Source organism: Arvicanthis niloticus, chromosome 4 (assembly GCF_011762505.2).
Source record: "Arvicanthis niloticus isolate mArvNil1 chromosome 4, mArvNil1.pat.X, whole genome shotgun sequence".
NCBI classification, from domain to species: Eukaryota; Metazoa; Chordata; class Mammalia; order Rodentia; family Muridae; genus Arvicanthis; species Arvicanthis niloticus.
In genome coordinates, this window is record NC_047661.1 from 131,743,287 (window position 1) to 131,887,465 (window position 144,179).

Here is a 144,179-nt window from a genome sequence, read left to right on the forward strand (position 1 = left end):
AACCATGCAGGCTATTAAGTATTTCATGTTATGCCTTATATTCAATGGCAGAAAGTACTAATGCAAATCTTGGTGACCAAGCATTCTTCATCACATAGATGCTTCTATTTTCAATTTTATTTTACACAAAGATATGTGACAGATAGGCTTGGCTAGAATGTGAATCCAATCTTCCTTCAGTAAATATTTTCTTTGGAACAGGATCTTATATATCCTAGGCTAGACTTCGGAACTAAGGATGATCTTGAACTACCAATTACTCTACTTCTACCTCTAGGTGCTGAGTTATAGGGGTGTATTACTCTATTTTTCTTTATAATATTAATTTGTCATTTAAATGCATAGCGATATTATCACTCATATGAACGCCTTCAAGTGTGATCTGTCATCATCATAATTCTGTTCACAAGATAAAACAGTCTCTTATTTTGAGTGTGAGTTTATCTTCCTAGAGATCATGAAGTGGAATCAGAAGCTGACCCTGTGGGACATGAGGACACACTGTGAGGCCAGCCAACCCTCTGAGTTTCACCTTAATGATATTTGCTCTTCTCTATCTCTAAATCAATGTGGATGATAGTTATAAACCTGGATTGTTACCCAGATAAAATGATATGTGCCACTTTAATTGAGATAAGAAAAGACACAATTAGCTAAGGTTACTTTAAGCCCATTTGTCATATTTATCATTAAAGGATCCTCCAAATGTGTCCATTAAATAGTTCAAGGACGAAGAAATTCATTGTGCATAGCATAAATTCCCAGCATGATGCATTAAACACCTGTTATCTTGGTGTCCACAGGAAATGATTATGAAGTACTGACAGCAGAGTCTTTTACAACTAGATGTTATATATACCTGTAATGAAATATCAATAAAGGAAAAGTATATTGGCATTAATGTTTTCCTTTGTAGTAATATTAGCCAACAAAAGAATAAGTAAGTCAAGATTTAAATAATTAGATATCTAAGTTTAAGAAAAATATTGTAAAGCTTAGAATGTATACACTAAACATATAAAAATCAATATATATCTTTTCAAACCCATATATATTTTAAAGAAAGTCTGAAGCCATTTGTGTATAAAGAAAAAACACGTTTTAAATTGTTTCCTCATTTGACAGTCTGTGCAGATAGAACCTACCATGAAGTTGGCATCATAAGGAACCAGGAACTAAGCCAAAAGGTAAACAAAAAAGTCACTTATTTCTTGTTGACCTTTATAATGAAAGTTATTTTCTCATGAAAAGATCAAGATGTGTTTGGGCTTAGTCCTGGTATGGGATTTTAAAGATATGCAAGTACTCAACTCAGTGATTATTCATACACTTTTCCAAATGTCACTCACTGAAGGATCAGAAACTGTGAAGAAAGGGAGACATCATCCTTTAAAGAGTGAGGTTTCTGTCTGATTTCACCCTCCATGTGTTCTCATTCTTCCGGGTAATGCTTGAATAATTTTATGCACAGCACTGCAAATAAAGGTAGAAAATTCTTGAAGTCTGTTTGACTCTGGGCTTAATTGAAATGCCTCTTCCACAATCATGGCTGCCAATTCAACCAGCAAGATGATATGCTTCTAAATGATACGAAACCAGATAGTGCATTGCATCTTGTAAATGAAACATTGCAGCAGTAAGAAAAATCTGTGTTTCCTTAACCAATCCAACAGCCTCAGCCTCCGTAAATCTCTTTTATCTGCACCAATAATTACCGCACTTCAGCAAGGCAGTTTTAATTAAATGTCATCCTTTAAAATCAAGAAACACTTACAAGGTCAAGTAGGTCTAGGATAAGAGTAAAGTTTGCTCTCAAATTATGAATCATTTGATATTCCACTATAAAGAAAAATTGTAAATGGGGCATACATAATTTTCCTCACACAATTTTAATGAGATTTTGACCATTCTGTAATTGTTTTCTCTATGTAATTTTACATTTGTTAAAGGATAATGCTTTTATAGTTTAGATTATAAAACACATTTCTCCCAGAAATTTATTTCAAGCAAGAAACAGGTGACATCCTAGTTGAGTTTCCTAGTTGCATGTGTAAGTATTGCATGGATAAAGAAAAGAACTACCCAGCTTATAAATATTTTTAGCTGCTTTGTAGAAGTTCAAGGTCATTTTGTTGTCTGTTTCAATGTGTATCAATTATACATTCAAGTGAATGTATAATTTAATACATTAGTTATTAAGATATGTTAAAAATGATTCATAAAAAGAAATACCTAGACTAAACACTGTTTTGATGATTTTTTTAAAGTTTCAAAATTTTCAAACTCTTATGTCTTTCATCATTTCAGCCTCAGAAAGTTGAATTCTTGGGCTGGACACAGCAGATTTTCAGAGATGTTTTATGTGAAGCTTTGGGCAGCTAGTGCTTCTCTCTCTCCAGGCTTGGAGGTTATAGCTTTGAGTTCCAAAAAACAAGGAAGACTTTTTCCCTCCTTATTTTTTCATATGACACCAGATGTATGTAAAAACCCACCCCAGCATTTAGTTTCTCAGTTTTCTTTAAACTCAGTGCAGCTGTCACTTCTTTTTTTGACTGTGTCTCTGAGTCTTTTGTCTCTTTATCCCCTTTTAGTAGCCAGGAACATATGCCACTGAATGTTCCACCATTGATAATGACCTGTTTATGACCATCATCTCACAGAATAACCAATATATAATGATATACTAGTAAAATGCTATTGAATTAAATAAAAATGGTGTATGGTCATTGTCCTTTCACTGGTACCATCCCAATCTTAAGTGGTACCTGGTGTGAGAAAGAAAGTTAGTCTATTCCAGCCTTACTTGGGGGAGCAATCAAGTAGTACTATACTTTCTGTTCTATAGATGCCTGATTTTAGAGATAGCTAGTCCAGACTATCAGACTCTTTGTGCCATTTTATTCGTATTCTATTATTCTGTATGTTCAGTCCTCTGGGGCAGTAGACCTTGCATCTGTAGAAAAGTAAAATTAGGAGCCAAAATTTCTAAATGATTAATTTGAAGACAGGCAAAGCATGCAAAAATGTAAAAGCACAGTCATTATGTTAACAAACAAGGTTCTATTGGACCTAGTGATTACAATTACAGCTGGATAGTAATGAATTATCCTAAGCATTTGTAGTTTTTACTCCTTGAGCATTCCTGTGTCGAACCTTCAATGGAATTATAGTAAGATACTTAATCAAAAACCATGCTTAAACTTATAGTAGTGCAAAACAAGAAGTATAGAAATAGAAATAAAGGTCTGAATAAAATTGAATAGTTTGAAAAAACACTGAACACTATGGTGACTATGACAAGTAATACTGAACTGACTATTTCCAAAGAGAACCAGAAAGAATTTTTCCACATAGGTCTGATCTAAACTAAAGGTAGATGGAAAGTATCAACTCCCCTAAGTTGCCCTCTGACCTGCACACACATGCCATTGCACGAATGTGCCCATATTCAGAAAGGCACTGACACACACTAATAATAATATATAGAACTCTAAAAGCTAAATGGCTGTCAGAGACATTCATGTCCCACCATAATAAAATAAAAGATAACAGAGGTGATAGGATGTGGCAAATAATCTGGTTTTATTAATATATAATATGTGCATTTTAAAAGCATTATACATTACTCACTTATTGAAGTAAAACTGCATTTGAATAAAACTCAAAACTGCATCAAAATTATAATTATATGCATATGAATATATAATTATCAATTTTATATTGACACACAAACATTATGAATGTATTTTTCTAAAATAACTATAGGAAATTGTAAGCTTACTACATTTTAACGGGTTTTAAATCGTTTTTCAGCTAGCCACTGATGCTCATTTCCTAAGGACCACTCAGTGACTCCTCAGTTCTTGGGAAAAGTCACTGAAATTTCCACTTCATTATGTATACTGCCTTTGAGAGACCATCAGATCTCCTAAAGAGATATGCAATCTACAAGTAAGAGCATTCGAACCACTCACAGATTGAAATGGGTCATTTTATGGAAATTGAGACATTCCTGTAAATGTTAAAGACTCTTTAAAGACTTTTGAGAATATCTTTAGGTTATTCATGTCTTTCTAGTTGTGTGACTTTAAATCAAGGCAGCCAGTAACTCACTTAGTAGTGGACAAAGCATTACAAGAACTGAACTCCAGACAAGTTAAGCCTTTCATGAAACTAGCACAATCCAGGTCAAAGTTTTGAAGCAGTTATTATTTATTTGAATTCAATATCATTTATTCAACATAAAGTCAAGGAAGAATTACATTTTATTATAAACTACATGTCGATGTTTTTCAGCATCTGCACATGATATGATTTTGTATTCTTAGCCATTCTTTATTTTACAGTAAACAAATATGTACAACACACAAGAAAAGTGGGTGTTATAGTCATTATTGTTTACCTGCCTGTTTTTAAGGAAAATTTATTAGATTTTTTTTCAAAAGAAAAAAAAGAAGAAAAAATACCAAAAAAAGGTTAACAATAAATTTTTGGAAGTACCCAGCAGGAGGAAGATGAAGAAAAGGGAGGAGGAGGGAGAAGAGGCAAAGGAAGAGGAGAAGAAGGAGGAGGAAGAAGACTAGAAGGAGGAGGAGGAGGAAGAGGTGGAAAAAGAGGAGGAGGAGGAGGAGGAGGAGGAGGAGGAGGAGGAGGAGGAGGAGGAGGAGGAGGAGGAGGAAGAGGAGGAGGAGGAGGAGGAGAAAGAGGAAGAGGAGGAGGAGAAAGAGGAGGAGGAGGAGGAAGAGGAGGAAGAGGAAGAGGAGGAGGAGGAGGAGAAAGAGGAGGAAGAGGAAGAGGAGGAGGAGGAGGAGAAAGAGGAAGAGGAGGAGGAGAAAGAGGAGGAGGAGGAGGAGCAGAGGAAGTCATGATGTTTGAGTAAAGCTTGCATGGTAGTTTGTCACATTGAAGGGTGATAGACATATAGCCATATAGTTAGCTGTCTTAAGGTTTATACTACTGTGCTGAAACACCATGACCAAAAACAAGTTCTGGGAGAAAGGGTTTTATTTTGCTTACACTTCCACGTCACCATTCATTGCTGAGGAAGTAAGTGCAGGAACTCAAACAGGGCAGGAACCTGAAGTCAGGATCTGATGCAAAGGCCATGGAGAGGCATTGCTTACTGACTTTCTCCACATGGCATGCTCAGCTCAGCCTGCTTTCTTATAGAACCCAGGACCACCAGCTCAGAAGTAGCACCATTTACCATAGACTGGGTTCTCTAACATCAACCATGAGTCAAAGAAATGCCTGACAGGCTTGCTTACAGCCAGATCTAATGGAATAAATTTCATATTTGAGGTTCCTCCCTTCAGATGTCTATAACTTAGGTCACACTGACATAAAACTATCCAGCACAGGAGCTTTGAAGATTGTGGTTTTTATGGCTTCTAAGGCAGAGGATGGAGACATCATCCAGTGTCTTTTATATGGTAAGCAATCAATTACAGTTTTATTTCTTAAATTTTGAGATAAGATCTTACTTATTTGCCCAAGGAAGCTTTGCACAAGCAATCCTTCTGTTTTAGCTCACCACCTGGTTGGTGTCATAGGTCTGTGTTAGGCTAGGCTAAAGAACATATTTTATACATTAATTTAATTAGAATTACACATGGTGAGCACATTTTTTTATTTTAAAAATGTAACTGCCAAAAATATTCAAATCAGTAAAGCAAAATGAAATGATGCATTAATTTCCTTATTTTCATAATTAATTTAGAAAATACTGACAAGTATGGATAAGGACATTTTTGCATGCATTTTAAGAACCCACAGATAACACTTTAACTTAATAAATATTATTCAACATCATTTAAATTTTATATTTGGAATTCTAATGTGGAAGTCATATTTCTTTTACTTTATGTTAAGTGCATGCCACTCACAATTTCATGTAAATCAAAGCTTTTATTCTAAAGGGTATAATTTTTTTTTTTTATTCTGAGGCAAGTATTAGTGACCATGGCCACCTAGCATGTTTTGAAGTTACCATGGAGGGTATCTTTCCCTGTGAGATAGATGACAAAGTAGTTGACAGCAAATAAATATTAAAAGAAGTGAGAAATATAGCCCAAGATTTTTATGGTTTTGTTTTGTTTTGAGGGTGTGGTTACCTGTAACCCAGAGGCTGGCCTTGAATTCACTGTATAGTCCAGTCAGACTTCGAGATCCAGATTCTCCTGGATCTCCATCCCAAGTGTTGAGATTACAGGTATGCATACCATGTCTGTTTCTTTTGTCTCTTAATAACAAAAGTTCTGCTCTCTATAGTAGAGAACTATTAAATAGTCAATCATTTACAGTGCTAAGCATGGATGCAGCTCCCATGGAAACCCTCAGATCAGGGTATATAGAAAACACTCTGACCCCTGACTAAACTTAGATCAGTTGTCTGCTGGAGCTTTTCGGAGTTCTCTCCATTAAATGTTTTCTCACTAAAGGGTATATATATATTTTCAACTTCAGAATTAGAAATAATTCTGCAATGAAATATTGATATCAACATCTATCCTTGGTAGATCAATTTATTCCAACAACTTGTAAGATTTTGCAATGTGCAAATAACACATCTCATGTACTAGAATGCTACTTTTAAAAAGGAAAAATGCAAAAGCATTATAAATATTACTGTAAGAAGGACTTGTATAAAGTACACTAAGAGAGAATGAAAGCACTAGGCATCTTTAGAGGGAGGGATGACTTACTATCTTACTATCACAATTGTCACTAAAACAGTGCTGTTTGTGCAGACACTCTCAAGCTAAGTGTGAAGCCAGGAGAATGTAATTCTAAACAAAAGGAATGGCTATGTTCAGAGCAATGCCATGGGGAGATCTGGGGAGAATGTGCAGATTAGAGGATTCATCTCAGAATGGCTGTCCTGTCTCCTCAGTATCTTTATTTTATCCTTTTTAAAAATGTTTCATATGCTCAGACATTCAAAGCTGGGCCACACCTATGAGAGAGACTATGTAGTGTTTTCCTAATCTAATATAATACTTTCCATATCCAGGGATTTTCTTGTAAAATGTGCTTTTGCCTTACAGTGGAGTAAAATTGTATGTATGCCCCATTTTCTTTATTTGATGTTTATCTATGCTGATTTTATTTCCTTTCTATTATGAGTAATAGAAGCAGATGAACAAGGATGAGGAGTCCTTTGTGAATGTGTACTGGAATGGCATATCCACTTTTGACTTTCTGAGGAACCTGCACATCAATTTCCACAGTGGTTGCAATACTCCCACCACCAATGAGTTTCTTGTCACCCATCTTCTTGCAAGCATTTGTTGTTATATATTTTCTCCATCAGACCCTTTCTGACCAGGTTAAGAGGAAATCTCAATGAGGTTTTAATTTATATGGTTCTGATGTTGGAGAATGTTGAATCTTTAAACTTTTACTGTCTTTTGTTTCTTATCTAGAAAACTATTTGCTCACCTAGCTCTTTTATTGATGAGTAGTTTCCTGTTGGAGTATCTAATTTTGCAAATAAGGGGAGAGTTAGGTATATACATGAGATGTCAGGAGGATAAAGTAGAAAAAACTAAAAACTGACACAAAGACAAAGAACTCTTCTCATGCATGAGAAGAAAAGATAAGAGTTTGTATTAGTCATTCTGTGATGGTGTCTACTTTTCATTGTCTTGAATACAGGTTAATTTTGATGATTTGACCAGTAGGATGTGACGTAAGGAAATCTTATACTCTCTATATAGCTCTGTACCTAGAAGTCAGAATCTGGGTGCCTTCATCTTTACTTTGGGGAGCAAAATTAGCTTGTGTATGTCCAAGTATTTTTTTTTTTCAAGAAAGACTGTTGTAAAGTTGAGAGATTCATTTTACTTACTTTAAAATATTATGGCTAGAGAAAAAGAGTCCCCTTAGGATCCGGTGAATAGCTTGCTAATTTGAACCAGCCAACATCCTTTCTTGTATATTTTGGAGTGGCATTATTGTTTCTGAAATGAACATAGTATTTTTGTTTTGTTGTGGACTTGGTTTGTTTGTATGTTTAATTGTATTTGTTGTTTGGCTCATTTTTTTCTTTTATTCTACTTTACTTAAATAATCAAAAAAATCTTCATTGATATTTAATATTTTCATCTAGGACCTGGAACAATGCTCCAGGATTTCTCCCTCTGCATTTGCAGGAAGTGATTCACCACAATCCACTTCTTCATCAAAAATTGTTCATATTACCAAGCGAAGATATCTTCTGAGCAAGGAAGGCTCAGCTCTAAAGAGCGACTTATTGCCTTTCTTTATTGTTTCCTTCTGGGGTGTATTGTTTTCAGCTGGGGTGGCCCCAGCTCACCTCTGTCTGTTTAAGTCCCTGGTCTTTATTTCTTGTCTCAGGGAGACAAGGCAGTATTCAAAACAGAGGTTCAATTTGTAATGTACACTCTAAAGTTAGTATGTTTCCTATAATGGGGTTATTAGCATCTGAAAAGAGACCCTGGACCCTTATTGGTCTAACTGGTTAAAGACTCTGCAAAACACTAGTGTCCATGCTGCACACCTACTCTGCCACTTCAGATTAGATACAAGCCTTACTAGACTCGTACTCTTCATCATTTTGATATTAGAAATTCAAGTACTCAGAAACTTGAAGAAATGAATGAAAGTCTTTACAAATGAACTTGCAAATGTGAAAGAATACTCTGATGAATTTTAAATAGAACAGGAGCAGGTGGGTAATGGTAATTGTGTGTGTGAAGTTGAAAACCTTTCTAAAGATCCAGGTCACATTTCCAAATATATTTTTCTTCCTATTATCAAATTACATCACATTTGTTTATGCCAAGGATCAGCCTTGGCTTGAAGAAAGGTTCCTGAGAGAAGGGGTGTCTAGGAGCAGTGAAGTAAATGACTGGAACTGAAATCATAATAAGTCCAAGCTGATGGCCTATGATCTACTTGAGACAGCTTTCCACGTTGCTCACTCTTTCTGTGTGTGTTCTGCTCGAGACAGTTTTCTCTTGCTATTCTAAAAACTCTCTGGACTGCTCATCTCTTGAAGATCAAAAGCCCTGTCTTTTATTTGCATATAAATTCAGTCATTACCCTTTTGACTATCCCATGAAAGAGCATACCACATCCCCTTCATTCTTAGAAAGAGACAGCAAGCACAAGCACAAATAAGAGAGCTGAATGGGACCCCACCCTGAAAGACCTTAAACTCCCTCCATCCCAGAATGATCTTGAACTCAGGAATCCACCTGCATTTCTAGGCATAAACAGCAGCAGCAGCAACAACAACAGCAATAACAACAAGAACCAGCTGAGTGGGCTCTTACCCACTGCGTGATGCAATCATCACTCCCCAAATCTCTGCATCCTCTTCCTTAGTTTCTTTCTGACAACTTGGCTCTTAGTGCAGCTGTGTCTGTTCCCTTAGACCTGTGAAGCTCTTTATACAATCCATATTCATTCTTATATTTTACATAGTTGAGAAATTATATATTTTTGAACTCATATTTTTAGAGTTCTTTCTCACAGCATTAAGAGGTGTCCTGAAGGTGACAGTATTTCACTCCTTTGCTGAGACACTAGACACACCCTCAGGTCCCAGACTCTTACAGTCTCTGATTATCATGGTGTCAATAACCTTGGCAGAGTGGCATTTTTTGAAGGAGGAGCATTAAAATATGTACATTATTATACAAACAAGCCTTATATCCACAGCAACCATCAACACCCTGTGGAAGGACCTCATCCTGCAGGCTCTGATCCAGGGACAGGAAACCATATCATTCTATTCCTTATGTGTCCAAGCAGGACTCAGCATGACTGAGTTATAGAAACAAAAAGAAAACAAACCAAGATGGTAAATCAAAGTGAAACACTCAAAGGGCGATGTTGGTGACCAGGAAACAATTTTCTAAGTGATACTCTAGATCCAGGTAGATACATGGAATTTTCTGGGTCCCATCTGTCCCTGAAACTAAAATTTATCTCAGACTCTGTCTTCTTTTCCTCCATGTTTGTGTGGTCCTTCATCAAGTTCTAAATTCTGATCTTGTGCCAAATGACTAGGTTGCCTAATTCTGAATTTTGTTTAGTTCAACTGCAGGTTGTCTTACTGTGTTTTCTTTAGAGTTGGGTCTAACTTATAATGAGTTTTAATCTACCAGGCTGAATATTTTATATGTTTTTCTCTTTTGTACTGTGTTAAATCTGAAGATTGAGTGGAAAGCCACAGAAAACCCCATTGTACCTAAGAGGGAAGTAAAACAGTATACAGACTTGACAGTAATGATACTGCCACCCCTTAGGCAAGCACTTGTTGTCCTAAAAGACTTCCAGTAATGAAATTAATATTTCAAAGCCCAGGAGATGTTCTAGAACTTAGTAGTGTTGTCAATTTTTTTTTTCTATCTCAACGCTAGAAAACGAGTGGGAAGCGTTCTGGTAAGAGAAAGAAATTTTCCTCTTCATCTAGTAATGAAGACAGTTTTAAATCAATGATTGAACATGATTTTCAAGGTGGTAAAAATCTAATGTGTTTCTCTACTTTTTACATTAAGGTAACAATTTGGCAGTCACAAAGCAATCTTGGCCATGTAACTGAAAATGTAAAACCCAAACACTTGTAGCTGCCAGGTGTCTAATTTTCTGCTTGTCACACTGAGGTGTACAAACTAGGAAGATAGTCTATTTTGTGTAACTTCAGCCAGCCACATCAGCTAAAGTGGAATTTTATGTGGCCTATTCCCACTTACAGGTTCCCATCAGCTTTCTACTTTCACAGCGTACTATAAGCAACCAAAATACTCATTACCTGGCAACAGAAAAAAAAAACACCAGAACCTTACCTGGAGAATGGATGGCTCTCCTCATAAATTTTACAGATTAAAACAATTCACGTAATAATAATTTTTAAATATAATTATTTAGACAGCAATTGAAGTATTGTATTGATTTGTAACCAATTTGCTATTTTTTTTATAAATAAATCATTGGCTAAAGAGATCACACCATCAAGTACTGTGTGAAAATCTACAGCAGCACCCTCTGTCCTCTCTGAAGAACAGACATGGATTCTCATGCTATGTGATTCACATACTGATAAAACAGTCAGTGAAAAGAAATGTGGTCTTGTTTCCTCAAATGGAAGTCACACATATGCTACCATGTCAACTGCCTCTTATAAGATTGTAAAATACATCATAAAAGAAAAATTTCATGATTCCCATGAAGGATAACCTGTAAGAAAATTGCAATGGAGTCTCAAGGGAGGAGGAGAAATTGTGCTCAACTTCAATAAGACCCTTGGTTTTATATCAAGAAATGTTTCATGGATAGAAGTAGCTATAGTTTGGAAGATTGTTAGGGCAAATAGCAGGGGTAAAGGAAATCTCAACTGATATATTTCACTAAGGGTAAGCTGTGCTGAAAAGACAAAGCTAGAAATGTGTGATAAGTTTTAGACACAGAGATGGACAGAAACAAAGGAAGAATGAACTCTGGTCCACTGACTTTAATTCTACAAGGACACTGACAGTAAAACAAAGTTCAGGCTAGGCCAGCAGCAGGCTTAACCCTGATCAAGGCTGGATCAAAGCCAGAATATGCCAGATATTATTAACTTAGTGACACATATGATTAAGTTGAGAGTTTCTGAGCAGCATGAGATTTAACTGATGGGTTAAAATCAATTTCCAAATCCTTTGTTTCTTAGTTTTGCTCTGATTTTGAGCTGTAGAGAAAGAAAAAAAAATCTCCATATTATTTAAGAATGACATTGATATCTGTAACAGATAAAGAACATAAGAGATAACAGTTCCTAAGGAAAGAAATTAATTTGAAGAAATATCTGAAACATTTAACAAGCAATGATTCTCTGGGCCATTAGACACCAGAAGAGTTTACGTCTTGGAAGAGAAAAGTGAGCAAAGCAGATCTTGGCTGTTGTTTTCACACCAACTCTACTGAAAGTTTAAGTGGACCACAGTTTACTAACATTTTCAAAGCCCTGAATAAATAAGGACAAATAAGATTAATAATGAATTTATAGTTGGCAAAAATCATTAGTCTACAGAGATGTTTCTGTGAATTCAGATCTTATCTGACATCCACCACATTACTGCTCATGCCAATGTAGATGCCGGCAATTAGCTGTGAGCTACTGTGGCCCCGTTAGCCGAAACACAAATCAATGCTGCTATTATGAAGACAAAATCAGCACACCAAAATGCTTTCCTCACGCTGTCTAACATCATCCATATTGATGTTTTCTGTCAATATATAATAATACACTGTCACACTTGATGGGACAGGAGGAACCGATTACACAGAAATTGTACTGGAATATGTTTTTAGACATTGTTTCTCAGCAACAGTGTAATCAAAGTGCTTATTGATTCAGAAACTGACTGCCTGTCCACACACGATGCAGGAGGCAGCAGCATATGTTACTTATTCTTATTCATTTCACAGTTGTGTTTAAAGGTGTTGGTAAAAGGAAAAAAAATATGTAATTCATTCTTGGATTCCTCTCTTGCCTTTACTTCTTTGGCAAAAATCCATAAAATTGTCAATGTTCTTCACCCACTCTCTGCAAACCTAAAGGTTTGGTTTTCACAATTCAGCTAAGAATGATCCAATTTTCTTACCTGTTTTCCTCACCATAGTTTGAAATATTGTCTTCTTCTCTCATCTCGATCTACGTTGCTGGTATGTGGTCATCATCAAGTTTCACGTGGTCTCACTGAATTGCCTTAAACCAGTATCTAGATGCTATACTTCTGTTCAGAGTGTGTGAGCTGTACACACGTGTGTGTGTGTGTGTGTGTGTGTGTGTGTGTGTCTAGGTATGTGTGGGTATAGATAGAAACAGAGATGAGAGAGAGAGAGAGATGTACATACATAAGTATGTATGTGTGTATAGTGGGGAACTCCACAATGAGTTCCACAGCTCAATTCTTTACCATTCTCTGAGTCATTTCCACGCAAGCGTGTTTATCAGCCAAGCAGTGTCTCCTGTGGCATTCCTGTCTTTGAGTGCCCGTTTGCCATGTTAGTCCCCTCAAAGACACCCACTCATCTCCTATTTTTTGGTGCATCCTACATAGTATAAAGTCAATTTTCTATTTGAGTGTTTGTGACAGTTAAGGTTACATGTTACCTCAGCCAAATGCTAGAATTACTTGTGATATGGGTTTCCGGGAATGACTGTCAAAGATTTTCTTAACTGGGTTAATTGAAATATGAGGAACTACCATGAATGTGGGTGGAGCCGTTCCATGGGCTGTAGTTTGAACTAAATGGGAAGAAAAAAAGAAGCTGTACATGATGTACGAACTCATCTTCTGCTTTGGCTCTGGCCTCTGGGAATTCCTGTCAATGATGGACTGGAGCTTAGAATTTTGGCTCAAATAATCATCATGGTTTTATCACAGCAACAGCAGTAGTAGATAATCTGTCTTTACGTACACTGTTGTAAACTTCACTGACGTGTTCTACATTTTATTTTCTTTGTAGTAATTATGAAAATAGGAAGGCATATTTTATATGTTGAATTTTTAGTCTTATGAATTATTCAGCTTTAAAGTCATAGCTGATTGGTGGTTTTGATGCTGACATGAACCATACCCACTCTGTGCCAACCCAGCCTCATGAGCGGTTGTTCATGCACTACAAGTCCTCAGAAAATACATCTTCTTAGTGATTTAACAAGTACTCAGTCAATAAAACACACACTGAAGTCTGTTTCAGTCTCCTCTCAGCACCATGAGAAATACCCTTGAAAACATCTTGATAGAAGAAAAGCTGTATTTTTTATTGGATATTGTATTTATTTACATTTCAAATGTTATCCCAGTTTTCCCTCTGCAAACTCCTATCCCATCTCCCCTTCCTCTGCTCCTATGAGCGTGCTCCCCCACCTACACACCCATTCCTGCCTCACCACACTAGCATTCCCCTACACTGGGGCATCAAGCCTTCACAGGACCAAGGACCTCCCCTCCCATTGATGGCAGATAAAGCCATCCTCTGCTACATATGCGGATGGAGCCATGGGTCCTTCCATGTGTGCTCTTCCATTGGTGGTTTAGTCCCTGGGAGTTCTGGGAGGTTACCCACCCATACCCAAAATTTTAACTGAGAATTGCTCCTGCCTAAAATAAATACAAGGACAAAGAGTGGAGCAGAGACTATAGGAAAGGCCATCCAGAGACTGCCTAACCTGGGGATCCATCCTATATGCAGACATCACACCCAGACACTATTGCTGATACCAAGAAGTGCTTGCTAACAGGAGCCTGTCTCCTGAGAGGCTCTGCAAGAGCTTGACCAATACAGAGAAGCTGTATTTCTACTCATGCCTTCCGAGTTTCTGTGTGTGGTCACTTAGCTTTGTTGACTCCAGGACTGTGGTAGAAGGAAGTTCATGATTGGGAATATGTGGTGAGATAAAGTGGTTTATTTCATGGTGATCAGGAGGCAGGAGGCAGAGAATGAAAAATAAGTAGTGCCTGGGAATAAGTGACAACCCTCAAACATGTACCCTGAATGAACCCACCAACTGTAATCAGGTACTACCTGCCCTGACCTCACTGGTGAGTCTTTCTCATCTCTATGTAGCCAGCTGCTAGGGACTATAATCTTAATATATGAGATAGGTATGGTTTTAATCGTTTTATGTCTATAAACCATAACAGTGCATCAATAACACAAAAAATAAGCTGTCTCCTAAGATCAAGGATTTCACAATAACTGTAAATGTACTTCTTAATTCTCTGACACATGATACCAAATATCATTGTATATCATCCACGATGTACATAGTTGTTAACTGAGATCTTTTACTTATCCAAGCAAACTATCTGCGGCTCCAGACCTGACAGAAGCAACGACAGCTCCATGCTCTTGTTTACTCAGACTCATCCACTGTTTAATATGGTTGAATAAAAATAGAAAGAATCAGAAACTTGAAGCAGAAACTCTCAGAAGAATATGCATTTGTGAAACAATGAGAAATAAAGGAAACTGATTTTTGATGTTACAAGGAGGAACTGGGAACAATTAACTATACCTAGAAATTCTGAAGTAGGAATGCTCATGAAAAGACTATACATGGAACAGTGACCCTTCATCTTGTCTGTGTAAAAGAACAGTAGCCTGCTCTGTATTTCATATCCCTCTTCAAATATCCATTTAAAAATCCTGATATATAATCATTAACCATTTTAAAAATCATTATTTTCTTAGGAATTAAAAAGGTTATTGTTAAACCTCATATAAATGAGAGTTAAGAAAAATAAACCATAAATCTTATGTTCATAATAAAATAAATGACTAATAATTGGCTCAAACCAAGCTGACTGGAATCTTCTAATTTTAATTACATTTATATAATAGTATTGTTTCTTATTTTATCAAGTAGGAATAGAATCTAGAGAATTTAAGAGGCAGTGTGGCACTGTTCTTGTGGAACTCAAACAAATATCTCACACCAGTTAGGGGACTTAGACAGACCATAGTCTTAATACTAGCAAAGTTCATCTTGATCAATCAATGGATTTTATTGGGGTTATTTTCTTTCAGTCAACTGGGCTATTCTAAGTCCCTCCATAGAGTTCAGCTGGTCTAAGATTTTCTCTCAGGAGTCCTTCATACTTATATACATATGGGGAAGGGTTGTAGAGTGAATCTGGTCAGTTTCAAAAATTTCCTAAAGTCTTTGACTTATTTGTATGTTGAGTTTGATTCACAAGTGCTGATTTTAATGTGCTTCCCTGAAGAATCAATCAAAGACAAAGTTTTACCTCAGAGGAAATTACTACATAACATAATAGTTCTCATTTAATAACATAATAACTACTTAACGTAATAGTTCTCACTTAAGGTAAGTCCTTTAGATTGCAGTGTAAAGAGTTCTTTATTCTAGAATCACAAAGTATAAAATAAACAATACCTTCAGTCATGTCATCTATCTTTAATATCCCCATGTTTTTCTAATCTTCATAGATTAACTAAATATATAGAGAGTATACATTCATCATTTTTGATCTGAGAATACATTAACAAGATTTTATTTCAATTATAATTTTAAATGGTAACATTGAAACATCCTCAATTTATAGGTCTTTTAAGAAACCATGGACTTCAAGTATGGTGGGCTTTTAAAATTCCACATACAACAGCTGCAAACAGACCATAATAATCAAAGGCATGCAATGTTTTGGACTCACCTCATACACTGCCTATGGCAATTTCTTTGACAAAATGCTCATCAAAGGAATAAATGATCCTTGTTTTCACCAAATGAAAATGTATTACAATTATATTGTTGCAAATTTTAATTAGCTAATGGAGCTAATTCCTATACTATCTAAATAAAGAAGCATGATTGAAGTCAATTTTCAATTGAAGTTTCCTCATTTTTATAATAATTTATATATAATGATGGCGCTCATAATATTTGGGCACATTTTCCCTGACTAATCCTTCAATCTTGTCTCTGTCATATGACAGAATTAGTTTTCTGAAATTTACTTTCTTAATGACTCCAAACTAATTCATTAACAGTCACTATACTTAGGTGATGGAAATATTAAATGAAGTTTTAAGTGCGTGCACTTGTTTCTCTGCACAGGTTTAGGAGTTACAGTCATTGATAATTTCTATTGGGGACTTTAAATCTATTATTCCATCTCTAGTTTTTTTTTTTCTAGTAGAGGCTCTAGATTTGTGTGTATTAAAGTGTAGCTAAATAGCATTTTTTCCATCTTTTAATCAAAATATAGCCATGCCCAGATGGCTGAGCAAAGAAAGTCTGCATTTATGTTATTAAATGCAGCTCTAGCAGAAAACTCATCAGCTAGGCTGGTTGTTCTGTGATATTAATATATTTTCTCTCATGAATGTAAGTTGACTAGAATCACTGTCAAGATGTTCCTAGGTTAAGATACAAAAACGTGTACATTCTACTTTTGAAAACCCTGCTCCTAATGACTTATGTGAAAGGACACACGCACTAAAACACTTGAAGTATCTGTTCTGCATGATGGGAACACACTTTTCCTAACGTTTATGTGTTTTCAGTTTCTTATTAAACATACACGTCTTTCATGTAGGATTTGCACACATTTTCGTTTATACCGTCAGGCCAGATGCTGACTAACAACTCTAATTTTATTTCCATTGTTCATTGGAATTCACATGTGCTGTGGATCCTGGAAATTCACAAGCAGGGAATCTGACGCCTTTCTTAGCAGACGGTAAAGCTGGAATCACCTGTCCCAGGTACCATTCAAACCTGATATTTTTACCATTGCTCTGGAGAGTCTGCTTTGAAGCCTTTCTAAGAAGAGAGGTGTGTGCTGCTGTGAAGGCTGAGGTCCTCATCCTACAGGCTAACAAATTACCCTGTCACATTTTACATATTCTGTTAGAAGACACTAGGATTCTAGGTGGAAGGCCAAGTGTGCATTACTCGCTATACCAAAAATAAATCCATTATAAACACATATCCTTCATTTTTCTGCCTAAATGTCAGGGAAGGGGTTTACGAGAATGTCCACAGCTCCTGGTGTAGGGCCCCGACCTTCCGTATAGAAGCAGGAATGGCTGCTTTTTCACCCAAGAGCAGTGGCTCTGTCTTTCCAAAACAGTTGATGTGAAGTGTGAGTGAAAAGGGAGTTCAATGCAATGAAAAGCTTATTTGACACTTGTGAGATTCTCCAGAAAAGACAATTAAGATTTATCTCAATAAAATCTATCCCTACTTTCTAGCCTCAGTTTCTGACAAAGTTCTTGTGTACCATTAGACCGTGCTGCTGACTGCTCTGATACATCTGTCTGACAGGGCCTGGAACCACAGTAGTTCAATTTTGTACTTTGAGCCATTCATCTGCTTTCTAATCAATAAGATTGTAAGTATTAAACTCTGTCATAGCTAGACCTCAAAAGAAGCTGGCTAAACAATCCCCAAGCGATTCCCATGGTTTATTGTCAAAAGCCAGGAGATGTTCTTCATAAGTTTCAACCTCATTGTTAAAACTGTCCCAGGTGAAACAGGATGTATCAGTGAATTTGAAAAATTGGGCCAAATTGTGTGGCATTTCCTGGCTGCACCTAAATGTGCCTGTGCTGTAGCTGCTCCTCTCAGCCTTCCATGTTCTGCTCTCTTCTCAGCCTTTGTTATAAGTGGTAACTTAGGGAAATGTATGATTTCATCACTACCTGTTTACAATTACAATATGTTCTTACAGAATATTTGGGTGGATTTTGAACAAGGACGTTTATCAGAAACCAACAACGAAATAGCAAGAAAGAATTGCTTCTAATTTAAATCTCTTCACGTTCCCCTAAAAATGTTTTTATTAGCCATGTACCACATAAGGGAAAGGCACATGTGGGTAATTTTAATTTAGTTATTACAAATTTTATTCTAAATTAGTACCACTTATCTCTACACTACCGCATTTGCCATTATCAACACTCTCATTGAACTACATAGCATTGAACTTGATGTGTTTTTAAAACAGACTTCATTGATGCGTCCCTGCTTAGGAGGTATTAAGAAAACACTTTAAGCAACAATGGTACCACACACATCAAGAAATAAATCTGCACTCTGCCTCACACAAAGTTCCCGCAACACACACGGCCATGTCCTTCAGTAGATGTAAAATTTCTGTATCTTTCTTTTGCTCATGGATATATACTCAGCTATCCACATAATACAATTTTTGTTACAAATATCCCCCGAAAACCCAAAATGAGCTCTTATGATGTTGAAATCTACCTTTCCTAATATCTATAGCTTTTTGAAGCACATTTCCAAATCCTTATAGAATATAGCTATTACGAGTTCCTACTGAGAAACAAAATTGTGTATAATACAGCTCTCAGAGGTTTGTCATTATTACAATAAACACTAGGTAGGTGGTACTAATATTTTTATTACTAAATGAGAGATGAGTACTAACACTAAAATAAAAAATATTTGACAGGAAATAAAATGACAAGGTGCTGAGCAGGTGGCTTGATGGTTTTTCTTCTAACATGTAAACAAACTTGGGTTTGAGCTCCAACATGGCACTTAGTGATAATAGTAATAAAGTTAAATAATAACTTACTAAAGTTTATATTATATTAAATAATAATATCATTATAATTAAAAACAATGGGGACATCATCTGGTTTCACTGCAATGTTGGGGCTCTTGTACTTGTGAGCCAGCTACGTATGGCTGTAATTGTAATGGTATTATGTTTGAGGGAAAAAAATTAGAATTCAAATTTTTTCACACAAACAGACATGAGTGAGGTCATTTTGGTATTTTTTTTCTAATTTCATTTCCTCTGATCATACATGTACAGTTGTTGAAATTACACTAGGGATATTCAAATGCTCAGTATCTCACATTCTGCAGAGAGACAAAGTAAAACAAAATTTGTTTCTTGTGGCAGGTTAAATTACCACATTTATATGTTTGTTTCAGTGAAATTATGTGGCATCTTTGCTGCTTAAAATCTGTTTTCTTAATACTTTCTAAGCAGAAACACACTGAATAAATCCCTTTTTAAATGCATGTCGAGTACAGGGGTATGTGGCTGAATAAAATTGTTGATAATGGCAAATGTGGCAGTGTAAAAATAAGTGGCACCAATTTAGAGTAAAATTTGTGATAACTAAATTAAAATTATCCAAATGTGCATTTCCCTTATGTGATACATCGCTAATAAAAACATTTTAGGGAAATTTGGAGAGCCTTAAATTGGAAGATGACAAAATTTTCATTCCATGTAACTCAGTGGAAATCTGACCCAGTATTCTTCATGCTCTGCCTCAGTCACAGACAGCTTCAGTTACTATGAGTAATTGTAACCACGGCAACATGACAGGGAATAATTAATGAAGGAAATTCAACTTCAAAATCTGTAGCACATTCTAAATCACAAATATTAGAATAATAACAATGCTGCACACCTCTTCCCACCTTAAACTTGACTGAAATAATCTTCTGATCTTATAATTGTAATTTTTTCACATACACATACACACACAAACACAACACACACACATATACACACACACACATATATGTCACACCCTTATGCATGTATATGAGGGAGGAAAAAGTAAGCTCATATGTCATCTTACTAAATCTATACTGGCTAAATATCTACACATATAAAACATATTATCTTTTTTACCTCTTTCATAAGCACCAAGGGTTCTGGTTTGTGAATTAGTCTATCAGAGTGATAGATCAACTTGACTGCAGAGCCTGTATCTGCTATACATTAATTTTATGGTCTTGGTCACTCACTAACTATTCAAACATCGAAATTTCTAACAAATGTTGTTAATGCTGCTAGCTATCATTACACTTTTAGAGAAAACAATCTAGAAGTAACTATTTTTTGGTGACCATAAAGCAAAGAATAAACTCTCAACAAATATCAACAGACCCACGAACGAACACACAACTTTCAAACATATCTGCCATTCTTCAAGCTTTGTGGGGCAGCAGCAACAATTATTTCCCTAGAGAAACGTACGTTTTTGGATAAACAATAAATATATAAGACAGAAATGCAATTTCTGGATGTGCTGAGTGCAGCAAAGATAAAATGCATGTCGGATGTGGTGCTGTGGATGAGAAGCTGTGTTTAGGATCATGGATAAGTGGCTTTCTGAGAGCTGATGTTTAAAACCTAATCATGGGGTGTAGGAAGTAATGTGGAGGGTGGGGTGTAAGCATGTATCTGCTAAACAGCCAGACTCCAGTTTACACTGTTTCCATAATGGCTGCTCGAACTACAGCTTGATGAATGTGCAACACTATCCCAGGATTTCCAGTTGAATAATCAACCATTAAACATGCTTGGAAGGACTTACCTTTTTCTGATATAGAGAAGAAAATAAGTACCAGAGGCAGGTGGTGAGTATGGAAAATGAAAGGTTCGGTCAATTCTTGTGTAGGTAGTGTTTGTTAGGAAGAATGACTTCTGCTACCTCCTGCAATTTCAAGGTGACTATAGTGAACACTTTATACATGAACTAGGTAAGAGGACTTTCTATGTTAGCTCAAAGGATTGTAATATTTGCTGTAATGTATATGATAATTATTATGATTTGAGCAATCTATTGAAATACCAATATTTGTATTTGTATAGAATATCTGTATTCTATACATATATGCAACTATGATGTGGTGATTTGAATATGTTTGACCCATGAGAAATGGCACTATTAGGAGTTGTGACCATGTTGTAATAAGTGTAGCCTTATTGGAGGAGCTGTGTCACTGTGTAGGAACACATAGAATCTCCATATCACTCCTTTGGATCTGGATATAGAATGCTCAGCTCCTTGTCCAGTATTAGTATGTCAGTCTAGACTCTGCCATGCTTCCTGCCTGCCCAAATTAAATGTTGTAGATTTCAGAGATACTTACCTATCAGAAATCAAAGTACCAGGCACAGTGGAAATACAAGTGCTCTCCATAAACTACCAGTTTGTAAAGAAAAATGACCCATAACAAAATGCGGAGACTTAGGTACAAACCATGAGAAAATCAAGCAGTTGCACTTGAGCTGTTATTTAAATACAAAAATAGGAAGCTGAACATCTTATAAATTTGCCATCATTTGATCTTCAAAGTTAACATATTTAACAACTAGTTAAGGGCTAGAGAGATAGCTCCACAGTTAAGAGAATACAGTGTACCGTTTATAAAATTGTGAGTTTGGTTTAAGCATCCACATAAAGTTGCAAACAATCACCTCTAACTCCAGCTCTAAGGAAGTTGAGTCATCTGTTCTTTGAAGGCACATGAACTCATATGTGCATACTTACACACAGTTAGACATCCACACACATATTCACAATTTGACATAAAATCTTTATTTAAAAACCAAGCAGTTAATAAGAGTCATTTTGTCAACCAATTCCAGTGAAGCTTGTTGGCCATAACTTAGCCCACATTTCTCAATAGTTCACAGATTCTGCAATTTTTCTCCAAGACAGTTCAGTAATGGCATCGGGTTAGAGGGAGGGGCGCATTGCTTACTAGTCTTAATGCTTTCACCTGTTCTCATCCCCTCTTCAGCTTCTTTCAAAATCCTCAAGACCTTAATATGTGTTTTCAATCAGGGAACCAGATAGAGTGAATCCTAGTGATGCTTGCAGTAAGAAGTAGCTCAGAGTCACTCTGTGGATTTGGGAATACTGTCTGAAATTAATAATCATGCATTTCTAAGATTTCTATCAATACAGACACCACAGGTAACATGGAAGATGATATATTCTCTTGGCTATTCCTTAGGTTTTTCTAAATGGTTTCAGGGAAACATAAATTATCTTAGTCCCACCTTCATGAAATCTTCCAAACACAAAATTCAGTAGAACAGGAAAAGCTCTTCATTTACCTCAGAATTACAGAAATATAGCTCAATCGATCACTTGCATAAGCCAATTGTTGTAAGTATGGGAGAAGGTAGAGATAAAATCAATAAAAAATACAAATGTTTAAGGGATGCAGTCTTCAAATGTTAAGGTAGCATTTGAAGAAAAAAACAAGAGGAATTGTTTATGAATTTTAGTATGCTTTATTAATGTCTACTCATTTTCCATATGGCCAATTTATAAGTTCCTTTTTTTAGCAACTGATTCCTAAATCTTGCTGTTTTTCTGCCTTACTGCTGTAGGGTGAGTGGTGTGGACATCCCTTTTTCCCAACAGGCTGTCCTACAGGAAGAAAGGGGGTCCACAGATGGGGTCTGAACAACGAACCCTGGATTGTGCAGGGTTCGTGAGTATAACTTCAAAAGGTACTATCACTTTAGCCTGAGTATTCCTCTTGATGATAGGACATCTCCTTTCCCTTTCTTGCTTTGCTTTGGGATTGTGCCTGCACATGAATCTGGATATGGTTTGCAGAAAAACTGATGCCTTTTGGTCCGGGCGACTACCTGATGATATTGACCAAAGATTCCTCTACAATCTTTCTACACACTTATCACCCACCAGGGCATAGGCAATAAACTTTTAGCCTTTCATTAAAAACAAAACAACAAAATTGGTGGTGCTGCAATCCATTTAAAGGTCATTAGCCATTAAAATGGCAGTCAGTTTCTTAAATCTGCAGAAAGACTGAGCCATGTCAATCCTCTGTGGAAGAATTGTCTAAGGAATGGTGAGCATCCTTGGAACCCCTTCTTGTATTTTCTATTATGAAGAATATTTCATCATTTAAAACACCCCCTCACATTAGAAACCCCATCTGCTTCCTTCCCCTCATCCAGCAACCCTGCACTCTACAGCACTCACAAAAGTCATTTCATCCTGGAACCAGCAAATCTGGGCTCTTAAGGACCTTACCAAAGAATGTAGGAAGATCCTCATAAACCCCTGGCCCCCTCAAAACAGGCAAGAGTAGAGAGGTGTCTGTCATTCACTTGGCTGGCTCTGACTCCACCTCTGCTTGTGTCCTTGTTGGAAGTTTCCAACTCTGGGCATTCATGGCTGATGACCACCCCACCAAGACTGAAAACCACCAAAGATAGACTGCTGTTTTAAATAAACACTTTAAACTTTAAATTTCCCCATAATAAAGCTCATCAAAAAGTCCCCTCTTTTCATCCCAATGAGACACCACCATCCCTTCCTAAAGCTAAATTCTACAATGTTGATAACCAAATAAGCTACAATATAATTTATGACCTTGTGATAATACCTCCCTCAGCTAAGGTCCTTACCCTTTATCCCTATATTGAGTAAAAGAATAATTTCCTCTACTGACAAGTTGACTCATTATTTTAAAAATGCTGTCTATGAAACCAGACAAGCTAAGTTCAATCCCACAGACATTCATGGTAGACAAAGGAAAAATAATTGACTCCCATACTTTTTTTACCTCCACATAAGTAGCATTCACACACACACACACACACACCAGACTCACACAGAGGGAAACACACACATGTAATAAATAAAATCTAAAAAAATAATTTTATTCACTGTGTTGCAGTTTAAGGGAAGAAAAACAAAAATAATTGACTCCCATACTTTTTTTACCTCCACATAAGTAGCATTCACACACACACACACACACACACACCAGACTCACACAGATGGAAACACACACATGTAATAAATAAAATCTAAAAAAATAATTTTATTCACTGTGTTGCAGTTTAAGGGAAGAAAAACAAAAATAATTGACTCCCATACTTTTTTTACCTCCACATAAGTAGCATTCACACACACACACACACACACCAGACTCACACAGATGGAAACACACACATGTAATAAATAAAATCTAAAAAAATAATTTTATTCACTGTGTTGCAGTTTAAGGGAAGAAAAACAAAAATTAAACAGTGAAAAAACTGAAGATGTCAAAAGAAAACAGGTAATGTATAAAATTACATATATATGCATATGTATATACTACATATTACATATTGATATAGATATACATTATATATGTAAATATGCGTATGTGTGTATATAATGTATATGTATACAAACACACACATATATACATATATGTGTATATAATATATATACATATATACACCTATATATACGTATATATACATATATATACATATATATATACGTATATATGTGTGTGTATATATATATATACGTATATATACACAAAACAGTATACATACCTATAAGTATGTACTATAATGATGGGCATGTATAGTATATAGTAATTACATTGATTTTCGAGCCCTCTCTGTTATGATTAAAATATAAACTGATATCTACAGAAAGGTAGTAAACCATGGGTCTTGTGCTCTGGTTGACATTTTGAAAAAGGTTCTGTGCAGAGCTTGCACAGTGCTGGCATTTAGCCGTAGGGGAGGCTTGCTTGCTAATGATTGAGATAAATCCTACATTGCTAGATGGGTGTGAATGAGAAAGAGAGAGTGGTCAGGAAAGTCTGGAGCCCTTGGATGGTGAAGCAGAAGGGAGATATTCATCTAAGCATGTGTTATTTTTACTTATGACAGTATGATTAACTGTCAGCATAGCCACTATTCATTTTAATTTTGGTTTTGTTATATATTTTTCCTGAGTTTGACTGACTTGTGATGCATTATCCTTTTACAGCATGAGTGCGTGTGCTTTTATGTTGGAGAACAATCTCCATCAATACATTTGCCCTTTTTTATACTGTATACATTTTCATGAACTTCATGTTTATTAAAACTATTTTATTGTAAGCTTGTATTTTTTCAAAACCTACTTCATTAACTATGCTTTAATGCTTTAATCTCCCTTCTAGCACACCACCCACCAAAGGTAGTGAAAAGGAAGGTAAGTAAGGCAAAGGAGGTTGGGGATCTGTTTAGAAATAGTACTTTGGGAGCAAACACAGTCTACATTATCAGAATATCAGCAGGTCAGTTAATACAAATCAGCAGTAGTACCTCAAACCACTCACAAACACCATTCATGAATCAGCAATAGAAGTTCAATTCAGAAGCAACCTCAAGACACTGGCAATTAGCCCGGGTCTATGGAAGTGGTATGAAGCTGCCAGAACGCCATCATAAGTTCTTTGGTCTGTTTCTTTCTACCAAGTCATGATAAAGGATGATCAGCAGAGTGTCAAGGTGAACCAATACCACACAGCATTGTCAGTGATGAACAAACAAAGCACAACAAAGACCAGCCAAAAATGCAAAGTAAACCAGTACCACACAACATCATCCACTGTCTGTTGGGTTATACTTATCCCTTTTTAAATATCACGTGTTCTCTCAAGCATCCACTTTAGCAAAATATCACGGACCCTTTTGCCAGGCCGTTTACAGAAAAAGCACCATGTGTCCATTCTCACCAAAATATCCTCCCACATGTCTGCTTCAACAAAAACATCCCCTCATAAGACAGTTTCCAGAAAACTATCACATGAGAAAACTGCATCTCCTAAGAAACCAGAAATTTCCACTTTATTTTTATCAATTTTGTTTTTCTGGGGCCAATTATGTTTTGATGGGGGTTTTTTGTTTTGTTTTGTTTTTAGGTCAGTGGAAATTGAAAGATGATTTAATTGTCTTGTTTTGTTCTGTTTTATTTTCCCTTGGTGATGAATTTGTGTGATATGTATTTTCTAACACGTAAGGAAAGGATTTTTCTGTTTATTGAGTTTTAAATAAAGCATAGTAGTAATTTTCTTTCTATTATTTATTTTGTAGCTTTTGCAGTTGTTATTTTATTAGCAGTTGCTAGATGCATGTACTATGTTTAGTTGAATGATAACTTGGAGAGAAAAAAGCATTCGGTATGGTTTGTGCCTTTGTTATTTTCACTTGTTATAATCCCTCAAGTGATGTCCTAATTACTACATATCCCCTTAATTTAGAAATTATTATAAAATATTTTCCTAAGGATATTTTCTACTCTGGCTTCTAGTTGATTTTATTTTTCCTGTTTATTCTCTTCTGTTGTTGTTGAACAGAAGTCTACTTAGAATTTATGAGAAATAACAACAGATTATTATTATTATTATTATTATTATTATTATTATTATTATTATTTCCTGAACAAAATTATGACAAATGTAGTTTTGTTTGTTAACTGAGAAGAATTAGACCTTATAAACTAGACATATCTTCAGAATGATCTTGATCCCGTATTCACCTTACAACACAACCCAAAAGAAATTTTGCTTTTATTTTTACTAGAAGGGAATTGGTTCACATCTGACAGATAAACGAACTTGGAGCCCAGAGCCCGCTCATCTCCTACATATCACTGTCTGTGGTGTTTGGTGCCTGTGGTTACTGTGATGTCTAATGCTTTGTCAGGGATAATAAGTAGCATATTATACACTAATGTTTCACTGACACTGTGTTTGTTCTCTTAACAGGATCCTGTTGAGCTCTTGTTTCAGGTGAAGGAATGTGGATATTGGGGCTTCTGTGATCTGTTTATTGACAAAGAACCATTGTGATGTCAGAAAGCCAACAAAGCCCTCACTAAAGTCACAGCCAGATACTTGGGAGCCTTTGTTTGTGCTCATGCCTGGTTGTTTGTGCTCATGAATATCCTGGAGTGGAGGACAGAGTTGAAAGTTGGTCTAGATGGTCATTTGGGTGAATACAGGAAGGCTTTCAGTGACTACAGTGTCTGAGGGTCTAGTAGGACCATTTGTATTTCAGATCTGGTTTTGCACCTGACTCTGGAAATGCTGTCACTGTCCCATCTCTTCTATGGGACAGGGCTGCTTCAGGACTGCTGCTCTGGAGGCAGTTGTCAATTATGATTCTTGCCCTTATCCTGGGGAGAATGTGCAAGCAAGGCATGCTGCTGCTTAAAGATTGGTAAGGGGCAGTGTCATAAGGATACTTATTAGCCTATCTGGCCTTTTGAACCCAGAGGACTAGCAAAAGAGGGAAACTAAAGAGGATGCACTAAGGAGTCAAAATAACACCACAGTGGGACAAAACAAAGTTCCTTTTTCTATCCTGTTCTTTTCTCTGTCCTGCTTTGTATGAAAAACATTACCAAAATAAAATTACTATATTCATTTTCTTTGTTCTCATTTTTTTCTGTAAATGCACTTGAATAGGATGTTTTCTGGGGTCTTTTTATTATATGGCTGAGAGAAAATTAAAAATTCACCACGAATTAAATTGGCTTTTATCTTGAAATAAAACTCTCAAAATAAGACCAAAATACTCTCTAATCATTTCTAAGAGAATGATGTATAGAATAATTAGGACATTACTTAAGATATTATAACAAATGAAAGTGACAAAGTCTCAAAACAGATTAAATGTTTTTCTCTCCATGTTATCAACCAATGAATCAAGGTGGATACACCGTACAGTGGCTATTTTCTCTTCAGATTTACCTCACTGCTCTCTGACCTCATAGATCTGCTATACTTCTACCCTTTGTAACTGTGACAAAACAATCAGCAAGGGTTACTGGATAGTGAGGGTCCCGAGGCTCCAAGTTCTTAGCAAGGAACTTAAATCTATGGTATGTATTTTACTCATGCAGTTGAGTTGGTCATTAAAGCAAGAAATGTCTAGAAATGTCTAGAAAATGCAACCTTTATGTGGCTTCCTGGGAACTTACTCAGAGTAGTTTTCTGTGTGTAAAAGAAGACCTGATAGTACATATTATCAAACAAACACTTTCATGTGGATTTTTAAACAGGTGAATCTACATGAAAAATTCCATGTGTTTGTAATTTGGCTAGTAGATAGAGCATATACCCACACTCATCCCTCCAAAATCATAAGGGGACAAAGGAAAGTGAAATTATATTTTTAGAATCATTCAACACCATTGAGGGAAAGATAATAATTACTATGCTGTTGGGAAGGTAAAGCGGAGGCCCTGAGACCTTGTCATCCATTAAGGAGATTTTGATGCATTAGAATTAGCGGTCCTTGATTGGTGCTCAGTCACATTCGTGAAGGTATTTTGCCTATTTCATACACTTTCTGCATATAGGTATAAATTCTGTACTTGCTTCACACAGCAAGATATCTAAAACCACATGCCTCCTGCAATGTCTTAAGTGTTGTTACCATCAGAGAAACTAACTCAAAGTCTACTGTATGTTTATGAGTTGTTGATGAAAGCTATATGATTTCAAGGAAGATGACACTGGAGAAGATGAGAGATTGTTATTAATGTAATCTTTGACAAGAAATCATGAAGAGAGTCACTGAATCATATACAAATTCCATATGTCCAACTTGATACTAAAAACAGCCATAAATAGGCATCTTCTTTGGTGTGCACTTCACAGTATCCCACCATCCCCATTACTACCACCAATATACAGACACACACACATACACACACACACACACACACACACACACACACACACACAGGCACATGCACACATACAGAACAGCACTGATATTGGCCTGTTAGTAACAGTGTGCCACCTAGTGTTTGTAGATATTGTCAATCACAGACAAGTTTATGTTGTCAGTCTTAGTAATAAATGTACAAGTTGACATGAGTTACTTCTTCATCCTGTCGCACCATGACAAAAACATGTTTTTAAAGATAATATTAATATTTAAACATAAACATATCCACTGTAATATAGTAAAGTATGCTTGCAAACGCCTAGGCAAATAGCAAGACTGCATAATTAGAACCAAATGGCAATCATGTAACCATTGTTTAGTTTTCAGTACAAAAAAGCATTTGTTTATGATTTCTGATTCAGAAATATTTAGATTTGCACAGTAGTTATCTAGAACCTTCGCCTTATCAAGGAAGAAATGTGACTAAGTTCCTGCAGTAGTCAGTCAAGATACCATGTAAAATACTAAGGGTGAGATACCTTCAGAGGGATAATTCATAATGGAGTTTAAAAACTGAGTCTTTCACACAATACAGATCAGCTTCACTTCCCCACCCCTTTATTTTAAGGGATCTCGGTGCATAGCAATAATGCCTGGGTAACAAAGAAATGTTCAAATGAAATTAATCATAATAAAAACTAGGTTCAGTTAAGATATTGAGACTCTAACCCACAGAATTTTGCCTGTTCTTCAATATTCAAACCTGGTGAGGACATAGATTCCCTTTTGTTCCAATTCTATGTGAAATTACAACGATGCAGAGACTTTTTCATTCATCATTATTTAATCTTCATTCATTCACCAAATGGTACCCATGAGCCCAGCACAGGTCAAGACCTCTCTCCATACATAATGGATGACACCACTGGATGCACATCCTTCATTTTTACCATAATTATCATGGGTGCATTGTTTAGCCCAATCGGCCTCATCCCATTCTGTGGACTGTAACCATGGCAAAATTATCTTCACTCATATATGTTAGGCACATCCAATGAGTAGGCACAGACTGCAATGGATGAATATTGGGTGCCTAGATCACCTTCACTTGTCACTGAGACTGAGCCATAAAACATTAAATTAGCCTTTGTTATACTCATTCAGGGTGCCCTTGGTGCTTATATCTTTGATAAAATGAGCTTATTTGTACATTAGTTAAAGAGGAGCATAAGATAAATAAAACAGTCCTTGACCTATATACCATTATCCTCTCATGTGTTAGCCAGAAATATGGGCCACTGTTGGTGATTTATGTAACTGCATGATAAAATAACTGTTGAGAAGATGGGGTACATAGAGAAGGTTGCAGTGGATGATTCTGAATGCCTCCAACTTGATAGTGTATTTAAGCTTGATTTTGAAGAGAGTAGGATCATTCCACAAAGACACAAGGGAAAAAGTACAGGAAACAGTTACACACATCAAAGAATCAGCCTTCCGAAGATGGTGAAATGAGGGCATGTCAGGGGAGGAAGCAACTCTTATGATTTACAGAGTTGGTGTAGCTTGTGGAACAATTCACAATCCAATGTTCCTCCACTGACTGAGCTTCTAGAACCAAATAACGAAAGTATATAGTCTATAGAACTTTCTAGCCTGGATATTCTATATGTGTGTGGTGGTTTGAATATGCTTGGCCCAGGGATTAGCACTGTTAGGACGTGTGGCCTTATTGGAAGAAGTGTGTCTCTGTGGGGGTGGGCTTTAAGACTATCATCCTAGCTGCCTGGAAGCCAGTCTTCTGCTATTTGACTTTGGAACAAAATATTGAACTCTCAGCTCCTCCTGCAATATTTCTGCCTCAGTTAAATGTTGTCCTTATAAGAGTTTCCTTTGTAATGGTGTTTACTCACAGCAATAAAACCCTAACTAAAACAATGTAAAGAATGATGTGATTGTCTTTTGTTATTTTTTCTGCTCTAGCATGTGCTTCATTCATGATAAAATATTAGTGATCATATCTATGTGAAAGGATAACCTCAAAAACAAAGAGGCACCTTCATCCAGTCACAATAACACAAGTAATCTTCTACTTAAGTCCAAATAGCTGGAATTACAGGCAGAACCTGGAGAATTCTTCTTTTGATAACTTTTTTTAACTTTAGGTCATAGCACTCTGTGTAGTTGAAAGGCTGGGAGTTCAATGTGGCATTGCCTTGCACAGTTTCGGAGTCCCCAGCAATGTGTCTTCTGGATACCTCTTGGCTGGGGTTGTAGGCTGCAAGAAGAGGCACAATATAGAAACAGGCTTCATGACACAGACTTCCTAAGACAAGAGTAAAACATTAATTACTATGAAGTTTCTGCAACACAAAGTAAATGTTTTGGTGTGATATTGGGGGTGCAAGGGTTAATGCCTAATCCACCACTACATGACCTAGTGAATGTCCAAAGAGGATACTTTATTCATCTTTTCAGTTCTTGTGTTCCTCTTCTATGTTATACAAGTGGATACAGAATCCTGGATAGGCTAGCTAGGTTCTTCTATACCTGAGTTTGTAGCCAGAGGAGTTCAATAACATACAGAATTAATGATTGTCCATCAGCAAGATATTGTAATAAGTCAGGTCGATGAGAATACTGTAAGATTACCTCAAATCAATAGGTTCTTAGAGTTGGAGATTTAATTGACTATCAGGCCAACATTTTTAGAACTGTCACAATATCAAAGATAATACCAAGGTCTGCAAATTTATACATGATTCGACAGCAGTCACAGACACAATAATTGGCAAAGAATACAGACCATTTGTCAATGCATTCTTCATTTAGTCTGCTTTTTTTGTGCTATAATTTTAGTTTCTGAAAGGATGGGTATATATGTCATACAGTTTGAAGGTATTTCTCACCTCCTTAGATGGACTTTGGAAACTACAAAGATATATTATAAGAAGGATATACTTTTGGGAGAAGTTACCCTAAAAGCACTCTAAAGATGTTTATTACTTAGAGGACATTCAATGTTACAGGCACAAATCTCATCTGAACATAGAAAACACAAATGGCCCAAATCCACACTTCTTCCTCTGGAAGATCATTTCTAGTAACAGTTAGGAAACAAAGATAGTGTTCACATTTACGATGTAACTAGAATTTTCACAATTTCTAAAGTTTTTGGTATTAAGCAGTTTCAGGTGTGTGTTGTGAGGAATTATACCTATGAATAAAAGCATTCGTAAAGAAGACTAACGTCAACTTCCTCCCTTGAGTGGGCTTCTGACTGAGAATGATTTTGCTTCAGTATAAGAAGTAAGATAAACATTTTTGGCTCAATAAGGACACAGTTATAGCCATATGTTTTCAACTTTGCAATTTCCAATTCTATACTAAAACAGATTGAACCAACATTTACAATAATAAAATAAGTAAGCTGTTTTGTAAGACATAAGTAGAACACAATATTTACAAAATGATGTCAGAAGACTGGCACTGCCAAGGTTAAGAAATGTGTTTTCATGAACTCAAGATACCAGTTTTCTAATAATGGTAGCCTGGCACTTTAGATGGCAGGTAAATAATACCCACTTTCTTTGTTCATATTCAAGGTGCTTCTAGAAAGCTAGAGGAGTTTGAAAGTTCAACCATAATGAAACATTCCCAAACTCAGCTGTGAACTCAAAAATCTCTGTGTGAAGATGTTAGGAGGAGTTGCCACTACCCATCTCACAGTATGGGCATGCTCACGAATAAAGCAGCTGGATTCATGATTGCATTCACTTGAATTAAGTCTTTAAGATGCCATAAGCAGACCAATGAAGTTAACAAAATAAACAAAAAGATAAAGAAAATGAAATTATCATCATAAGGAATTCAGAAAGTATGTTACCAATTTTAACATATACACTTGTTAGCTGCTTAAAGAAAGAAGCTCTAGAAGTTTAAAGGAGAACTAAGGAATATACTAAGATTCTATTGAGAAACTCCAGGTAAAGATAAAGACAGCATATAAGAATATTCAATATATAATCAGCAATGTTTACTTGCCATTGGGCTCCAGATACAATAACAAATAACTGTGGTGGTGCAGATACTGGTAGTGGTGATGGTAGTTATGATGATGATTGTGATTGTGATGGTGGTGATCTTGGTGGTGATAATGATGGTGATTGTGATAATGATATTTTTGGTGGTGATGGTGGTGATGATGGTGGCGGAGGTGGTAATGAAGTGATTTGAAGATGATAGTGATGATTTGATGATGATGATGATGGTGATGGTGGTAATGATACTGATGGTGGTTTGGTAATGGTGCTGGTGCTGGTGGTGATAATGATGATGATTATCTTTTATTAGTTTTAGTCTCTTCAAAGCCTCAACTTAATCATCCATCATGCATGCACCTGCATTTAGAATAAAGACAGCAATTGTGTGGAGAAAACAGCTTCATACAACCATTTACTATGATTGAATGAAGATGATTGCTATATTATTTTTATATTTCATAACAAGTTACCACAGATGGGGGAAGTTAAGGCCACCCAAATTTCTATAAGTAGACTGTGAAGGAAGCCAAGGAATGGCTCTACAGCAAGTCCCATCTTCAAATGTGCCATGTTTGATATCTCAGAAGAACCAGAATTAGAACGCAGGTATGTATATTTAAAAAATAGAACACTTTTCAATTACCATTAAATCACCGGTTAATTTATATAAACTGGTTCATCTACAGTTGTTTTTTAGAATGGGCATGATTGCTGTTTGAAAGGTGTTGTGGAATCGGGCATGCTAGCGTTGTGCTACAAGATCCTTTGAAAGATGTTTTGGCATCCAAGAACTTCATTCTTAAAATAAGAAGTTGTGAAAGCTAGAATATACTCAAAACCATAAAGATACAGGAAAAATGCAAGGATTTCAAGTGATTAATCAGTTAAAAGTACAAAATAGCAATGAAAACAAAAAAAGATCTAATAGAACTTGAGGTTTGGTGGTCACTCATCTCTTATTCTAGGGTGTGTGTGAGTGTGTGTGAGTGTGAGTGTGTGAGTGAGTGTGTGTGTGTGTGTGTGTGTGTGTGTGTGTGTGTGTGTGTGTGTGTGTGTTAAGTTATATACTTGCAATTATTAGGGCTTGTAATTTAGAGTAGAGGCTTCTTCGAGGCCAGGACTTTCTTCTTCGGAACCTCTATGTTTATTTAATAACCAGGACACAGGATGCACTGCAAGGAAACCTGTCTATATGCAATCAGAACACCAGAGTTCTTTCATAGTATTGACTCAATTAAAAACCAAAAATAGAGTATAAAATGGTAAAAAGGAAACAATAACTTAATCTTTATTTTGTTTTGACACAAGGTATCTCTATATACCTTTTCTGCTTTGAAATCTCTTTGTTGACTAAGCTAGCTTTAAAATCTCAAAAGCTTGCCTCTGCATTAAGAGTGCAGGTATTGTAAGCATGTATCACCATGCCTAATGTGCAGGAGTGAACTCTTTAAATAGCAACAAAAAGAATGAAATACCATGGTCAACACATAATAGGGCTGTGGAAGTATAAAATGCCATGACTGACACATAGTAGGACTGTGGTGGACACAGGTGAGTACTTACCTCATGAGTGGATAGAAATATATACTTACTTATGCTATTGACGGCGTGTATCTTCAGTCACCTTCAACAACATATGGGGACTTGAGTTTTCTCTAGTTAAGAGAGGTGCTATCAAGCTGTAGAATTTTTCTTTGAGTTTCTGTTGGTCAGAAATTCCAGAAGAGGCTAAGAAACACAACAGAAATCCTTTGAAATCAGTTTTTCAGAAACAAAAAAAAAATCACTTTGTAACAGTTACTTTCTTTGTTGAAGATCAACTTCTTAAACACTCAGACATTTTTATAAGTTTGAGATCATTTGGGAGAGAAAGAAATCTCCGCAGGACTTGTCACTTGCTATATCCATTTGACATTATGTCCTCCCTCCCTCCAAGTGGCATCTGAGTCAAGGAAGCAGATGATAAGAGAGAGCTTGTCCTGCAATGGCCAGGTCCTGACTAGGATGTCTCCATGTGGTTTGCTCAGCTTGGATAGCCCTCTCTTATGGGATGCTCAGCCTTTGCTGCTGTGCTGAGACCAGTATCCACAATGCAGTCCCTGCAGGACATGTGACCTCTTTGTCATCTGAGTTCTCTTGCAACTCAGAAAAGTTGCTTTCAAGTCATTTTACCTTGATGCATAGAGCCAGCACTTCCTCTCCAAAACATTTTTTTTATGTTCTTGTACTTGATACTTAGTAGAGTTTAGTCAGTGTAGGGAATCCTGGAAGCAGGGCAAAGTTATACACACAAAGAATACACACACTATTCTGCATTTGACTGTAATTTAGGTGCAGGATTCTGCTTACCAATTAAGAGTCATGTCTCAGGTGACTGCTCTCCTTTTTTTTTTCTTTGTTTTTGTTTTTTTGTTTGTTTGTTTGTTTGTTTGCTTTTTGGTTTTGGTTTTGGTTTTGGTTTTTTCGAGACAGGGTTTCTCTGTGTAGCCCTGGCTGTCCTGGAACTCACTCTGTAGACCAGACTGGCCTCAAACTCAGAAATCCGCCTGCCTCTGCCTCCCAAGTGCTAGGATTAAAGGCGTGTGCCACTACTGCCCAGCATCTCCTTCTTGATATAACCGTTCTCACCCTTTGCTCCCTGTGGACAGAATCTGGATAGTTGTTTGAGCCTACTCTATATTCAGCTTATTGTGCTTGCCAGCATTCAGCTCAAATGAGTTTTTTTATAGTAATGGGATAATACAAAACATATCATTAACAGTGGCTTTCCTGAGGGATGCGATATGCTTATTAGATGTGGGGTCTTATTTGCTTGTAAGCACCACAAGTCAGTGCATATGTGTCTATCTGTATCACCTGGTGCTGACTACCAATGAGGATTTTGATGCCCTATGCTCTAGTGCATTTATTCCAACAGAGGTAATAGTAAGGCATGGGAGATGCTAAAGTAGTAAAGTGTGAGTACCTCAGTAAAAACCACCAGCCCTCACACGAAAGTGAGGCACTGCAGTATTTTTGTAACCGTGGCATTGTGGGATGGGAGGTTGCATGGCAGAGAGACAAGCAGATCCCGGGGACTTGTGAAATTGTTAATCTATCTGAAACAATGACTCACGAGTTCTAGAAAGAGACTGTTCTGACAAAATAATAAAGTGAAGACATGTGACCTATACTTACAGCTTCTACACGTGTGTACAGCAAACACACACTCACATGCAAATGCACATGTACATATATATGCTACACACACATGCACACACACACACACACACACACACATACACACAATTATTTAAAAGTTCAGAAGGAAAAAGCAGGGTGTTAATAGTATAAAAATTACGGGGATGTTTGTAAAAAAATGTATCACGCTAATTATGGATCTGGCCCTACTTAGCAATTTGGTTCTTTCTTTCTTTTTTTTTTTTTTCCCATAGTATTTCTGTCCTGCTACAGTTTAGTGGGAGCTGAACCAAAGCATGTTTAACACTGTGCCATGTATCTGGCTGTGTAGACCTTTATTTACTTTAAGAAAAATATCTCTTGGTAGTCTCGTAAAATAGATACATGTATTTCATGAAGACTCGATATTAAAGTGAACATGCTCGTTTTGATGCATGCATTTTTTTTTCTAATTACCTTCTAAACCCACAAGTCTAGACATCATTTTTTCACTGGAAATTAAATAAGATCAACAAATGGGAACCTACCAATGATAAGATGACTGACACATAACTGATGGGCTTTGGTCTGGAACATGAAACATTTTTGGAATCATGCGATATTAACCAACTTAATTAAATAAGATAATGAAATAACTAAAAAAAAAATATGTTTAAGCAAGGATATTTCCAGCTCACTGTCTTAAGAAGGAAACCTACTGCTGTTGTCACCGAAAATAATTCTCCTTCTAGGTTTATATAGAGAATTATGCATCCATCCAGTCAGAGTCACTAGAAATTTTCCTATTGAGCCGAAAATTATATTTTATAAGATAGTCCTATTTGGGGGTAAAGATGAGGAAAAACAATATAGACAGTATAGCCAGTCTAGAAATATCAACAGTGAAAAGATGAGGTTGGTCTATCTGTCTCTCAGCCAACCCCAGTGCAGGAACTCAGGACAAGGTCAGCTGCATCTTCAACATAGACTTTCTTCTTTGCTGTCATGAAATACCTTTGCAGAGAAACAACCACTTAAAGTAAAGATCCCTTTATTGTTCAGCTCTTAAGGCCTGTAAAGATAGCTCTGTGCCCTGTGCTGCATGTGGGGCCTAATTTATGGTTGACATTCTGATGGAGAGCTGCCTGCCAGCATCTTTATCTCTTCGTCTCAGTTAAGTTATTGGTGAGAGAACATTGCAATCGCTGTGAGTATGCCAGGCCCATTTAGGCTGCCCAGACACAGGGCACACACTTATGATGATTAAAAGGACAGTAGCTGGCAACTGTGAGCCGAGCTTTTACTACTGAATCACAGAGAGGAGATGACAATGCTTTTAATGGCAGTGTCTCTCTCTCTCCTGGATATTTAGGTCACAAGTGAGTACAATTTTGGCAGCTGTAGCATTATCCCCATTTAGATATAGAAAACGTGTCTAATTTGGCTCCCTAAGAGCTCCATGGTGATTGGCAGCCCTCCATCATACACCAACCACCCTCCTGTGAGACATACACAGGGTATTCAAGGCTTTTCCTCAAATATAGTGACATCTGCAGAGAGTAAACTATTTTTAATTATTTTTCACAGGACAAAACAGGTCAGAAAGATTTTACCCAAGAGACAAGGAAGGAAGGACAAAGGAAAGCCATTGTCCACCTCTATTACCAATCTGCTTTTGGTGCTTCTAAGTGCCTTCAGTCACTGACAAGACATATCTTGGCTTAAGATGGAAGAAATAGAATTTAGGAGCATATGTCTATGGCAATTCAATTTGATTGGACTCCAGTAAAGTTAATGCAATATGACTTGAAATCAGAGCAATTCAATTCCACAAAACAGATTCTCCAGTTTCCGGTGGCATCTTGGTCTTCACCACTCTTGAGGGCTGCACAGAGAATTTTTACACACTTAACGTTTTGTAATTCTATTGAGACCTATAACTGTTTTTTTTTTTAAACTAACTAAACTACCAAATGGTTTCTTTGATAATTAAGCTCCAAAGACCTTTCCAGCTAGCTTTATTCTCTGTATCATGGTACAGATGTTGAAAAAAAGCTGATCACGTTTAAATGAAAAATATTCTTGTAATCATGCTTGTAATACATGATTCTATTTAACCTTCCTTGATGTCTACCTATTATGTAAAATTGTTCTAGAAGGTTTTTCTAAAGGTTGATATTGAATTAAAAAATGACCTTATTTATTCAACACATGTGAATTATTACTAGTGAAAAACCTGTAAATATTTTCTACAAAGAGCATAGTGATCTAAGATGTTTGGTCAACAAGGCTTTGTTTTTGGTGTCTCTAGCCAGAAGGAACATTATACATATTAGGTGATATGCTGCTGACAATTTCAACTCTACTCTATATGAAGGAAGATTTTCTCAGACTCTCTTGTTTCCTGGATCTTTCCCAGTGAATGTTCTTGACATTTTGTATGTGCATATAGAAAAACACCAAGTGACCAAAGGAGCACTCAGGGATGACATGATATGAACTGAATTAAGTGACACAACCACATCAGCTGTGGTGGGTGTGAAAACCTGTTGGAATTCTCCTGTTGTAGAGCTTTAGTGTCTAGGGAAAATAGACTTGTTGGGTATATTGGGAATTTCTGAAGATTTCATTCACTTGCTGGGTAGTTCTGCAACTTAATCTCTAAAGTTTAGTATGTCGATAAAATCTCTTTTTGGATGCTGTAAATAGTATGAAGCACACAATGGAATGACATGCATGCCAGGAACTGAAGTCAGGTCCTCTGTAAAAGTAGCAAGAACTCTTAGTAAGCCTTCTGAGGGCCTGGTCTTAAACTTATTACAAAGGTGATGCAATTGCTCACTTTTGAAAAAGGATAAAGGATACTGAAAGCAATGTACTGTTGCTATTTCAGTAAAGTTGTTTGTTTCCTAGGAATTGAAATTTTTGTTCCATTAAAGGGATCACTTTATATCATGTCATGACCAGGACTGCTGCAAACACTTTAGCAACCTATATGACCACGTGAAATAAAATCTCAGAATGTAGAGATACTAGAAAACAAATGCCATCCATACTCAGATAGTGTGGTGTGCTTCATGAAGCCCTGACAGTAGATGTGGGGGTTTGCATGGGATTAAGAGTGGAAAAACACACTGTGACATAAAAATATACTATTTAAGCAGTAGATAATGACAATGATTGCAACCAATTTGCCATTTGTTTAATTAGAAAAGAAAAATAAGAAAATTTTATCTGAGATTTCTATGTGCCATTCTGGGAGCTCTGGGGTGCTCACCTCCATCCCACACTCAAGTTATCATTTCTGTTCAAATCAACACATGTACCATGGAATTATTTTAATTTTTATCTTTTGTGATAAACTGTTCTGTTTTGTATTAAGTCCAAACAATGTCACAAATATGCTTTTGTTAAAAATTCAATGTTGCTGTTTTTCTTCTTCAGTAATAATATTGAGATTTTATTTTCTTCACTTGTTCTAATTTATCAGTGACCAGAATTAGGGTTAAAAAAAAAAGATGAACATTGGCAATAATATAGTAATCATGATTAAGTTTTGAATATTTGTATTTGTGTGACCCTCATATTTTAAAAGCTAGGTTATTCTCGTTTTCAGCACTTATGAAATACATTTCCTGAAGGGCAAGTGTATTTAAACTTGAATGTCAGATGAATACTGCTTCTGTTTCTTCAGCAGCTCAGTGTGTGGTGTGGCAACATCTCCAGGTCACACAAACAGCTTTAGATAGATCTGCTATAATAACAGATAAATTGCCACAACCCAGGCTCTCATCTCTTGAGATCACCTGCAAACCCCAGCCATTGAGACTGGAGCATTAGAGATTCAGCCTTGGTCTCCATTTACCCATGGATAACTCAGCTGCTCCAAAGGCCTCTACCATGAGTTCATTTTCCATAATCTCATCGACCTGAATTGTGCCTCCTCATGAACCAGCCTCAGAATGGCAATGACTCAGATTCTACTTAATTCTTCTTTGCTACTTATGTCTACGTTAATCCAGATTGGTCTTCCTCTGCTTAAAACACGATAGTTCATGGTCATTTAATTCCAGAAGTTCTTTAAATATTTAGCACTTCACACATGAGTGAGCACACAAATACACACCCCCCCACACACACACACTCACACACACACAAATGCATACAATCTCCATATTGTGAACTTTACATAAGCTGTATATTGTCTTGTGCAAATTTCAACAGCTTAATTTTGAGGGTAAAGACTGTGTTTGTTAACTTTGTATTAATGTATGCATGTACAGCTAAGTTTACTTTTTCTTGCCTTGTAAGAAATATCATTGGCTTTTTCTTCTTCTTCTTTTCTTCTATTGATTTTGTTTTTGGTCATCTACTCTTGTAGTTCTCAGTTCTACATGTTTGTGCTAGTGTGTGTGTGTGTGTGTGTGTGTGTGTGTGTGTGTGTGTGTGTTAGCAAATTCATATGTTTCCATATAATTTTTTTAATACATTTCACCTTTGGGTTATTCTTTTGGCTACCACCCATCCCATGCCTGCTTAAACATTTTCATACTAAGTATTTGACCCTCTATTTTCTTAGTGTAATTTACCTTTTATTGAAATGTTTTCATAGTATAAACTCTTATAATATTCTTTTCTATCTCCCAATGGTTCCCAGATCCTTCCAATCTCCCTAACTACCCAACTTCATGTTCTCTCTCTCTCTCTCTCTCTCTCTCTCTCTCTCTCTCTCTCTCAGAGAAAAAACAACAAAATTCAAAGCAAACTAACAAAAAAGTTAATAAGACAAAAATACAAAATGAAAACAAAAAGTACACCAAAAAAATTGGTTTTCATTTTATGTTGTCGATTACTGTTTGACTTGAAACCTGTTCTAGAATATATTTAGAGATATTTACAGGAGAAAACCCTTAATTTTCCTTTCCTAGAAGGTATTAGTTGCAAATAGCCTTTTAGTTTGGGCGTGACTTTGTGTTTCTCCATTCCCTCTTTTCAGTGTTGGGACCTTACATGTTTGAACCTGTGCAGGACTTGTGTGTGCTGCTAGGGTGTCAGTGAGTTCATGTGTGCATTAGTACATTGTGAAAAAGAAACATTGTTTCTCTGGTTCATCTACAACTTCTGAGTCTTAAAATATACTTACATCCCCTTGAAATACTTCCCTGAGCTCTGAAAGTAAGATTATGATGAAGTTATTTTATTAAGGGCTGAGTGTGTCAAGGTCTCTTTTCCTTTGCAATTGTTCATTGTGATTCTCTGTGATACTACAATCTAATGTAGTGAGAAGCTTTTCTGGTGAGGGCAAGGCATTGAACAATAGGGCATATCAGTAGATCTTTAGTGGTTGTATTGTTGCTAAGTTCCTTTAGCAGAATAGTAGTAAATTTTCCCCAAGGCCCTTGGCCTATCCAGTCTTGGGTTCCTGTCTGGTATGGATTTCATCTCATGGAGCGGGCCTTAAATTCAACTTTAGAAAGTGGTTGTTTTCTCTCATAACATATGTGTCATTACTCTACCAGTATTGCTTGCAGGTAGATCACTGTGTATCTAGAAGGGTCTGTAGCTACAAAGAGTATGTGCTAAACCATCTCAACCTCCTTCAATATCTTTTTACACTATGGCCTCCTCCAGATTCTTGGGTTCTGCAGACATTCGCTTTAATTTAATATCATATCTCAATTTCTGAAGCTAGAATTCACACAGGACAGAGAATATGAGGTGTTTGTCTTTCCTGGGTTATCTGGTGGCTAGTATTTTACAGTTTCATTTATATTCCTGCTAATTTCATTTTTCTTTACAGCTTTATAAAATTCTTCAATGTATATATTAACTACATTTTCTTTGTTCATCCTTAGTTAATGAACATCTAGGCTGACTCTGCTTCATGATTCTTGTGGATACAATAGCTCTGGGCATGAATAGTAGACATATGCAAGTGTCTCTGTGTTAATAAACAGAGTTCATTGGGTATGGACAAAGCCATAGCATCACTAAATTGTGTGTGTGTGTGTGTGTGTGTGTGAGAGAGAGAGAGAGAGAGAGAGAGAGAGAGAGAGAGAGAGAGAGAGAGAGAGACAGAGAGAGAGACAGAGAGAGACAGAGACAGAGAGAGACAGAGACAGAGAGACAGAGATAGAGACAGAGACAGATAGAGAGACAGAGATGAAGAGACACAGAGACAGAGAGAGACAGAGAGATCATGTATGTGTGTTTCTGTGTGTCTGTAAGTCTCTATATATGTCTGTGTGTCTGTTTGCCTGTGTCTGTGTTTGTGTGTGCATGTAGGCATACATGCCCTCACATGTGTCACATATGCAAATTGGATGAAATAGAATGAATAGAATGCCAAGAATAATTTTATCATGAAAACCAATATATTCCAAGTGTCATAAAAATTCTAGATGAGATGCTTGAATGTTTAAATGATTATTTTTGTGGATTTTGGGGAAAATATGAAAGGGAGATTATCCACAGATTTAAAAAGCTGATGCCTGACAATTAATTTCCCCATTTGTCTAAACTAGCCACAGAGTGGTACTTGATCTTTGTGAGGGTTTTTTTTTTTTTTTAAATGGAGTTGTATTGCAATATTTCCTTGTTTTACTGGGAAATCCTTTTTCTGTACAGCAAAATACTCCAAGGAGGAGATGGAGATTGTCTTTCAGAAACCTAAGGCTAGACCATTAAACCCACATGATGTGCTCCCTGTCATGAGAGGATTCTGGATGTTTATTAAATAAGATATAAACATGAACACTGTTGGGTGTGTTTAATACAATGAACAGGACCACTGGTCAGAGAACAAAGACATTGGCTTTTCATGAACAGAATCAGGTCAGAGAAGAATGAGGCTCATTATTTAGTGGAATGAAAAGTAATGCATAGCAAAATCTCCACAAATCAATCAGATAGACTATAACTAAACAATGTTCAATAATAAGTTACATGTGCCTGTGTATCTATACACATCTGTACACATGTAAAGTTAATCTTTTCCAATATTTTATGTAGGCAGAACACTATTTAAAATACGATTCACAAGCACAAAAATGCCAATAAAAACACATTAATAGATATGTACTATAAAATTTGTGATGGAGATAGGTTTCTGAGTTATATGCAGGAGCAGAGTTTGTATTATGACTTAGTCACCTCATTCCTACTTTATGTTACATGACGTTAATGATTAGCTCACTGCACTTGTTGTCTTGCAAAGCAATAGTTGATACTGGTATCAAATTTTGAACAATCAAGAATAATGCTGAAAATAAAATCATAGCTTGTCAGAATATCTAAGCATGGTTTTGTTTCTGACACTGAAGTGAAATCAGATTTTCATGTTATTAGAGCAGATGACAGTTCAATCCAGGGAAAGCAATGGCTCTTGAGAATATTTAGATATATGTATTACCTATTTTATATGAAATAGATGGGCTTTACATACTCTAGTATCATCCCCACACAATATAATACTTTAAGAGTTAACCCTTGTCATTATTGCTGAAATTATCAAGGGTGATTTTTATGGTGACATTATAAACATTGTTTAATGATACTATGACAGCTATGCCATGTTGTTTTATATATCACAAAGATAGTCATTTGACACAGCATGAAACAAAGTATTATTGCAGGGTCTATGGCAATACACTATTATTTGTTTAAACTTCTTCCTACAAGTGATGTTTTAGAAGAAAGACCTATGACCTTCAGAATCTAATGTTCTGATTGTAACACTTATACAACAGGTTGGGTGGTTTTAGCTGTTTTGATGATATTTGTTACAAAAATATCAATAATATTTATCTTTCAGATTTATTGTGTTTATGGAAGTCAGTGTGAGGTAGGTTTTGCTAGCTAAACAGGTTCATTGGTGAATATTGAGGTCAATCGTCTCTTATTCCTGCCACAACATATTATGGAAGGACTAAACTACTAAAAATCAAGGAAACAATGATATTCTTAGAGATGTGAATTTTTCTGCTAAATCAAAAACAAAAAAATAAACCCTTATTGTGATTCTTTTAACATTTGGAGAATATGCCAAAAACTATCCAAAAGGACCCTGTATCTGTCAGTAGGACATATGAGAAAACAAAGTAAATTTAAAATTAAAATAATAGCTACATGGAAGAGAAACTCCATATAAACGGTTGTTTTCCTTGAAAGGAATCTCAATATACACATTCAAAAGAATGTCAGTAACATTAGGGATCAAATAGTCAGTTCTCTGTCCCCCCATGCCCACACATCCAAACCAAAGTGGTAGTGTTTACAAAGGCCCTTGGCATGCCCAGGAGCTTGACTGTGTTTACTGCTTCAGGAAACACAAGCTAATAAATCACCAACTGAACACAAGTGTTGTGACTTAACTGAAAGAATCCCTCTCTCTGCTCCAACATGGGCAATGAATGGGTGACCTGGTGTATAGAGTGTCTTAGTCACTGTTCTCTTGCTGTGAAAAGATGTCACTACCAGGACAACTGGTATGAGAGAAAACATTCCATTTGAGGCTTGCTTACACTTTCAGAAGCTGAATTCATTAGTATCACAGCAGAAGACATGGTGCCAGGCAAGGCAGTCATGGTGCTGGAGAAGTAGTTGAAAGCTAAATCCTAATTGATAGGCACAAAGAGGAAGATTGAACTTGGCATGGGATTTGAAACCTCAAGCCTAACCAGGCCAGAGCTCCTAATCATTCTCAACTAGTGCCACTCCATGATAACTACTCATTCAAATATATGAACCTGTGGTAGCCACTTTTATTCAAACCACTACATTCCATTCCCTTGTCCCTATAGGCTTGTAACCATATCATAAAGCAAAAATGCATTCAATCCAGGTTCTTTTTGTCCATTAATTAATTTCTTTGTTCCCTTTACATCCCAATCTCAGCCACCCCCTTCCTCAAATCTCCCACATCGCCCCTCCTCTTATTCACCTGCCTCTTCACCTCTGAGTAAGGGTATGTCTCCCACTAGGTAGACCTCAAGTCACTGCAAGGGCTAGGCACATCTCCCACTGAGGCTATACAAGGCAGCCCAGTTAGGGGAACAGAATCTGCAGGCAGGTACCTGAGTAAGGATAAACCCTCAACATCTAAAGTCTTTAGAATCTTTCACAGTTTCAATACTGATTAGAAAAACAAATTTGATGTCCCAGGGTGAATTGGTACCAAAGGGAGGCTTCCCCTTCTCAGGAGAGGGAGTAATGGGGGAAGGGAATGGAACTAAGAGGGGACCTGTGACCTGTTATAAAGTGAATGAGTGAATGAATGAATGAATGAATGAATGAAAAAGACTTTTTAAAAAGACAAATTTCAAGGACTTTTTATGAGACTCACAGCAGATTCTAAACACTAACACCCTGCAAAATCAAAATCAGAAGACAGAGTATATACTTCTAACATCCAATGGCACAGAATATACATTAACATTTCAAAAACAAGAAAGGGAACATCATGAGAAAATAATGGACCAAAGAGAACCAAAGCCCAGCAGGACAAACTCTCAATTTGTCATCTCCATATCGAGCGTCAAAGGAGTCTGCAGCAGAACTTAGAAGCTTGGGCCACATGGTTCAGAATTCAGTCAAAGATACAAGAAGAGGTTGTAGGATCTCTCTCCTGCTGCTCCCTCCCAGTTCAGTTACATCTGTGGTTCAGCTTCACCTGTGTCAGGTTTGTTCTTGTTTTGTTTTATTTTTTGTTTTTGTTTTCTTTTTTTATACTTTCTTTCATTGCTTAATCTTTCCCTGGATTCCTTTGTGCAAATTGGAAGCTTAACTTGGTGGGGTCTTTGCCTGAGGCCATTACTCCCTTTATTCCACTTAGTGTATGGCTTTTCTTTAAACCCTTCATCTCCTCGAGCCTTGTACTCACCTCCCTTACACTTCCCAGTGCCACTTTTCTCTTTAAACCGTATACTTTCCATCTGTCTCACTTTGTTGTTTCCTTACCAGATCTCCATAACAGTTACCACTAATAACCACAGGAAACAGCCAATATTAGGATATCTTGAAATATCCTCTATCAATGTCATTAATCCAAATTTCTTCATTTCAGCCTCAGAAAGATTTTTAGGACAAAGGCAAAAAGCAGCCACAATGTTCACCAAAACATCACAAAAATTATCTGTAGGCCACTTAATTATATTCATCCCTCTGCAATGAGTTAAGCTCTGTTTTTCCAATCTGAAATGTCTAAAGCTGCCCCAGTGCACTCTCCACTCTCCTCTAGGCTCTACCAGGATATCTCATTAAGTTCCAACCAATATTCTATTCCAAAGTTTCAAAGCCTTCCATATTTCTCCAAAAAAAAAAAAAAAAAAAAAAATAGCATGGTCGGGCCTCTCATATAAATATCCTTCACCTGGTAGCAACTTCTCTCTTAGTTAGTATTCTCTTGCTGTGAGGAGATGTCATGCTCAAGGCAACTCATTCAACAGAAAAATTTTATTAGGGCTTGATTACAGTTTTATAGGCTTCTTACATTACCACCATGATGAAGAACACGGAGGCAGACACAGCAAGCATGGTGCTGGAGAAGTAGTTAAGAGCTACCACCTGATCCACAAACAGAGATGTCGACACTGGGCCTACCATGTGCTTTTGAAACCTAAAAGCTCTTCCAAATGATACAGGACTTCCAGTAAGGCCAAGCCTCCTAATCCTTCTCACATTGTGTTACTCCCTAATGACTAAGGATTCAACTATGTGAGCCATTGGACTCCATTCTCATTCAGACCACCATACAGTGTTCATAGAGAACATCTCATATATTTAAATATCAAAGTACTAGAAGCAGCAGAGCAAACCCAAACAGTAATAAAGACAGTAAGTCCCCAGAAAAACAGAGAATGAGCATCATCTCTATGTCTTAAGAATGAACATAATCAAATATTTTTGAAAGTTGTAACCATGAGTGGGTCAGTGAGAGTTGTTTCTTTATCATCATGGAGAGGAAAACTCAGCTCCAAATACTTTACAAATGCTATTTCTGTGTACATAAAGGAAGGGAAGGAGAAATAACAGATGTTCTGATTAGATTTGCATTAAAATGCTGACAGTATTTCTATCAGAACTTCAAATAAAAGGCTTAATTTGATAGCAGTGACATTTGGTTCTCTTCTATGGAACACAACCCAGAAACAGACTTAAGTTAAACTACAGAGTCCATTCCAAACACATGCACAAACAATTTTCCTGTCATTAACAGAAATTCTGTGAGACATTTTTTTTTGTCTATGGGTATACATGAAAAATAAGTATCTTACAAGAGTCTACAAAATTAATGATGATGAAAATAAAATAAACACCAAAGAAAATAGCACCACAAGAAGCATCACAGCTTAGAAAAAATCTTACACAATTATTAGTTTCAAAGAAAAGCTGTCATCTGAAGCATTATAGGTAAGGCAGGTCTGATATGCTCAGTGCCAGGCTGCATGTATCATTTCCTCTACAGTGGAATATGGATGAGCAAAGCCATCTTCTCTCCACTAGAAATGGTATAGACACTTTAATGGTTAAAGAAGGAAATGTTTGCATATGTTGTGAGAAGAATACTGAAGGAATCTGCTAAAACTGAACAGAAGAATAGCTTATTTGCAATTCCAAAGAAGATCTCGAGTTACAGTTAGAATTTCTGGAAGAAGCTATAATTTAATGAGGCTTTAAAGATGCAAAGCATTTGAGAGAAATAGAATTGGGTTTGAAATGCAGTAAGTGTAGTTTTCTAAATATTACATGTAATTATGTGCAAAGATTTACAAAAATTTCAGCAGAATAGCACACTGAATGATAATGCCATCATGAGATTCATACAACTAGTGTAAAAGAATGTGAAACTGTTAAAACAAAAGTATCCATTTTATAAACACTGGAAAGTTTTATAACTTCCAAACACAACTACAAGCAATGACCTGATAAGTGCTTTTTTTCATGGGTAATTGCAACTACATGGATGAGAAGGGAGTTTGTGGACACTCTCACCCTGTAAGAGATGCAGTAGAAACCTACAACTTCAGTCACTGAAGGCCACAGCTTTCAATGGTTCAGAAAGAAGATGAAAATTCATAAAGTTAGAAAGACAATTTAAGAGCAAAAGAGTCACAAATGTGTTGAGTGAAGCAACATGTCTCTTTCTTTTGCTAAATGGATATTCCTGTAAACGACCTTACCCAAAATAAATAGATGGTGGATATGCAAAATTCTTCACAACTGGGATTGCTTTCCTTAACCCAGAGTTCCATTCTGGCAGAAGAAGGAAAATTGTACTGAAGTAGGTTGTTCCAGCCTCTGTGCAAAGCATTGACTAATGGATGCTAGAGGAGAAGCTTTCCACTGAGTCACCCAGGTCCACATTGCCTAGCAGAAAAGGACTTCATAATTTGAGTTCAGATGACTTGATTTTCATCTAAAAGAGAAATTAAGCAGACTTGAAGAACTATACGGAATCCAGTGTTGCTGCTCCCTCTTATCCGGACTATCCTTACTTCATTCTAAAATAACTAGATGTTGAAAATGAAATATAAATATTTCATTTTCATATATATATATATATATATATATATATATATATATATATATGTTGGAAAACTGACAGTTCTCTATAGGACTCAAAACATTAAAGATTATTGTACATGGATTGATGTTAAAAACTTACTGAATTGGTTTTTTTTAAAAAAAAATTGATGTTTTAATATTATTATAAGAGAAAGATTAGACATGTGGAAAGGATGCCAAACTTCATGCATCAATAATATTATAATGATAAGGAACATTATTAAATAGAGTATGTAACAGAGCAATTATACTGGACCACTAACAACCAGCTTCAGGTATGAGGCTAGACACAGAAGTACCAATGAAACATGTTCTGCCTCACATGTGCCTCATATAACTCTGAATTTGAGTCTTCAGATATGTGTGTGTGTGTTTAAAGTAGAGTACAGAAGAAGGTAGGAAACCATCAAGGGGCCATGCAGGTGGATTCAAGATAATTGAAATAGACTACGAACGGTATGAATGAGGAAAGCAGAATAATGGAACATGAAGAGTTAAGAAGGGTGGGGAATGAAGGCCAGATAGAGAGAGAACATGAAGAATGATAACTAAAGACCTTTGAAGATATGTATGGAACTCACTGCAATAGAAGCTTCCTAAAATATATGCATATTCATATATAAAGAAGTACAACTACAGTTACATGATAATGGGGAACAATGTCTCTCCTAGACACCCTAGGATTTAAGATAAAAGGCGATATGGGTTGTTGCCCAATGGCATTTCATAGATGCTCTAAAATAATACAGGCTGTTGCTTTTGTTTACCATCTAGAACCTAATATATGTGTCCCAAGCGCTCAGGCATAAGACCAGAAGAAATCAAGCTTGTAGTTTCTTTAATACTGGAAAAAAAAATATCCATGCCAGAATGTTCTATGCACACCAGCAGGGAAGCAAAGTCAATAACAGTCTTACCCAGTTGTGAACCTGTTAGCATTAATAACCTCTGGACTGGTAAAATCTGTCCACTGATGCAATAGTAATATAACATTATGGAACTAACCAGCTACACTCTGACTGAATTTAAATCTCTCTCAGCAAGATAAAAACCCTAATGTTAACTTGGCCAAGAACATCCCTAGCTGGCTTGGTCGTAGGACTGAGCAGGGAACTTAGTGATTATTCTGCTAAGTGTTCACAGTAATGATCTGTACCCTGAGTTCTTGATTTTACACCTATAGATGAGTGCATCTCTAGCTTTCATCAGATAAGCTTCTTTCTGTAATTCTTGGTGGTCAGTACACAGATCTACAACTGGCCATAATAAGGAGAATCTGGAAAGATTCTGGAAAGCTCAGCTCCACGTGGAACATCTATATCTGACATCCAACTCAAGGCTCAGTTACCATTGAAAGGGGAAGGGACAGAAATATTAATAGAACCTGAAAGAGTAGGTATCTGCCATGAAATAGTATTTGCCTAACATTATGGTACTATTGAATTATGAACCCACATGGCTATGACTGAAATGTATGAAACCTGCACAAGATCAGGCTACCAAATCCCCAATATGAATGTTTGAGGAGAGAGATGTCTCAAAACCTACCCATGTATTATACATTATGTAAGCTATAAACATCATCCTTTTCTATGTACAGTTTTAAGTTTAATGAGAGATTTAAATTTAGTGTAAAGGAATTGAAAAAAAATACTAAGCAAGGATAATAAAGAAACCTCTGGTTTTTCTAATGGATTCATCCATGAGTGGATCTCAGAGATCTCAAACCAGAGATGTTTAGTTGGTTTAACCATGATTGTGTATAATATTACAGAAAGGCTACAGGGAAGCCTTGATGAATTTTAGCAACAAGGGGATTTTCATGATGCTAGAGATGAAATTGGTTTATAACCAGAGCTACTGCAGCATGAGACAGAGACTTCAGGGTATGTAATGTGTATGTTCTGGGGCCTCCACATGTCCTGCTCCTCCAGATAGCAGACCTAACTGCTAACAGGTTACCTCACCCTCATTAGTGACAAGTCAAGGCAACAACAGCATCTCCTTGGAATGAATGGGGTTTATGGCTTTTGTGAGGTGTAATGTTTTCTTTTTTTTTCTTTTTTCTTTTTAGGGTTTATTTATTTATTATGTATACAATGTTCTGCCTGCATGGATGCCTGCAGGCCAGAAGAGGGCTCCAGATCTCATTTTAGATGGTTGTAAGCCACAATGTTGTTGCTGGGAATTGAACTCAAGACCTCTGAAGGAGAAACCAGTGTTCTTAACCTCTGATCTATCTCTCCAACCCCAAGGTGCAATATTTTCTTGTCTGTTACTTATTAGAATTAATGATGTACAGCTGATTTAGTGAAGGACAAAGCAGAGTCAGGTTAAAGCAGTGTACCCAGATGCTAAATCCTCTCATGCTGCCAGAGAACAAATATATTTACTTGTGCAGAAAAAAATAATAATAAAGGAACACTTCAGGCCAAGAAGGGGTACTCCATTAATTCAGACTATCTCTGAATTTTCTTAATATTTTATGAGCACCACAATTTGTTTTAACACAGAGGGAAAAAACGTCAAGCTGAAGGCATTTTTGGAAGAAGCATATTTTTGCAAACGTCATTGTGGTTAGCTTAGGGCTAGCTTATGGACACATGAAAATACTATTTTAAGATCTTTGTACTTCCTTTCTGACACTTCTGTCTCAGTGGCTCCTCCAGTGATGAAAATGAGTTGTTGTCCCTCTCTTGGCGTTGCTGTAGAGTTCACATCTCTTTCACTCTCCTCCTGTTTGCTTTATGTGCTCTGATGTGCCTCTGATTGGTACATATATGTATTTACTCTGACATAGTCTTGCTGTCTGGACTCTTTCATGATTGTTGTGTTTAATTTTATTCATAGGTGTGATCTGAAGTCAATTTACTTTATAGAAGGCATTTATTTATTTCTTCTCTTTTCTAATTTCCAGTGGTACGGATGTCTTTTTTTCATTCATTTTCTTTCTGATATGGTGTGTCTTCTTTGAATGGAAGACTGCATAACATCGAGTCTTCCATTTCTACCTCTTCCTTCACTTTATGCCACTTGTTTGGAAAATTTATACTGTGTACATTAATGTAATTCTATTTGGTGAGGACTAAGCACTGGCATAGTGTCTCTTATTTTTTGCCTGTCTTCGTTTCCTGCAGGTTGCTCATTCCTGTCATCTCCTGCCTTTTCTTTGTGGCTCAGTAATTATTTCTCTCTGCTGCACATTGATTCTTTGTATTTGATTTTTACTTTTACTGAGTATATTACATGTTTTATCTTATGGTCACCAAAAGGCTTGCTAAAAAATACCTTGTGATTATGACAAGCTGTCATAATCACATAATTCTATTTCAAGGAAAAAATAAAACAGTAAATTTTGCTTCCATTTTCAAATATGTTATCAAATTTTTGTTATCACAATCTGCAATCTCTATCACTTCTTATGTAATAGATGCTTCTGAGTACTAATAACGCCCTCAAATATTATTAAACAAAGTCAAGTAATGACACAAGACATGGAAGCCACATAATCCCCATACCACATTTAGACACTGTGAACATTAAACTAAAAGAAATTCTAGACATAAGTGAAACAAAAAATGAAAATATTGTGTTGCCTGACTTCTAATTCAAATAATAAACCATTGTCAGGAAAACAGACACTGAACAACAAGACAGAATACAGACTCCAAAATGAACTTTACATATTTACACTAATGTATATTGTCTGTGTGTAGTTTTGTGTGTATATACGTGTGTCTGTGTGTATGTGTGAATAAGCATGTTGGTATGTATATGTTTTTGTGTGTGCATATGTTTGTATAAGTGTATTTCTATGTTAACATGTGTGTATAAATGTATATGTATATATGGATGGATGTGGTGTGTGTGAGTTTGTGTATGTAGGTGTGTTGTGTATGTATGCATAAATGTGTTTTTATGTGCATGTATGTGTATGTGCATGTGTGTATGGGTATGTACACATATGTGTGTGTGTGATTTTTTGTATATGTGTATACAGTATTTAAGACTAAACCTATGGAGTAGAAAGTTCTAGTTTCTTTGAAGACTCAGATGTGTTATATGATGTGTTTCTGAAAACTGTTCTATGAGTGGATGTTTTTGTTGTGGCAGACACGTGGGAGAGGATGTTTTGCTGAGAACAGACACATGTTGTTTTACTGGAAGCTGCCTGGAATAATGACACATGATATTTTGCTAGAGTGGATGCTTGAGAGAACAAGTGATGTTTGAAAAGGGTATAAGTATAACCCACCAGACAGTGGATAATGCTGTGTGGCATTGGTTCACCTTGTCACTCTTTATTGGTCTTCATTGCGCTTTGCTGATGCTGGTTTTTACTGAGGGTGCTGTGGCATTAGTTCACCTTGCCTTCTTAGCTAATCATCTTTCGTCAAGAGTTCATAGACAGAAATGCACCATAGAACTTCTGGTGGTGTTCTGGTGGCTTCTTCCTGCTTCCAAGGACTCAGGCAGATTGTCAGAGCCTCATGGTTTCTTCTGGATCGAACTGCCATTGCTGATTCATGAACAATGTTTGCTAGTGGGTTGAGCTACCAGTGCAGATTCATGTAATCTGAACTGTTCATATCCTACAACAAAGATTAGAATCTCCCCAAAGAATTACTTCTAAACAGGTCCACATCCTCTTTTATTTCTATTAACCTTTCCTTACCACTATTTCTGGTGGGTGGTGAGCTAAAATCGAGGTTAAAGCCATTAAGTATCCTATTAAACTAGGTTCTGAAAAATATAAACCTTAAACCTGGGACTGTTACATGCTTGACAGACTCTGTGCCACTAGCTTCAACCTCATCTCTAAGAAAGAGAATTTTGTCAAGGGAGTCAAGAATACACACTGAAGAACAAATATTCTCTCAATAAACAATGCTCAGAAATTCTGGTATCAGTTGTAGAAGAATGCAACTAGACTCTCATCTTTTATCAGCTACAAAAAGTCAAGTAAAAATGATTAAGGAAATCTACAAATGTGAAACTCTTAAATGAAAAATGAAGAAATCTCTCAAGACATTAACTCAGGTGAGAACATTTTTTTTGCTGAACTTCATAAGCACAGAAATTAAAATTAAGATGTAAAATTATAAAAAAAAGAAAAAAAAAGAAAAAAAGAAAGAAAAAAGATGTAAAATTATAGTACTTAATACTCTTCCATTGCAAAGGAAGCAACTGAATAAAACCTAAAGTATAACTCAGAAGGAGAAAGAAAAGATACAAACTACACCTCTCAAGGAGTTAATATTAGTTTATGAGGAACAATAAAGACAATATGATTTTAAAAAAATCTAAATCATCCAGTAGTTCAGTGAACTGAGGAATTGAGGAGACTCCAGAAGACCTACAGATGGCTTACAAATTGAGTGATACATCACAGAAGTACTTACAGATGGCTAGCACAACTGAAAAAAAAAAGACTCGGACTTACAGATGGTCAACACAGGCAAAAAATCTTCCCATCAACAGTAACCATTGAGAAAGGGCAGACCCAAACCATGATGGACATGGCCACTTCCTAGATAAAATGACAAAAATTCCAAAATCAATCATGTACACACACACACACACACACACACACACACACACACACACAAAGACTATAGAAAAAGAAAATTTTTATATATAGTCAATCAAGGAAATACATATTAGTATGCTTATTATGGAAAATAGTATGAAAATCTTCAAAATCTAAAAATAGAATTGTCAATCTCACTCCTCATATGTACTAAAGGAGATGAAACCTCCATGAATTGTGTGTGTGTGTGTGTGTGTGTGTGTGTATTGTTGGCAAATACACTTAAACAAAGTGTTACAACTTAAAAGCAGGAAAGTCAATGTAAGTTTGATGCTATCCTGGGATATATGACAGGGCTATAACTTAGAAGTTTAAAAACAATTTTTAATAGACAGTATAAATTGTAGTAGCTATAAAATGCTTCTGTTTATATCTGAAAGCTTCACAGTCAGTATTGTGGAGCAAATGGGATACAGAGGTTCTTCAGAGGCTGACAGAAAATGACAGGAAGTGGGGAGCATAGATGCTCTCAGACACATGTGCTGTGTCCACTTTACCCATCTGCAAGGAGTCATACATGATCTTATCCTTTGTGCATTTCAAAAAACATAAGGTGACTAATGGTGTCCACGTGAGAACATGGTGCTATATTTGTCAGCTCTCCACACCCATCCCATAATACAGCAGGTTTGGGTTTTATAGTTTTCTAAAATATTCAATTAGTGAATTTAGGTCACTTAGACTAAGGTGCTATTTCAGCAGAATATAGGCTAATGCCTTTAAGTAAAACATTGCACGAATACGTACATAATAAGATCCATCTGTCTGAGTTTTAGTTTGAAAGTAAATCTTGAGTCGTGAGCATTTCCCCAGATGCCCAGCTTGAGCATCACGTTTTCTGAGAATAAACACACAGGCAAAGAAGTCCAAGTCAAATCAAGAAGTAGGATTGGCTATAGGATGCTAAGTCAGTGAGCTGATAGCAAAAGCTTTGTGCAGGCAGGGGGGATGGTGGAATGGAACAGAACTAAGACTAGAATTGAGAACAGAAGAATGTAGCAAATCACTGCAAAGAGAGAGAAGGAAAAAAGCAGTAGTCCAAACACGAACATGGATGGATGGATACAAATAAGGAGAAAAAGGAAGTGGCTGGCCTTTGGTGTTTAAACTGAATGCTGGACCATAATGTCTCCAAAGAGATCAACTAGGTAAACCATATTGCTCACAAAATGATAATTCTATGAAACTCTGCAAACCAATGAGAAAATGGGAATCCATTCTCTGCTGATTCTTTTCTTCCATTTATAGCCATGAGCGTAACAACTGTGCAGTCATGTTCTATTATGGCTCATTCCTTCATTCAAAAGTCACCATGCATTCAAAAGGTGTCAGGCTCAGTGCTTCCACTCTGGTTGCCCTCTTTAAGCTAACCATCCTTTGAAAGAGACAGCCGTGAGGCAACAATTTAATGAGCACAACGGATATGGAACAAAAATCAACTCCTGGTTTGCAGGAGACTGGAAACATTCGATGAATAAATATTTAAAATTAACATGGGATGAGATTAAAAAGAGCATCTGCTAGGAAATCAGGAATCCAGGAAAAGATTGGCAGGGCAGAGACCCAGCCAAGGGAGCTGCATCCGCTTGCTGACTGCAGACAGATACAGCCAGAGGGCTTGGACCAGTTTTCTTATCATAATCACACACACACACACACACACACACACACACACACACACACCACAAAGAACAATAGCAATACACACAAATACTAGGATTATAAGCCTGGATATGAAAATGCCAATAAAATGCAATACATCTGGCACATTCGAAGAGAGACTAGACTTGGAGCTAATCCTTGTGGTCACTGGAGCTTGCAAGGTAGCTCTAGAATATTTCAGCTGCTCATTACCCCATCCTATCAGATTTAAGAGAATTACAGGCTGAACACTTAGCTTGTCTGTGCTATCGCAAAAATTAATTCCAAAGATTAAACCGGAAGACTGTTGCCATGTAGAGTAGGCATATACCGATGAGAATAGAATCTGCAGTATTGCCTCGGTATGATATTTAATGTCTAGTTGGATCACTAATTAAAGGAAATAATCTGAGATACATTTGTTTCTGCCCGAGACCACTACCATGAGTAAATTGGCTGAGGACAAATGATCGTGAACAGTCTAAACACGTTATAGAATGAAAAGGTTTCAGCAAGATAATACACAACACATTTTTATGTTAGATATGAAGTACAATTAGTTTACACAGGAGCTAGTTACACAGTCTTAAGCCTTCTTTCTCTAAAGTAAGTTGTATCTATTTTTTTTAAATAACATGGCATGTGTGCTTGCCCAGTACACAATGCAGAGAGATCATAAGGTCTGTACATATAAATAACCAACTGAACAAGGAAACTAAGCACTCTTTTAATTGAAACAATATTAATTTCTGTTGAGTCTGCCCCTCCCCCTGAGCATTGCTAGGAGGAGAGTCATACAATGGCCTGCCCCTCTATGAAAATTTGTTGGATGTCAATGTTCTTTAGTGACGGGGTCAATGTTTACCAAAATTTACCAAAGTTACCCATAGTAAATAACCGCTTGCCCATGTCCATGTCATCAACACTCTCTGAACTCAACAGATCGAACAAACATAAACACCAGTGTTTCTGTGTTCTAGAAATCAGGCTTTCCTCCATCTCATGCCTGATATATCAGGGAAAGTCACATATATCATGTAATTGTATTGACTTCATGAACAAAGATGCTAAAATCACCCCCCGATGGGAATTTGTTTTATTAAAATTAAGATTCATCCTTTGTTTCTGCTGGTATCTCACAGTATACACACATAGAACTCCCCCCACCACATACAAGAGACAGACAGATACATATATACTATCCCCCGACATAGAAGACAGGCAGACTCACCCCCACACAAACACACATATATACACAGAGAGACATGTAAACAGACCCACAGGCACACACACATATAGACTCATTTGTAGACTCACAGACAGGCACACACACATACATACATAGTCACACACAGAGACATATAAAAACACACAGAGACACACAGAAACAGACAGGCAGACCCACACACAGACTCACAGACAGAAACACAGAGAGAGAGACCCACACACAGGCCTAAAAACAGACTGGCAGACAGACAGACAAACAGACAGACAGACACACACACACACACACACACACACACACACACACAGACCTTTGACCTTTACTCCTGTTCTAATTTACCCACAGTAGTTACTTTGACAGTAGGAATTATAGTTACGAACAATAGAATCCTTCTATACCATTACCTACAGGCTACACATGTGTCTGGCAGGACCTTGTGTTGGGGGCCGACTTTTAGCAGAAAGCAGCTATCAGCTTTGCAGCCATCTTGAGCCATATACCCTGACATGAGACTTGGATTACAATAGCCTACAACAGCTGAGCACACTCCGATAATCTTGGTTTAGGTACCTTGGGTGCGTGAGATTAAAGGTGTGTGAGATTAAAGGTGTGTGATTTAAGAGTGTAATTTAGAGATAAGATTTACAGTTAAGACCTAAGGGCATGAATTAAAGGTGTGACCAAAAGGCATGGCTTAGAAGTGAGACATATAAAAGTCAGAGACAGAACAGAACAGAGAACCAGACACAGCAGAGAGAAGACAGGTAGCAGGTACTTGGAAGAGAACTTGGAAGAAGTAACTTGGAACTTGGAGGGACTAGGAGCTAGGGACTAGGCACTAGGAACTCAAGACTTAGGACTTAGACTGAAGAATAAACGGAATTGAATTACACTCTGTCTGGTCTGCGTTCTTCGAGTCCGTCCTCACTTTCGTTCTTGCTGAACCCCGACCCGCAGACTGGAGCAGCAGCTTGGGTCGGGATACAGTGGCCGCCCAAACGTGGGTCGGCCCGGGCCTCAACATTTTGCTTTGGCCGCGACATTTTTTGGCGCCTGAACAGGGACTAGTGCAGCTCCCAACAACCTTGTTCACTGGCTGCCACTACTCAGTTGAGAAATGTATTCTAAACCAAAAAGTCATGGCTGTTCATAAAGTACCAAAGTTGGAAAGATGGAGTGCAGCTAAATCACAATAGTGACTGTATTCTAGAGATCGTATTCTAGAGATCAAAATCCTCATGTTCTGGGTTCACAATAGGTATCTAAAATGTCCCATCTGTGAATTCTGAGAAACAGCCACTCATGGCCTCTGAAAGCAAGACAGAATGATGAAGGAACTCTGGCCAGCTCCTGCATGACCAGCATGGTTCTGGCAGGCCTTGACCTTCTCCATATCCCCTGCCTTGATAAAAAAAAAAAAAAAAAAAAAAAATTAGATTACATTTCTACAGCCAGCAAATGCCTCCTACCTTGTTTGACCACTTCCTCTTCTTGAGATCAACTATTAAGATCCAGCCATCAAAATATTAAAGTCCAGCCATCAAAAGCCTCCTTTGTCTCACCTAATTAACATTCCCAATTAAAATTAAACACCTCATCCCAGCACAGGGTTTTGCCTGTACCTTTATAAACCTATGTGCCACATCTGTCTCCTTTCTATCCAGAGGCAGCCCTTTGCTCTCCTCTGGGCCAAATGCCTCTCTTCCCTCTTCCTTGTTCCCTTCCCCTTCTCTCTTGTCTCTATCTACTGTCTTTGTCTCTTATTCCCTGCCCCCCTATCCCTCCAGGGCTAATAAACCTCCTTTGTGCTAAAAACTTGTCCACAGGAGTCCTGAGCCAATACTTTTCCTAACAATAATGTTTCTGGAGGCTCTCCAAAATAGACACCCAATGGAAAGAGAAGTGGGATAGATGCTGGGAGCTGGTGCTCAGTCCTCTTAAGGTCTGAAGCGTTTGTACTCACAGCTGCCACATGATAATGCTCAACTCTAAGTCATCTCAGGACACTGCCCTTGACTGGAGCCAGCTGCCATGCTCAGAAGCAGGCTTCCTCCTCAGGGAGCCTACATATAAATAAATCCTGGTTCATATGAGTACAGAACCAGTCCTCCCCAGGAGAGATGCCCAGAGGAGCCCCAGCTGCAGAGCTCCAACACTGGGTAGAAGTGAGTTGTGATTGAGCCCAGAGTCTCCTACCACAGTCCCCATTTCTATAACATGCTGTTCAACAAATTCCTCTTCTCTACGAACTTTCTGAGAGGTTCCATGAAGTCCATTCTGTAATGACTAGAAAGAATAGATCAGCTTGGAAGGTAGTATGCATACACTTAAGTAAATTTTAAAAAATCTAAACTACCTAAATAATAGCAAATTTTGGCTTGTGATGCTGTAATATGTATCAAATAACCGAATGCTTTACTGGCTCATAGCGTATAAGTTATGGACAATAACAAACAGTTCTGAGAGGCTCCACCTTCAGCACATCATACCATTCTCATGCATTCTTACATGCAAAGCAGTCTTGTGAGGTTGTGACTCTTATCCTTAACCTCACCCTTAGAAGGCTTTCATGCCTTATGGTAGCGCCATAGCCACTAAGCTGGAGAACCATGTTAGGATTCCATGGTAGGATTCCAGAAATCTCAATACAACACTGCTTTCTATCTCGGTTTTATATCTTATTCTCAAACTCAAAGGAGAAGCTGGATGTTACAATTGTTCTGCAATATCTGTATTTCTGCTCTTTCCCCAGGCTTCTTCTATGTTGTTAGCATAACATTCAGAGAAGGTTAGAAGAATTCTTTAGGTGGTACATGGCCAGGACAGCAGACACTCGGTGGTGAGTTCTGATCAGCTCTCCTACCATGTGCGTTCTTCATGTCTGAGCTTGTTTGCTACAACAAAATGTTGTCAGCATACAATTAAAACATTGAGACAGAATATGTAGCTGTGTTCACAGAATTAGCAATTCAGAGATTGAGATTAATACTGGCACAAGGCAGATACATAACTGACTAATAATGACCAAACAGATTAATCAAGTCAATCATCACACAGACTATTTGATATACACAGTCAACTGAAACCAACACCACACAAGTTGAGGCTAGAATATTCTAGGACAAAATACTTAAGGGTTATAAATGTGAGCAGCTTAGTCAAGATTTCCTAATAGAAAATAGAGTTGAGTCTGACCACGTTTGATGTATCTTTTCCAGTTAACAGATATGTAAGAATAATAATGTAACAGTAATATGAGACACAAGGAGGAACAAGACATCTTTCATCTGTCTTTAGGAGGACATCTCCAGACATTGTTTCCATTTAGTATATAAATGCTAGCTAGAATTTTGAGGAAAATAGCAAAACTATTATTCCTCTAAAATTTATTAAGTAGTATTTATTATATTTTAATATGATAAAAAATCACTTCCTAACTTTAGATTATTTTTATTTTAAAATGATATTCATGGGATCTATCATCCTTTTCTGGCTTCTCAGGTATCCTGCTGCTGCCCAGAGTCAGAGCAGTCCTGTGGCTAGACAAGCTGTCTCTGGGGTAGACTTTGTGCAAGTTCCAAGCTGCTGCACAGCTTCCTACTCGAGGTTTAGGCCGCCGGGGCTCACTGGTGCAGCTTGCAGACAGCACCATCACCCTGTGCTCTCATTGTCTCCAGCAGGGCGATCAGCAAGCAGCTGCTGCTGCAACTGCTCCTTGCTAGAGGCTGCATCATGGGGCTTAGAATCGGCTCTATTCAGTACTGACATCATATCTTCAGGATTGTCCTCTCCAGGCACTCCAGAAGCTCATAGATGGAGTAGATTTTAGGGTGGACCATCTCAAAGCATTGGATGTGGGCTTGTATGACCCGGGTTAGAGCAGGCCTACCCGGATGCAGACAGAGCTATGGGTTGGGGGACAGTACCCTGTCACAGACTGCTGCCTGTTGGTACCTGGCCACGAATTCCGAGCTCACAAGACCATCTTAGCAGCTAGCTCTCCGGTTTTCAGAGCCATATTTGAATGTGAAATGGAGGAGAGCCTAAAGAACTACGTTGAGATCCATGATCTGAATCTGCAAGTCTTCATGGAGATGATAGGTTTCATTTACACAGGGAAGGTGCCAAACATCTACATTATAGCCATTGGCATGGCTGGCAACTACTGACAAGGATGGCCCAGAAGGTCATGTGTGAGGACGTGGTCTTCAGGAACCTCGGTGGAGAATGCTGTACCCACCCTCACCCTGCTGACCTCCACAGCTCAGAGCAGCTGAAAACACAGGCCTTGGATTTCATTACAGTCCATGCTTTTGAGGTCTCTGAGACCTCGGAGTGGAAGTCTATGATGGAGTCATATTCCCATTTGGTGGCTGATGCTTAGAGTTCCCTATCATCAGCACAGGATATATTCCTAGAGACCCTCTCAACTGTGGAGCCTTTATAGTGAACCCAGGGAAGGACAACATGTTAGCTCTCACCTTAACATGGGTGTAATAACTTGGACTATCCCAGTAGTCTACACTGGACTTTGGCATACCAATAGCTACCCCATTGCTGTACTGGTTACTGTTTTCATTTTTGCCTGAGTTTGGAAACTGGAACTGGGACTCAGTTTAGTTGATGACCCCAAGTACATCCCAAAAGTTTATTGTTGTTGTTGTTGCTGTTGTTGTTATTGCTTGAGCTTTTTGTTATGTTTTGGTTGGGTTGGATTGGGTTGGGTTGAGTTTTTGTTTTTGTTTTATCTTGTTTTGTTTTGTTTTTTAGACACACCTTCCTGTGTAGGTTTGAGCAGAACACATTAATAGACAATCTGAGCAAAGGAGAAAAGAAACATTAATGTTTAGTTATAAGGGAAGGAAAAGAGAACAAAGACATTTCCTAAAAATCTTAGTCTGTAGGGCCTGAAGCAATAACTCAGGTGGCAAAACAAATGTTTCACCCCAAAAAGACCCTTCGTCAGTTCTTGTCCACCCAGGGAACTGTTCACTTATCTGTAACTGGAGATGCAGAGGATCCAACATCCGCTTCTACTACACAAAAATCTTATCCACATAAAAATAAAGTGAATAAAAGTTTTAAAATAAAATGTTTCTCAACTTTTCAACAAAGTTAAAATTAAATCAGCATTTCAAGTCATAATTATCTTAGATGTTTAATCAGGCAAGATGGCATAGCAGAACACCAGCCTACAGGGTATTTCTACTCTGAACACTGACTTTGAGCACATAATTAACAGATTCCATGCCTTATTCAATCACAGGTATTACATTCATAAAAATCCATTACAAAAGAACCAAAACCCATTTTGCATCAAACACACAACCACCAAGCTTTACACATCAAGCTATATACAGAATTTACAGCAGTTCTGTCTTCTGAAATAGAGAAAAGAAGCATAGAACTGTCCTTCTGTACCAGCTAATCACACCAGCACATTTGCACTACAGGGAAGAAAATGTTAACTCTGGGATATTCTGAGTATTTCAGTGCATGTCAATCATGTTAATATTGGCAACTTTCTGAAACTATGGTCACAGCACTTTCAGAAACACATTGTATGAACCATTGCAACCCATCTGAAATAAATACTTGACAATGGCTTGCCTTATATGTATCACCAAGGTTTGAATATTTGAATAAATTTTGTACTTGAATTATCCCAGCAATGTATAATTGAAGTACGTTTTATGTTTGCAATCTGTATCCAGAATTGGGGACAAGACTGACAGTTTGCTTCTATGTCCTCCTAACAAGTCACTCCCACCCAGCCTTCTTCTGCTAAGCAGAGTCCTGGCATGAACACCAAGGAAGGAAAATGAGGAAATCTAAAGGTTAACTGTCTTCACATTATATCAGGAAACCACACATGAGTAGGAAACACAGCCGAGAGGAATTTTATGGGAGATCTTTATGAAAACGAACTGGCAGGGCCTGAATCTTCCCACATACAGGCGCAGCTCAAGGTATGTCCGGTCTTCTGACACTGAGATATCACTTTGCCATCTACAAAGCTCACAGTCCAAAAATATACAAAAATAACACCACTACTATTTTAAAGAAATGTATAATCTGTCTTGACCCAAATTATTAGCTATCCATGATTACATGTGCTAGCCACACGTTGGAAAAGCTTGGGAGAGAAAATAGAAAATGTTCAAGGAAATTTAAAGGATGAACCATAAGGAACAATGAAGTAGATCTGTTGTAAAGTCAGGAGTGGATAGTTGGGGAGAAGAAGTTAGCTCACAGGAAAGAGAGGGATGAGAGAGGCAACGATGCGGTCCATAGGAATAGAGTCTAGTGGGGCATGTGTATAGGATGTGATGAAACTCAGAACAATATAGCTGAAACCAGGGAAGGAGTCATACACACTCTGGAGGTGGGCATGTGTCGGTGAAGACACACTTCATCTGTTATTTCTTCTGAAATGTTATGGGTAAGCTTCCTCTGCCACATGTCCTCATTTAGGGACTCTTTCCCTCAGTGAGAGCAAGAAAAGATGCAGAGGCCAGCCAGGTCCAGCTGAGCCTCACACAATGGCTCTTTCACACTTGTCAAAAGCCACTGACTCTGCTCAGTCTTCAGATTGTCTGGTGCTTACCTTCCCTGCCTCCAACATGGCTGCTCTGCTGAGTCTTCCGTGACATTAACCTAAGTTCATTCTCCCCGCTTCTTCTCTCTGAACTTTCTTATAAATTAATGCTAAAAATGTAGTTCTACATTATGATTTCCATATTTAACTTGTACTTTTGACAAACTGAATAAACACACAACTGCTATTTCCCACTTTTGCTGATGTGGATTTGGACCTGCTCCACTTCACCTCTCTTCCCATGAATTCTTAACATGTTCCCCACATTCTAAACATTTATTCCTCCTTGGTAACGTCCTGCAAGTTAAAGCATAAATAGAACATGTGTAAAATTTACCTCTGATAGCACTCCCTTTATACCTGCATTTTCTTGCCTTCCTTCCACATTACCAATTCCTGGCACTAATTCCTGAGGTAGCATCAACTATTTTAAACCATACTGCCCACCCTTACTGAATGCAGCCATCATTTCTCTAAGTGATTCTTCACTTGAACTATGCTGTTTTCTGAACCTCTGAATCTCCTGCTTGGAATCAGTCCTAGCCATACATGGCTGCTGACTTTGAATACAGTGCTGCCTTAGGTTCTGGTAATCAATAACCCCTCTCTGGGTTTGGCCTTTTCCTTCCTTTCTCGGCTGTGTTCCAGAACCTTCTCCTGAATAAGTTATACTATAAGGCCTTATACAAATATGCTAAGTAGCCCCTGCACAGCTTCACAGCTCTTGACCCTAGAGGAAAACCTTCACCTGTAGAATGTTTATTCATGAACCATTCCCATTCTCCTTAATCTTAGTCATCTTTGAATCACTGATAAATATCACTGTACCTTGCATAATGGCTAGCAAGTGAATAGACACAGCTTACTAATGAGAGTCTTCAGTCTTGATTTAATCTCTCCCTGTGTGTTTGCTCATTTTTCTGTGATTTATCCTCCCTGATACTACCACTACCCGATGTCTTTCACTGGAATCTGTGCTGACGGCTGTCTCTTTAATGGGTTATTAGACCCTGGAAAGGACACAAAACCAAAGAAGAGGACTATGTGGATTGTTCTTTCCATGTCACTGGGTTGAATAAAGAAATCAGCATGCAATGCCACGGCCAAACTAAACAAATCACATAAAGTGGCCAGATGCATGTAATGGTTGTCAACTTTACTACATCTGGAATTAACCATGGCTCAAGTTGCTGGGTATGCCTGTGGGTATTTTTCTTGACTGAAATCACTTAAAATCAGAAGACTCAACCTACATTCAGATTCTCTTAGGTGAGAAGACCCATGTTAGTCTTGGCCACACCCTCTTCTGGTCACCTTTGTAAAGAACATGGAAGAAGGAAGACCTTGCTCTTTTTCTGGTCACCTTTGTAAAGAACATGGAAGAAGGAAGACCTTGCTCTTTTTCTGCTTGCTTTGCTCTTGTTGGCAAGGTATTCCCTCACTAGAGCTTACTTGCCCAGGATCTGGAGTATGCTGAAGACCATATGGGACATCTAGCTTCCTGGACTGAACAACTACTGGATTCTTGGGCTTTCAGTTAGGGTATAGCTTTTGTTGGAGTAGTTAGACCATAAACTAAAGCCACTCTAATAAATCCTATATATTCATTCTATTAGCTTTGTTTCCTCAGAGAACCCTGACTAATATGCACATCAGGTCCATAAAATAATTTATCCATTAATGTTCTCAATTACAAGTATACTTCAAGTATTGGCTTCCTGTATCACAGGTAGCCAGACTTGGCAACCCTGGGCATGTTCTATCTAGTATCAGGGCTGTCTCTGCCTGTGATTTTTCTTTACTACCTCTGCTCATAGCAGTGCTTAATCTCCCAGTACCTCATCTTTTCTGTGGTTGTGCCCCTGCACTGGCTTCCTGACTCTGAAAGGTTCCAGAACTTGTTGGCTAGCATCCTACCCACTGTTCTGTTGAACCCGCTAATCCACCACCCCTAAATCCCCATGGAAAACCTCCAGCGTTTTATCCACTCCCTCCCCACTCAGTTCCATCTTTTCCCTGAATATCTTGGTCCTTGTTTCCCCTTGGTTAAGGTTTCTGCTGTCATTTGACTTCACCACAGGAGTCATCTGTCTCTCCTCCATCATTATGCTGACAAACCTTTTCAGCACTACAACTGAAGTATCACTCGAGAACTCCGTGTTTCTAAGCTTCCACGAGGCATATCTGCTTGTTTTCATTTCTAGTAGGACTTTTCGCCTCACCACAGGTCCACTGTGACCAACTGGCAAAACATTGGCAACTGTGAAACAAGATAATTTTTGCTTCTATGAGTTGATTTTCTCCAATAATATGAGGAGACTTAAGGATGAAGGAACAAAGGAATGAATGCAAAGAGGACATCATGAGATTCTACTCCCTGCACTAGAGTATGGTATGCCGGTCTAAGGTCTCTGTAACTGTAGTTCAGGGGCCGTCTCAACCACACGTTAGCATACCTCATGCCTTGCCTCCTGTATGTTTCAAGGCTCTCTTTGCCTAGATGTTATTAAACAGAATCTAAGTTTTTGGAAGCCTCTATTTTATAGGGCCAACAAGCTCTTCTCTATGGAGTTAATAATGCCATATCACAACCATTACAATCTCAACACCAGCATAAAGAAGTGGCGTTGTGCTTCAAATGACTTCTATGGTAACTTAAATCTACAAATGACTAGGTCAAGTATTTTTATGTGCTTGCTAATAGGGGACTGAGTATCAACAACTTTCTGTTCTGGGGAGCAGTTTGAAGTACTTCCTCTTCGCTCTGTCATTTATCCGCAGAACCTCTTCCACAGAAGGAAACACTTAGGTCCCGTGGCATATACACTTTCCAGATAACCCAAGTATGGGTGTTATGGGGTTCTCTCTCTTCTCTCTCTCTTTCTCTCTCTCTCTCTCTCTCTCTCTCTCTCTCTCTCTCTCTCTCTCTCTTGTTTTTTTCATTTTTCTATGATGAACACTACAACTAAAATCAACGTAAGGGAAAAGGGGTTTATTTCCTATTTCTCTTCCATGTCACAGTGCATCACTCAGGGAAATCAGGGCAGGAAGTCACATAGTGACCATGGCTGAACTTTGACAACTGGATTGCTCTCCTGTCAGCTCCCTTTGAAGGATGTCACAGCCTAGAGAGTATTGGGCCCAGCCATTCCAATCACAGCCAATCTGTCATGAACATGGCCATTGACCACTCTGTTTTGGTCAATCACCCAGTTTAGACTATGTCTGATGTCTCTGGATTGTGTCAAATCAACACTTAAACCCAGCTAGAATAGTGGCCTTTGCAAAGGTACAGATATAATTCAAAACTCCACAAAGAAAACCCAGCTCCTGACAATAGAATGGGTTTAGATGATGAGTCAGACATTCGTCTTGGCATGCCATGCCAGCTGACAATGTTCTCCCCAAGGAGAAGGATGGGTTTATGATGCATCATTCACACATGGAGGTATCTCCAGTGTCTGTCACATTTTTTTCAGAAGAGAACTCTCATCATCCACTGCAGATTGGCACCTATGGGATCAGAGAGGACAGCTGCTCTGTGCATGAAAGCATTTAAAAAGAAAGACAAGAAATTATCCCTGAAGTTAAAAAGCAGCAAGAGTATTGAGGGGCCAGATAATAGTTATACAAAGGGAGTTAGCCAGCATAAGACACCAAGAAGACACTCATACTCCTCTTCCTATTGATTTTTCGATCTGGCTAGATTAAGTCAAACATCCTTCAAGCAGGTGGTGACTTCTGGGCTCCATGTGTGACCTCCTTTTGCTTGGCCAATATAAATGTTAATAAAGTAATATGCAAATTGAACACATCCCAAGATCTTGTCCATATGATGCCAGCCAAGGTCTGTACACTGCATTAGAGGTAAATTCTATTCCCATTCTTCATCCCAGAATGCAGCACTCATCTGAAGTAATCGCTGTGGTATTAGTAAGGGGCCTGTGATAGCCGCCTTGGGTTTTCTTAGCTGGCATCCAGAGGGGTCCATGCCAGAGTAAACCTGCTTTGTAAATAATCATCAGCCATCCAAGGGGCACATAGCAAGCCAGCTCTTAGTCATTTTAAATGACCTGTTTGCACAGTTAACTTCCCTCCTACTGGGGAAAGGTTACAAATTTTCCACAGTCATTTTGAATTTCTTTTTATTCCTGCATTTTGTTTTGCATGGGATAAAACAGGGTTTTTTTCCCTAAAGCTCCAAAGAAAACAGAAAAATAAAAGGAGTTCAATTATTGATCAACATTGCTGATGGTAGAATAGGAAGGTGACTTGCACAGATTGCTTCTGAGGTGTCTTTAATTGATTGAGTCATTATTTTCTCAAGCACAAAGGAAAATTCTGGGCAAGCTCTGCTCTGCCTTTCAGATCTGGGGTGAGAAGCTGTGTTGGACTAGTTTCTTTCAGACTAGCTGAAAAGCATAGCAGAAAGGTTTTTCTTTCAAAATATTTGTTTTTAGCTTTTCCTTAAAAAACATGTTTAAACAAATGCCAAGGCCCCCTTCGAGGAGTGAAATTACTACAAAGAGCAATGCAAAACCACAAACAGGTATGGGTTCTGACTTTCCATGTACTGTGGACAAGGTTTTGTGTATGGCAGGATACATGGTGGTATGTGACACACAGACACTGGGTCTTCTTAAGATGATCTCTTTTCTGTTCCCAGACTAATGCCAAGTGCATTGCCTCAAACATGCTGGTAAATATCAGCTGAAGAAAAGGAAAGAGTCAGATCAGTGCAGTTGTGCTTGGAGTTTGGCAAGATGGTTGCTCTGGGGTCAGGCACTCATGCAGAGGATGTTTCTAATGTATTTACTGTAGGATGTAGTATAGAGGAACTTCTAAAGTACTATAGAATGTAATGTATAGAATGTAATGGATGCTGTGTTGCTGATTTATTCAAGTGTCAGTTTAGTTGAACGGAAAAAAACTAGGTGTGTGTGTGTGAGTGTGTGTGTGTGTGTGTGTGTGTGTGTGCGCGCGCGCTTGCGCTTCCTGGATATTTTCTCAATGAGACCCTTTTTTCTGGATGCATTCATTTTAATTTCAGGTATGAGGCTTCCACGTCATGTCCAGGTGTTGTGTTTCATTTTCTTTTCATTCGGTAAAGTTTATGCGTATTTCTTTAGACAGTAATTCTGGCAGTTATCTAATTTCTCATTGTTGAGATTCTCCCTAGCACACATCACCCTTTCGTTCCACCCCTCACAGACCTCTGCCTTTCTTCTCCTCCTTTGACCCCTTCATTCTCTGGTACATTGACTCAGAGAAGCATTCAAACTGACCTAAAATCTCTACCTCATTTTTCTCCACATTCCAAATACTTTTGATATTTTAGAAATTCAAATTTTTATTTTACTGCATTTAAATATTATTCATTATATTCTATCATCGATTGACCTTTCACAGACTTCAAAAATCTTTTCTGTTTATTGTGCTTGTTTGAAATTTGTTTCTGTCCATCTCTGGCACACTAGTATCTATATGTTTCTGACATACATGAAGCAGCTTTTTTGATTGATTAGGGTTTTAGAGGCTGTTGTGTTCCTAGAGAAGTCATGGTGAGCTTTGAGAGATCCCCTATGTGATTCTTGGACACCACAGTCCTGCATTTGCTGCTTTCTTCATTTTGTTTCATAAAGTGTATTGCTCGTATAGCTTTGAGCCATGTAGTAGACTCAGATATAAATCAGATTAGTCCCCACTGTTCTTTCTCTGCATTTTATGAAGTGTTGTGGCCAACTCAGTGTTTTGTTCCCCTACCTGCATCCAACTCCCAAGATCTTACTGCTTTATTTCCGGTACTGCCTCATAGTGTAAGGTTAGTAAGTTTTTTAAGTACTCATGCTAGCAGGTAAGCACAAGTGACAATTATTGACTTGGTTCACTGTGCATATTTAGAAATCCCTGTGATTTTCAAGCCTTCCTTTAAATTCCCACTCATGAAGTTTTCTTTCTCTTCGTATTAGTAGAATATATCAGTAAAATGTTTAACTTTTCTTATAATTTGTAGTTACAATAATATCCTCATATTTGTATTTGAAACATTACAGGGTCTACTTCTCTATTTGAATAAAGAATTATTTATTTTTGTGGTTTTTAAACAGCCTTAACAAATTTACATTATTTTATGATTTTAATAATACTTTTTGGCTGCTTCCACCTGTAGATACCCTAGGAAGCTTCATACTTGTCTCATATCAGTTGGACTATGCTCAGAAATGAAGACAACAGCTATGTTCTCTCACTATTGACTGGAACTTCTTTGTTAATAAGCTTCATGTTGCATCAAAAAGAAATTAAAAATCCCCATGATGGGCTGGAGAAATGGTTCAGACATAAAGGACACCTGCAGAGGATCTGAGTTTGATACCCAACATCTATGTTGCAGCTCATAACTATCAAAACTCTAGTGTACCCAACACACGTGTGCATGAGCCTGTGTGGTACCCACACACTCACAAACATGCACACTCACACACAGAAAACATCTAGTGCTTCTGACAGAGACGTCTATATCCCCAGCTTCTTTTTTTTATTGGATATTTTATTTATTTACATTTCAGATGTCATCCTCTTTCCCCATTCCCTCCCCCATAAGTCCCCTATCCTATCCCTCCTCCTCCATACTGTTTTTATACCATTTTAATTTCATGCAAATATTAAGGTCAGTTGTAGGTTGAGGAACTAGCAATACAATAGATGAAAATAGTCAAGAAACAAGCAAGACAAGTAAACACTGATAGTCAAAGAAGAAGGAAGGCAGTAGAGTCCTGTGATCACTCCTGTGATCACTATTTCTAAGGGCTTATCAGGATAACCAAATTATCTGAGCCTACTTCCCTATCCTAGCTCAAAGCCATTTTCATGCCTGAAGCTTAGTTCTTTGTTCTAGCCTAAGATTTATATTCCTGCCTAAAATTATTTCTTTGTTCTAGCCTAATGTCAGATTCCTGCCTGCAGCCCATTTCTTTGTCTTTGGCCAATATAGGATTCCTGCCAGGAAGCCCTAAAAGCTCTCTACATCTCCCCCCTTTTCATTGCATAAACAAGACTGAGCTTGTCTTAGGTCATTATGACAAGAATACCTTCCTTACCCATCGTGGAATATGCATTATCCTATCCTCAGCTTCTTACTAATTACAGTAAACATGAAAAGCCTCTCAGGGGATACAGAAGGTATGCTGTTCATGGTTGATTATACAGGACTGTGATTCTATTGTCCTGGTAATACATAAGTCTGTCAATACAAGAATGATATTTTCTTACCTTGAACAATAAACCACCCAAAGTGAGACTTCTTTTCTCTGATATACCTAATTCCATCTAAATTAAGGATATTTTGCATGTTGACCTAGAAGCAGAGAAACCCTTTCCCTGGTTAGTGTGTAAGGCCTGTGTCTCAATGTGGTTAAACCACTGTCTTCTTTTGCAAGTAATTTAATCTTTCTAGAGGCAGATTTTGTCTATTACTTTATCAAGAGAAGGATTCATGAGTGCCTGGAGAAGACAGACTAAGAAATCAAGTGTGACTAAGGAAAGAATAAAGTCAAGACTTTTAACCATCATCCACAATGCTCAGTGATTATTATTACATTTAAGGTTGACACTTTGATGATCTGATTGTTTCTATTTAAAAGTTGCAATCACAAACAGTAAGCTTTGTATATCACTCATTAGATATGCAAAAAAGCCTAATGTCAAACAGTAAATTTCTGTTATAGAAAACACTCTAAAAACACCATGTGCACTAGAATGTTGTCCCTCTAAACACCCATTCAGCACAAAAAGTCAGGTAATTTTCTTTAAATTTTTGTCCACTTGTTCATCTAATTTTATCACCTTCATATCTGTGAACATGGATGACATTCTTGCTACCACCCTGTCCTAATTTGTGTGTATACCTGGCATGGTCTCTACATGGCTACTTTTAATTTTAAGCTTAGGCTATTTAAATAAAACAAGTATAAACTGATCTCCTGTGCTGGAGGGTGAGTCTAATTTAAAAGCATTACTGGTGCAGTCATGATATTGCTACTTAAAGACAATAATAATCACAGTGCAGAGGGTAAAACATGATTTCAAGAAATTTATATATATTTCAATATAAACATAGGCATAAATAAATACATTATTTTGTGTCATTTGTGACACACAAGGATATATATATATATATATATATATATATATATATATATATATATAATTTTCTGCTTTCTCCAGAGCTGGGAGGTAACTTGTGGCAAAGAATTTCTCCCTTAACATCAGTCAAAATCATTAAAAACTCTGAAGTGCTTTTAAATGTCTAACTCATCACCAACTACAGCTGGATATCTTCTAACATTGTAAAAAATTGTTCAGTCACTTGATGATATCATATCTTATGCTATAAAGGTGAATTGAGTTTGCTGAGTTAAGATCTTATCATTTTTAACAATCACAATTTCTACTGATATCTATATTCAAAAAAGTAAATTTAGTTTGTAAACTGTTTCTTACAAAAATACTTTATATTTTAGTAAACAATTTCTTTGTATATCATTTCATTTTTTCAAATATATATATACATATATACATACATATATAATGTGGATACATATATATTCATACATTGAAAGCTTCATTTTTTTCAAAGTAGTTATGGGTCTTGATGTATTTTTCCCTGTCAGAAGTTATTCACAACTTTCTTGGGCAAAATACAGTAGTGGTTGGCAATTGGGGCAACCAAAAATCTTACACTGCATTCATTTTGCATTCACTTCTGAAAATAATATTTTCAAAATCATACTTATATTGTTAAAGAAAATCATTATTAATGAGTCTCTTAAAAACACATGGAAAGTCTTTTAGTTGGGAGATTATATATATATATATATATATATATATATATATATATATATTATATATATTTTATATATTCTATATCCAAAAAGTATATATAGATAGATATATACATACATATGTGTATATATATGCATATATAGATATACTTTTAAAAATCATATTAGTAGTTTCAACACAAAGCTTAATTCTTTCTGAACTTCTGACTCATCAACAGATGTTTAGGAGCAATATGCTAAGGCAGATGACATTGGGAATTCAGTAAGATTAACAATGACTCTAAAGAGTTTAGAACATAAAACTGGAAGTCACTGTGTTTAGCTCATATGACTGGATTACAAAGTTCATGGGTGTTTTACAAAAGCCAGAGAGCCCTATAAAATGTAATCTTGCATCTTCCCCACCTTGAGCTTAACTCTTACATTCTTTGCATGCTTTCCCTGCCCTGTCCACCTAGCTACCCCTGGCTGCAGGCCTCTCCCCTATCACCCAAATGTCTCTGGATGCAGGCCCCTCCCCTGTCCATTCTGTCTGAAAAAGATACTACTACAGATATCCTAAGATTAGTCTAACAATCTTCTGCTCAATGGTCAGCATCTCAGAAGAGTGGCTTCGTGTGGTTCCCCTCTGCCGGGTCCAGACCTTTGATCCATTGTACTTTTTTTTCCTAGATGTTCAAGCTACAAATGTAACCCTTTCATATCTATTTAATCTCATTCTTGTTGCCCTGAAATGCAGGCATATTGTTTGCATGATATTAGCTGTTATTTTCCAACAGCCTCCAAGAACCTGATGTATAAGGATTGGAAGATTTCAAAGTTATCTTTGAAGAAGATTAGTTATTCTGAGGTTGTACTTTCTGCAAAGGGTGGCAAATTTAACCTGAAAGTTTGAAAGCTACAAATTCCTAGGAATTCTGGAGGGATTGTATTTAAAAAACAAGTTCAAGAATTTAGGAATAAGATTCTTTCAACTGAGGTTTCCCTTCCTTGAACTGAAACAACTCCTGTTGACAGTGTTTAAGGACTATATGCAATGCCCTCAAATTCATGAGTTCAAACCCTAACCCTATGTGTTAATCCATGTTGCATTAAAATAATGACATATCTGAGGCACTACTTTATGTAGAGAGTTTGTATAGCTTACAGTTCTGGAGGCCTAAGGACAAGGGTAATGAATTATTTTCTTCTTGGTCCCTAGATGGAATAGGGTCTCAGATGGTAAGGATGGTATGTGTACAATTGCATGTCTCTCTCTCTCTCTTTGATAATAAAAGTAATAACTTTATACCAATCTAAATAATGGGAAAGGCCTCAGCTGCAAATACCACAGTCTAGCCTAGTTTCTAGACATTTGAGGGCCACACTCCAGTCTGACCCAAACTTAGCATTCTCTTCTCATAGATGCCCCAAGATTCATGGTCTAACAATACAAAATGCAATCTCCCCATTCTGTATAATCCTATGCTTACATATAATCTCATTCCAACATTAAATCAAAAGTCTAAAATCTGGAATTTTATTTGAGGGTCAAGAAAGATTCTCATACTTGTGAACCTATAAATTTAAAATATGTTTTCTACTTCCAAAAGATGTGGTAAGCAAAAACATACATTTCCTTCCCCAAATGCAGGGGTCCACATGGAGAAATAGTCAAAGAAAGAGCTGAATTCTGTAGAGCAGTCACTATACCATATGGTCTTGGTACCTTCACACACTCCAGCAAGGAGGAGATCTTCAAAAGCTTGGCCTCTCTGACCTTGAATATTTATAGATTGTCATCCACAAGGCCATCCTTTCTGACTGATGGGATGTGCTAGCATTGAGTGGCAGCCATAGAGCCTCCCATGAACCTTAACTTCCCTGGCTCTATGAACTCATGAGAGTTTACTGCTAGAGTTCTTATCTTGATTCCCAGTTTGCCTTTCAAGCCTTACTTTGGCATTGTGATGCCTGCCATCTCCACAATACATGGGCCAGGCCGTAAAGTCTACAGCCAATGTGTGAAGGAATTTTAATCTAGTACCATGGCTGGTCTGGCAAAGGAGCACATCCAAAGAGCTTCTAGGTGTATGAGATATGGCTGGAATGCAGGCATGCTCTGGATTGCAGTATAATCTTGCTGGAATATAGACCTGCCCTTAGTACACACCTTTAATCCCTAACAATGAAGGTTAGGTTTTCGAAGAAAGTAGCCATGTTTAAAAGTGATTTCTAGTTGAGGGGCAAGTGACCAATCAGAGAAAGATTGGATGGAATGAGTCAGAGATAGGATATACACAACTCTGACAAAAAGTAGCATAGGAAGATGAGACTATTTAAGAACAGCACAGGGAAAGAATGGATATGGTGTATGGCAATTTTAGTGGGATAATTTACAAAGACAGGTGGCAGAGAAAACAAGCATGACACAGGTGAACACAGAATGATCCAGAAAATGGTAAAGAGTCAGACGATTGAAACATATAGTATAGTAACAAAGTTAGTATGAGGTCAGGCAGAGCAATTCAGTGAGAAGCCAAGAGATGCCTGATTGAATCAGTTAGCTTTGAAGATTAGATTGTGCAGAAGCTAGAAGCTTCCAAGCCTAGACCTTGAGGTAGTTAGAGCAGAGAAAAAAAGTTCTAGGCTCAGCCCAGTCTGTGTATTTGTACAGCTTGGATATGGCTCTCATTTCATCCCTTTATATATGGAAATAAAAGTGAAATTTACACAGTGTGAGCCACATCTGGACTTTTTGGACCACAGCTACAGCCATGAGGTCCACAAAAATCTGACAACAGGAAAACAAGTACAAAAAGAATTACAGTAGTCAGTTTATGGATGATGCTCTAGGATACCTTTCTAAAATTATTCTATCCTGGAACGACTCTGCTCCTCTGGTAAGATGGGGGGACTAAGAAATTTCAGATGGCTTTACAATTCTGTTGTCAAATTTCTGAGTTTTAGTAAACTTCATATGATCAGTAGTTTGATCATTTTTTATATGTCTACCCCTTTCCATTCATAAAGCAAAATAATAATTCCAATATTCAGGTTTCTTATTTATGAGGCAAAATACCTTATGTGTAAATCTCTTCTCGTATGATTAAATCCTCAGTGAATGAGAGTTAGTCCCACTGATGAGTGCTTCTGAGTGCAGACAGGCAGGTTCTTCACACTCTACAAAGAAATGTCAGCTCACTTAGAAATCATTTAACTGTTCTTCCTTCTACTCTATTCTCTGTGAATCCAGTCATAACATGCCAATTTATTAGCATAATAGAAAAGGGCCTGAAACTATGCACACGGGCTCTCTGTGAATTCTACCATTTCATTGACTTGTCACAGCGAACAACACATTTGCCATTTTAATCCATAGTTCTGTGTTTGTATCTGCAGTGTAGCAAGGTGGGAACTAATTAAGTATGAAATTACCTTATATATCGAAAGCAGTGCCCGCTCACCTTTAGGCATTTTGGGAATCCACCTAATGAGTTGTGAGTTTTGCTCCACAGGACAATCGCAGAGCTCATTAATGCTCATTAAAACATAAGTAGTATTCAATGGATTCAGCAAAAACTCACTGTATTTTAATGATCAGCTGAGTTATCCAACGGTCCAAACTCTGTCATGGAGAAAATCTAACTACACAAAGAAAGTAGATGTCTATAAAGACACTAAGCACTGTGTGTGTTACTGCCTGTGGACGCAGCAGCAACAAAAGGAAAAACTACCCCCAGAAATGTATATCCTCACAACAAAACTAAATCTGAGTGAATGGTTTAGAATGAATATGAAGCAACAATAAGGCTTATGAGTAACTACCAATGTCAGCGTGACTTAATTAAGGAACACTAGCAATGTGATTGACCAAATATGTAAAGGTGTTTCCAGAGCCAGTGATGTGTGCCTATGTTGAAAGATAGACCTTCAGTGTGGAGGTACATCCAACAGCTTGCATATTCAGAGGGAAGTACCACACCAAACACCTGGAGCCTCAGAAAACAAGAGCAGAGGACACGTCAATGTGTCAGAACTAGTTGGGTCTCTTGGTAACATCAGCAAATACCAGGCAAAAGCAATGTAAGAAAGAAATGTGTGAGTCATTGCTATTGTTGTTGACACAGTTTGAGGTAAATAGTCTCTCTTGTCAGGGAAGGGATACAGGAGGCAGCTCTCACATATCTCAGCTAAACTTCTCTATCTTAGTCCAGTGCCCAGCCCAAGGATTGATGCCATTCACCTCAGCATGAGTCTTCTCTCTTCATTTAAAACTTTTTAAACATCCTTGGAGACACATACATCTGATTCTACACCAAATCCAGTTGGCAATTAAGATTACCCGTCATGGGATGCATGAATTTCCATAGCTGAGCCTCTCGTCTGCCCAGGTATCCAGTCTCCTTGGCCTATGGATCACTGAACTTGGAGAACTTCCCAGGATTTTCTTCTTTTAGCCACTGGCTAAAAATGTCACACTTGTTTCTCTGGTTCCAAGAGCTTTGTAGTTGAACCAACCAGTCTACAGAGAAAAGAGAGATACCAAGTCAAACAAATTGTTGTGTTAACCCATATTACCATCCAAGGCAAGTCCATGAAAATTCTTCATTGTGTATATAAATATGCAGATTAAATATACAACTTTACTTAATAGAAATGCTGATGGATACTGAGATAACCAGTGCTGGTACTGAATGAAAGCCGCAGAACACATTATGCAGGCCAAGAGCATAGAATATAAAACTACATATGGATTAATATAAAAAAAACATGGTGGGTTTAACTTTACCTGCATCAGGTGGCTGACGTCTGTGTCAGGATTTTCTATGACAATGCCATGATACATACAAAGCAAGAATCTTTCAACGCTATTATATCTCTTGTGGCCAGAAGACGTTAGATCTTTAGTCTAATATAGTCATTATCCACATAAAGTTTCATGTTTTAAATAGCAAAGATTTATTTCTATCAAATAAACTTATATTAATACTGAAATTGGAAAATATTCTGTAAAAAAATATGAATTAAGTTTTGAGTGGTTCTCATGAACCCTTATTTAAGGATTTTTTTTCCCTGAGATTCTCTTCCCATTTCAAAGTACTAAAGGCTACATCAATCTTTTTGTTTTGAAAGGACAAGTCTTGGTTGATGTCTCTACTGAGGTTCAAAATATGATCCTATTTGGAAAATGTACAAACATTATTTTTGTTTAAATGTTAAGTATTTCTCTTAAGGATGACTTGTAATTGGTGAAATCAATCATTTTGAGGCAATTGAAGCTGGTGGAGTCTGGCATAATCTCTCTCTGTGTCTCTTTCTTTGTATCACTATCTCTCTGTCTCTCCCTCTCTGTCTGTCTCTCTCTCACACACACACACACACAAAGAGAGAGAGAGAGAGAGAGACAGACAGAGAGAGAGAGAGAGAGAGAGAGAGAGAGAGAGAGAGAGAGAAATATCTCCTATTTCTTACGAGTCTTCTTATGAACAGTCATTCATTTATGGGACTCCAGGATTCTTGGCACCTTATTTGAAGGGTGCATACTTATGAAAGTTTGAAAACTATCTTGTACACATGTACCAGATTTGTCTATTTTTTCAGAGTCTGGATGTTCCATTTCAACCATTCTGGTTCTCTGAAGCCTGTTTTAGCTTCATTATTGTTAAAGTCATTTGCTTAGTTAACCTGAAGCCATATCTGCATTCTGGCTTCTAACACTGTTACTTTAATTTCCATGCAATGGAATGTACAGCACAGGAGAGTCCTAAGGAAGTGTGGTCATTGTTAGGTTATTTTGTTTTGTCAAACAGGCCTTCATCAATAGGATGGTTTTGACTTATCACACATGATCTTTGATAGGCTTAACAATTAGCAGGAGATGGAGATCAAATCTAGATGCAGAATAAATATCTGTAGCGAACCGGCGGTGGCGCAGCCCGTAAGGCGTCCGCCTGCAGAGGGCGCGGGTCTGTCTGTGCCCTCTCTCTCTGCGCGCGTTCGAATCCTGCTCGCTCCTGCCCGCCTCCTCCCACGTACCGTCGGGGGCAGGGGGAAGAATAAATATCTGTGGCATGGGTAACAAATTACCACTCCACACCACTAATAGTAAGCCTCCAAATGCAATCAGTTCTCGCAAACTTTTCCTAGTGGTATACTTGAAATACGACACTGATCTGCAGGCATTAGTGACAAATAAAGAATTCAGAATGACCAAGAGTTCATATGTTCCAGAAAGTCCATGGAGCCTGTGCACCATAGTGCACATACTCTTGTTGCATGAGCATCTGGAAGACATTTGCACTGAACAAGGTCCCTGTCCTTGCTGAGATTATGTGTATGAATACAATGATCAGCCTTTGGTGCTGCATTTAGAACATTTATCATGGTGGCATTTTCACATGAGAATTAGCCATACTGAAGTCTGGATCATTTTGACTGAATTTGTAAAATTCAGCCTACATCACCACTTGCTTAAAGAACAAACTTGTGCTTACTTTTATTTATAAGAGAACACCACATGATGTAAGCCATAGAGGAGAAATGAACACTCAGAATGCCTTTCTTTGCCAAAATATTTTGAAACTGCATTGATTATACAAAGACATTCATTATATGGCAAAACCAGGTGAAAAGAATTGTCATGAAATTTGTGATGCATGCATTTTGTGGAGACATTTTCTTTTTTGTTTTCTTTTGTTAATTTCTTTTCCATCTTAATATGTCTCTGTCTCTGTCTCTGTCTCTGTCTCTGTCTCTGTCTCTGTCTCTGTCTCTCTCTCTCTCTCTCTCTCTCTCTCTCTCGTGTGTGTGTGTGTGTGTGTGTGTGTGTGTGTGTATCATGTACATACATTACATGTAATGACATACATTACTAGCAGGGTACAGAAGACCTAGACCTAGAATTGTCAGAAACTGTGACCTACCCAGAATGAGTGTTGGAAACGAAATTTTGCTTGTTGACAAGAAATTTGCATGCTCATGATTGCTGACCCATATTTTCTACACCAACATTTTTACTATAAACTTGAAAATTCAACGAGAAGCCATTAGTCTCTTTTACAGTTGTTTTCAGAATTTGATGATTCCTGGGTTATGATGGTCAGTGGAGGATACTGGAAAGAGTATGTGCATCTAATAATAGTGATGAAAACAGGGTGATGTCATTTATCATCAAAACATAATTTCTTCCTTTCTGCCACACAGTTATCTGTTTTTCTCCCTTCCTTCCTTCCTGTTTTCTGTATAGTTTTGCTAGGTTGACCCATAAGTCACTGCAATTCTGAGGGAGCCCTTGAACTCTGGATACTCCAGTTACCTCTTAGTACTGGGGTTGCAATCATGCACTACCCAAATTATGTGTCTCATGCTTTATAAACAATTTAGTTATCTAACTTCAAGCTTGAAATAATACAATGTAACATAGACTATCCTTATTCTCAATATGCAAGTTGGGAATATTTAAAGGAAAGGTGGCCTGTCCATAGTAGCTGGTCTGTTTTAATAGAATCATTAATCTTTGTTTTAGTATTTATATAACCCCTAACAATTTCTAGTTTCTCTCAAGACTTCCTGGGTGGTATAGTCAGTGATATCATGTTGCTCTTATTTAAAGTGTCTGTTACACCAGAGAAAGAATCTCAGGTACAATCATGCACAAAAGTGTCCATTGCCCGTTTTACCTTTTCTGGTGCTGAGAATGGAGTCAAAGGCACAGCACTGATGGACACCCCCATATCCATGGAATTGCACCCTGATTCCTTTGAGTTACTGCTACTTAGATTTGATATTCCTGGGCTGGTAAGATGGCTAAGTATGGAGAACTAACATCTTGAGTTTGATCCTTGATACTTAACTATTGGAGGGAGTGAATGGGCCCCTGGAAGTTGTTCACCTGTTCACTTACATACTCACAAAAACATGGGCACACACACACACACATACACAATAAGTGGATGTTAAAAATCCTCCTAGTCCTGTGCTCTGTGACCCTTAATTAACTTCAATGGCTTCAGCATTATTGTTTGTTAAATGAAAATGATATCAGCGTCTATTTATAGCACCCAGAGGGACAAGAGAGAAAGAAGTCGTGAAGATGGCTAAAATGTCCTACTTTATGCTGTTGGAGGGATTTCAATCAATTTCACCTATAAACATAGTAATAAGTTTGTAAAAGATGTAATACATCAGCAAATCTTATACCTCTATATGACTTTATAAATACACTGATTGAAATGTAAATATATAGTGGTGCTCAATAGAAACATCATGTTTTGTATAGGTCCATAACTCAACAGGAATGTTTACTGGAAATTAATTTGTGTACATATAAGTCAATATAAGTCTACAGGCAATGTTTAAAATTATGGAACACTTGAGATTTCCTTAGGGAATTTGTAAGAAAAATAGTATTGAATCTGAGGAACTTTGGAAAACCATGACTGAAGAAAATTTGGCAGTCTAGTGAAGGTGTTGGTGGCTGTGGCTAACACTGATGTATTTCAAATTGAAAATTGTATAAAAGCCGATTTTAATGTCTTTGATGCTTCAAATGGAGAAATGAATTGCATGTTGAGAGGAAAGCTTGGAATCAGAGATTGTGATTTGAGATTATTAGGAAGTAATGAATAGTGCAAGGTGGTGAAATGCAGGATGGAGGTGGAGCTACTTATATAGTCGAAGAAATAAAGTGCTCATAAGACAGTAATAATCAAATGAAGACATATAGGTAACTCATAACCTCTAGGTAGTGATGACATTGTAAGAACAAAATCAATGTTAATGAAAATACAGAAATCAAGGAATGGATTATTACATATGCATGTCTTTCCACAAAATACACTACAGACAAGTATTATAATCTAAATATCCAAATGATTGAAATGTTATACCATGTGCTTACTATGGAAAAGGAAGACATGAAGAAGTTTCCACTGGTTTCTGTGTGGTCAGATTACTAATAGGTTACATTAGCCTAGCAGAATCAGGCTCAATGGGTTGGATCTCTATCTGACAAGAGATTCTTACTGCATCGCTCACTGTAGAACAAAAATGAATTAGACATCAGATGCTATCTTCATCTTACAAAAAGGCATGATATTGCAGCATAAAGGGGGAAATTATATTTAAATAACCAGACATTCTTAATATGACCAGAATTATGTAAACTCCAACAACCATCAATTTTCTAGAAATTTTAGTCTCCATGCTAATTCACAAAATCAAGCACAATATATTTGCAGCTGGCTTAAATCTCAGCTAAATCTTTCACAAGGAGATTTTGTTAAGAAATGTACTTGAATTATAGAAAAGCATGTTTCACAGAACTAGGCATTGCTAAACGGATGTGTTTCCTTTAATAAAAAAAAAATTTGGCAAATTTCAGTATTGATAGGACACTAGACTCTCTGGCATCTTAAACTATGCTGCATATAATCAACAGACAGATCTATATTTGATAGATGAGACTCAACCTACCAATAAGAACATGGTTTCTGGAATCCTACAACTAAAGTTTTCAGAAGAGTTAATATTAATGGTTTACATAGGCAAGGAACTCCCTCTATTTGAATTGTGTTATCTCCAAAGATACAACACAGCGGCCATGTATATGATGGGTGTTGGGTGGAGCTTTGGTAGCTATGTTCATTTCAACTTTCTCCGATGGAAAATATCTATATTTGTCTATGTCATATTAGCAAGGATGAAAAGGAAAGACAATTCAAAACCAAGAAGAGAACACAGTCCTGTGTCAGTGTTGCTGAGTTAAGCACTTGAGTATAGTAACAAAATAACATGAACTGAATACTGAAGAAAAAAGAATTGATATCTCATAGTTTTGGGAGCTGAAAAGCCCAAGACCAAATTTCCTAAAAATTAAATGACTGATTAGAGTTATTATTCTCAAAGATGAACCTTCCCTACATCTTTCAATGCTGACCAGGAAGCAGAGATCCCAAGGTATCTTACCATGAGGTCATTAATCAGTAACATTCATAATAACAATTGTAATCTGGTCACACCCTGAAGACTTCAACTTTTAATACTGGTATCTTACAGATAAAGATGTCAACATATGATATTTAGGGAAATGTACTTTTGAGTGTAGCAAACTCTAAGTAGACAGGATGATATAGAGGCTGGAATACAGAGGGCAAGCAGAAAGACATGATACAGTGAACCTCCTAAGATGAGGATAGCCACCAATATTAACCATTATTGGACAACTCAATTTGCTCCATGAATGCCTACGGGTCCTGATTATACCCTCAAATACTTATAGAACTCTTCTATCTCTCTGAGTATATTTTCTACTTGTTACATGTAAACAACAGTGGTAGCCAAAGTACAGTGTTATTCTCTTCCTACACATACATGACTTTTGAAAAGAAAAGCAATCATATACAAAGTTTTCCGTTACTTTTCCATCTAGAATGCAAAGGTTCAATCACAGAATGCACAATGATATGGTGTACCTGACAGGAATCAGCATAGCATCTTGGCTAAGCCAACACTCCATAATGGGGTAGATATTTCAAAGTGTCTTTTATAGTCATTATGCCAATTTACACCAATCCTTCTGCTATCTATCAAAGTGCCCACTGATTCCAAGGCAGCTGTTAGAATGAGACAAACATTTGGAAGCCAGGATCCCATGTACACACAGTAGAGATCCAAGTGAAATCTTGAAACTGTGACTGTAAAAAGCTTTACTTACAACCAGCCTCCAGCTTATTATTTTTTACTGTTAATTTTTCTTATATTTTCACTCTATAATGAACAACTCCAAAAATGATGTTTAAGCATTCTTTTTTTATTTTTTTTATGTTTAAACATTCTTATTGGCATAGAAAATACTTAAGATACATGGTTAAAACAAAAATCATAAGCTAAATGAAATTCCCAAATTGCCAAAACAATTTTATTTCAAAATGTGGTAAAGGAACACATAATTTCAAATAAATTGAGAACATCTATATTACATTACAGGAAAAGATATTAATAATAATAATAATAATAATAATAATAATAATAATAATAAATTGTCACAAATATGCTAATACTTTTTTCATCTTTGAAAACTTCATGTTATTTGAGGATGACAATGAACTTTAGCTGGGGAAAGAGCCTAGTGGGGAGTGATAGAGGGCATATTCCATTAGGCAACTTTTAAATTCATATTGTGATAACTGTCAACTACAACTGCTACTCCTATGATCTCATCAAAATTGAAATAGTGAAGATCTGTGGAAGCTGAGTGATGTTTTTATTTATTTTATGTTGCTTTAGGGAGACCCAATTCCTATACCAGATGTGTGTCACCTCTGGAAAGTCATTTTTTTAAGTAAAAATTCAATGGAAATCAATAAGCTAATGACCCAAAATTGTTAATTCTGACATGTCTATATTATATGAAGGTTAATAACATGAGATAGGGCTAGATAAGTGGCTGAGAGTACTGGCTGCTCTTGTAAAGGACCTGAGTTTGTTTCCCAGACACCAATGGAGATTCACAACCATATATAACTCCAGTTATAAGGTTTTTGATGTGTTCTTTTGTACTTCATGGGTATTGGATATACATGCTATGTAGTCATACATATAAGCAAAACTCTCATATAATAAAATAGAAATAAATGAAATGAATCATTCAAAAATGTCATAAGTTGGAGATAGGTTTAGGAGTGTCTATGTGAGTATATGGGGTGTGTGTGTGTGTGTGTGTTTGTGTGTGTGTGTGTGTGAACCATACATGCTAATGTGTACACACAATCAGAACCACACTTTTAGCTGCTTTACTAGACTAGAAACCAAACCAAAACAAAAAACAAGAAACAAATAAAACTAAAAAGAAACTAGTCTATCGGAGATTTCTATTCCAGTCTATATCTTTACCTGAAATTGCAGATCTGCACTCCACACACCAGCTTGTAGCTCTGCCTGACTCCCAGGAAGCATGCTGGTACTCAAAACAACCAATCCCAAAGGCCTGGCACTCCCAGAGACTTCCAAACCAGACAACACGAAAAACAAAGACATGGCTCAAGCCAGACACAAGAACACAATCAATACAAGCCAGTGCAATATGGCACCATAAAAACCCAGCTCTCCCGCTACATCAAGCAAAGAATATGCTAACACACCTGAAAAGTAAGACTATGACCTTAAATCTCAACTTATGAGGTTGATAGAGTATTTTAAAGAGGAAATAAACAAAATCCTTAGATAAGTACAAGAAAATGCAATCAAATAGATAGGCCTTTAAAGAGGAAACAAATCCCTTAAAGAAATATAGGAAAATTGAATCAAACAAGTGAAGGAAATGAATAAAGCTGTTCAAGGCCTAAAAATGGAAATAGAAGCAATAAAGAAAACACAAATGGAGGCAACCCTGGAGATGAAAAACCTAGGAAAGAGAACAGTAAATACAGACACAGGCATCACCAACAGAATACAAAAGATGGAAGAGAAAAATCTCAAGCACAGAAGATACAATAAACGACATTGATACACCAGTCAAAGAAAATGCCAAATCTAAAAAGTTTCTCACACAAAACATCCAAGAAATGTGTGACACTATAAAAAGGCCAAACCTAAGAATAATAGGAATAGAAGAGGATGAAGATTCTCAGTTCAAAGGTCCAGAAAATAACGTCAACAAAATCATACATGAAAACTTCCCTAACCTAAAGAATAAGATGGCAATAAAGAATAAATGTACAAGAAGCTTAGAGAACATCAAATAGATTGGGCCAGAAAAAATATATTCTCCCAATACATAATAATCAAAACATTAAATGTACAGTACAAAGAAAGTATATTAAAAGCTGCAACTAAAAAAGACAAAGTTATAAATAAAGCCAGGCTTATCAGAATTATTCCTGACATTTCAACAGAAACTCTAAAAGCCAGAAGGTCAGATATCTTGCAGACCTTAAGATGCCATAGGATGTCAACCCAGATTACTATATCCAGCAAAATTGTCAATAACCATTGATATCACCAAGATATTCCATGACAAAACCAAATTTAAACAACAACTTTCTACTAATCCAGGCCTACAAAGGATACTAGAAAGAAACCTCCAATACAAGAAGGATAACCACACCCAAGAAAACACAAGAAAGAAGGAAAACACAGACACAGAAAAAGAAAGAGAGATGAGAGAGAGAAAACCACCACCATCATCAAAATAACAAGACTAAAAGTAATCACTCATTAATATCTCTCAACTAACTCTACATCCAACAGAGGCCTAATAACCAAAATATTCAGAAAAATTTCAAGAAGTTAGACACCAACAAACCAAATAACCCAATTAAAAATGAGGTACAGAGATAAACAGATAATTCTCAACAGAGGAATTTTGAATGGCTCAGAAGACTTAAAGAAATGTTCAATGTCCTTAGTCATCAGGGAAATGCAAATCAAAATGACCCTGAGATTCCATCTTACATCTATTAGAATGGCTAAGGTCAAAAACTCAGGGGACACCATATGCTGGTGATGATTTGGAGAAGGGTAAATACTCTTCCCTTGCTGGTGGGAGTGAAAACTTGTACGACCACTCTGGACATTCATCTGGCAATTAGTTTCCCAGAAAACTGGGAATAGTTCTACTTGAAGGCCCAGCTATATCACTCCTGGGCATATACTCAAAAGATGTTCTACCATACGAGAAGGACACATGCTCTATTTTGTTCATAACAGCTTTATTTAGAATAACCAGGAGCTGGAAATAGCGCAGATGTCCCTCAACCAAAGAATATATATGGAAAATGTGGTTTTTTTACACCCAATGGATTACTATTCAACAATTAAAGTCAAGGGTATCATGAAATTTTCAAGTAAATGGATGGAACTAGAAAAATATCATCCAGAGTGAGGTAATCCAGACCCAAAAGGACATGCAGTGTATGTACTCACTTATAAAAAGATAATAGCTATAAAGTAGAAGATAGCCATGATACACCTACAGACCCAATGAATCTAAAGAAGAACAAGACCCAAGCAAGAAAGCTTGAATCTCACTTAGAAGGGGGAATAAAATAGTCACAGGAGGCAGATGGTGGGAATGATCTTGGTCAGAGAGAGGATGGGAAAGGGTATAGAAGTATCAGGGACAGGTATGGGGAGACATAGAAGAGAAGGCTAGAAGACCAGGAGAATGAATGAAAATCTTCAACTGGCAGGGGAGGGGGCATCTCTAGGAGGTGCTAGAGACCTGGGATGGAGAAGGCTCTCAGAAGTCATTATGAATGACCTTAACTAAAATCCCTAGCAGTGGGAATATGGAACCTGAAGAGACTTCCTTCTATAGCCAGGCAAACCCGCCAGTGGAGGGACAAGGATGTCAATCCACCCATACAACTTTTGACTCCAAATTTGTCTAATAGACATGCAGGGAAAAGGATGGAACAGAGATTGAGAAAACAGCCAAGTAATAATCAGCCTAACTTGAGACCCATTGTATCAGCAAGCACTAATCCCTGACACTATTAATGATACTCTGTTATGATTGCAGACAGGCACCTAGCATGACTGTCCTCTGAGAGGCTCCACCCAGCAGCTGACTGAAACAGATTAAGAGACCCATATCCAAACATTGGATGGAGCCCGGGGACTCTTATGGAAGAGTTGGGGAAAGGTTTGAGGGCACAAAAGGGGATAGGAACTCCACAGGAAGATCAGCAGAGTCAACTAACCTGGACCTTTGGGGCTCACAAAGACTGAATCACCAACCAAAGAGCAGACACAGGCTGGACCAAGGCCCATGGCACATATGTAGCAGATGTGCAGCTTGGTCTTCATGTGGGTCCCCCAACAACTGGAGCCAAGAGCTGTCTCTAAGCTGTTGCCTGTCTGTGGAATCTGTTACTTAAACTGGGCTGTCTTGTCTGCCTCAGTGGCAGAGCATGTGCCACAGAAACTTGATTTGCTGGCTGGTATGGAGGAATACCTGGTGGAGGGCTTCCACCCTGTCAAAGGAGAAAGGAAGGGGAGAAGGGGAGGAGGGACTGCATGAGGGAGAGAGCAGGAAGTGAAGTAGCTACCCAGATATAAAATGAATGAATAGATAGATAGATAGATAGATAGATAGATAGATAGATAGATGGAAAAAAACTAGTCTGAATTTATTACCAATAGTCTTCAACAAATTTTTTCTGAGGCCTCATAATAAGGGTTTAATTTTCATTTAAAATTATACTTAAAGGAATAATCTTGGCTTAACTTTAACATCTAATTTTATTTGCCTTCTATTCATAAGACAGAAAAAAATGTAGGAAATACTCACTGGAATGAGTTTGAAGTATTAAATATCATGACTCTCTCTGGCTTTGTGGAAATTATGTGTATATTTTTAAGTTTTGGTAGCTGAAAGATATTTTCCTTATCTCTGCTGCATAGATCAGTAACTCTCACTATCTAGCCACGAGAAATGGACAGTAACAATCAAAATGTTCCAAGGCGATCTATTCTCCATGTTAATAATAATAATAATAATCTTCCCAGGAATTTCCCAAAAGAATGAAAGCAATGTTGAATATCAGTAACTATATGAAGTTATTTGGATTTATAGACTAACAGACACCTGATGTTGTTGTAAGATGAATTGATGTGTGGTTCCTGTTGTCAGATACACCAGGGCACAGCAAATTTACCTGGCACTAATGTGTATTTCATTTGGTGTTTTCTACTAATGAAATAAGCAGTGTAAAGCCAAAGAGATGGCTCTACAGGCAAAGAAGCTTGCTGCCAAGCCTGTGGTTCTGAATTCAGTCTCTTGGATCCACAGAGTTGGGGAGAACCAACTCTGACAAGTTGTCCTCTATCCTCAGCATTTACTCTGCTGAGGATAGAGTCACACCGTTTACCACATGCTCGTACATACATACTTTTACGCACACATGGATACATGCACAAAATACGATTTTTAAAATTAAAATAATGTAAATGTTATAGCCACCTTTTTACATGCCAATGTATTCAAAGAGAAATATACCAATATTTTTTCCTTGGCACTCCTACATAAGTCCAGGCATTTACTCAAGTGAATGTAATATAGCAAGTTGTAGAATAATTTGTTCTTACTGCTGAATGTAATGTGATCAATATGGAATCAATATTGTTTCATGTGCTGCACAAAGGAGCTCACCCAAACCTATGATTCACAGACAAAATCTAGCATATTAACTGCTTAGCAGAATGTGGAGTAGCTTGGGCCTCTATTTTCCGGTGCTGGGATTGCAGGATGGGACATTTACTTAGTAAGACAGTGTACAAGTCCCTTACCTAACTCTCATTTTGCAATATATCAGTTTTACTTGTTGACCTTTACAATGGGGGTTGAAATCTTAAAGACAGTCAGGGAGTTCTATAGGAATCTTGCAATGCAACTTGAGTGATTGCTGTCAAACTTTAGAGAAATCCAAACTGTTCTTTAGCAGGTGAATGAACAAACTCTCATACATCTGTGCAAGGAAAAACCATTCAGCTCTAAGATGAGAGTACAGCCAAGAAATAATAAAGAAGAAACTTGCATGAAGACAACCCTAAAAAAACAAAACAAAACAAACAAACAAACAAAAACCAGAAAGCACAATGTACCATACAGAAAGAGCAAAAGGTTAAGCGTGATCTGTGTCTGAAGAAAATCAGTAAATATACAGAGTGTGGCTATACTAAGGCTATGCAGCTTCTTACACTCATGCTTCCTTATGTAATGCACACCTATGTGATGCAAAATGCAAAAAGTACATCCAAATGTCTGCACTGCATCTGGATGGTGATGATGGGTCCATGTCAGGTCAGCAACATTAACAAATACTACTGGTAATAGCAACTGATAAAACAGGAAAAGGCCCTGTTTCCTGGGAACTAGAGGAAAAAATGGGAAGAGAACTGTTCTTTCTACTTCATTTTACTGTGAATTTAAAATGGCTCTACAAAAAGAAATCCATTTTTAGATCATGTAAAAATGACTATGTGGATTTATCTATCTCAGAGAAAAGATTGCTGGTGTACAACCGGTGAGATGGTTGTTTCAATTTCTCCAGAAATATTCCACTAATTCAAAACACTGTGTTTGGATATGAAACATGAGTCGAGGCACCTGAGGAATTTCAAAGGTTTTCACCAGAGTCCCCCAGTTTCCAAAAACATAGACAATAAAACCTTTGTTGTAAGTTGGCAGTGAGAATGTGGAAATGCAGCCAAACTGGCTCTGTTGGGAAGCCTACCTTAGGACAGTTTCATAAATGCATTTGTAGAGTGTGTCAATCTGGACAGCTGCCTGGAAGTTCCTGTTACTTGTATGTGTATTGCTATTTCTAGGGAATGCAGCTATCTATGATAGATGATCTCTAGGGAATATGAGGGGCAGGCTCACTCAGTTCTTCTTTACTTCTTCTTAAGGCATTTGAGAAAGGGTAACAAAGACATTATCTCATGCTATGGAGTGTTTATGTATTCATCCTTCCTGGAAGCAGTGATACTCCTAGTGTGTCACTTTCAACAGAGCCACAAAGACTTGCTGTAGCTGGCCGTTTCCCTATTCTTTTTACCACTCAGAAAACACTCAGTAGACATCTTTGCCAGTGCTGACCATCCTGCTTTGTGTACTGAGATCCTAAATTGTGCTAATTACTCTGGCTGGAATTCAAAAATCATGGCTCCTTTGCCAGGAGTAAGACAGCGGTCCCTAGAATGCTGGGGGGGACCATGGGAGGCCCACAGCTTTCAGCTTATTAAGCCACCATGCTGGCCACTTCATCATAGAAGTCTTTATGTCCCTAGAAGCCAAGAAAGATTTATGGAGCTGCTTACAAATGAAAGGAGATGCTGAAGAGGCAAGTGCACGCTTCAGCTCTGTGAGTAGTGCTGAAAAATAAAATAAAGCAGTGTAAAACAGACAATACCACTGTGCTGTTCAACATGTGCAAGTTATGATTGACTCTGGGCTTTAGAATTTATACTACTGATGACTTTGCCTCCTATCTTTGCAGTATCAAATCAATAGTAGTAAACTGAGTGCCAACAACCCTTAGGGGGGAAAATATATATTTCCAAATTGCAAGCACCTCTGAACTGCCTTGGTTTGTTTGTTTGTTTGTTTGTTTGTTTTTGTTTGTTTTGTGGAAATCCAACATGAGTAAAAATAAATTCCACAAAATGACAAATCAATCGTTTTTTAATATCTTTTATCAGATTCATTTTCCTTCTTCCTCTTGGGGGTGATTAATAAAGTTAATTTGGTGTTAAAAGTGGCCTCTTTTCCTCATATCTCCAAAATGTATCTGAAGCCAAATCCTTGCTACAACTGTCAGAAATTTGGATGTTTAATAATCTCCCTGAGGTCTCAGCTCACTCTAATTCCTATTAATGGGTTGCAGTTAGTGCAGAAGACAACCACCGTTTTGTTATAACACAGCTACTCAGTGATTTGGCTAAAGGTTTGAGCATATCTGATTTCCTTAATACCCAAGTAAAATTAGATAAAAAGAAGAGAATTGCAAATTAGCAAAGTGTTTAATTTAGGTTCATGGGGCTGCTGATTTGGGCTTTCCCACAGAGCCGGCTGCAGAGGCTTGGCCCAGATGCAGCCAACAACACCCTGTTCCCCTGCTTTCAGCTTTCCCTTTTCATCCTGTTCCAGGTTGAGTACCCTCCTCCCTTGTCTCAGAGCTTTGACCTCAGCATGAATTTGTTTTTATTTTTCCTTCTATTTTCTCTGTTATTTTTGCTGCATGCAAGACATTTATAAACTGCTTTATGAGAAAACATACACATTTTCTCACTATATATGAGTATTTAATATTTTGCCAATCCTGAATTATATATGCAATCAGGTGAAGACGTGGTACTGCAAGCGTAAGTTACTCCATCATCAAAATCTTGGAATTTGGCAAGAGATAAAACATATGGAAGAAACAATGACAGTCCAACAGAGGCCTTTTCAATTAGATGCTGAATCATATACCAGGCTGAGTGAGGCCTTAAACACTCTAAATCAAAGCTCTGACTTATGATGTAGAAACAGACTTAGACCATAATAGATTTCTGTCAGCACTAATGTGTTCTGAATGCTATCTTCAGAGAAGACTGTGAGCATAGTAAATGTATTCATTGAGTTAGCACAGTAAGTGCAGCATACTCGTGCCCTTGATGTGGAAGGAATCTAGGAATAGATGCAAGTGGAGGGGGATCATCTTCCTGGTCTGGACTGTAGGGAGAGCAATGTGTGCACATGACAAGGTTGTTCTCCTAGCTGCGTCCAATGGGTTAAGACACATCATTTTGATTTCTATATCTACGTTCTGGATTCATCGAGACATTCCCTTATCCACAAGTTTTCAAGAGAAACAAGAGAAATGCTCCCTTGAGGCTGGAAAGATGTCTTAGCAGTTAAGAGCATTGCCTGTTCTTTCAGAGAACCCTAACTTGGTTTCCAGCACCCACATCAGGTGGCTCACAATTGCCTATAACCCCAGCTCTGAGGGACCCATCACTGTCTTCTGGACTTTTTGGGTATTGGACTAACAGGTGTATACCCCTACCCAGATGCTCACACGTACACACGCACACACACACACACACACACACACACACACACACAAACACACACACACACACACACACACACACACAAATAAAATCTAAAAATATACATCTTTTAACAATTGTTTACAAGTAACTTTTCTTCTTTTCTTTCTACCTCTATGTTCCTGTCTTTACCTTTATTGGTTATTCAGAATGTAACGTCCTAATTAAATTCATATTCTACTGTGCCCTGACATGATGCAATAAGGCAAATTGGAAATGAGAGGGAATAGCAGTAGAGAGTTAAATATAAAGGAGTTTACAAGATAGGAACAGTTCTTATTTCAAGGAAAAGGTGGTCCCCTGTGATGAGCAACAATTACAGTAGCAATAAGCAGAAATAGAACATAGCCAGGCTTTCTGTCAACACAGAGATTGCTTTGGGTCATTGATACTCAGCAGCAGCAGAAAATGCGAAGCTGAAGAGATTTTCACTAGGAGTGCACATTCAGAAGTGGTGGGGAGGGCCACGGAGAGAGTCAGCAAGAGGCTTTTACCAAGTGAAGTTGCCTGCCATGAAGCTCTGAATCCAAAGTCCAGGACTCACATAGGAGAAGGAGAGAACTGATTCCCACAAGTTGTCCTCTGGCTTCCACCCCTGTGCTCCTACTTCCCACATACATATTCATTCAGAAAAAAAATAACATAAAAAATAGACTTGAAGATTCTAGATGTAGAATAGATTTTTGCTATGTAGAGAAAACACTTATGTTTTCTGAAGTGCTCTTGTAAAGAGAAAAAAGTTTATTGTAATTTATGTTTTACTTAATGTAGGGAAAATATGTCATATTTTTATAATGATGAAGATGGCCTGTATGACAAACTTGCTCACTAAACAATAGACCGAGATGAGAAACTAATGTCCTTGAATAGTATTTAGTATTCATCACACACTCACAGAAAAAAAGCAGAGGTGTGTGTGTGTGTGTGTGTGTGTGTGTGTGTGTGTGTGTGTCTATGCTTCTACATGGATGCAGGAAGACAGAGGACTAATTCCTTAGTAAAAATATATTGGCTGGTGACAGTGCAGAAGATCAATCTTAGGACTGAAAAGGAAAAGGGGGTTATTTATTTATTTATTTATTTATCTATCATTTACTTAATTATTTAATGTATATGGGTGTTTTATCTGTATGCATGTATGAGTACAATTTCTATGTCTATTGCCCAAGGAGGCCAGAAGACAATGTCAGGAACTGAAATTTCAGGAACTGGAATTGCAGACAGTTGGGAGCTGTCATGTGGGTGCTAGGAAACATACTTGGGTCCTCTACAAGAGCAGTCAGTGCTCTTAGTCACCAGACCATGTCTCCAGTCCCCCAAACCAACTTTTTAAAAAGTAGTAACTTTCAATGGGATTTTTAAAAAATCAAATATTGAATAAAGTTCAGATTTCTTCCTTAAGTTTGGTCTAGAAAATAACACCACTGCCTATCAGCTGCAGAAAATTCAAGCTCTTCCTCATCCTGCTAAAGAAATGCTGAGCAAAGCAAAGTAATTGAATAAAGGCTCAGGGGACTTCCCATCTGGGCAGGCTTGTTTACATGTGGGTGCCTGACCCCTTAGACCCAAGAATACCATGATTAACTGTTACAGCACCATGCAGTACAACTAGAAGATGCCCTTCCTTCCTTTAGAATAAGAACATAGTGTTCCTCTGTATCAACTCACATGTTCAAGTTAGTTTTTTTTTGTAGTAGCTGTTTAATAAGGGTCTTGGAGGCTTGAAAGGAAATGGTTTGCATTTTCTAAAATGCCTGGACTGGCTTTGCAGCGTGTGATAAGGCAATATACAAATCTGAGTTGTTGTTGTTGCTAATGGGATCTATTCTCAACAAAGCATCATTGTGCTGCCTGCTTTTGTGCTGAGGCTGTCTGGAGGAGGGAGGCAAGTGGAGAGTGCAGTCCTGCTTTAAAAGGAAATAATCAGTCTGCAGGTGGCTGCATGGTGGGTAAGCAAATGGGACTAAGTGTAGCATGGCTTTCCTCACAGAATAACAGCAAATGAGAACGCCCGATAAAGATCTTTTGTGCCAGCAGCATGGAACAAAAGCTTTGGGTACTGAAGTCTTCATGTTTATGCAGCAAAACCATGGTTTGCTTAAAATTGCAGTTTTCTCCCCAGGAACTCCCTACTCTTGTGTAGAACTGGGGGCGTGCATGACGCTCTCCCTCCAGTGCATCTGGAACCTACTGAGAGTCACGCCTAGGACACCATGGGCCACAGTAGAGTAAGTACATCCTGGTCTGAGGTGCAGTGCTGCAGACTCAGTCCATTCTTACCAAGTAGTTTGTCCAGAGTTCAAAGTTAACATACTTCTATTTACTCTACATAAAGAATATTTTCTCAAGAGGAGAAAGTAGACGTAAAGCACTATTGAATTAGTCTGAAAGGGAGTATTATTTATGGCTTTTCACATCTCCCTATTCAACTCAGTCTTACAGGGCAGTTGAAAAACATTTAACACACATCATGGACTTTAGAAAATATGCTTCTTTAGATTCGAGGTGCAGTGAAATCAGGACATTTTCGAGTCCCTCTGATTTTCAATGATAAGTACTTCCATGAAGACACTGCCAGGTGCTCTCCAGCTTGCTGAGAGAAAAGTAGGAGAAGCAGAAATTCATTTCAACCCCCCTGGCAAAAAGGAGGGGCAGCTACAATGAATGGGGTTCACTCTATGATCTTCAGTCTCTTAGCTATGGCTGCAGCCTATTTCCTGCGAGAATCCCCAGATTCTTGAATTGGGAGGCTACAGAGTGGCATCCAGGGTAGCCATATTGCAGGACAAAGGCCAGGAGCAAGGGATGGAGGGCTTACAGCTGCAGCCTATGAGTCTGTGAGCTGCTGCCAGAGATAACAGGAAGGCTTCAAAGGCTTTGAGGACAGCTGCTCCAGCAGGGAGCTGAGAAGGCAAGAAAGGAAAGGAGAGAGAAGGGGTGGAAAGCAGGGAGGGAGGGAGAGAGAGAGAAAGAGGGCCTTGGAGAAGAAGAGGAAGGAGGAGGGGAAGCAAGAATGTGGGTGAGAAAAACAGTAGAGAAATGATGAGCCTCTGTTTGACTAACAAAGAAGTGGTCCCCTGAAACTAGTTACTAATTTGCAGGACAATCATCAGTGCTGGTAGTTGTTTTGTCAGAATTTCCTTCTTCCTTATGGTAGTCTTGTTAAACACATTCACTCCCAGGACAACAATTACAAACCTAAATGCTGGAAGGTTAAAGATGTGGGGGAGGAGGGATTCAGGAAGTATAGTGAGAGCATGTCACAGAGAGAGAGAGAGAGGAGAGAGAGAGAGAGAAAGAGAGAGACAGAGACAGAGACAGAGACACAGAGAGAGACACAGAGACAGAAAGACAGACAGAGACAGATAAAGACAGAGAGCCACAGAAACAGAGAGACAAATAGAGACAGAGCCACAGAGAGAAAGAAGCAGAGAGAGACAGACAGACAGACAGCTACAGAGAGACAGATAGAGAGCTCACTTGTGTAGTTGTACATGTGTCCATGTGTATGCCAGTGTATGTATGAGAGTGTAACTGTGTACATGAGTGTGTGTGTGTGTGTGTGTGTGTGTGTGCATACATGATTGGACAAGGTAAGACATGGTAGATTATGATGCCAAGTTGTTAGAAGTAGGTGATTCCTGGTGTGCTCTCTCTCTCTCTCTCTCTCTCTCTCTCTCTCTCTCTCTCTCTCTCTCTCTTTCCAATGCTGCTTTTCAAGTAGGTCAGGTTTGTGTCCCAGGAGGGCACATCTAGGGCTATATTTTTTTCTCTTTTTCTAATTTAATTTTTTTGTACAATTATTTTGATCATTGTTTTTCTTTCCTCTTTGTCTTGAGTGACAAGTCAATCTAATAACCCCATGGGCAGGCCAAGGAAGAGCTTGTCCAACTTCCCGCTGCCTATGGAACTCGGAACAAGGCAACCACCTAGGTCCTCAGGAGCCTCTCTGCGTATGGAAATTCAGCACTTCGCCCCCTCTGAGGTCTTGGGTAATTAGCTTATTATTCTGTACCTCTGATTTTCACTGGTACATAGAACAGACACGTTTTCTTTCCAGGATGCCTGAGAATTAGATGAGGTCTGGCATACAGAGAAATAACTGAGTAACCCCCAATGCTGTCTTAGAGAATAGTCTGATATTCAGCACACAGAATTGGCCATTTGCTTCCAAGTTATGCTCTGAGCAGAATAATGGAAAAGGACTGATAATATTTCCCCCAAGCTTCCAATTGTTTTGTGTGCCGAGGAAAGAGACAATGTTGGTTTCCACAGTACATAGGAAATGAGAAATGTTTTCAATACAAAGTAGGCGACAGGAGAATAACTGCTCCTGGAGGATAAGGGCGTAGAGTCTTATCAAAATATTCAGTGAGCAAATTCTAGATTTAAATGGCTTTACGATCCTATAATTCCTTTCAATAGCCTTCTCTTTATCGAAACTTTTGGCTAAGCTCTCCTTTCTAGATGTCGGTCCGCTATTTTCATGATTTGTCATATGCTTAGTGGTCTTCTTAGGACTATCTCTTTCTAACTGTAATCTTGTGAAAATAAAGGAACACAGTTTCAGTGGGAACAAGAAAATCCCATCATTCTTAGTTTGCTAGAGCGACAAAAACTCAAAGTTACTTACATGTGGCAAAAACTCACTGCAGGACAAAGTGGCAACTTTTACAATAAAAACCATAGGGACCTGCACAACTGCGGCCTGGTTGATGTGTGCACAGTTGTGACTCAGGATACACTGAGGAGATGAGGCAGTCTTTTGTAATTGAGTGGAGATGTATATTCTGCTTGTTGTTCTTGGTGATGATCTGAAAACCTAAGCAAGTGTGAAGAGGTTATCCACTGCTACTGCAGTCCTGACTGTTGCATCCAAAGACCACAGACAGTGTGGAGGACATATGGGGTTTGAGAAAGTTACAGGTTTTATTCTAACCTTGGTTTCATTTGTGTGTGTAGCTAAAGCTCCTTGGAGAGATGCTGTGTGTTTGCCTCTGCTCTGTTTGCAAAGCTGAGTTAGACCAGCTGAAAGCAACAAGAATGAAAAGAAGCAGGAGAAAGTCTGAGTCACAGCCAGGATTTTAACTCCTGACTTCAGTCCATTCTTATTAAAGGTAGAACTAGAGTCAAAAATAAGGGTCAAATAAAAGAGGTCCTTTTCTATTTTCAAATAAATCACATAGATCCAGCAAATAGTATTTTCAATAAAGATTAATTGAGCACAAATCTGGATTTGATAGTATGCCTACAGAGAGCACAGATTTCTCATACTCATAAGAAACAATTACCAGACTTCTGTGCTGATTGTACTAAGGCATTAGTAATAGTCTCCTCGACACCAGAACAGGGAGGATGACTCAAGACTAGGTTTGTCATTCTCCCTACAGGGACAGGAGGGACAAGGGTGAAAATGTGTTCAAGGAAACAAGCAGAGGTAAAAAAAAAAAAAGAGGGGGAGGCAGTTCAAAGAATAGGAACAGTCAAGGTCAATGAGTGTCCTCACCACCCATAGTACAAAGATTGTAATATATAATTTGTGCAGCAAGATTCCCTTCAGAGGCAATGCTCATTACTGCAATAGAAAAAGGAACGGAAAGGATATATTGGAATTCACCAAAGCTTTAACCATTTTCTTAAGGCCAGCAAAATGGCTTAGTAGGTGAGGGCAGAAAACCTGACCATTTGAGTTTGATCTTTAGAATCCATGTGGGGTAAGAATAAGTTCATGGTCAGCATTTGTCCACTGAGTCTCCATCCACTAGCTCTGCTACACACACACACACACGCACACACACACACACACACACACACAAATATGAAATTTTTTAAAAGCTAAATGTAAGCTGTGTATGAGGCAGAATTAAATAAGATGAGCAAAAAACATATGGTCTTGGGTCCTCTATCCCAGCCCAAGGGAAACAAGCACAGTTTTACAGAGTACTGGATGAGGAAGGCCCCTGAAATGATGGCAAGAAGGGTTGCGCTAACTAAAGATATATAACAGGAGTTCCTGGCAAGCCCAGCATGGACATGTTCATTGCACACAAAGGGTAAGCTGATGTGAAAACTCTAGTTAGATCTAGTCTGAAAGGGCACCACATAAAATGGTAAATGGGAAGCAAACAGAAAAACAGGTCCTGCTCTTAAATCCAAGTCCTGTAGGTAGCTGCTGTGTTTTAGATGTTAACCATCCTTAGAGGGCCATGAGGCAGAAGAAATACTTGATCAGACTTCTGCTTTAGACAATTCACCATGGCAGCAGAAAAGAGTGATGGTGTATGGAGGCCTTCAGAGTAGGGTACCTTCAGCAAAGTATGACCATTCAAGAATCGGAGGGTTTTCTTTTCAAATGATGTTGGTAAGGAAAAAGGATAACAAGCCAGAACTTGAGAGTAGGGAGGAAGATGACCACAGGATGAAGACACTGAAGAGAACTCAGGAGGACACACCCCCTCCCCTGAGGACCCCAAGCACTTAGTCAACTCTCCCTTGTCCTCCACTGCTCTCAGGAACACTTCCTGCCTGTGACGTTCCTCAGAAGATAAACTTGGGAACCAGAGACTTGCACCTGAGGAGATTCTACTCAGGTTCAGCTATTGTATCACTTGATACATTCTTGCCAGCTGTCTATCTTAGTCTTTAAGTTACATTATTGACCTTCCCTACCTTAAATGGCAAATTCCTGGAGGGCAAGTGTGGAAGCCTTTCTATAGAGCAACTGTTCGGCAAATGCCTGTGTGTTCTTTGTGATTTCCAATCAGAAAGCAAGCCAGTGTGAACTTAGTGCTCTCTCCATCCTTATGAACCACTGTATTCTTCAACTTCCTGTTTTTCGAAGACGACCTGAGCCTCCATTTTCCTTCTTACAATTTTATATATCATGCGTGTTCGTCACAATGAAATTAGCAAATACAATTAGCATATCCTGTTTCACATTTCAGATACTGTATAATGGAATGTGCAGAAAGGTCTGCAGTGACGGAAATATCTCTTCATAGGGCTGGACGGTTGGGTGATTCCTGCAGAAGCAGGTATCCCACAAGGGAAGAAGTTTCATAATGTAAAGAAATACAAATTCAGAAATTAGTTCATCTTGAGAATTAAAAACTCCATATAAATTCAGTTTTTAATTTCATAAATATATTTTCTAAGACACCGACTTAATGTGCTAAATAATTAGTTGTTGGAATTACAGCATTAGATCTTCTAGGATGATAAAATGCAAATAAATTTGTTTACATATAATAGCTATGTTATTAACGGATCCAAATTTATAAATTTGGTAAAGCAAGCGAATGTTGCGGGAGGTATTAGAAAACATTGGCAGTTCCGCCACTACTGAGGGCAGGGTGAGGGGGGGCGGTTCCGGGCACCGCTGCCAACCAAGTTCCCATGCACTGCAGCTCCAGAGTTTCATAATCTCACCAACCAGGTCTCTCTAAGGGTCAATGGTGGGTCACTACCACGTCATTTCCATGCTTCAAACCCCCACGGCTTTTGAGGGGCACCACACGCAAACCCAGGTTTGCTGCTGCCACACCTTTCTCTCTCGAACTCAAGTCAAAAAGAAAAACACCACACAGTTTAGGAACAATGGTAACTCAATCTCTGGGCGAAACAACTAAAACCTAATCTTGTAAACCTTATTAAATCTAATCCTCCGGTGGAAGGACCAACAACCATACCAAGAAACTCTACTACTTTACCTTTTCATGCGCTCAACTCTGTCCACAGGACCGGACCCTATCTCCTCCTCTTCTTCCTCCTCCCTCCTCCTCCTCCCTCCTCCTCCTCCTCCTCCTCCTCCTCCTCCTCCTCCTCCTCCTCCTCCTCCTCCTCCTCCTCCTCCTCCTCCTCCTCCACTCTTCCCCTGTCCAGCCCAGAAATCCCTCCTACTAGCTCAGTGATGGTTCACAAGAAGTTACCTGAGTATGTGCCCCTTCCAGGAGAGCAAATATTAACATCAAAATGTCAAAATGCAGACAGTACAGACCCATCCACAGCAAGCAAATGTTGTTTATTTCAAGTAAGTCCTTTTGTTTGTCACTGGGGAGCAAGTCTAGGGCCCTGTATGTGCCAGGCATAGCCTTTACACCTGAGTTGTCTCTAGTACTTCTGTTGTTGCTGGGGATATTTTGTATTTTTTTCTTTTGTTTTGTCTTTATTTTGCTTCTTCTTTTGAGATTGTAATATAATTTCACTTTCCTTTTTCTACCTTCAAACCCTCCCACACATCTTTCCTGTCTTTTTTTTTAAAATTCATGGCCTCCTTTTTATTAATTATTATTACACACCCCACTATATATATATATATATATATATATATATATATATATATATATATATATATATTCCTAAATGTAACCTACTAAGTCCATATAATGTTACTTGCATGTCAGCCATGTGTTGGCCTGAGCTGGGATAGGGTATTCTTCCTACCCCATCCCCAACACACTTTACCCTTCTCCACATGTGGCAAACAGAATGGCCCAGAGTCTATGACAGTGGTAAAGCTGGCCCTTCCCTCACTGGCTGCAGCACTTGGGAGAGCTGACTCTACACCTTGCCTAGGCAGTATAAAAGAGGTGGCCTTGCTGGCATATATGAGTGTGGGTAAACTGGTCCTAAGGGCATGAGAGCAGAGGAGTTGGTTCTGCACCTTGCCTGCTGCATCCTTGGTTGAGCTAGCCAGGACAGTGCTAGGGTATTTGCCCTGGTGGTCAGGTACAGGAGAGCTGGCAGGCTCACCAACTCAGCTACCACCCAGACTCAGGTCCAGGGCTATGAGTTGGCACACTGCAACATCTACCCTATCTATGAAGGGCTGGAGCACATGAAGGAGTTTGTCCTACAGATTGAAAGCTGGAGTATCTCCATAACAGGGCAACAACAGGGTATCTGAGAGAAGTCCTGCTGAGGATCCAGTATTGATACTGTAGCAGAAGCCAGAGGCTTCAATCAAGGCCAAGGACTCATTGCAATGAACATTTGTAAGTAAAGAAGTGTGGACTGAAGGGAATACTGTGGGACACAGAGTGACACACTGCAGCTTTGAAAACGATTTCATTTTCTTTTGGGAGGAGATTGCAAGGAGTAGGGCAGATAGGAAAAGACAGGGAGATGAGCAGGGTTGAGGTACATGATGTGAAATTCACAAAGAATCAATAAAAAGCTTTTTAAAAAGAATGAGAAACAGAGTTCAGGAATTAGATGGCTTTGCAAAGGTTCCCTGGCAGCTTTAATCATGGGTGTTTGGTTCCTGCTGCATCACCTGCAGTGGTCACATCTCCACCTTGTCTGGATTGGTGAGGGCTGTTGCAGTCCTGTGTCTTGTCTCACATGGTAGCCCTTCCTGTACTTTAGAGCCTGTGACCTTTTAATTGCTCTGTCTGAACTGATAGCTCTGCTCCAATAACACACTAGAGTGTTCTCCAGGCAACTTCAATGTCCAGCAGAGAACGCAGCCTCAGCAATCGTCTCCTGATCCTTGTTTACACTTGCCCAGCCACGGTGACAGAAAAGTGACACAGAGTAGATAGGTAGGTAACAGATTCCCTGGGAATTCTGTTTCCAGAGTTATTCCCCCTGGCAACTCAGACCAAAGAATTTGCTGATGGTGCCCTCTCTATATAGACAGAAACCCAACCTAAACACTTTGTGAAAATCATAAGGACACATGCGCCTTTGTAATACTAACATGAACTTAAAACTGCAAAATAATGGGAATCAAAGTCTGTGCCCCAAACCCAGATTGCCGTATGTCACTATGTCTGAGTAAAATAAGATAATTTCTATACTAGTTGTTGGTACCATCTGTGGATTGCAAAAACAGTAAGACAAAATGGTACTCAATATAATTCAAACAGGAGTTAATCTTTAGAATCAAGTGGGACTGTCCTGTAAGATACACATAACTGCTTATAAAGAGGTGACAACAGAGTCCAGTGATGGTAAACAACCAATGTACACACAATCGCTGCACAATCATTTGTTTAGGAATGTCATATAGCTCTCTTAACTAGAAAAGACAAAGTATCTTCATAGTCTAATTACCTCCAAATTCACATTATCAGAACAATCCAGTCCTCTGGTCTTCCTGGTAATATGGCAAGAAACACATTTAGAAAAAGGTAGCTCTTCTTTTATATCAAAGGCTTTTGGATCATAGGGAAATGTGGTGTCACAGGAAATAGTGCATTGCTGTGGGACAGCATGTTATGACAACCATGTATGAGAACAGGCTACAAAACATCCCAAAACATTTCAAGGGATTAGCGATATGATAGTTACACTGTAACAGCAACATGTTACAGACTTTGTTACAAGAAAACAAACTGAGGAACAAATGGGAACATTCATTACTTGTCTGCCTTACATTAAAGTACGGTGAGATGTGTGCACAGCAGCTGATGTATATGAAGCTGATGTATGTGCATTCCATCTCCATCTCACACAGCCCATTGTTTGCAGAGCTGTAGATTTCAAAACGTACATGCGCTATCCAACTTATTTCCCCAAACCTAAGTTGGATGTAAGTTGGTATATTTTGATAATTAAACTTATTTAACTATCAAGCTGGATACATTTTAACATGAAAATTTGCAGTGCATTTTGGTAGTTTTTGATTTTTGGTTTGTGGGGTTTTCTTTTTGTTGTTGTTGGGTTTTTTTGGGGGGGTGGGAATCTAAACCCAAGATAAATCTATTTCATGAACTAAAGACAAAACAATGGTAAGACCAGGGACTAGGGTGAGTGAATTTAGTTTCTCACTAAGTACAAAGTACATGTGCAAAAAAGTAAGAAAAATTATCTTAAACAGTTAACTTTGGAAGAAGACGGAAAAGTTTGGATCAAAGGTCCTCTCTGCAGTAGAGATAAAGCAAAGCTTCCTGCGAGCATAAGAATCACTGCGACATTGCAGGAGAGTCACCGTAGGTTAACCTGAATTCATACCACAGAGCCACAGAGCAGGCATTGTCACACTTTACATGAGGAGAGCAATCTTTACTTGGTGCTGCAGGTAGCACCACACCCAAAATCTCACACAACTCATCTCCCCTGTTCTGTCTTTGCAATGAGGGAGAAGTAAAGAAAAACCAAGGTCTAAGATCATGATTTTGGTTGAAATATTTATTCATAATTTTTCTCAGTTTTCCATTGGGGAAAAACTGGAAGGGCCTGCTTCACAGTGTAGTTTGTAGACAGCATCTCTGTGCTCTGATATAGCTATGATGTGTGATTTGAGGCATTTGCAAAACCATTATTAAGTTGTATCACTGTAAGTCAGCTTGAAGCATAGTGATAGATTTTATAGATTCTCTGAGACACATCATGTGCTCATTAAAAACAGAAATAGCCTGATATTAATAATTTTAGGCAGAACGATAGAAACGCATTGAATACAGCCCCATGATATAGATGATCCCATCTGCATCAAGTTCACACTGAGGTAGTCATTCTCCTTCTAAAATGGGTATTTTTTTCAGAAGGTTTAAAAGCTCCAGCTCTGCAGAAGCTACACCATCCAGAAGCCTGGAGAAGTAATCTGATATAGTCCAAATAAACACTCCTGTCTGTCACATAACCTTTAATTATAATATGCAACTGTAATTTCACCTAATTAGAAAAGGTGAACTCAATTTTGAATTGCAAATTATTCATTTTATGGAAGCTTTTATGAAATTAAATCCTTGTCAGACTGACAGACTCAGTCAGTGTGGAATGAGATGCCCTATGATGTGAGCATTTTGATTAATCAGAGATCCTTTCCAAAGGCTTCTGGCTGGGACCGTTCACTGGTTTTAATGCCAGTAAAGACAATTTTTCAATTAAAACTTCCATCATTGTTTTGAGGACCAGAACTCTAGCCCTGTCCAATCTCCCTGAACTTACCCATTGTTCCTCAAGTATAAGTGTGGATCAGAGAACTCACTTCCTGTGAAATAAGGACTTCATGAGAAATCATAAGAAAATAATCTGCTCATCCTGGAGGCTGTTTTTAACTAAGCTTAATTGTAATTAGTTTAGTATTGCAAGCCTTGGGCATACAGTTATACCAAGACAATATCTCTGTAAGTATAAAAGTGTAGAAAAATTTTTGGTTTTGTGATATGAAATTTTAAATCACCACCAGCTGAATGAAAATGTTCATGTTTAATACAATAAAAATTAATGAGCTTAAAAAAATAAAAAGCATTAAATTTCCACAAACTTCTATAAGGCCTGTACTAGGTAATTAATTCTGTGTGAACAAATGTTGTCAAAATGGATGGATGTAATTAAAATGGTAAGAATTTTATTCTATACAGAGCAGCAATGAAAGGACCTTTAAAGGAAGAATTGACTATTTACTTAAATGAGGGGAAAACTTTTAAGATTCTACATACTTAGTAATAAAGTAGATTTCTAGTTTTGCCATTCCCAAATTTGTTAAAATATAAGCATAATCCCCTTAATAAATATGCACACCAACACTATTCGCTTGCAATTCAGTCATTGAGGAGCTAGAGGCAGGAGCAGCAACTGTTAATCATTCCTGGCTGTAAGGGAAGTTTGTAGCCAACCAGGACTCTATAATACTATCTTAAAAAGGAAAGATGGCTTAATGATTAAGCAAACTTGGTTCTTTAATTTTCATTCACAATACCAACTCCAGACAACTCATACACCTGTAACTCCAGTTCTAGGTTCTAGACAGTCTGATTCTCTCTTATGACCTCTGTGGGTACTGCAGGCACTTGGTTGACAAATATGCATTCAGGCACACAGACACAACTATGTAAAAAAAATTGTATTGAGAATCTAAAGGTCTGAAAGAATAGCCATACTCAACAGACCCTCATTTTCATCAAACAAAGGGAAGAATTAAGGTATTAAACAACTGTAAAATTTATTTTTCTATTCTATAGGTATCATCAATATTCTACTTCATTGCTATCCTATAAATAACTTCAAAAGGTTATCAATATTAAGATCTTTACATTATAACATACAAAAATAATATTTAAAAGAAATCCTTGGTATTGTGGATTGTACTTTCTTTTTCTGGAATGTAGTGAAAGCCAATAAAACAGAATAAGACAGCAAGCAGAGACAATCTATTCTGTTGAGTTCTAACAGGTAGCCCCCAGAGACAAGAAAGCAAGCCCACAGAAAAGAAATAATACCTTGGTGTTGGTAACTTTCTCACAGAATTGTTTTCTTTTTCATATAGAGTTTCAAAAGAATGTGTACAAATCTCTCATCCCTGTTGTAAAAATTCATCTTGTAGAAAATTCCCTGGCCTGGAGATTGAACGAGAAGAATTTCAGGCCTTGAAGACTTTTACTTCTTATTATCATAGAGATTTGGGTAATGATTAATCAAGGTACACAATGCACCATTTATCCAACTTAGAGCAACAAAAGACAGCATCTAATGAAATTCCATGAGGGAAAATGTCTCAGAGAAACTCGAAGTCAAGGAAAAGGCTATCATCCCAGGAAAATATGTGTGGGTCTCATTTCATTGCAATTGGCAAAAAAATAAAACAGTACCGGTATATTCATTCCTCCCTGTGTCTGTGATGAATATGGAGAAAGTCAATAGGTGGGACAGTATGAAGAACGTGCGTCCTTTGAAAGATACAGGACAGCTTTACATTCAACTTAGCAATAAACCCAGAGGCTTCCAGAGTGGATTATATCTTTTTAGTTACTCTGCACAATGATGAACAAAATGTTCATATTGTAAAGTCCCAGGGTGAAAAACTGATACCTTTGTGTGACTAGTATCTCCTGTCTTACAGCTTGTCTGATTCTCTAGTCTTCTGTCAGTAGCACAGGAGAAACAATATCCACCTTGTGGAGTGTTATGATATGTAAATTAATGCAGGTACAGTTTTGTTTGTAATATGTCTGGTATGTATTACATTCTTAATAAATATACATAGGTGGTTTGTATCTCCTGAGCAATTCAGAAAGCCTTTTGTTTGTTGTAGTTGCCTCTTGTTTTTGAGATACAATCTCTGGTAGCTATGGTGGCCCCAAGCCTGCTCTGTTGCTAAGTATGCCCTTGAACTCAGTCACCACCCTATCTCCACCTCCTATGAGCGAGTGGTGCAGGGAAGAGAGGTGTGTGCCACCAACTTGAGGTTAACTATGCTCAGAAACAAACCCAAGACTTCATACCTTCTAGGTTACATCGCCAACCAACAAACTGAAACCTTCCTTAACTAATATCCTACATGTTTTATTATAGTATTGGCATTACTAGTAGTAACATTGTTGCCTCACTATAAACACAGGGGATGTTACCTTCAATATAAATAAAAGTGATAATCAAATTAAGGATGTACCTGACATGGAAAAAACATTTAGGATGAGTGATTATGAGTAAAGAAAAAATCTAAGGAAATGATAAGTAATAATTTTAAAGACAGAGATTTTAAAAGTGGGTGAGAAAATTAAAACACTTGGAAATGATTATTATTTTCATAGCCCATGACTCCCCACAAAAAATAATCAAAACAAATACAAACTGCCCCATTAGAAACAGGAAGCAATTATAGAAAATATAGAGCAATCCCCAAACACCTTGCTCAACAAAAAGTAACTGCATTTGCTGCTCTCATTATCCACAATCTTATTAAAAAAAAAAAAAAAAAAAAAAAAAAAAAAAAAGACAAATCGCTGTTTAAAAGTTGGATTCTGTGGCTGACAATATTTCAGTAAATCTTCTTAGGGAACAGTAAGTTGAATTTTAAAGAAATGTTAAGACTATTTTTGTCATGGAATTTTTAAGGCATTAAAATAAATCCCAACTTTGTTATTTGGTGTTTGAATAAATTGACGGTAGCACCCATGAGATATTGTTATGCCTAAGGCTATTCAATACCATCAGTGTTTTAAATTTTCCCTGAAGACCTTCAACAAAAGATCCCCATTAGAACGGAGAGCTAACTAAAAAGGCACAGCACAGCCTGATTTTAAGAGAACCATAAATACATGTCACACAATGAGTAGCAGATCAACAGATCTGCCAAGGCTAGCTTTCATGATGTCCACAACATTGTACAGATTTCTACATACCACATACAGAAAAGTCTAGTGGAAAAATCTACTAGAGAAATTTTCCTTCAGAATGGTGGTTAGCTAGGTTAGAAATTCATTCCTACCATCTCTGGGGACAGAAGCTGGGCAGGAAGGGGTCGGGAGTTTAAGATTGCCTTGTATACCTAGTAAATCTTGGTAGAACCATAAAACTATGGAGCATATAATATAATGTCCTGTTTCTATGTATCTGTGGCTTCTGCTCTGCTGATGTTATGTGTCTGCACAGAGAAAATTTGCCAAGTTTCTGCTCTTGAGATGAAGTTCTCTCTATTCCAATTTCATAGGGTAGTGAATTTGTTGTCAGTTCGTGCTAATGATTCCCATAGTGCTAGCCTGTGGCATGTGATGCCTCTTTCAGATTTAGGAAGAAGTAGTCGAGTTCTTTTGAGGAGACTGGCTTCAAGGCAAATTTGACCACCATCCTTCAGTGAAAACAAAATCATCCCAAACACCTGGTTCTATGAACACAGTGACAGACACAGCCACACTCAGGAGGTTTAGAGTGGAAAAGAGAACAAAGAATGGTGTGCCATGAGCCATACACTTGCTACCTCAGACAAACCCACACTACGACTGCCAGTCAAAGCGGCACACAAAAATCAATCAGGGACCATAAACTTATGAAGCTATTTCTATATTTCTTAGAAACTCAAATTGCTAAGAGAAGCAACAAATGTCAAAGCCTTAGCAAAATTCTTTCCAGTGTAACCTTACCTGTCAGGGTCAGCATAAAATTAGAGGCAAGCGGAAGCTCCTCCAGTTCTTTGTTTCCCAAGCAGTCTTGTGGCTCATATCAAATCTTGCAAATAATTCAGGAGTTTTGTTTAATACAAATCTAATCTTGATTTCTGATATTTCAGATATTCAGACCCTGCTGTGTCTAGCCTTAACAAATTCACTCAAATTTTTACCAAACAAATAAAGCTTTACCATTGCTAGTCAGGTTTGCTTATTTAATATATAAAAAACATGTGCTGTATGAAAAAAACATTACACCTCTTCCCAAACAGCTAACTTAAGACTGTATTCTACCTGAATTAATTTTAAATACTTTTTATGTAGCTGTGATTTGGTTTTATAACGTATTTAGTAATAAATTGAAATAAATGTGAAAATTTGAGTAAAAAAAATTAAATCTATACATATTAGTGTATTTAAAAATCAGGCAAATGTACAATCTATTCTAGTTTTATGAACAAATTCTATTAAATATGAATGGTTCTTACCTATGTATCAAAGAGCTTACCCAATAATGAGCCTAACTCTGAGCTGTCACATGGAAGCATCGCAGAAGAAAAGTGCCATACATGTAGGAGAAAAAAATGAAGAGTTCAAAATCATTAACTTTATTGGCTTGTTGGACAGATCCTATGGAGACGAAATCCAGACTTTTATAAAAAGCAACTGGAAGTGTTGTGTCTGAGATCAAGGGCGTCCTGCAGGCTGGGCGGGCACAATTCAGCAGGCTGGAACAGAAGTCCCTGGGCGACATCAGGACATCAGGCTTGGTTTTGAAAGCATTGTAAGAAGGATATCAGCTGGAACCCAGGCCTGTTTAGACTGCTGGTCTGTTACTGACAGGAGGAAAAAGCTAATAGAACCCTGTAGTCAGCAAGAATCTGTCTTCCTGCCTGTAAAAGCTCCTGTGTCTGTTCCTGGCACACTCTCCACAGAGCCTTAACAGGAAGAGAAGTTGATGAGGCAGAAATTATGTTTGCTGAGTCTGAGATCCAGAACTGAAGATTTTAGCAGAGCCTTGAATACCAAAGTAAAGAATATTGTTATTTACCAACTTAGATGAAGGGGAATTTATTACACTGATAACGATTTTCTCAATTCATTCTCAAACACCAGAAAACCTCTAGATGTATGAAATGAAATTAATGAAACTGTAGCTCAGAACATCATCTAAAATAAAGCTCCAGGCCCAATTAAGGTTACTTGTGAATTTATATGAACCTTTTCATATTATCCAAAAGGAAATCCTTTCCAGTATGAGCCACAGTGTTAGCATAAGGTAACTTTGTAACAGAAGGTATTATGTTAAAAGAAAACCTCATGCCAATACTTACCCATGATGAAAATTCATAAAAAAGTTCTTATACCCATGGAGGTACCAATTCAAACCCAACAATGTGTGTAAAAGATATCATTGATGATGGAGTTTAGCCCTAGGCTATAAGCAAATTGTGTATGTTTACAGCTGAGTTCAATAATGTGCCATGGTCATCCACTGAGAAAGGATCGTTAAGGATGTCAGTGGAAAGAGGTAAAGTTCCAAAGGATCACAAAACCACTGCTCACAAAAAAATAAAATAAATAAAGACAAAGTCATTGTCAATTGATAAGTCTCCTCCCCACACCCTGTCTTTCCATCAAGACTGTGCAGCCCATACATGCTCAGACACAGCCTCATCCATCACTCTGTAAACAGCTTGTCACTTTGAAATCTGAACTTGTCTTTCCTGCTCTACAGTGCTATTCACACCCTACAGATGTCAATCACAAGAGTTGCTACCATTCACGAGCACTGCTCCTTGTCTGTCAGGAATGAAACCAGAAATGAGGGGCTTCATATTTAATGAAAGACTCAAGTTAAATACTAAAGGCCAAATTATTTAAAATCACTTCCAAGGTCTTTCACAAACTCTGCTTTGATCATGTAAGACTAAGAGAGAGAAGTTTCCTGATCACTCCCAAGCTGTCACATTCAAAAGCTGACAAAACTACAGTTACTTTCTGTTAAAAATTTCTATGAATCCGTAGGAAATAATTTCTAGGCAAGGAATATGCCAGACTTTTGTTGAAGATGTTTTGAAATTTAGTAAAACAATTGTTACTGTTATTTTTTATTATAAATTTTATTTGTATTAATTTAAAAATACCTTTTGCAGATTAAGTTGAGCCAGATAAGGAGAGTGCAGAAACTGGATCAATTCAATCAATTCATGAGCAACTTAGTGAGTTTTAAAAATCTTGTCATAGAGAGGTTTGGTACAGAGTACTGTTCATGGAGAAAAAAGTATGTGATGTTTGTTAGTGTACAAGACCATATTTGCAAATCAGTTGTGAGACTCTGGGATTCATAAAGTTTCCTGTGCTACTAGAGCATGCCTCTTCCATGGATTCAGCATATCAGGAAAGACAGCAAAATAATGAATGTATTATTTCAACACTGAAATTATTGATATTGTCATTTGTTATCAATATCATCACCCTTTGAAAAGGCAATGAGTTGGGTAGGATAATTATAAAACATTTGATTCTTTGATGTAATTAAATATCTAGGTATCATATAAACCAAACATTAGCATAACACCAAGAGTTCAAACCTTTGAAGAGTTCAAACCTTTTTAAACATTAAGTCATACAAGCTATGTCCCAATTGTACCAGAACCAAGCATAGTGGCATACTTCTGCATTTAAACTAGTAGGTAAACTAAGGCTGGAGGATTCTGCCTTAACTCAGGCTAGTGAGGGCTACACAAAGAAACTATGTCTCAAGACATAGAAATATAGACAAATAAATGTAGGAGGACAATAGCTAGAGAGAGAGGAATGGATGATAGATAGATAGATAGATAGATAGATAGATAGATAGATAGATAGATAGATAGATAGATAGTAGATAGATAGATGACAAAGTGATCTGTAGATAATAGATAGATGATAGATGTAGACAGATGGATCATAGATAGGTAGATAGGTAAATAGGTAGATAGATAGATAGGTAGATAGGTAGATAGGTAGATAGGTAGATAGGTAGAAGCAGACTGGTCTATATATGCATGCTTACATGTGTACACAGATAGCAAGAGAGTTAGATAAATGATAGATAAATGATGGATTGATAAATAATGGACAGGCAGACATGCATACATAAATGACAGGGCACTGAGTTATGGTGGAAAAGCTGGAGCTGAATCATAGTTACAATCATCTCAGGAAAATTTAAAGTATAAAGTTTAATGAAAGAAAGCCCACCTATTTTTATTTTGCATAGAATATGTACTATAATGACCCATTAAAACATTTATAATATTAATTTTCAGTAATTACTTAAATTTAGTAATGAAAATTTATATATTGATTTCAGTTTAAAGTTGCAGAACCTATCAAATGAGCAAAGCAGCCATGTACCTCTCTCCCTCCCCCCCCTCTCTCTCTCTCTCTCTCTCTCTCTCTCTCTCTGTGTGTGTCTGTGTGTGTGTGTGTGTGTGTGTGTGTGTGTGTGTGTGTGTGTGTGTGCACATGTCTGCATAGGCATGCTCACTCTAGTAAAGTAATGTCAAGGCGATTCAAACCAACTTTTGTATGTGCTATTTGTAAAATCCAGATTTCATATGTGTCTTTAACTTGGCTCATGTTCATCTGATAATATTTTGGTGGTCTCTCAAAGTGTAGTGTTCTACTCATTTTGAATACAGATCAACTAAGAATTTTCCAGCATACATTTAACATATGTTCCAAACACTGAATTGGTTGTGTTGGATTCTTCCCTCCTTTTCCAAATTAATGTAATTAGAAGTGCAATAGTACAGTTCACATATTGAATTTATTCATTTCTACACAAATTTGCGCTATTTCCATATGACAAGTCACATGAGACACTGGATAACAAAAGAGAAATTTGAGTAAGTGTCACCTCATCCTCTACAGGCCAGACCTCCATGGTCTGACTGCAATGTTCCTCTCTAGGAGTCATTCTGAAGCAGTGTTCTTCTTCCTGCATATGCCAGCTGACATACACACATTATGTTTACCCAGGGCTTTCTAAGAACACCTTCGTCTTTTCAGCTTTCTTTCCATAAGGCTTCAGGAGACCAGATTCCTAATTCAGAAAAATAGAGTGAATCCTATGTTCCTCCTGTCATGGATAAGACTGGGATAGACCACAAACTTCTGCACCATTGATCCATAGGCTTTTATTTATAATGTACATATTTAACTTCAAACTAAGAACATATCCACCAATAAATCTGCATTTAGCAACTGCACTTTCAAAATATCTGTCTTAATTATTCCTCTGCCAACACACTGTTTTAAATCATGTATTTCTTTAAATGACTACAGAATTAAAATAACGCTGTGAGTTGATCTGATGACACAAACCCCTCCCCTCCTTGACTGCAGTGGTTTGCTTATTTGTCCCTGCCTCTGAGCATGCATCAGCGCAGCCTGGCAGTGGACCCAGCATTGGACAGGAAGGAGTGTGACCACACTGTAGAGCCACACGCTCGGGGAATCCTTGGCTACTTGGTGAGTTAAAGGCAAACATAAGCTTCATAGCAATACAGGGACATTCACGTCAGAAAGGCTGTGGAAAGAAAGGATAAGAACACAACCACTGATCTTCAGCCCCATCCCTTTTAACTCTTAAAAAATAAAAATTCATATTAACCTACTCAATCAAGTCCTCAGCTTCCTCAATAGACATTGTGGGCTTTTAGTTTGTAATTCATCTGCCTAAGCTTCCAGGATGACTCTGATTACAGATCTTCATCATGAGGCTTTGCTTTTTTTTATGGGGCAAAATTAATTTGCAAGCACTTTACTGTGAATTCAGGAGCTCTCATAATAAATATTTAATGTGTTCAATTGTATCTTCTATATGCACTTTTCCTCTTTAGTGTTTTTGGTTTTGGTGTTGGTAGTGGTAGTATTTTGTTTTGTTTTTCCATATGGGTTTTAGGTTAAAATTTGTGACAATTTTATTCAATAGAACATAACTACAATGAATCAAATACATGAAAATAGTGATCAAGAGTATACACATACATGCATACACACACACACACACACACACACGAACATATACATGCTCATCACAGGGAGATCCTCACTTCCATTATTGTCTTACTATTGTGTAGGTTTTAGTCAGGCTCTTCCTATGTATCCCTTGTTGGTCTGCAACTTACTGTGTAGACCAGATGGGTCTTACATTCACAGAGACTCATGTACCTTGCCTTCTCATTGCTAAGGTCAAAGGTATGCTCCACAGTCGCGACTAAGTCTTATTATTTTTATCATATTCTTATGTGAATGGTGCAACATCACTCCAGGAACACATTTGCTTAGTACTTTTTTTTTCCTCTAAGATTTTAAAGCAAGGATGCTTGAATACTCCAGCACTGGTCACTTTAGATCATTTCATCACCAAGGCCAAGTCATATGACAATAAGCTTAGGATATCGTCCCTAGGTTTATGTTCTGTACTAAGGGAAATATTTGGAACACTTGTGTTGGCTACACCCATAAGAGAATTATGATACTGCATTTCTGAAGACCAGCACAGGCTGAATGCAATGCTTACTGCAGCCCCTGAACGTGATCAGTCTGAGTGAAATTGTTAACTCATCCTAAGGAAGCAGCTAATGACATCTCCCTTCACAGCTTCTCTGTTGACTAAGGTAGTAACACATGTGAGAATTTCCATCAATGGATTTTCAAGCCAGAAAATGTAGGATCTGTTCCAGAAAGAGAAAAGTAAAATGGATTAGGCTAAAGTTGAGTTGTTTCGCTTGTGTAGATAGATGGCTTAAAGATAAACTTTAATCAATAAAAATGATCTCATAATGCTAGACATTGGCTTTATGGCATGCCGTTCTCTGGGCCTCCAGTACATCTTGCACTGTATTACTGAAGTCCATTCACAGCCAGCATCCTGGTGAAAAACTCATGAACAGCTTTTATTATCTTCCAGTTCACACCTTTAGAGCTCGAAGACTAACCATCTTCTATATTTTAACATGCTATTCAGACTCATTATTTATTTGCCTAAATAACTTTAATTAGAATTCCTCTTGCATTTTCTTTCAATCAATGCCCATGCAAATACAACTAAATCATTTATAAATGACAGTTTTATTACTAAAAATAATACTATTCATGAAATTTCCAAGGATATGATAAATATTTCAATTGAATCTTCCACAGTATTTAATGACTTGCCCAGACTTCAATAAACAGGCATCTCATTCTTTCAGATAGGTGAGGGAATGTCACATCTGCCTTCTAAATTCCAGAGGCATCAGAGATTTGGTATACATGCTTAAGCAAAGGAACATGCTCGGTTGCAGAAAACAGAAGGTTCTGTCGACCGTGTGTGTGTGTCTGTGTGTGTGTGTGTGTGTGTGTGTGTGTGTGCATTTATATGTGTGTGTTTGCATGTATGCATGTATTGTGTGTGTGTGTGTGTGTTCCAGAATTCTATGGCTGCTTAGTAACTACAAATGCTAAGAGAGAAACACATGTCTAGGGAAGAAGCACACAATCATTCATGGAGATAAAAGGCTTAAGTAATTACAGAGAAGATCAGACAAAACTGCTAGATGACAAACTAAACGTGGGCAATTCTAAACAGAGGCTTTATATGTTGATACAATCTCACACAATTTAATTCACCAACATCTTTAACTATGTTCAAGATATCAGCCACTAAACTACTAAAATATGCCCTTGAAAAGTAATTGTTTAAAACACACTATAGACCATTAAGAATCAAACTATTCCCCCAGTAATCAGTTTCCCAATTCCATCCTCATTTCATGAAGACTAAGGAAGAGTCCATGAGGTCCTCCACAGCCCCAGTCTGTACAGCAGTCTTCCTTCTACAATAGTGTCAGTTTAGTCCTGGTAGCCTGGACTTCTCAAGGAACAGATTTACTCTCCCAACTAAAAGAACTTGGGCTTTTCTAGATAGGCTGCTTGTGTATAATCTTTGTGTAGAGTATCTTTTTCTAAGGGTTAAGTTGAGCCAGACTATGAGGTTGTTCCTTTGTTTTATCTCTTAGGGATAGTTATGATAGATGTTATTAGTCTGTAATAGACTAGTGACCAATATCCTGAATGCCATTCCTTTCTGTTAGTTGTTTATCCATTATGTTAGTCAGGGTGTGTATTCCTGTATAAAACATCATGACCAAGAAACAAGTTGTAGAGGAAAGGGTTTATTTGGCTTACACTTCCATATTGCTGTTCATCACCAAAGGAAGTCAGGACAGAAACTCAGACAGGGCAAGAACTTGGAGGCAGGAGCTGATGCAGAAGTCATGGAGAGCCTCTGCTTATTAGATTGCTTCCCCTGGCTTGCTCAGCTTGCTTTCTTATGGAACCCAGGACAACCAGCCAAGGGATGGCACCACCCACAATGGTCCCTCCTACCCTTGACCACTAAATGAGAAAATGCCTTACAGCTGGATTTCATGGAGTCATTTCCCCAAGGGAGCCTCATTTCTCTGTGATAACTCCAGCTTGTGTCAAGTTGACACAAAAACCAGCCAGTAGAAGTGACCTCTTGTCAACTTGACACACAAACACATCACTATTAAGACTCAACCCTTACTTTCTTATTTATCCCCAAGATCTAAATAACTTTAAAAGTCCCACAGTCTTTACAAATTCTTACACACTAAAATTTCAATCCCTTTAAAATATCCAGTCTCTCTTGAAATTCAAAGTCTCTTAACTGTGGGCTCCACTAAAATACTTTCTTACTTCAAGAGGGAAAAATACCAGGGCACAGTCACAATCAAAAGCAGAATCAAACTCTAACCGTCCAATGTCTGAGATCTACTCATGGTCTCCTGGGCTCCTCCAAGGGCTTGGGTCACTTCTCCAGCTCTGCTCTTTGTAGCACAAACTTTGACTTCTAGGGTCCATCTACCTGTACTCCACTGCTGCTGCTGTTCTTGGTAGTCATCTCATGGCACAGACATCTCCAAAACACTGCTGTATCTGTCTTCTGCTGCAACTAAACTGCACTTTCACATATAGCTTCTCATATGTTCTTTTCATGGGGCTAAGCCTCAACTTCTCTACGTGACCCCATTCAGTCCCAAGCTTTCAACTGCCACTGAAGCTACTCCTTCACCAATGGCCTCTCACAGTGCCAAGCATCAGCTGTTACCCCTTCATGTTTCAAAGCCAGTACTACCTAGTAACTCTTATACATTACCAAGTCTGGCTACCAACAGGAGGTACAATGGTGACTGCCTCTGGAACACAGCTTCTCTGTGCTCTCAGGAAACACTTTCCAGAATATTTCACCTTAGTGATGCTGGTCTTTTCTTAATTACTGCTATTTTTTTAGTTCTAGCTAACCATCATTAATCATCCCAGTAATGCAAAGGTTTTACTTTAGTAGTTCTGATTTCTTGTTAATCACTGCTGATTCTTCAGCCCCAGCTAACCAGAACCACAGAATCTTCACAATCCTTTACACTGTTCTCAACATTATCTTCCAAGTACCCACAGGACATCCCACAGAGCTCTTAACATCCCAATGGCTCTTCTAGTTCAAAGTTCCAAAGTCCTTCCACAGTTCTCCCCAAAACATAGTCAGGCTGTCACAGGAATATTTCTCTCCTGGTTTGTCTTAGTCAGGGTTTCTATTCCTACGCAAAGCTTAGTGACCAAGAAGCAAGTTAGAGAGGAAAGGGTTTATTCGGCTTATACTTCCACATTGCTTCATCACCAAAGGAAGTCAGGCCTGGAACCCACGCAGGGTGGGAATTTGGGGACAGAAGCTGATGTAGAGGCTATGAAGAGGTGCTGCTTACTAGACTGCTTCTCCTGGGCTTCCTCAGCTTGCTTTTTATAGAACCCAGGACTATCAGTTCAGGGATGGCACCACCCAAAATGGGTAGTAGAAAACCCCTTACAGCTGGGTCTCACGGAGGCATTTCCTTAAGGGAGGCTCCTTTCTCTGTGATAACTCCAGCTCCTGTCAAGTTGACACATAAACCAGCCAGTACATCCCTTGTCTAAAATAAGAGTCAGTCCCTTTCACTCTTTCTTAACCAAAACTAAAGAGATGTGTGTTTACGCCTATGTTTGTGTGTGTTTATGTTTATCTTTGTGTATATGTATGCCTTTGTCTTTGTGTTTGTGTGTGTCTGTGTATATGTGTTTGGTTTTTCTTCTATATTTAAAAGTTTGTACAATACAAGCATATTACTTTACGATTGAAAGATCTGTGTCATTTTATTCTCAAAGTTAGAGCTGTGAAATGTTGAAACATCTGCTTGAAATTTTAGGCCTTATTCTGTAGATGTTGAGCCACAACATTGCAGAATTGTAAGAGTAAATTAGTGGAGACTTTTTTTGTTTTGTTTGTTTGTTTATTTTGTGTTGTGCTACAGCTTATTAGAAACAATCCTGATCAGGGAGGTTGGAAAGAAGTTAATTGATCAGCTAACCCTCTTGTTCTCACCCCCATTTGAAGTGGTTCATTACTGCAGAGTGATATTTAAATATCAATGTATGTATTAGACATATTATTGATACGGTTCATAAGCTAAAATCAATCCTTATAAACAGCTGTGGGACAATTGCTTTGTTTGCAGATAATTAATATAAATTAGAAATATCTGCTTCCTAATCATTTTATTATTGATTTCACTTTTATTATCATCAACGATAATTTATACATATTTGAGCATGTTGGCATCAGCTTCCCTGATATGAAATGATCAACAAGACCTGCTTTTAAAATAGTCACCAAACCTTTAGCTTGAGTATGTGGTCATCTGTTTTCTCCACCATGGGAGACACCAGTCTTTTTTTTTTTACGGCTGTTGGTAGAAGTTCAGAAGCACTATGTGGCTAATGGCACTGTAAGCTGCTGCCTTACAGAATAATTTTGTTAAATTTCTCAGTTGCATATTATTTTTACATATGATTTTAGGTAATTTTAGTGCCATACTGTATTCCAACTGTTTGAAGAAATCAGGATAAGGACATTGATAGATCAGTATTTTTCATGTTCAGATATTAAAGATCAACCAGGAATTGATGAGATGGCTGTAATAAAAATGTAACAAAAATTAAAAGAATAAAAATATTTTTAAAAAATTCTGCTTTATGCTATCATTTATTTTCTGTTGCCATAACAGAGTGTGTCTCTCTCCTAAATAATCAGTTTGCAACTACACCACTGGCTAGGCATCAGATGATTGGCAGGCTCCTGGTGTTCTCTCATTTCCCTGATAACTTGACAATGTAGATATTCACAGACAGACCTTAGAAATGCTTATAAACCCAGTGGCTTGTGCTTCATCAAAGGTTTATACTTGAGACGGCATCTAACAAGTGAAGGGGAAAACAGAGTCAATTCCCTTGATAAATCACTGGTGACTTTGGATCACCAAGGCAATTCTATTTTTATGTGGATCTCACTTATGTAGGAGACTCATGTGTTGCAATGTGCATATGTGTGTATCTATGTACATATGTGTGTGAGTACCTGTGTGTTTCTGTATGCATGAATGTTTCTATGTGCATTTATTTATTTGTGTGTTTTCCTATGTGCATATGTATTTCTGCATGTATGTATGTATGCATGCATGTATGTATATATGTATGTCCTGTGTTGCATTTTAATCATTTCCTAGACTACACTCCTATACAGTCAAATAATTCTTGTAAAATAATTCTTGTACCTCACAGGAATATACAGTAATTTCATATTCCATTTTAAGCCAATGTATTATCATCATCATACCATGCTTGATGTTATCATGTTCATATCTTCCCATATTTAATTAGATATAAGCTTATCTATTATTTTCTGTCCGAAAAATTAAATTTTGGACAAAAAGACACAGTACAAGAGAAATTAAAATGTTTTTTTACTGAGAACTTTAAATATGTACTATTATGATAAACCTGAGATTCCATTTCTAAATTCTAACATATATATATTAGAGGTCATGCAGAGATTATGTAGAAAAATATTCCAAATCATGAGAATAAACAGAGTCTCTGTTATTGAATTAAAGCATAGAAATGAGATAGTTTCTTATAGGCAATAATTCTCCCTGTGGATCTTTCATGAAATAAGAACCAATGAAAGAATGTAACATAATCCTTCAAGATCTCTCTTACTGTGTCTTAATAAATATCACCTTCATTAAACACCTTCATTGGAAAATATTATCTACACGTGCAACATGCCACTTAACTTTGATTAGAGAACTCCACTTTAAAAGAGTGGAAAGAGGACGTGAAAAGAATGAATTTTCCAAATATACATTATTCCCTACATAGTGGCATGGCTTTACTCTGCTTCAAAATATCAAAATTTAGAGCAGTAATTTTGGAATTTAATATTCTTTACAAATATTTCCAAGTTTAATTTTTAAAGATTTCAATTTTTAGGTATATTTTTTGTCTATGTGTGTCCATTTCTATATGTCATATATATTCAGTGTTCACAGAAGCTGGAAGAGTGTGTCAGATTCCATGGTGCTGATTTCCTAAGACAGGATATAGATGGTAGAAATCAATGTAGACAAACACACACGGAAAGTTAAATGCAGTGATTGTTTTAAAGAAATGTCATTAAATCTTAACAAAGTCTGATTTGTTTGCACTCTTTGGGGGACATTCTGTTGATGATTTTCTTCTACATTCATATCTCTGTAAACAATTTAAAATCATCAGGACATATTTGTTGCACTTTAGAAGGTACATAATTTAGGACTGGGGGATTCTTTGGGTTTGTGATGCAGATCTTTAAGAGAAAATGGACCTCTCTTATCCCAGGGGACTTTATCCAGAGACTCAGGTGCTGAACTCCAATGTTCCCTAGAAGTCAGCCTATTACATGGAGCTTGAGTGTGTTGTCTCCTATCAGTGGGGAATAGTATGAGTTAAGGATGAGTGAGAAAAGCAAAAATCAGACTCATTGAGGAAAGTTAAGGAGTCTCCCTAGGAAGGCACTGTCAAGATGTTAGTCTGGGACTTTTTATAGGACTTGTGCCAGAAACTAGACAGAGATGAGGTAATTTTTCTTAAGGCATGCTCCTTCTCTGGACAAACCATAGCCCAGATCAATGGGGGTTCACATGCTCTGAGCAAATTTAATCAGCTGTAATTAGATGGAAGGACAAGAGAGAGCAGCCGTGCCTTACATACACTCCTAAGTGTGGCTCCTCAGTAACCAGTGATTGAGTACTTTCTTCCAGAGCCCTCTACTTTTACTTACATGATCAGCTTGGATATCTCAAACCAACTCTGCTCCTAACTGGTTCTGGCTTTGATGTTTTAACCCTAACCTTCCTTATAACTAACTAATCTTAATTTTTACCTTAACATTATGGCATGTCATATTTACACTCTAAATCTCACATATAAAAAGGGGCTGCTATACTGGGCACCTGTAAATGGATAGAACATATAGGGTCAGACTAAAATACACAAAAGGCACATGGCCAAACCTGTCCCTGGCCCATGACAACATTGAGAAGAGGTATGACCTTCCACAAAACTGGGATTGTGTAGCCACTGGGATATGTGTTATATAACTATCTCCTGGAGATTGAAACGGCCTGTTGGAGAGAACAATGAGTCTCTCATGTTTTAGCTGAGAGAAGCACAGAGGTCGTGGAACTCACAAACATTAAGAAGCTAAAAGACTTAAAACCCTCACAGGCCCCTCTCTAAGGTGACTTAAGCAGGGACCAATTTCTGGGATGAGCAGACTCAAATTGTTGGTAGAATTGTCTACAAGATATTCTAGGAGCTCTGAGTATAGCTTAAGTGAATCCTCACCTACATTGAGGTAATATTTTGGTGATTCAGTTGACACTAAATAACTGCCTCTTCAAGTAACTGAGGTAAATGCTGGACCCTACAGGAGACTTGGACAAAGTTTCTTTGGCCTCCCATAAATGCTTTCTCTGTGTGCAACGATATTTGTTCATTTTCCTCATGAAAGATGACTTTAGTGTCCACCCTTTCCTGTTGCTCTTTCACCTCTGTCTTCATGAAGTGAAGAACTTTGTCTACCAGGTGTTCCCTGTCACAGACGCAGAAAACCATGGGCAGAACCTACAGAACTATAGAGCAATTAAAGCAAAAACCTGTATTCTTTTAAGCTTTTGTCTCTCAGATACTTTGTTTTTTCACCATAATAGAAATCTGACTGTCACATGAGAGAAGATTTACTGGTCTGGTAATGACACTTGAGACTGAAAATTTCCTCACAGTAGCAGAGGGGATCACAGTCACAATCACAAATGCTTCCCTGTCTTTCATGGCCTCAGCATCTCAGATACCTACAGTTTAACACAGAAGAAAGTTCTCAAAGACACTTTTCTGACTCATTTCAACTGCCTCTAGCTCACGGAAACATCCATCTGCCTACGAAGCTTACAAGACAGACAGTCTTTCAATTCACTGCAATCTTACATTCAAATAATTTCTCTTTCATTCCTATTCTATTGCCCTGTCACAGGTAGAGATGTGAGGTGCCTTTCAGAAAACAATCTTGCACACAAGTGAAGAAACTGTGGTTATTTGTAAGAAATATCACCTTGTGAAAGGAACACCCGAAGTAAGCAAAAAAAAAAAAAAAAAAAAAAAAAAAAAAAAAAGGAAACTGAAAACTCTTCATTTTGTAGCACATGGCTGCCTTTTTGGAGATCTGTTCTATTTGTTTCCTTTCTATTCAATAGTTTTATGTTGTAATTGTGCAGACTAAGACAGATGCATATTACTGAAATTGCCAGGTAGATAAATATCTCAATATCTGTCTATTAGGAGCCACAGAATCATAAAGAGAAAATGGCTTTTTAATGGCAAAATGCAATAGAAACCCAACACAGTGGAAGTTAAAACCGATGGCCGCACACCTCTCTGGTTAAAATAATTGTTGGGGAATTCCTCCTTTAAAATGTTCAAGCTGATACCACATAAAAGAGTTTTAATGCAATCACATAAGCCATATAAATACATCTTAATCAGCCGTAAAATTGAAAGCGCACCAGTATTACATAAGATGATAAGATTTTAGCTCAGTAAAAGCCTCTCCTATGCAGTGGACGTATGTATGATCTCTGTTGACAGTTAAACATTAATCACCAAATATGTTTCAGTAGTGATGTGACCATGGCAAGAGCAAGTAACCTTTTTTGTTCAAGCCCTGTATTTGAGTTCCTCAGATGTTTATGTTTCTCTGAAATTTTTTGCAAAATGCTTTAATACTGACTAAGCCAAGTTTGTTAAATGTCAATACTCCAACTAGTCACCTGAGGAGACTGTGAATGGACTTGATTTCTTCAAACAAAGATAATAAGTTATACTTTGAATATGCTAAAAACATATCAACTTTTACAAAAAGTCCAACGTTATTAATTTTTAAATTTATTGCAATAGCGATGCTTTTGGCTTCCAAACAGGATTTAATAAAGGCAGGTTATTTCCTTAAATTATATAAATTTAAAAAACAAAAAATGTATAATTGATTCTCTATTCTACTTCTTTCAATTCACCAAGAAATATTCCTAAATTCTCTATACTATTTTAAAACTATTTTAATTATGTTATTGAAATCTACCATGTATGCACATGCACACGCAATGTGCATATCTGTATATATGTGTGTCTACACACATGCTTTAACAAATGATTGCCACAATGCACATGTCAAAGTCCAAGAATGTGTGAATACTCTTTCTCCTCTTTCATCATGATTGTCCCAGTGATCAAAATCAGGGTTGATGGCAAGCAATGTTATCCATTGAGCCATCTTGCCTGGCAAGTTGAAATAATTGAACCACCAGCAAGAAATAAATAACTTACATTAAAAAAAAAAAACCTTCAATGGTAAGACACAATCCAAATTTGATCTAATCAGCTCTTTTTTAGGGTCACAACTACATCATGTTGGAAATTAAATTGTAAGAGAAATTAAGCGTATGTATTAATGCTTCGAATGTGTGAGAGGATCTAGAAAGGGGGAAAGGAAGCATTTGCATTGGCATTCTCTGTTTTCCTACACTGGGACCTGGGAAAGTCAGCTCTACGGCTGACAGTTTAACTAATGTGATTTAACAGAAATCGTATGATTGTCATCTCAGGCATCAAATGAAGATCGTGCCAAAAAAAAAAAAAAAAAAAAAAAAACCCTCACAATTAAATAAAGAACTCTAACTGTAAAAGATGCTGTTTTATAAATCATAATGCAAGTGTTCAGAACCAGACTTTTAAGTGAAGACACTATACTGGATCAAAACTTCAAGTCCAGGCTGCTGATTTCTTCGGTTTCTTTCTTATAAGATACCTAAAACGCAAATCATGCGATTAAGTTTATTTGCAAGGTGACGTAAAAAGGGGAACATATTTTTTAAAACTTTCAAATTTGAAATCCAAGATCCTGTAATGTTTCCGGCATCTTTTCCTATACTTTATTCGAAGTCAGTAATGAAGATATATTTTTGTAGTGACCTTCCAAAGCACTGCTTTATTTTAATAACACAGAAACCATTTTTTCACAGAGTTAATAAAGCATCGGACAGAAAGTTTAATTAAATTACCCCATTGTATGGCAGGTTCCTACATGGAAGAAAGGTTATTTCTATACAGCTGAACTCAAGGTAAGTACATGAGTGTTTCTCTGATACTATAGGATATTCATGAGCAAGAGATATCAGTACATAGGGAAAGACCAAATTTGGTAATGAGTTTGTTTATATTGTAATAATAGTAGCTATTTATTACTTTGATTTTCATAATGATCGTTAATTCCTTAATGCATTGCTAAGTAGAAAATTCTTAAGAAAACAATTTAGGAGAGTTCATTTGAGTAATAGTATACATAAAAGTTAAAATAGAACAAATCAAACTTGAGTATCAGGCAGCCACAGAACCAGTACAGGCTCCAGGATCTCCCTCCTGTAACACTGACAGAAAGAGGGACTAAGAGATAGCAGTGGTGGTTGTCTGGACACAGCCTAATTACTCAGGTGATTACAGAGCCTCCTGTAATTAAGATTTGCCACTGTTATAAGACAATATAGAATTTTGTTCTGTTGGCTCCAGTGTGGGAGATTAATTCAGTTTACGATGGCCTCAAATACTCACATGACAGTTCGTGTCTCCTGAAAGCCCTTTGGACTCTCCAGCATTGCCCTCTCAGGAGCTGGGATTGCAAGGTATGAGTCACCAGGCCAGTATGTAAGTTTCTTTCAAGTTTAAACAAATGCCCAGCAGCATACCGGTTTCCTTCTTTCTCCCTGTCCTGACTGGGTTACTTCTTATTCTTCTGCCTTCCGCCTCTGATTCACAGGAGTCATCGGAAAGTTGTGGTTTTCTGTTACCAGGCCCTCTTCTGTACTTTTCTCCTAGTAACACCTCTAGCAATTGTTTGCAAGGAGGATTTCTCTTTGCTTCCTGTGTTTTGGAAATCCCAGCAGAGGAAGCCCTAAAAGGTTGCAGCTATCATTTTCCAGACACTGCCTTTTAAAACAATATTGGGCTTGCCTTTCTCTAGAACACGTATTATCCATGTCCTACAACAGGCCTACCCACATAAAGACTCCTACTACTAGGTTGCTGGGTTTCTGATTTTTGGGTCCTAAGTGCACATCTATAACCTACCTAGTTTATTGTATAATATGTTTAAGCTGCTCCATCTATAATAAATATTCAACTATGTCTGCTGGGCCTGCTTTACAGGTGAGATGTGAGAATTAGGTTAAATGGTAGACTATAACATCTGACCCTATTTTAGAACAACCACTCGAGAAGCTGTTGCTGCTTGTTTTTAGTGGAATGCATGTCAGTTGGCACACAGAAGAAAGTACAGAACCAGGGCCTTGCTGTAGGGTGTGCCTGTAGCCATTCATGTTAAGATTTTCCTCAACCAGGCCTAGTTCGGAAGTTGGTAGCTTCCCACACAGCAGAAGGCACATCAACCATCTGTGGTGGCTCAGGAGCAAGTGCCGGCTCCAAAGCAGTAGGTTTTAATGTTAGTTATTTCATTTTTATTTTTTTATTGAAATATTTTCCAATACAAAATATTCTGATTATAGTTCCCCCTACCTGAATTCTTCCCAGATTCCATCTTTGCACCTACTTTTTTTTTTGTTTGTTTGTTTGTTTGTTTGTTTTGGTTTTTCGAGACAGGGTTTGTCTGTGTAGCCCTGGCTGTCCTGGAACTCACTCTGTAGACCAGGCTGGCCTCGAACTCAGAAATCCGCCTGCCTCTGCCTCTCAAGTGTTGGGATTAAAGGTGTGTGCCACCACCACCCGGCACCTACTTTATTCTTGATCTCTTTCTCACTAGAAAATATAGATCTGAAAGAAAGAAAGAAAGAAAGAAAGAAAGAAAGAAAGAAAGAAAGAAAGAAAGAAAGAAAGAAAGAAAAGAGAGGAAGACAGGAAGAAAGAAAGAAAGAAAGAAAGAAAGAAAGAAAGAAAGAAAGAAAGAAAGAAAGAAAGAAAGAGAAAGAAGAGCCAAAGAAAAAACACAAGAACACATGAATAGATGCAGAGACACCTAAGTTCATGTACACTGAAATCTCATAAGGACACAAAATCAGAAATTATAATGTATAAGCTAAATACCTGTAGGGAAAAACTAAAACAAAACAAAAGAATGCTTTGACAAGTGGTTATTGAGACAAAGAGCCTCCAGAACTGCCACTGAGTTAGTTTTGTGTGTCCATTCACTGCTGGATGGAAGGCCTGCCCTTCAGAGTGGTTTGTATGACCAGTGAGATTTTCTTTGTAAGCAGTTGGATATCGATTAGAGATAGCTTGTTTCTAGCCTAATCATTTTATATATACTAGAAAACTATGCAGATTTTTTTAAAATCATAGATAGTTAAAAGAATTTCAGTTGGAATACTGAACAGGACTTGCAGAAATCTTTCATGTTTTTCTCTCAGATACAAAATGTAGACTGAATATACATATATATATATATATACACATATATATTACATATATATACATATATATACATATATACATACATATATACATACATATATATACATATACATACATATATACAGACACATATATGTATATTATGTATATATATGTATATATACATATATATTCTTGAAAGTAGAGAGAAGATGATTAGAAGGTTGGGGGATTCAGGGTCAAGGAGAAACAAGAGAAGATGATGGAATATACAAAACAAGAAAGCAAAGGGAAATTCCTTGTGAGGAGCAAGTGACCAGAGAAAGGGAGACATGAGGTAAGAGGGAGGGTAGTAGAGGAGAATGAGAACAAAGAATGTGTGCATGTCTGTCTTTATGTGCACATGTGCATGCATGTGTGTGTTTGCATGTCTGTCTCTATGTGCACATGTGCATGCCTGTGTGTGTTTGCATGCATGTCCTTGTGTGTGCATGTATATGTGAATGTTTGAGTGTGTATGTATGTGTGTGCATGTGTATGTGTGAGTGTGTATGTGTGTGTGCACATGTATATGTGTGTGCTTGTATGAATGTGTGCATGCATGTGTTTGTGTGTTTGCATGCATGTCTGTATGTATACACATGTATATGTGCATGTCTGAGTGTGTGTGTGTGTATGTGTGTACATGTACATGGGTGCATGTGTGCTTGTATGTGTGCTCGTGCATGTTTGTGTAAAATAAAATAATAAAATGCAGTGGTCTATAATTCCGTGCCTGTGATTTAAACAATTGATTCCACCTGTAATTAAATTCACAAGTTGGGTTTTAAAAAATAATAAAAAAAAACAATTGAGGACCTGCTATCTGTCTCTCTCACACTGGGTAAATGTGCAGTGAGCTTATAGCTCACCTCTGACCAATACCACAGTCAAACCTATTCAAGGCAGTTAACCCTAAAATTGCTGTCTGCATGTAGCCTGCTAACCCTGAGCAATTGCTTCCATTAGACAGCCATGACCTGTGGCAGTTTCCAGCTGTTCCTGTAACAGAAGCATGCCCTAACCTAGAGCAGACTCTCTTTATGGCTGTAGAATGGGGCCTGCCCACGGCTGCTGTCCTGCCTGCAGAGCTCTGCCTTTGATTTACAAGCTGGAGAAGCTTGCCAAGTGACAGCTGTTTCATAGGACCTGGATGCTTTCTCTGTCCTAGGTAAATGTCTCACAGAGTAATCAGAACTTTTCAAATGTCCCCTTTTACAAAGCAAATAAATAATTTTTAAAAACATGGAGAATGAGACTGACTGATGTCCTCACTTTCTCATATTTACCTTCAGAGTCTTAACGGTTCTCGATTCCGAAATCATTCCAGCAAAGCGGAAAATTAATATTTTAATATGTCTCCCACTTTAGCAAGTGGAAATAAGAAAAGTGGGGTTCGTGGCAGAGAAGAAATGTTTTAGTGTTAACTATGCTCATGAATATTTATTGCCCTTACACATCTTTCTTCCAGTGTGCCCACTCACTTAGATATACCATAAATCACTGCAGAACTCGGGAGCAATTGTTTCACATTTTATAGAAAAGAGGGCGACAATTTTCCTTTAATACTCTTTTGATTAGATTTTGTCATAGTTTTTTACCGAGTGAATACGAAGGAGTGAAGCACAGCTAATAAAAGCACAGACAATAGCTTTCTACTCAGGACTTCTCATCAGCCAAGGGGAGAGCAGCGGAGAACTAGAGGGGAGGGTGGGGGTGTGCGTGGGAGCCTCACTGTCTAAAATACCGTCTGGTAACTAGTTTCCTCTTGGACCAGCAGTGACCCATATAACTCTTCTGTGGTTAAGATATGACTTCATTTGTTTGTTTTTGAGAAAAAAAAAATAACAGGGTGGCCAAAAAAGTCATCGATAAATACAAGTATCGTGTGACCATTACCATGCTCACAGATGATTCTTCACAGTACAAATGGAATTCAAATTGTAAATCGTGTAGTCAAGTATTTATATCCTTAGTACTGTTTAATATAGTCCACCACACAGTATTTTACTTTCGTGCCCAGTAACGCTTAGAAATGCATTCAGAACTCCCTCTCCTTCCTTTGTCTTTATGTGTCCTTCCGCATGCCCTACATAACAAACATATGCATACATATTTACTTTTAGGAGAATGTACTGTAAAATTTATATAGGAATTTTATTTGTTTAAAGAGAAATACTCTTGCCCTGTAGGAAAGTATAGCCAACTGAATGCTCTGGATTGGATAAAATAACTCTTTCCACATGACCCAAATATGAGGAAAATTTTTACCAAAATTTCTTTATAGAGACCCATTACATCTTAGGTCCTAAATCTCACTCTCCATAAAGACCCCTCTCCTCCCATGGTCAGAATACCAATGCCTCTTGGGAGAATATTCAGTGACTCAGATTAAATCCTCTCAATGCTAGCTTGATTTTCATGGAAGTAACAGAAATAAAGCAAAATAATTCAAACAAATCTAATAATTATTTACAGAGAAACTAATCCATGCTTGAAATATTGAGCTATCTCTATCAAGAAGTGTTTTAAAAAATCAGTTTAGAAATGTGTAGAAGTTAAAAGAAGTCAAAAGTCACAAATATGGACACTCAGAACTAAATGGGGGAAACAACACTGTCTGTCATGAGCTGACACAGAGGCTGGTTCCGTTTGCTGTTGTCAATAAAGCAGCAATAAACATGAATAGATATTGAAATATGGTTCAGATGCACAGACGAAATGGCACCTTAGTTTGCACGAACCTTCAAAATCTCTAAGTGCATGTGTATCCTTAGTTAGCATCGTCATGCTGGACCAGCAGGCAGAATAGTTTTTAACCATGATTCCCTATTCATTGAGCGATAGACATATCTGTGAACATGTGCATCTTATAGTACCAGGTAACAGATGAATTACAGTTAAGCAATTTCCCTAATCTCCTATGGTAGAAGAGAGATGACATTGTCTAACTTGGGAAAATAAATAAATAAAATACAAGAAAGCAGCCCTTGTTTCCTTTAAGAATTTCAGTGGTAAGGGCAGAGTAAGGGCAGAGAATAAAGACCATCTCTCCTCTGCTTCAAGGCACCACAATCCTGTGACTGACAATCTGTTTAACAGCTATAGTCATCAAACACACACACACACACACACACACACGTTTCACTTTGATTCTATAGCCAGATAAAAGACAACTTCTAGGCAGTACCTCAGTTTCCATTTTTTATTCAGGTGCCCTCATAGTAGCATCTCAGAGCAGCTGGGGTCTTATTTCTCATCCTGGCAGCTGTTACCAAACTGTAAACTACTTCCACAGTTCCTGTCAGGCTGCTCATCCAGCCTTACTCCCTCCTAGCTGCCATGGTGCATTAGGCATTTTAGAGTTGAGCTGTTAGCCAGTCTCCTAGCGAGATGGCTACATGGTTTTACTGCCCTGCCTTATTGCTTCCAACAACAGGCAAGCTGGTCCTCTGAGTTTTTAAGGTACTATAAATCACTCAATGAAACAAGGAGAGGGCAGAAAAATGCTAACCTAACAGTGAGTCTTTATAGCATCCTTCAGCCTGACAATGTGAGAACCACAGAAGAATTGGAGCCAGACAGACCGAGGCTTTAATCCCATTTCACCTGTCTCTGTTTTAGGGCTTGAGTTACTTTTCTGAGCCTCAGAACCATCTTGCTGGTGGTGCAGTGATGCTGCCAATCATCCTATCACAAGCCAGTGAATCATACCAGCGGCACAACACACACAGAATCAATGACACAACTGAAAATCCGTGTGCTTCACCCAATAACAGAAGCTATTATCATTATTAGTAACAATGATTGTAAACTGTGACCATTTTCCTACATGTGACAAACTGTAAAGATTGTACTGACTTACAGTATTGAAAATTACACACCAAGTAGATGATAAAGTTAGAAATGCCTCTTCAAATGTGTAATTGCTTCTCTTGTTTCTCTGTTTCTGTCTGCTGCATTTCATCGTTTACTGGGTTCTAACTTCACAGACTGTGGGGAGAGGAATAAATTTGATGCACTACTTAGTCAGGGGTGTAACTGAATACTAGTTGATATCAAACTTTATCCATGGTAAGCATGGTAAAGGATAAGTCAGAAAATGTATATCCTAATCTATTCACAAATAGTAGTTTGCCTACAAATCTCACCTTCATCACTGAGGCATTGTGCTATGGGTATTGTTTTATATCATTACTTTGAACTTTTTCATATTACCATTCCATACTATGATCTTTGAAAATATTGTTGAAGATGTCTAAGTCTCTAGAAGAGAAAAAGAGAATGAAAACTTTTCTGTCCTCCTCTGTTCACATGAATGGGCTCTCATTTCTAGGAAATAAACCAGCAGTCATGTTCTATCTACCATAAATTACAATGAATTTGACTTTTTGTTTCCTGTGTCACTGACAGTATTGAAAACAATGGCAGATTAATTTATTTCTTGTCTGTATCCACACACCAAAGTAAGATGGTGAGAGTGGTGCAGAATCCTTCAAAACAAGTTTAATCTATGTTCCTTGATTCAAATACATTGAATATAAAAAAGCACAGATTCTTAACAAGAGAGCTGAGAGTTCTAGAAGTTTCCTCCCATTCTTAACAATAATCAGGCTTATGTGCACACCCACACTATGGAACTATATCAGATGAAAATGATTGATAAAGAAAATGTCAGACTCATAGCTCTGAAAGGGTAAATTGTAGTGAGAACTGCCTTGGCTTGGAGAAATATAGAAAGTAGCTAACTGCACAGAGAAAAGTAGAGAAGCACAGAGAGCTAAGTGGAAAGGGCAGACTTGTTTGGCTGTTTGTTTATTTATGCATTGTTTCATTCCAAGAAAGAGAATCTGTTGTATGTTGTGTGGAATATAACAAGTAAAAGAGCTCTGCTTTACTGAGTGCTGTGTGCATATCACAAATATAAAGATATGCCTCAATAGATAAGGGAAAAGACACACAACTTACCATGTTTTTATACACATACAAACCTAAAGCGTCATTCATTGATTTATAGACCACGAAAACAGTATGAACATTGGCAATGTCTCAAAGTTATACTTTTTCATCAAGGGTCATTTATGTAAGGAGGGGGTGTCTTGTGTTATTTATTTTTCCAAAGTCAGTTGTCCCTATTTTTAACTCTCTCTCTTTTTTTTTTTACTTACCTGATGTGCACATGCAGCTTCTACAATCAAATGTATCGACAGTCTACTTTTTTAGTATATAATGTTGTGTTTGGTTATTTATTCAAGCTTATCTATGTGCCTATGCATAGGTTTTTTAAATTTGTTTTTATGGACGTTTTATTTATTTACAATACAGATGTCATCCCGTTTCTCCATTTCCCCTCCCTGAACCCCCTATCTCATTCCTCTCCTCCTTTATGCTTTTATACCATTTTAATTACACATGCATAGCTTTTGTAACAAAGCTATTTAAAGCACACCTATACTATGTCAAGTCATCAAGTCTCTCATTACAAAAGAACCTGATTGTTTTAATGTGTGTTGTGTTCCTAACTTCTAATTCCAAATGACAAAAAAAGTGACTCTGCTGCTTCTAGATAGTGCTTGTATCTTAAAAACAAAATCACTATCTAATAATGGTTACATTATAGTGGGAAATGAGAAGAATTGTATGTTGGTATAAAACCAATGTCACGCATTCATGTATCAATCCATACTTCCAACTTGACCTTTTGTAAAAGGCAACATTTAAAGATGTTGTGGGGGCAGACAGTTGTTGATATTTTACTGTCAGTCAGGGGAGCCTCCTAAAGAAGTGAATTTGAATACAGAACACAATGGCATAAAATATTTAGGTGTACAAATGTCGTGGGTAAATATCCAGGACAGAGGACCTGCTGTGTGTTCAACGCACACTGTGTGTTGAAGGAACAGTGGCAGAAGGTTCAGCAATCTCAGGCAGAGAGTGACAGGAGGTGGATGATGCTGGCGTTCTCTTGAGTAAGAAATACTCAAGATTGTTGTTTCATTAAATGCAGTAATGAGCTTCTTGGGGATCTGGGGAGGAACAATATTACTCTTTTTCTAATTGCAAAGAAAAGCTTTGTACTATAACACAGTGAAGAGTATGTAGAGAGAGACGGAAGGCTACTTCTGTAATGTGGGTCAAGGTGATGGGTTTATATTTCTAGATTTAAAAAAAAAAAAACTGTTCAGCTTAAAAAGCAATGACATTTACTTTTCTAGTGCCTAGACTGAGACTAGTCATTGAGTAAGGGAGCCCAAAAGGACTCATGAGTGAACAAAAGGGCGATGTCCTGACTAGAATTTAAATGTAGAGAAGGAAGAAAGATAAAACTAAGTTTTCTGTCAGTGTTATAGTCTGTTTTCCATATTGTAATACCTCAGCACAGTAAGAAGCAGTGGTAAGCTAAGGATACACTTGATGATGTCACACAGTGCAGACCTTGAGTGTCTGGAAACAAATGAAAGTCTTTTCTTTGAAGACTTCACTGCATCACTCAGTAGCAAGAGCAGTGACCAGAGTTAGACACAGCACCCATGTGGATAAAACAAACACAGTTCAACAAATTGGATTCATGATTTTATTAACATTTGCTGTCTTGCTGCATCGATGTCAGTGCACCATATGAGTGTCTGGTGCCTACGGAGTTTAGAAGAGGGTGTCAGGTCCTTAGGATCTAGAGTTATAAACAGCAGAGAGTCATCAGGTGGCTTCTGTGAGCTGAATATGGGTCCTTTCCGAAAGCAGCCAGTGCCCTTACGCACAAAGCCATTCCTCATGACTCTGCGATAAACTTTTAATCACTCCTTTCCATGGCTTTTTAATAGTGTCAAGTTATATTATAAACGTTATAAAACATCTATAGCTGGGAAATAGCTTCAAGTACCATCTCCAGCTGATTGACCTAAAAATAAATAAATAAAACTCTAACACTTTTAAGTGTTCTAATGTTGGATTGGAGATTACAGTTGACTGTGGTATCTAATCTGAGGGGTCCCATGACAGCTATGGGGCATAAGCATCTCAAGAATTTCAATGAACTACAAATACACTGTACCACCATGCAAAGAAACTATACAGTTAATATGGCATGGATAATGATAATTTATTTACATTACAACATCTTATTGCTGTTCTATTACCTACTTCTTGAAGCACTAATTTTTGTCTCACTGTATTAGCATATAGGTAGCTCCCAATGTAGACCAAGAATTACCCAGAAATTTCATTAAAACCACAACACTGGATCCCTCCTCCCGACTGTAACTTCCCTTAAATTCTTTTATGTGAATTTTCTAGTAGATCACATTTTAAGAACTACCCCTTATGAATAATAACTATTAAATAAGTCTCAATATTATTTTAATAAACGAAAAAGTGGTTTGATCTGTTTATTGAAATAAATCCTCCAATCATCATTAAAAAGAATGTCTATGTGACAACTTGACATCAACCAAAAAAATAAACACCTTAAATAGAACAAAATGAAGCAGCCGATCACATATAAGTTGTAACATTTTGATGACTAGCCTGCCTCCTCTATCAGAACTATCTTCCTGGAGCCAATAGACATGAATGTAAATCCTAAATGGCAGAGGCAGACCTATCTCTTACTGAAGTTGAAAGTAGAAATTACACTTCAGCCATTTGCTACTTTAAAAATCACTGAGGTGTTAAATTATAAAGTGCATTGTCAAGCACATGACGTTATTTCTTCATTCACAGAAGTCAAAACCTTTTGAGTGTTACTGTATTTTCAGTGATAACTTTCTTTGTCATGTTTGTTATGACCCCCAAACCAATCAATCAATATTTATTTCATGGCAACTGAAAATTCTGTTGAGAATATATTCTACCAAAATAATTATAAAGAACACAGACTGTAAAATGAAACAAGAGAATGCTGTAAATGGATGGGTCTCATCTGACGGTCCACTCTTTCCTCTTCAAAAGATCCAGGAGAGGAGTAACTTACAGTTCAAGGTCCAATACCCACATTGAAAATCATTCTTAAGATAGTATACACCTCAGTGTCTCCCTGAAGATATATATGGCTGAAAGCTGGCATCAATGGCTGCCCTGTTATTATAGATATGTGATATGATCCATCTTCAACATTAGATTAGTTTCCACAAGGTTACATGATGAAAAACAAACCCCCGCTGCCCACACATCTCCTAGAGTCATGCCATTCTTAGAGAAAAGTTATATACCCAAGAATTACACATATGAATTTATAATTAATTCTCACAGAAACACAGATGTTTACATAGCTGTTGTCTCTAAAAAATTTGTGCTTTTCTGTCCTTCTGAGCCCAGGCTTTCTATTAGTATTTTATCTGTGTACTTTTTTTCTTATGTGACCAATAAATTTGGCCAGTTACTACAATCAAGAGTTTAAGAAATGAACTCCAAAACAAAATTAGGATGAAACAGTGAAGAAAAATATTTTATTATGAGAAATCAGAAATTCTTAAGAGGAAAGAATTGATCTAAATACTATGAAGGTGTGTTTCTCCTGAGATTTTTTTTGTCTGTGCTGGTATGGGTTTGTAATTTTTACTTTCAGTATTTGTCAGAGGACATAAATTCCTGAGGCAGTTACAGATAAAATGTTGTCTTTGTTCGTCATAAAAATACCTGTTTTTTTTTTCTCTCAGAAGATCATAAATGCACCAGAACACCAGGGCTCTTGAGTGCTGATCAATCCCTGGGATCTCCCATCCATAAAAGTAAACATTTAGCTAAGAAAGAAGCTAAGGAACAAATTACTAAATGTCATGTAGAAACGTTTTTTTAGTTATTTTATTTATTTACATTTCAGATGTTTTTCCCCTTCCTGGTCTCTCGGCAAACCCCCATCTCATTCCTCCTCCCCCTTGTCTCTAAGAGGATGCTCCCCACCCTCCCTTCCACTCCTACCTCACCTCTCTTTATCCTCCTCTTGTAGGTTTTCTGTATAAGAAAATGCAGTTGCCATGTGCTCCAGTGTCTCCTCTTTGCAGCTGAGTCCTTTTAGTGGAGATGCCATATTAACCTGTGTTTCTGAAAAACCCTTTCACTCAGGTGCCAGTGTATCTGTTCCATACTGGATACATGAATTGTATTGTTCACTCAGCCTGTGGCCATGGGCATAACATACAACACCCCAGTGTCAAAGGATGACGAAGTTATTGTTGAAGTTTGAGTACCCATGACTCAAAAGATTCCAGGACAAGTAAGCAAAGTACCTCTTAACTGGAGTTCATTCTCTCCAGATGACAAACCACAACCCAAAGAGGCTTCAGCGTGTGAGTGGCTCCTTCCAAATGCCTTCAGATTTCTGCTTTTGAACTCACACATAAAAATAGGCTTATTTTTAAATTGAAGTAAACATATGTTTATAAAATAAATGCCTTCATGTCCTTAATGCATTGCTCATCTCCTATCTACTGTTGTTTAAAGAGATCTCTAAGAGATTTTTAAGTGTGTGCCAAGTCATTTGTGAAGACAGTATACCAAAGGAATATCCTTGTCACCACTGTGACAAACATACTCAAATATTAATTCCTATAGAAATTATCGTTCTGTATAGGAAACAGAGATTTAACACATAATTTCCCTTGTTTATGTCAGAATTTTAAAAATGTTTTACATGTCTTCATTGAAAATGGAGACTTTTGATGGCTCCAGAGCCCCTGGGTAAAGCCTCAGTGTGCAGACCAATCTTCTGCTGGTAGCCTTGTGTCTGTAATTTGGCCATGGATAAATTGTGATATCCAAAGCCATCATGGTGCCAGCACTGTTCTGGGGTGACCTTAATTGCATTGTTCCAGAAAGATCCTCAAAAGATTCTGTGACAAAGAACACTAAGGTACCCTTGTGTGTGGAAGCATGCACATCTTTTCTCTATTTTGAGATATGCATTCTCTCTACTGTCTAATAGTTATAATAGAGATTAGAAACACTCCTATGACTTGTCTCATTTTTAAAGGTGGCCAGAATGACTCCTAATTGACTAAACTATGGAGAGGATTTCAATGAAAGTAACGTAACTTTGCTTGTCAATAAAAAAGCAGTTATCTGAAAGGAATGGGGAAGCATGTGTATTGTGTAATGCAATGTCTTCTTATACACATTTATGAAATTAAAGAGAGAAGTTTGCATTGTGGTAGTTGCATTGAAAACAACTCAAAGGACTATATAGTTTTCAATAGAACTTTACAATATTTTAAACAATTTTTTTTTTTTATTGAGACAGTATAGTATAGCCCAGTCTGGTCTCAACTCACTATGTAATTAAAGATAACATTGAACACTGAGGCAAGTGCCTACCTTTCTGAGTGCTGGGTACGTGTGAGCATCAACGCACTAGGTTTGTGTGGTTCTGGGCTTGAATCTTAAGCCTCACGTAAACCAGATAGGCACTTATAAAACAAGCTGTATTATTTGTTCCACATTCTTAAAATGTTAATATAGAAATCTCATGTGTCTGTGTGTGTGCACGTATGTATGCATGTATGTATGTTTGCATGCATCTATGCATTTCTGTGTGTGCAAGTGTGCCTGAGTATGTATGTGTGTGTGCGTGCATTTGTGTGCCTGTGTATGTATGTGTGCATGTGTATGTGTGTGTTTATGTGTGCATGTGTACATGTGTGTCTGTGTCTCTGTGTCTCTGTGTGTGTGCTTGCCTATGTGTGTGTGTGTGTGCCTGCCTGTGTGTGTATGTGGTTTCCTTGCAGCTGTGAATCTTGTACTTAATCTGTCACATAAAGTTATTTCTTTAACTTATAATGTTGGAAGGACCAATATTGATACAGAAGCAAGTCACTAAAAAGACTGAGTTAAGAGTAAGGTGATTCATTTGTTTTTCCCAATACTTAGTAATGATACCTGAAAATTCTCTCTATTTGGGTTCTTGAATTCTTCTTTTTTGAAGCTGCTTGGCTTGAATGTCTGACAAAAGAGCAGCAGGATCTCTCCCTAGCATCATCTATCTATACAAGCTCTTCATGCAAGATGGTCTCAAGGATACTGTCCTTCCTCTCTAGGGACAGGAGGTTTCAGACAAGGTGTGCAGAAGACTACAGTGGTTTTGATAAACATGTCAAGAAGACTTGTCATGGAGTTGTTAGAAGGCAAAATACAGAGGCCATTTAAGGACATGATATGTGTCTTTACAGCTCTAAAGAATGTCACAGTCTTGAGGGTGGAGACACTGTTTTTACCCTTTAATGAAAGTTTATATGAATTTTTAGATATTTTTTTAAAAACCAGTACAATACCTATCTAATATCTCTGTTATTCAGAACATGTGGATGTGGAATACAAATAAAACTGTGACCTGATAGCTAAAATATGGTTGATTATAATCATCCCACATTCCTTGATTTACAAAGTCATTCTAGGCTTATACACCATTAAAAAAATACATGCCAGATCTTGACATGATTGTTATCTATTATATCACAGTATAATTTTCTTACTTTTTAGTGTTTTCTGCATGTGCCATATAGACTAAATAGTATCTTTAAGCATCAAATGTATGACATACGGTGATTAATGTTCTGTGTGTATGTGTGTGTGTGTGTGTGTGTGTGTGTGTGTGTGTGTGTGTGTATGGATGAGTTTGGTATGTATGATGTGCATGGGTATGAATGGTTTCAGTTTACATGTGTGGTATGCATGTACCGGGTTTGGTACATACACATGAAAATGTGAAGGCATGTGCATCAATATAGCTAGAGGGGCTATAAAAGGGTGTCCACTATCCTATGTAATCTCTGTCAACCATATGGAGACAATACATTTCACTGAACCTAGAAGAATGTATACATGCACATATTAATATAAAATTCTATTTATGAACTTAGTTTATATGTTATTAGGTTTAACTTATTTTTATTTAAAAAAATACGGACTGTAAACATATTTTCATGCCTCTTACATTACTTTCTTCTGCACTGCAGGCCTGAAATTTCATGATTCAAATAAACTATTTTCAGATAATTACTCTTGCTTTGCTTATATCTTACTTAATATAAAGGGGTTCTGAAGTGACTTGTAGAGAAATTAGAATAATAATGGTCTTCCAAAGACATGAAAGCAATCAGGACAAAGGAACAGCTAGAGTGTGGGGAAAGATGAAACTGTGAAGAAGCAAGCATTTTTCCATTTTCAAATGTTTACAAGATCCTCTGGCTTTTGCAGACATAAAGCTTAAATGAATAGCTGAGCTTCTCTACAATAACAATACAAGAAACCAAAACAATACAAGGGTAAGTGTCTGTGTGAGTAAACACACGGGATTTTCATGAGGGTTGTCACACTTCTGCTTCCGACACCGACATCCATCCTGCCCTTAGCTTTTCACATTGCTACTATTCATTAGCAATTGATACTCATTTCATTTGCCAAACTGTACATAAGGGAGCACAAGATCTGGGATCCATTCAAGGTGTGGGGTATAACAGAAGACTAGATAGTGTGATATGGACACTGCAATTCTGATGCTGAAGTAATGGAATAATTCATGCAGGAGGTTGCATGGAAACTCTGTCTTGAAGTATAACTAAAAGAGGTGACAGGCTGAAACAAGAAAAGAAAATAGTCCAGCCAAAGAAGCTAGCATGGTTAAAGGCACAGAAATGGAGAAGGGAGAACATGTTTGCTGATTTTTAATCAAAGGAGATGTCTTGGTTTCCTTGACACAACTACTTAAGTTCAGTAGGAACTTAAGATAGGTGTCAAAATATTGGCAAAGGGAATGAGCCAAAAGTATCATGTGAGCATCATGGGCTTGATAGCTTTGTAATCATGAAGATAAAAATTATTTTTATTAAGCTACATTTTGAACACTTACTTAGCTCAGAAATACCTTTGAACCCAGTTTTTGATATATTAAATCCATGATGTCTAATTGGTACTTTTAATCCAGCCAACTCTAATTTGGGGAGAAGTCCGTAGATGCATGGTGGAGTTAGGTTGGCAGGACTGTTTCATGGTTATGAGGGGACTCAATGTTCATTTCATGAATCAAGAAATTTTATATGAAAAGAAGCAATTTTTAACTGTAGTTGAGATAGAAATTATTTCACAGATCTTTTGTGATTTGGGTATATAAAATTGTGTCTTAGTTTATTTGTCAAAACTTATCACTTGAGCACTCTGCTCACTGAGATTTATTTTTAGATAATATGCCAGAAGCTGTACGTTTCTAAAGTATGTTTGTTATTTGATGAAAATACATGTTAGGACTGACCTGATACTGTTAGTGTTTATGTACTGACAAGTCTAATCAAAATACAAACTAATTTGTGGAAATATATTTAACTTAGAAAATCCTACAGAAAATATAAATTTGGATACACTAAATTCAAATCTCAATTATTGAAATGTTTTGTTCCAGTGCTAGACCAATTAAAAATTTAAAGTTTAAGGAAACTTTGAATTATGTCAAGAAAATTGAAGTGAGATATTTTGAAAACAAAATAAGTGAAATTTGTGTATATACACATTAACTTAGACATAAAACTCCTTATTTAGTACCCTGCAAATGTGGAGATGGTCTCCAATTAAAACTATTTTCAACTGAGGACAGGATTAAGAAGTTATGCCATGAAGTATACAGATACCTGTGTTTTATGACCAAGATTGTAATGTGCGGTCGATGCTAACACTTTTCTTTTATTGTACCACTACTAAAAGCAACGTGTAGAATGGGACTTAATGAGTTTGCAGATGGGATCTGGTCCAGAGTGTGAATGCAGCAGGAACAGGAGACCAGCCTGACAACCTGCAGATTTTAGGGTTTACTAATAACATTGTCTATACCCTTGCTCATATGACCAGGTGGTGCACCTTTAGTGCTAACAGCATGGATAAGTGGATAAATGTATGCTTTAGTCATCTTGTAGGATAACATTTTTTGTAACCTACTGTCTGTTTATTATTTTTATTTACATGTTTTCAGAATTATTTTCTGTATTTTTTTCACCCTACAATCATTTTGTGTAAACATCTACCTTTAAAGATAGTAACAGCACACCCCATACCTCAGTATCAATATTTGGCTTCCGCATTTTCTGCTTTTAAAACCACACATTGCTTAAATTGTGTTCTAGTAAGAAGTTTACAGAATGAAGGGTGAACACACATTTTCCCTTTGATTACTGCAGTCTTTGCCATACAACTGCACTCTTGAATGTTTGCCTAGGATGAGCCTGGCTGTGCCAGCCATGAAGGAGTCCTAATATGAGTCCTTTGGAAAACAACACAATGGAGAGAAAGCTGGGGTATCAGAGCAAATAAAATCTTCAATTCTTTAGGTTACAGGTGTTTACACTGGTGCTATTTCTCATTTTACTTTTTAAAGAAAAATATAAGCATACTGAAAGAACAAGAACCAAACAAACCAAACCTTCAAGAGTGTCATTCTGTTTTCTCCACCTCCTAACATGAGCAGGCATTGCATTCAGTTGCTGCAGGCTGTTCCAATGCGGTCACACTGGGCATAAAAGCATCTCATTTTGTTATTTTCTGTACTAGCCCAATGGCTACAAATGTTCTTCAGTTTCCCAGGGAAGACATGATCCTCTGGTGAAAAATAAAAATAAAACAATTTTAACTTAGTTCTTCTTCCCAAGCTCATTGTTTTCATGCCTAACTCAGTTCCTTTCATAATTTTGTGCCTGCCCTTTATCAACTGACCACACAGAGACATGAATGTGGGGACTTGTGTGGGGACAGTGTCTGCACACTGAATCTGGGGTACACCTGGAATCTGGGTGCAGATCTGAGGAACACCCCTGGTGGAGGGTATGGTATTTCCTGGCAGCTGGGCAGGTATGGGAAACCTGGCCTTATTGTTGCTGTGAGGAGAATTGCTAATGCCAATAGGATGAGGTCTGCAAGAATGAAGAACATTCTAGAAATACACAGAAGAAAACTGAACAAAGCAAATCTTCCTCTGCTCTTTCCACATTTCTCACACGAGCAGGTCTTAAAGCGAAACCAACGGAAATCACAGCTTGGAGTCTTGGCCTCAGCCTCACAGAGCACAGGCCTGAAGCGCAGCGTGCAGCTCCTTAAAAGCAAGGGTGACATTCCTGGCCTAGAGACAGTGTTTCACATCATAAGGCAAAGTGGATCTAAAGTTTGTCAGGAAGCAGCTCTCTGACAGCAGACCGCTGTTGGCCAGCCCAGGAGAGACACAAGCTCAGATCTGCGGCTTAGCACCAAAGGCTCGTTGGCAAGTTACGAGCTTACTTACAGAACTCAACCGGAGGCTACTGAGTCCCTTTCCCTATAAATAAACAGGCATTCAGAAAGCCACACAGTCCCTGCTGAAGCCTGTAATAGTCACAGATATAGTCTAAGTAGATTTCTTAGTGGATAATGGAGACAGATAAAAACCCATGGATAATGGATAATAATAAAATTTATTTTTGGAAAATACACAAAGGATTTTTTATTTTCCATTTGTAGCGTCTTTTTCCAATAAGTACTACTTTCCACTTTTACAACATTACATTAGAAGAGAATGTGAATTATCTCTGTAAGACAGTTAAAAGCTTGGAAGGTATCTGCTCAGTACACTGGCCATTTGGCTGCAGGAAACAAAGCCTATCTCTAGAGTCTTAGAAAAGAAAGCAAAAAATAGTCTCAGCAACTGACCACTGGGCACCCACCTGGGCTACTGCATTATCTGTCATCTAGACACAACCTAGAATTACTTGTAAGGGTTTCTTAATAAAGGCTTGCCTTTGTTAGGTGGGACTGTGGCCATGTTTGGTGGGGAGAGGTGTAGTTAACTGATGTTGGAAGACCCATGAGAACCACTGTCACTGATCAGTAGGCCCTGAACTATATCAGAGCAATGAAGTGAGTCAAGTAGCAAGCATTAACTCTCTGCTTCGGCCTATGGATATGACATGGCCAGCTGTTTACTGCCACTATAGCTTTCCCACAGTAACAGACTGCAACCTGGATTAGTGAACTAAAATAACATTGTGAACTAATAAAAGGTACTTATTTGGGGTGTATTGTAGTGGTGGCCAGCAAAAAGAATAATGCCAGGAGCCAAACCCTTGAAATTACCTGTTGTTCTAAGAGAACCTCATGAAATTACCTGCTGTTCTAGAAAAACATAGTTAAAGTACAAGGTTAAGAAAGGACGTTCACTGTCTCAGATCCCAGGAACTCAAAGAACATCTGGCATTTCCTGGGAGTTGGTTACAACAGTGAGATGGTCTTGGGCAATGAGGATACAATAGTGGATAGCCTTAAGCAATGACCCTTGCCTTAACTTCCTGTTTTGCTGTGTCCTTATAACCTGCATCCTGAAATTAAAGTTAGAGAGCTTGATCAAAACTCTCGACTTGGTCTCCTCCTTTGCGTCTCTTGTCCCTTCATTCTTTTGCCCCCTTCCCTAGGGTCACATCAAATCCCCCCGTGGGCCGGGGCAGAATGATGGCATCCAGAGTCCACAGGATGAAGCACAGGTGACGAGAGGTAAAGGATTTGGCAAAGAAAGTGAGGGTGGAGTACAGGATGGGGCAGATCTCTCTACAAAAAGAAAATGAGACATTATATGAACACACTACAGAAATGTAGCCATTTGCAAACCAGGAGCAGGACCAACACTGTGCATTCCCTTCCCTGGATGTTTGGCCTCTAAGGCTGTGAGAACATTATCTGCCATTTTGGGCTCGCAGATCACGGTGCCCTGCTACAGCAGCTCGAGTTGATGAGAGGCAGGACGTGGACCAAGAGAAAACCATGAAAGTTAGGATCAGATCAGAATCGTCCTTTGAATGTACCTTTGCCAAGCACCTTGACAAAAATCTATGGCTTAAGTTGATTTAACTTTGGTTTTGTAATGCTATGATTCCAAATAAGCTAATTGTGTCGTTGAGGAAAGAATTCACAGAAGGCACTCTGAGGGTGCTTAGTCATCTTCCATAACCATGTGACCTGTTGGACGACAGATCAAGATCAAGGTCATGGAACTCTCCCTAAAGAATGTTGTTCTCACTCATGGTCCGGAGGGGTGGGGAATTTAATTCTGGATTTGAAGTTAGACAATGAACGTAAAATTGCTTTAATTCTAATTGAAGCATCTAATGCTGAGAATGGCCGTCGTAATAAATGTGTTGCCTGGCATACGGCAAACTTCACAGTAATGAACTGCACTTTTTGTTTAATGCTAGATCTGAGAAAATTCAAGTTTTCCCAACTCCCAAATGTCCACTATGTCCATCTTACTGCCGAGGATGGGGTCACACTGTCGTGGACCCTTAACACAGACTACGGAGCTCACACATTGTCTCAGCTCTCCAGCTGCTCCTACCTGACCAACACAGCACTCGGGGCTCCCTTTTCTCTCAGACAATGTCATTTTCTGATTTTAATTATATTTCAAGAATCAACAATTCACTTCGAAACTATAGACACAACTAAGATCTAATGAGCAAACGCCAATTGGTACAATGCATGCGGCAACTGAAAGTGATCTTGGCCCACAAAGTTACTGCAAAATCGAAAAACATCTCCTGAATAATTTCTGCTTTTTCCCTTCTTGTACTTCACATTATATCCCTCAAACTCCCAATATTTAATCCCTATTACAACTTTTGGGTTTTATATTTGTCTCATATACTAGAGAAAGTGAAATTAAAATGTGGAGATTTATTAAGTTGTCAAAACTAAATATACTGGGATGGGAGTTGATTCTATGGGTAAAAGATGAGGACCTGGGCATGGGTCTCCAATATGCATCTAAAAGGACAGCTAGGTCACAAGCTTGCAATACCCCCTGCACCAGGATGAGATAGAACAGATGATCATGGGCTAGCAAGTTGCCAGCCAGAGGAAATTATAAGCCACCTTTACCGAGAGAACCTCACCAAAAAGGAGGAGGTATAGGGAATAATAGAGAGAAACACCCAGTAGATTCTGATTTCTATATGCATGCAGAGGGGTGCATGTTCCCTCAGCCTCACACATGCATGTGTGCACATACTCATGCACACACGCAAACCTAATGTTTCAGGTTAACTTCATGTACATCCAAATGGTTCTCCTATGAGACCATTTTCCTCCTAAGAGAAGATGCTTTCAAGTGAGTATTGAGACACACTTCCTGCAAGATAAAGTATACAAAGTAATGTCAGTTTAAAGGAAAGAGAAAAGAGAAGCCAGAGGAATCCTCAATTATAGAACCAGCTGGCCCCATTTTTTTTTTGTCAGAACATTTTGCCTCATTTCTTACCAGGCATGCAATTAATTTTTTTATTTATAATTTTTAAATAACAATATTTTAAATTCATTATTGGAAGCCATTTTCATTTTTGTCCATAGTCCCAACATTCTTGAACAGACATTACTCTGGCATCATTCCTG

General features: G+C 37.7%; 1 long non-coding RNA gene across 2 annotated transcripts; it reads right to left on the bottom strand.

Annotated features, from left to right (window-relative positions):
* Window positions 1–29,095: 29,095 nt before the first annotated feature.
* LOC143442164 (uncharacterized) lies at window positions 29,096–108,552 on the bottom strand. 2 transcript variants are annotated; one of them, XR_013110185.1, is made up of 5 exons: window positions 108,332–108,552; window positions 76,754–76,933; window positions 75,491–75,591; window positions 34,405–34,540; window positions 29,096–31,047 (listed from the first exon to the last, which is right to left on the bottom strand). It is a non-coding gene; the product is annotated as an uncharacterized LOC143442164 (long non-coding RNA). The 2 variants fall into 2 exon arrangements; XR_013110184.1 differs by having other exon boundaries at window positions 29,096–31,095.
* Between the last annotated feature and the right edge of the window lie 35,627 nt (window positions 108,553–144,179).